Below are 120,287 nucleotides of genomic sequence, written 5' to 3'. Positions count from 1 at the left end.
GACCAATTCCTATACCAAAATCTGCGTTTTAAACACCAAATCGCGTATGTTACATTGAATATCCATAGAATGTGGTACTGCTGCGATTTTATTCTTATTTTGCAGAAAACGGGCGAAATCAGGGAAGTTACTGAATTCTGAGACTCTGCACGCGACCCTCATCAGACTCGATGCGGGTAGCATCAGACCTGACACGGGTAGCATCAGACCTGACGCTGGTAGCGTCGGACTTTTCCAGAAACAGAAGACGGAGGCCCAATGAAGGCCCAATGAAGGTCCAATGAAAGAAAGGTCATTTGGAAAGGCTATAAAAGGCCATTCCCTGCCACAAACAAAGGGAGGATTCTTCCACAAGCTTCTACTCCCTTGTGGAGTAGGGATCAAGAAAGGAAGTTGTGGAGGGAAGATTTTGGAAGATCATTCATAGATCCATCTCCATCTTCGGTTTTATCATGATTTCTTCTTTTATCTCTTTCTCTATGATGCTTGAGTAGATCTATCTTGTTTCTAGGGTTGATGTAATCTAAAACCTTGTTTGTGATGCATTGAATTTGAATTTGAGTTGTTCTTGTGTTCATTTGATTGAGTATTATTCTTCCATTGCTTGATTGTGATTGTTTGATTGAATCTTGTTGTCTATTGTTGAATGTTTCTTGCACTTCTTCTAATATTGAGACCTTGATATTTCTTGCAATTTGATCAAGTACTTGAGGTAGGTCTTGGATCTGAAAAGATAGATCAATTGAACCGAGAGGTGAGATTTCCATCTATTGAGAGATAGTGGATACCTTTAGCAAACCAATCAAATGACTTAAATTGAACACTTGTAAATGAAAGTTTGAGGTTGTAGATCTAAGAAGGTGAAATTGCAATTCCTTACTAGGTTCATTAAGACAATAAACGAGAGTTGAGGTTCAGGAACTTTAGGTACGGTCAATAGATCCTTACACAAGTAAATAACTCAGAAACGGGTTCAATGCTGCATTCACTCGAGGACCACGCGGGTCGCATGCGAGAGCATGCGAATCGCGTGAAGGTCCAGAGAGGCAAGGTTGAGGATGAAATCTGAAACCCTGGAAACTTCATTTTAAAATCGATTTAAACAAACATTTACTTTCTGTTATCCTCTGTTATTGAATTTAGAAAATTGAAACAAACTCAAACCAAACTCTTCACTTCTAGTACCTGACTAGGATAAGTAGTAATCTAGACTTGAATTGTACTGTCCCTGAGGATCGATACCTGATTGTACCATTGGACAAAGGTTGTTCACTTGCGACCTAATACGAAAGCTCAATCACGGTTTAAAAGGGTACAGCTGGCTGTACCTGAAACTTTGTGTGCACGCTTTTGTGCGAACATGCCACACAAAATCCTGCATGATCCCCAGCTGATTCTCCATTCTATGCAGGCCGCAGGAAATTTGCACTGGCAGCAGAGAATTTGTGAAGGCCGCACGAATGCTAGTCTGGCCTGATTTCACCACATCTCTTCAGATTTCCTTCCAGATTTCAGGGGATTGTTTCCCAAGACACAAAAATAGCTATATATTGGTAGGGAGACATCAGGGGAAGACATCTTTCAACTGAGTTTTTATTCTACACATCTTTCTACATCTTTTCTATCTTCTCAAGAGTGATTGAAGGCGATTGGAGCGAAGGATTGAAGGTTTTCTCGAGCGAGCAAAAGTGAAGACAAGGGGCAGTGAGCAAGGAGAATGGTGTATTCTATTCTCTTTCTTGTTTTTCCTAGTTTTTATCATGTTTACTTTTGTATTTCTCTTAGATGTTAGCGCACCCATGAGAGACTAGATTTCCTCTCTAGGGGCTTTGGCTTAAAACACGATCTTGTGTTAAAATTTACCTTAGTTGGATATTTTTCTCTATGATGATTGTTTGCTTGCATGTTTGTTCTTGTTGATTTTATAATTCATGTGCTTGTATGATTTATGTGCTTGTTAATTAGCGTCCTGTTTAGGTCTAACAAACTTAAAGTGCTAGGATCAAAGAATTGATGGTACCAAATTGTATATATAAATAACCTTAGGATTAAGATTAGAAATGACCAAATCTATTTCTTAGTTCGGAACCACAAGAAACAAATGTTGAATTGAGGTGAATGACTTAATCGTGAAGCCTCATATTTGATTGGGACCTCTAGAATTGAACCAAATATTGGTATGAAGGACTTAATTGTGAAGTATTGATATTTAGGGATAAACTAGGCTAACCTGTGCTTATGGTCTAGATAGCTAGGGTGAATGACTTAATCGTGAAATCCGAATTATCTAGGCACGTTATTAATTCATGAAAGTGACCCTTTTTGATATTTAAGGTTTAGAAACCCCATAATTGTAAACATGAATTTAGAAACCAACTAAGTGTTGATTTGACCAAGTGATTGTATGCCGAAAGCCCCTAGACTTTTATCTCATTAAATCACAAAACTCCTTTTCTTTGTTTGATTTAAATTGTTTTATTTAAATTCAACTCTCACTTTGGATATTGAACCCACAAAACTAATTTTCAAACAAACCTCCCCATTTACTTTTATTGCAATATTTTAGTATTAATTAATTTAGTAAAAAGTGATATTTTCCGTTGTTTTTGAATCGATACATTTATTACTACAAAAATAGGTTGTATGCTTGCAACTGACATATTATTGTGTACTAAGGTTTTATAAATTTAAAAGTGAAAAGTATATTAAATTGACCCAATAATCCTATACCTAAAATACACAACAATGTATAGCGGAAAGAAGTTGAGATATATGTAGAACATTTCTATATCCTTTTTACTAGTGGGACTAATGTTTAGCTCCAGTTTGGACCATTCTCAATCCTCATTTCTAGGGCTGGCAAAAAAGCTTGTAACTCGTGGATCGCTCGTGACTCGTCTCTAGCTTGCTCGCTAACAGCTCTTTCGATAGTGGACTGAGCTGTTAACGAGCCAACTTAGCCTAAACTCGGGCCAAAATAATCGAGCTGAGCTAGAGGTCAGCTCAGACCGGGCCAGTCCGATCCATAACGAGCTATACTGTATATAGCCCATTAGCCCCGTATAATTTTAGGTTAATTCCCATTTTCAAAGAGCGGCGCATTTTGGTTGTACTGAAATTTTATCAGGGTATTGTTAATATATAGATAGATGATTCTTTTCCCCAACAATGGTACGTGTAGCTTTCATTCCTTGTTAAATATATGCTTTTATTAAAATAACTACAACCCTTGGTGGACTGTCTAATAGAATAATACATAGTAAAGGGAGACAAGCTAGAGATAACGTTATTTAAAGTAAAAATTTATGATACATGCCTTTCATTTGATTATATTGAAACATATACTGAACTTATATATATAATAATAATTGAAATTTGCATAGTAATGCCTGAAACATTTCAATACAAACAACAGAGTATGGCTAATATAACATCAGTGTCATTTCAATCTATATAACATCAACTCCAAAATCTATCAAATCGAGTTCAAATGATGAATCCAAACTGTTCAAACCGATCTACTTCATTAGTTGTGCATTTACATGTAAAATTTATAAGTTTTTGAGTTTATTTGGTATCAAGTCAAGCGGTCAAATGTTTGAGTTTTTAAGTTAATTTTAATACATTCATTTTTCAATTTTTTTGCCGCTTGATTTGATACTAAAATAACTCGAAAATATAAAAAGTTTACATGTAAACGCATCACTCATAAAGTAAATTGGTTTGAACGGTTTGGATTCACAATTTGAATCCGATTTAATAGATTTTGGAGTTAATGTTATATAGACTAAAATGACACTGATATTATATTAGTCATACTGCAAACAACATAGGCACAAATGCTAATGAGCTTTTTTATTTTTTATTTTTAAATTTATATAACAGCAGTTTAATAAAACTCAGTGAGCTAATTTGTCATAAGCTAATTTATATAACAGCAGTTTAATAAAACTCGCGAGCTATCTCGAATTGACTTGTCGTAAGCTCAAACTGAGCTTTTAGATCAAAAGACCTAGGTCCATCGGTCCATCATGCTGTTCGAGTCAACATTAACAAGCCTAAGGACCAGCTCCGCCCAAGCCAGCTGGTCGACGGCCCTACATGAGTCATTCCTCAGCGACTAACCCTAATCCCGTTCTTTCTCCTTCTGTCTCCCACTTTACGCAAAACTATCCCATCAGTCCATCACCCTCTTTCTCTCTCCCACTCCGCGCACGCCGGCCTAATCTCTAAGGTTATCTCTCCATCTGATTCATCGCTCTGACTCGATCTGAACCGACGGTTCTCTATTGATCAGAACTGACGACAGCGACATACTCTCTCTTTCTCTTCCCCCTTCTGATCCTACAGATAGGTGAGCTTTAGGCGGTTCTGTACTTTTCAACTCTTAAGTGGGAAGGAGTTAGAGGAGGAAAGAAATACATAATCTTAGACAAGTTATCTTTTTTTTTTTTTTTCTGTTGAATTAGTGGGAATCTTTATGTATGCTTACCCTTACCTTTTCAATTTAAGTCTAATACGCGAATTTGTGAAGATCCAGTGACATTAGCAATAGAGTTTTGTGAAGGTCCATGTGCGAATTTGAGTTTAGGGGTGTGCTCCAGAAGGAGGGAGAACCCTTTCATTAAAGGGAAGGGAGGGGAAATCCGCTGATTTTCGGGCTGCCCATTGTCTTCACCTGCTCCCTGCTCCAGAAGAGGGGAAACGGAGAGGAAGAGGAAGGGAGAAATTACTGTTCGGAGGGGAGAAGAGAGGGCCTTGACGTTGATTTTCGGCCAAATCTGTCGCCCCCCCAATTGGGGTGTAGAGGGGTTTCTTCTTCCTTCCGTCCCTTCCCCTTCCTCTACTGGCATCGGTTCTGGAGCACGGCCTAGGAGGTAAGAGTTGGTTGACACTGATTTCTATTATTTTGTAGCTAAAATATGTTATGTTTTGTGTATTGGTAGTTATATAATTAATTGCACTACCATTTTGTAAACCGAATGTGTTATATGCTGAATGGATTTTATATTTGAATTTTGTTAATTGATATTTGTATCTTAAAATATATATGACTCAATATCAAACAAATATCCGTTCCGTATTCATATTTGAATCCGTATTCGGAGATTATCCGCTTCGTATCCGTATCCATTTAAGACGGATATGGTTTGAAATTTTGATATCTGTTTACTATCCGTATCCGTATTCGTATCCGCTTATTGAAAGACGGATACAGATTTGGTATTAGCATTAGCCGCTCCGAATCCGCTCCATTTACACCCCTAATGAGAACTCTATAAATGTGAAGTAACTTTTAATTAAAAGACAATAAATTGGACAAATTTGAGAGTTTTTAAATTTAGGAGTCTAAATATGACTTTATGAATTTTAAAAGGAAAATGCAAAATTTCAAGTTTTTGAAGGGTATACATAAAATTCGCCCAATCTTGAAATAGGAATGTTATTGCTAAAATAGAAGGTTTTCTTGATATTCCAAAATAAGTTTCTAAGTGTCTAACCTTCCTCAACTCTATATCTTATCATTATTTTATGCCTTTCCTTCCATTTCTCTTCTCTCCCTTTTTCTTCCTCTCCTAAGAATCCAAATGAAGACTTTTTGTACGGTTTAGTGGTAACAAACTAGGTACTTCTAAGATCTCTTTTGTAAGCATTTATTGGAGAAATCCTACTTTCGGGTCTTTTTGTTTTACGGGCCTTTTATTTATTGTTATCATGATGTTAATGATTCATTTAATACTTGATTTGATTGATGACCCTGCTCAATTGAATTATGGCATTATACATGATGGTCTGTAGCACCATATTTCTGTGGATTGGAGGCCACTTCAAGTCTAATAGGTTTTTACAATTAGCGCAGTGAATTGTCTAATTTAACTCTACCATGTTTGTATTTAATCTACAACAAGCTGTTTAGTTATGATCAGATGGCCATAATTTCTGAAAGCTATTTTGCTTTCTGCAACCCATATTTTATGATTAGTGTTAGAAATATAACCAGATTTAATTGAGACTTCGATGTATCTACTTTTGGGTTCATGATCCACCAAATGAAAACTTAAATTTCAAGGTTCCAATCTTAATTTGACAACCATTTTGTGAGGCTGGCTTTTAAATTTAACATTTACTTTGCTAGGATTTTTCGTTATTCACCTCGCAATAGCAGGGATAGACATCACAGAAGCCCCTCAACGCCCCGCTCCCTACCATCCATGTCGTATATACCAAGCTAGGTAATTTTTCATAGCTTTGCAAATCTAATTTTGATTTTATTTTGGTTAGTTTAACTTCTTCATGAAACATCCTCTTTTGGGCAATGCATTATTATTTACTTGTGAAGTGATTACAATAACAGTCGTTTGAACTTTGAAAATTTTGAATAAGATATGTTTATTTTCATTTGCAAATTTTGCTAAAGCAGCTCTTTAAGATTCCATTTTTCCCCCGTTTTTGTCGTCTTGTTCTAATTCGTGTTCTTGTTCTTCTTGTACTTATTCAGTGTGCAATGATATTTATCGTAATTCTACTTCTTTTTTTCCTATTCATCTCATTTCCATTGCTTCTTCTTAACCCAGACGATCTACAATATCACAAAGAGTGTATTTGTCAAGCGATAAGAGAATTATACTGACATTTCCAATTTATCAGCATAGGTGCGCGCAAGACCTTGCTGGCAAATCTGTAGGAATGATAATGACAGAGATGTCTTCATTCAAATCTCACCATGCAGAAGGACAAGAGTGTACTGACCTGCTATGTGATACAAATAGAAATCAGAATATATTTCAATACAATAAGGGTAATAGTGAGAATTTTACAGTGGTACCAAAAGAAAGCACACCAACTCAAAATGGTGATGGTTTTTTCTATAAAAGGAGAAGACTTTCAAGAGGTGGTGTTGACGTCTTAAAAGAAAAGGAGCCCCAAGACCAATCTTCTGATTTTGGACGAGGTTCAAACAAATGTTCAACTAGTACTTCATTAGCCAAAACCCTGAATACGGGAAACATACCCTCAAAATCATCAAAAAATGCCCCTGTTCAAAATATATCCCAGGGTATTCTGACCCATATTGCTTGTAAAAAGTTATGTTTATCAACACTAAAGGATCCTGCACTTCTTGGAGACCAAGGCCAGTACATTTCCTCACATACCTTTAACCAAAATGATGTCAACAGCAAGGCTTCTCTCCCGTGCAAAGCTTGTCAAAGATTAGAAGAATCTTCCAAGATGTTGATATGTGATTGTTGCGAAGCAGCATACCACCTATCCTGTTGCAGAACTGTTACGAGAATCCTAGGAGAAGATGAAGACTGGTTTGATTGGTATTGTCTGACTTGCTCCCTGAGCAAGCAGGCGATGCGATCGAGCTGGCAAGGTGAGACCGCAGGGGAGGGGAGAAGTATCTTGAACAACCCGATACAAGCCATGTTGGTTGACAAAAGGTCATATAGAACTGCTGTGCGTATCGGTGCACACTTTCAGGCAGATGTTCCTGACTGGGTGGGGCCCATTAACGAGTATGTGCTTTCTTCAATTAGTGTTCTTTTTTCACTTGTTGCTTGTTGTAGATGCATGCAAGTTACATGATTGTACTTGTTCTTGTGCATATTGTAAAAGAATTAGATCCCTTACTCAGCTTTTCAAGGAACCTCCTGCTGATCCCTTTCGCTCCCCAAAATCTCTAATTTCTGGTAGTAAATCAACTACTTGGCTGCTTAGACAATTGGAGGTTGATGGCGGCTTAGTTCTTGAAGATTTTATTTTCCTTCCCCCAGAAGATTTTAGGATTTTGGGAGAGCATTTGGGGGTACGGGGGTTAAGAGCGAGTTTATCTCTACTTGAGATTAATTGCAGTATTGATATTGCTAACTTTTCTTATATACTTATTAAATGTAGGGACTCAAGTGACTATTTTTCTAAACCTAAAGAATTGGATGTGACAGATGATTCTACTTCAAAAGTAAGCTTTGACTCTACGTTTTTAGTATCTAAGCCAGGTATAATGCACATTAAAAAAGGAAGCAATAAAAAGGGGGATCTCAAAATTTGAGCGGAACGATGCCAATTGCTAGCATCTGTAGATTGCCCTCTGAATCCAGCATTTTGTTCCTCTCTGTCATTTTTTTTTTTCTGAATCTATATTTTTGGATTGCCAGCATCCAACTTAGATTTCAAAATCGCCAACAAATAGACTCAAATATGACATTCTGATTTGTTCAAAGCTTAAATAAAAAAAATCTGGGGCCTTTTGAGGTGTTATCTGAGTAGTAAACCCATAGATTTCAAGTCAAAGTTGTAACCTTCTCAAATATTTTTTCTCAGTTATGGTGTAATAGGCCCAGAGCAAGGTCATATGGCAACTGGGTTCAATGCCAAGAGATTATACATGCAAGTGATAGTGATGAGGTCACAATTTGTGGCAAGTGGCGAAGGTAAAGTTTCTGGAGGCAGCAACAGACTTTTTATATTGTTATTCATTACATTATATTGTTGTGTTGGTATTGTGTTGAGAAAAGAGTGCTTATGTCAAGATTGCAAGCCCAAACTTTGTTTTACTATTACTGGATACATGCACCTGTTTACTGCATTTTACTGGTGTCTGCTTCAACTGAATTGTCACCATCCCTCTTCTACTGTTTGATTTTTACTTTTTCTTGGCTTGTTTGGTTTAACTGGTTTGACTGAATTGCCACCCACTGGTGGAACTGGACTCTGACAGTCAGGTCTGTTGTGGATCATCTGTCGTTAAACATCCTGAAACATGCTAGTCATTCAATTAGACATGTCTGTTTTTCATACCTTTATAACTTTATTTATTCTAGAAGTTGTGTGTTTCTAATGCTATGTTTTTGAAATTTCAGAGTACCATTTGAAGTCGTACAAACAGATGATTGGGACTGTTCTTGCCTTCTCCCCCATGATCCTTTTCATGCTGACTGTGCCGTTCCGCAGGTAATCTTCTTATTGGGGTATTGCCACCACAACCTAGCCCTCTCAAACATTGAGCTTTGACAATGACACCCCCCACTCGTGTATTCCGTTAAAAGTAACTATCCACTATCTTAGTACCAGTATTGTTCTTGGCAGGTCCATTGCCCAACTGCATGAATTTGTGTTCTTATAAACTTTTACCAATTGTTTTTACTTTTTTTTTTTTGGTTATAGGAAGCTGAAAATGAAGAAGTAATTAAGCAGTTGAAAGTGCTAGAAACAGTAAGTATAATGGTAAAAAAAACTACCTCTTTACTATTTACCGGTTTCATTGCTGTAATATTTTTGCGGACTATTACCAAATGTTTCAAACTTCTTTTGTTTCTTTATTGTGCATTTTGCCAAAAAGAATTTGAGTTCTACTGGTATAGTGGAACTGTTCTGGATCAGACCCCGTGCTTACCAAACTAGGAAATATGTGATCCTGTAATGTATCTGCAATGCACTCAGATATTCTAATTGTTTCCAATGATCAAAATTGTTTTCAATGTTTTGATTGGTGTAATGGAAAAGAAAAGGCATTTATGTAGTCTGAAGCTTATTTTATTCAATCATTTGTCTGGTGTTTTCTTAAGCTTCTAATTTTGTATCATAATTTTTACTTAATATTTGGATGTTTAATGTGCAGGCACGACAGTTGCTAGAAAATCACAGAAAGAAATCTTAGCCAATTGTAATTCAAAAGATTGGACATCGTGAAGACTAGGAGCACTTTGCAGTGCTACAATTTTGTAATGTTTGTTCCATTTTTGTATGAATCGCTGTACATGTAACAACTAACAAGTAGTCAAATGTAGGATCGATTTTTTTTTTACATTGGTACTTGCCGTTAATTTTTGTCAACATCTGTAACACTAGGCTGTAATTTGTAATTAGTTTGTCATGATGACAAGGTTAAACAACAAGTGGATGAAGAAATCTCATTTTTTGTTTTGTTTTGCAATGAAGAAATCTAATTTAAGCTTGGACGAAAACCATTCCAGTTTTCTTTGTATATTCAAACGAGAAAAATGAATCAGCAAGTATTGAAATCTAAGGCGGAGGGAGAAGAAAACAAAAGTAATATGTGAATGTCTGCAAAATTGCTTCACCTTTCATTTTCTTCTAACAATCTTTTATCCCTTTCTCCCGTCTCGTTGAAGCCACTATTCCTTTTCTTAAGAAATAAAAGAAAAAGAAAACAAAAAAAGACGTCAAGTCTGTGCCTTCTCCTTTAGTCGAGCAAAGGGCACATGCATAACATCTTGTACTTTAGGCGTGGTCTTTATTGTTGCACCACTGCTAATATCACCGTGCACCAGCAACAAAGTTTTCTGTAAATTGTAAACCCTGTCAAGTAGTATGCACATCTTCTTCACTAGATCCAGCCATAATTTCTAATGTTAAACGCCAGATCCTTTTGTGGAATCAAATATGTTTCCTGGGCTGCTATGCGAACTTGTTACACTCATTATGTCTCGTGAAGGGTGTTTCTGGATGTGGAACTTGATCCTATCAAAACATTTGTAAAAAAGCTCAGGTTAACATGTCAAATTCTGCAAATAATAAATAGCATCTACGCATGAAATAACTGACAAAAACAATTTTCCTATCGGACTTCCAAAATTATATTACAATGATCAACTCTTCAAAAACATACATTTCCTTTCCGACATACACAGAGAGAAGTAAACTATATAACCTTTACCTGAATAATTTTTTTTTTGGAGGTCCTATCTCTTTCAAGATTACAGCCTGATCTTTTTGATACATGAATTAGTTCTGACAAAGGAATGAAACAGGATGCATCCAGGAGCATAACCTCATCAGACTTTCTCTTCTGTTCCTCACGCACAGAAGCGGAAGCCTGAAAATAGACAACGAAAATAATTTCACAAGATGTAATACCATTAAGCCCCTTGAAAGTATCAAATTCTCATGTATAACCCAGGAACAAAATTTGCAGTCCTTTCTGATATATGGAAAATGTTACATATATAAAAACTCTAGTCATAAACCCAAATTTCTTTTGAAGTGCCCAAATTATCCTCGTTTTTATTCAGTTAGAAACATGCAGCAAGGGGGGTAAATTGTTGGCAGCATTTTTCAAGTAAATACAGGTAAACTAACCCTTTTTGCTTTTTTTTTATAACCTTTAAGAACATAATACACTACCTTTCGGAGTTTAAGAGCAGCATATCTTGCATTTTTAAACCACCGATCAACCTATACAATATTAAGAGAGTATATTAATCATAGCATAAAATGAAAAATAAATTATATCGTCTAGTAATTCATTTTCATTTTAACAGTTCAAATATTCAACGAGTAAAACAGAACAAAAGCTAAATATACATGCATGCATAATTGTTCTTGAGAAACATATATTTAGTTACCTTCTTTAGAGAAAGGCCAAGTTGCTTGGATAGGTTGTCCTTCACTGATCTTGAGGGAAGCTCGTTCCTAGCAAATGCTTGCTGGAGCTCCTTTTTTGTACAAAAAGCCCCCAAGTTAGTTTTTGTCAATGAGAACCCAAATGAAAAGATAACCTAACAAACCACACACACACTAACACAAAAGGTTATGCACCTTCACAGCTGACGGGGGGATCCTGGAATACTTTGACATATGCGCTGGTACATCATCATCCAATACTTTCTTTGCATCACTGGTAGAATTAACAACCAAGCATCCATCCTCATTTGCTTCTTTTCTACTCTTCTTTCTGCCATGTGGACCCCATTCTTCATCTCCGCTCTCATCTTCATTTTCTGCATCCTTTCCAAACATCTCCTACATTGTCATGCAACTTGTTTAGGGTTACAATTTATCTTAGCTAGCAAAATTATAAGAAATACCAAACATGCAAAAGCATAGAATCCATGAGACTAACATCGTGAAGCTTCATGTAATCAACATACTTTCTTTGCCTAGGGCGATGCATTATCTCACATTCACCGGCCTCCCCGAAATTAATTTTGTCACTGTGAGAATTACAAGTTGAGCTGTTTGACAAGTCAAACTTCTCGGAGTCAGTTTGTTCAGTCTCATTACCACTACTACAAGTAACCTCATTTAATTCAGGGTTGTAATCTTCATCTTCTGATTCATCAGATGGCCATTCTTTCTCATCTTTAAATTTTAGATCTTTACCCTCAGGGTTAGTGGCCTCTTCCTTGAATATATCCTGTCAGATTGGAAAAGAGAATTAAAGATATAAATGAAAAATTGATGCAGTGGTAATTCGTATGAGTTATCACTTATCAGTATTACCACATAGGAAGAATCAACAGAGAAGCTTGTGCAAAGATGTGCATTGGTAGCTTCTATAATAATTATCTTATTCTCATCATACTTGCACAGCCTTTTGTGATCAGCACCAGGCACTGAGTGAAGAAAATTTCAGAAAGGTTGTAATTGAATGCAACAAATCAATTACAGGGAAATCAATATAACCAAGTTTGCATTTCAAGGTAACAACATCTACGAGAAAACCTAGCAAAGTTTCTGTACCTTTTTCTGGAGACTCCAAACAATTCTGGTGAGAACCACATTGACAAGTTGAAATAAGCAAATCCAGCTCACGAATAATTTCACGAATACCAAGTTTGCATTTTATTATCTCCTTTTCAGCCCTTTCTAGCTCCTTTTCTGGTTTAATTTTCTCACGACTGATACAAACACAAAAAACACACAACTGTTAGTGAATTCCAACTAGCATTGTGAAATACCTTTACAAATTCATCCAGTGTGACAGAACTTTGGCCAGACCATACATACTGGTACCTAGCCATTACCAATACTACAAGGATTTAGTGGGATATTACGCCTGGCAATAAACTTGAGGTTCAAACCCTAAATTACCATAACAAAATTATACAGGCATTAAATTTTAGCATATGGGATAATTAATATGTAAAATACGGAACCTTTGGCCTTTCCACCCATCAGCATAGTAAGCTTCTAGAAGGTTTTTCTCCAATTTAATTCTAATAAGAAGGTATCTTGCTCTCCTTTGCAAACGAGTCACTTCATCAGACTTCCCTAGTTTTCTTTGAATTTTCTTTCTCCCACTTTTAACTATTTCATTTCTCTCTTTTTCATTTTTTCTCTTCACAGCTACCCTTTTCTTTGGGAAAGACTTCACAGGACTGTGTCGTTTGCATTGTGAAATTCCCATACTATTAAACTTTTTTCTCCTAGAGGAATAAACTATCAATTCCTTTCCAGATTGCTTCATTAGAAAATTTCAAAATACCTGCAAATCATAGGCATAGGTATATGTCAGGATGTTTATTGAATTTCAGCTATATTTCATCTTCATAGACAAAATTAAGGTCATAACCCCAACTACATAAGCGCATCTGTGTTTCTTCTAAATTCTTGCTTAAGGAGCATGGACAGTGATTAATCTTTAGTTCAGTTTGGAATTGTTCCAGCATTGCAACAAAAAAGGGTTTCAATTCGCCCAACAGGATAAGAATTTAAATTTTAAACTAAAGAGAGAACGATTTTAGAAAAGAAGAACCTGTTTGCAAGAAGTAATGTGTAATTTTACAACAGCGAGTTCTTGGTTGAATCAAACGAGGAAACCACGTTTGAACAAGAGAAGATGAGGGTAGCGAAGAAAGAGAGCTGTCACCGTTGGTCTATTACGACTTGTTCATGGAAATCTCTCTTGCAACAATCTATAAGCAAGGTTCGGGTTTGATCGCCGGTGGCAATAGAGTACCGTTTTCAGTTTTCTATTCTCCCCTTCTTCCTTTGCATCGTCCGATCGAAGGTACGGTTGGAAAACGGATCCTCTGAGGTAACTCAAATATTGAGTTTGGATCGGACCTTCCAATCAGAATATGAACTTAATAGAATTGGATCTGTTCAAAGGGCTTTGGACAGAATCATTCAAATCCGAGCCTTACCGTCTGATCTGTATTAATAATCGTGTCAACATAATAACTTTAAATGGCTTCGTAAATCTAAACCGTCCGTATTAATTTTAGCACATATCGGACGGTATAGAACTGATTTTCGATACAACTTTATCCAAAACCCTTTGAACAAAAATTCCACCGAACTAATGCGGCCGGAATGGAATGCACTCTAACTTCACTGCACATACTTCAAATATCGGGCCACAGCAGATCGGACGGTGCGGATCTAAACTCAAATATTGAGTTACCTTGGGCAATATGAATTCGGAGGATGAGCATAGAGATGAGTTCAGGAATTTTATTAAATGTATCCTCTAAATACGAACACGTATCCTCCAAATTAACTCAAAAGAGAATCTTTTGAGTTAATTCATTTCGACCGTCTGATATTAAACGTACCTAATCCGGCCGTCTGATTTTAAAAATGGAGTCCTTTAATATTAGTGCGGATCTAGTTGCACGAATTTTAAAACGGATTGGACGGTGCAGATACATTAACTCAAAAGATTCTCCTTGAGTTAATGCAGAGGTTACGAATTCATCTAGATACAGTATCTAGGACCTCGAATTCATCAATTAAAGCAACTGAACCAAATTTTCGATCTAACGGACAGTATGATTTGATGGTTGAGGAGGGGGCTCGGTTCAAAATCATTTGAATTTCTCACAGGCCGAACCTTCAAGCTCAACCCCAATTAACTCTAACCAAGGCCTTGATATCCAATATGAGAATCTTTATCATAGCCCAATCTTGAACTACACTCACCCACGTGTTTTGATTGAAAAAGATGCTGGCCTTGAATTCCAGCAGCTACAATCGGGCCTAGAAAACAACTTATCATCCAACATCATATTACCTACACAAATTAATCAAAGCCCAATTCCTCATGCGCAGTCTACTAGTGGAAATGGACGCAGTCTTCTCATGCGTGTCAGCATACGCAGCCATGCATCACAGCAGTATTTTTATCTCCGCGTTACCGAGGCATATGAAAATTAAGAGTCCCGATGAAGATTCGGATTTTCATCGGAGTAATGCTAGACGATAAACTGCTAACTTACTTAACATGTACTATTATATAGGGGTGCTCAATCTATATAGGCTGCTATCTATGTTCGACAAACATTGTCGAGATTAGATATCATGCACATTATGTAGAAATGTATCTATGTGAAAAGTTTTTGGATAGAGTTGATAGTGCAGCACAACAAATCAAATTCAGAGAGGGGAGGACATAGTTATCATATGGACTGAGGGAGTCAATTATCATCAGAGGCAATCTGGGAAATGATTTGGGCAGTGGGAGCTTGGGCTCTGTGGCAGAAGAAAAATAAGAGACTGTTCTCTAACACTGAAAAATATTACGGTACTATCACCATTAGGGGTTGGGTAATCCCTTGTATAGGGGAGGGAAATGTAATTAATGTAGGACAATTTTTGTAAATAAACTTTTTTTTATCAATATATTTGTTGTCAGCAATTGCCGACAACCATAAAAAAAAAGTCGTTAAATGTGAGAGTTTTTTAATTTTAATGTATTTATTTTTCAATATTTTTGACCGCTTGACTTAATACTAAAATAACTAAATTTTTTTTTGCATGTAACCACATCACTAATAAAGTAAATCAATTTTAACGGTTTAAATTAGTTATTTAAAGTCTATTCAATAAGTTTTGGAGTTGGTGTCATATGACACCAATATCATATTAACCGGACTCCTTTCTAGACTATTTTAAATTTACCAATCAACTCTGTAAATTCTTTGATTTCTATCAATTAATTCTTCAATTTATCTTGCATGAACATATGTGCTTAATTTTTAATATTATATATCCATGAAGTTAAATCAATGCATTAGATCTAGTTAATATACGTCATACTTACAGTTTATGTTTGGTTTAAAAATAAATTGACATAATTATCATTCTTTCTCCAAAAACAAATATTTTAAAAATATATTTATCTTTGTAAAAAATACTTAATTCTCCTCTCGCCTAAATGCTCCTTAAATGCAAATTACTTTCATGGAGAAATAATAAATAAATTTAGGAAAATTAATATATTTGAAGGGAGAACAATAATTATAACAATTCAACTTATACCACTCGTATACAATAAATTTAATGTATATTACTTACTAATTTTATGGACAAGTATGAAAGAATTTGAATAGTTGAAGGATGTATAAGATAAGTTGAAGAGTTGATGAAGAGATTTTAAAAAAAAGTTATATTAGATATATTAAGTTGATGAATAAAATTTGAAATAGAAAGTCATTGGTTATTACTGACACCGAACAAAAATAATCTCCCTATGAATTATTCAAGGATTACCAAACTAATCCTCTATGTTATCAGTTATTGGCAACCATTAGCAACCACACTGCTCTCACCAAAATTTCTATTTTCATTTGAGCATTTCATCAAACACTTCAAGTGCATGCATCAATACAATAAAAATTTAATAAAAAGTTCAAACCTTTCATGCAATTTAGAAATTCGAATTAAGTAATTAAATGAGAATACTTACCGCAGTGAATGTTAGCAACTTATTTTGTGATTCCGTTTCATCACTTAAGCTAATTCTTGAGAATAATATTGTGCCACTGTGAAAATCACAAAAATATATAGATAAAAAATAATACTGGAATGTCGTAGTAAGAAGGAGATTCAAATTCTCAATGCTTTTCATCTTAGTGATTTGAGAAAAGGCAAGAAAATCGGAGGATCATGGAGAATTACGCAGTGTCTGCGAGATTTAGAATCAGTTTTGAACCGGCTTTTTACTTTGGTTTTGTTAGACGGTTTAACAAAAACCAAGCGACTAAATGGGTTGTCGCCGATATAACTGCTTAAGCGGTCTTTTAAAAGAACTGAACCGGACAAGTAATCGGTTCTAATTTTTTTCAATTTAACGTCTGATTCTGATAACACGGCTAAACATACATCAAATCAAACATATGTTACATATCAAAGCTCCTCTCCTTTTCTGCCTAATCCTAGTCCTAATGTACAATTTCAAATCCAGTATTCTTTTTCAGGGAACTTTGATTACAAATGTGACTTACTTTTGAAAAAAGTTGGACAAACTATCTTTTTTTCTAAATTATTTGACAAAATAACCCTGTGGGCCCCATATTATCTTTCCATTTCCTCCCTCCCTATCTCCAAATTACACTCTCTACATTTGTGGTAAAAGTAAAAACATTTTCTTTTTTATTTCTTTGACGTTATTATTGACTGTAATTGTTGTAAACCTACTTTTTTTTACGCTATATTTCTTTGTTATTTGCTGTCATGCTATGTGATAAATGAAACTACATTTTAGAGCTTCATATTTATCCAAAAGCACTATCATCGTGTATAAAGAAAATGGTATGTTTGACATGCAAAATATTTCAACATGTCATAGAAGCCATAAAAATATTTGGAATTGAGAACCCAACAAATTGGACAAAAATGACATAATCAAGAATCAGAAATGCATCAACAATTTTTAGCCATCTATTTTCTCTGTCTAATTCTAAATCTTCCTCAGCTTTCCCTTCAATAGTTAATTCTTCCATTAAAAAAGTCAATTTCTTTCTTCACACTTGGTGGTGCCTTCTTGTAACGAGAGCTACTTATTTTCATTTCTAGATTTGTTTTTTGCCTGACACATTACAAATATGATTCGTATTAAAACTTGGAGAAAAAAATTAGAAAAATAAAAAATAACAATGCAACTAGAATGTTGTAACTATACATCCTTCTAAATTTCTCCATATTAATTAATAAGCTCTACACGATCAAGAAATCTCACGTTAGATTAAGAATAATGTTAAGCATACTTCAATTTACTAACTGTAGACGCGGTCTCAAGTTGTGACACCTGCATATCTTATTTGTCGAAAAAATAATAATTAATATTTGAAATAAATACAAAGACAAAATGCACGTTGCCTCTAACGGAATGTTATTTTCTAGTAAGTTTTCGAATTGATCAAGCTAATCATCCATAATCTTATATGTAGAAGAAAAAAAAAACTCAATTAAAAATACTTCATATGTGCTCTGTCAGTTAATAAAAACAAATCAAATATGAAGCAAATTTATAAAGTTAAACAAACCAAATTTAAAAGATGCATTATGCCATTTTATTTAGTATAACAGTTCACACACTTAGGAAGACCCATAAAAAAGTCTGATTATATTAATTTGCTCTCTTCTTAATTATTAAACATGTTGCAGAGGAAGTGAAGAGGAATCTAAGCAGCTAGATGCCACCACTTGATATGGACCTCACATGTGGTACCAGTTTATAATAGATACTAAACCTTGTAAATTGGTACTCTACCAAGTTAAACCATGGTCAAAGAGTCTTAGGGCGTATTCGGATGTCACGGGATTACGGAATGGGAATGAGAATGGGAATAGGAATTCATTTTTAAAAAAGTGGGAACCCACGGGTATGGAATGCACGGGATTAATTATGGGAATATGAGAAAATGAGTGTTCGTTTGTATCATGGGATTAATTGTGGAAAATATTTATTTATTTAAAATATATATATATATTTATTTGTTTTAGTTTAGTTTAGTTATAAATGATTTTTTTATTTAATGATTTTTATTAATAAATTACAATAATGTAATTAAATAAAATTAATTTAATATTTAATATTACTAAAATGGGTACAAATAAAATAAGAAAATATTTATAAATAAATAAATCAATAAAATGAGAAAACAATAATTAAAAACATTTTACAAAATAAGAAAACAATAACTAAAAATATTTTTGGTAAAATGATCGATTTAGTTGCATGTCCTACCATCAATTAAAAATAAGAATGCATCATGCATCATATTTCAAAATTAACCAAAAACGATCAGAGAGGGAGTCCGGATCCGTCTGTATTCAATAGTCCCACAAGAAAATCTAACTGTTATATTAATAAAATGAATTTTTAGTTGTTGCACTTATTAATTGAATGAAATTGTTAATAAATCTTATATCTTAAAAAGTTGCTGTGATTTTTAGTTGTTGCACTTAAAAAAGAAGGTCCGGATCTAAACTTTTGATTAGTCCCACATTATAAAATAAGATGTTGGTTGGATCCTTTATATATAGATGAAGAATGTGCCTTAGAATAGAAAAATAAATAGAGTAGGGTGCCACTGCCACGTGCAAGAGAGAGAAGAAATTTGCACAATCTCCAATATGCTCTAGTTGGAGAGAGAAGGTTGGGAAAATGCAAATTCAATTGGAGACCGGGTTTTTGAACCTCAAAAAATGCACTGAAATGGGAACCAATTGGGTAAAAATATGGATTCAATTGGGAAATTATTGGGTCATCCGAACAGGGTAGGAAAAAAGTTGAGGAGCCCAATCCTATACCCACCAAATTCCCATAATTTAGATGCATCCGAACAGGGTTTTTGAACCTCAAAAAATGCACTGAAATGGGAATCAATTGGGTAAAAATATGGGTTCAATTGGAAAATTATTGGGTCATCCGAACAGGGTAGGGAAAAAGTTGAGGAGCCCAATCCTATACCCACCAAATTTCCATAATTTAGATGCATCCGAACAGGGCCTTAATGTGCCTTACTTTATCCTAGCTCCTGGGGCTATTACCGACTTACCGTAGATAATCTTAGCTATCATACATCTGGTACAGGGTCAAACAACGGAACAACACATGCTAATCATTGCAATTACACCCAAATACAATCCGATATTCACTCTCCTTCACATGAACCCCAGTAAAACCCACATTCCAATAATATTTTTTTTTTTTATGGTTAACTAGCACGTGCCGAGTTAACAAATATATTATAAGAAAAGTTTTTACAGATGTTACAATGTACACGGCCTTTTAGACCCGCTGCCACCTGTTACAATGTACACATTCCAATAAATTAAACTGAACAACAATAAAAAAAAAATTAAGTAAAAGAAAAAAGAGTGATACACAGATCTAGCCTGAGGGACACGCAGACCTAGCCTGCGTGTCTGCTAAGTTTAGAGATTTTGAGTAATGCGTGCTACTTTTTTTATTTTTATTATTTAAAAATGCTACAAATAAAAATTCGGTACCAAAGATCCACTGCAGCTGTTTGTTTCTCATTTTTCCGTGCATAGGGTTTATTTTAGACAATTTGGGTTTGGTTTTCCTTGTTGACAACACAGAGATGGTTACAGGGGTTAAAGTTCTGCCTGAAAGTTGGATGCGTCTGATACTATATGCTTGTTGTCAGACAGGAATTATTTTAGAAAAAAAAAATCGAACTATATTTAGGCAAATGAACTACTTTCTATAGTCTTGAGCCATAAGCTGCAAATCTAGTCTGAAATTAAAACCTACAGAGATATCGTTTTCAAGAAATTAATACAGCTTAATTAGTGCGAAGATTTATATAGAGTTCCTCAGTATTAGTAATAGATCTTTCTTTTTCTCTGAACATGTACACCAAGCGCCTATGACAAAGATCCTTTTACTCAGCTTGCCTTACTCTTTGTTTGCCCCTGCGTTAGAAGTACAAGCCAGAAAGAAATTAATGGACTGATCAATACGTTTTTATTTTGCTTCTATAAATGGAAGCTAAGAATTGTTATGTGCATGTCAGAATCTTAACTAGAATATATATTTTTTGTTTTGAAAATTTGACAGTGCATGTCTGCCAAAGTTTTTACATTATCAAATTAAATTACATCCAGCAACATCATACTCAGTAGTTACAATCTTCATCTATGTTACCTAATTAACAGATTAACAGTACTTTATCCACATCTCAAATTCATGCACTATTCTCTCAACAAGTATTCTTGGTAGCATCCGTCTATCATTAAACACAGTTTAATAAATTAGAACTTGTTATACAGTTTAATAAAAACAATTGCGGGGTATTAGACATCAACTTAATTAGTTTTCTCAAGAAACTTAAGAAGAAGAAAGAATGCATACCTGGCAACAATTGGGAGGGAACAACCACACTGGCTTGCTGTGGCTCGAGAAATGTTCAGCCGGTAGAATGCAACTTATGCTCTGCTCTTTCATTGAAAACACCCCGGTATCAAAAGATGCACTAGAAGAGGTGAAATAGATATGATCACCTTTAATACCAGGCAAATGGGATGCATGGAAAACCCTTGAGATGTAGGAATCCAAGAAAATTGCATGGCCCTGCAAGTTTTTTACCTCCAACCATTCCAAGGGGTTTTTCCAAATCAATTCATAGACATTGAAGCCGACCGTTAAGGTATTTGTGCAGTCGGAATGTCCATAATGTTTCAGCACCATCAACAATTTATTAGAAATTTCAACCAGATACATGAGAGAATAGTTAGCTTTTCTATTTGAAAAAGTAGGCACAGAAAATTCGAATTTCTTTGTCGGAAACTTATGGAAGCTGGTGACCTGAGCCAAACCTATTGAAGTGTCTTCTATGTTGAAAGAGTAGACCATTTTTGATTTGTTAACACCAATGAGCTCATTGTTGTAAAATATAATGCTTTCCAACCCTTCGCCACCCAAATGCACGGTGGTTGCACGGGAGTTATTCGACTTCGGTCGGGAAATGGTGAGAGAACATCCCTGCTGATTGATTGAGGCCACGAGGTAATCTTTCGAACTAGGTGAGCATGAAAATACTGTTTTCACCATGCTCACACCTTTCATGTTGATCCATTCGCATGTGGATGATGCACACTCGTCAAAGGGAATTGGAATTAAACAAAAGATGGTTATCGGAGGTAAGGAGAATTTTTCTCCCGAGTAAGCACTATTTATGAAAATTCTTTTTGGAGAATCAGAATAGCAGAGCATCCAACCATCAGAATGTGAACCAAAGAAACTTGCACTAGAATCTATCCTAGGAATTGGGTTAACATAATAATTTCTACTGCAAATCTCATAGAATTTATGCGTACCATCAGAAGAAGTCAGCCTTAACCATGGAAGTTCAGCAGGTGGGGCCGGGTGTCCAGACTCAGCGAGGTGCCACAACTTGCAGACAGCTTTGAAACTGAGATGATCAGCGTAATTTGCCATGTAGTCACCGAGCAAGTCTAGAACTGCATAAGGTGCTTCTACTTGATTCGACATTCCTGTTTCATCGGGTATTTTTTCTTGATCCGATTCCTCTTTTTTCAACTGTAACATTTTATGGAGTAGCTCAGAAAGCAAATTTTTTAAAATCAACTAAACTTTTAACAGTAATTCTCATGTCCTTGATGGACAGCTCATATGGAAGATAAATCTACTCATTGAAGGGAATTGGAAATGAGAGGTCTTTTAGCTGAAAAAGCTCAAAGAGGAATTCTATTTGTAAACAAAGACCCTATTTTAAACTAGGTGGACTATGTAAAATTACAATATCACACCTTTATCGGAACTTTATCAGAACTTCAACTAACTATTCTTTTCAAAAGAACTCTAAAGTTTTCTTATTTTATTGAGCAATCTAAATTAAGGAAGAGGTATATATATTACTTGGAGATCAAGTTATTCTAGACGATTAAAAAAAAAACACTTCTATGGCCAGTTATTTTCGGTAAACTGTCGGCAGAGAGAGGCGCATAATTTGAACTAAGTTTGGGAGAATATATCTCCATATTTGACAAAAAGTATTTGTCTCCGAAAGCTTTAACAGGCGCACGCACCAGTACTAATAAAAAGACTTTATCAAGCAATATAAAATATATAAAAATTGCAGTGCTATATTTTGCATTTGTTTTCATCTTTAGCTAGCAATATCGTACCCAAACTCATTATATATAAAAATAATTTGCATTTGCCAAAACGAGAGAACTCTATAAATGCCTGACATTAATTACAAGCATTTCTAAACAAAGGTACGAGATTACGAGCACAGAGCGTCTTTTTTTTTTTTTTTCTTCTTTTTGGAGTTGAGAAGTTGACATCAATAACTTAATGTAGAAAACACCCAACTCCTATTATGACTCCTCTAAAATTAAGCTCTAACTGACGCTACGTACATTCATCATATCGGCAAATAACACAATATTGGAGGCCTATTAAAAGATGCAAAAACGACAAAGAAAGTAACACATGTACCAGTAAGTTGGAATATATATCTAATAGAATGTTGATCGATTATATATAACGTATTCTTAATTAACGTAACACCAAATTTAGACCAAAATGAAATTCGAGTGGATTGTGGATGGAGATGGAGATGGACAAATGAGAGTCGAGTAACAAAACTATAGCATTGATAAAATGATGAGAACGACTAACCGTGCGCCTACCATTGATAGTTGTACACGGTGGAGTCTGTATCCTTGTACTGCACTAGCTTCAGGGAACTGAGATTACCTCTTAGACAAGCGATTGGAATTTAGTGTTTATTTACACATAGGGTGATAGGGGGTCTGTTTTTGAGATTCATGCCACATTTAAAGAATGGTGCAGAGTTAGAAATTCTACGTGTGGTACCGGGGAAGATCTGAATTCACACAGGGACTTTTCGCGACGGAGTACCGTCATAAATGAGTTTTTTCTCTCATAAAAAGTGCCTACCTTGTTGTCGACAGATTCATGTATTTATTTTCAAAAAAATTGTATATATACACAATTTTATATATAATTTTGAGTAAAATGTTCAGATGTGGAATTAGAAAATTTAGATAGGACCATAGGGGACTAAAAAATAAAATCTAAAAATATATACTGTAGTCGGTGGAATTTTAACTACTAGGATACAAATAAATATTTTATATTTTATAAGGAGGGAGGTTGAACTATATAAGAACTTGAGAAGAAGAAAATTCAATTAAATTTTGAAATCTATAATTAAAAAAAATTATAATTAGAATCATGGGGGAAGCTTAGCACCCCTTTAAAGTACACTAAGATCTGCTCCTGAAAAGTTATGGGTATTGTAAAATTGATCCCCATACATAACATAAAAATTTTATATAATTGACATTCATTTATATTTGGCTCTCATAGTTTGAAAATCTAACTCTGCCTCTGTAAATGAGTGTTGATAATTCAATTGTCCTGTCTATAAACTTAAATTCTGTGTTTAAAATTATATAATCAAATATTTAATTATGTCCTACACATTCACTTAATTTTTTATTTTTTTTGACAAAGTGGGATAAATCCCACCGATTTCAATAGAAATCATAGAACTTTGTTTACCGTTACTTTCTCCAAATATCAGAAGAAGTAATAATTAAACAGTACAGGCATAACAAAATAACAAGTTTTTGCACAAAAGGGACTAGCTAGACCTTGCCCCTTACAGACACAAGCTCTCAGAGCTCCATAAAATAACAATCCAGACACATAAATTAGCAATAACAGGCATTCACAAAACACAAAAAGTCAAAGTACTATCAATCTTGGAAGACATTAAGGTTCTATACCAAGCATAATAGTTGTATCTCTTGTTCTTGGTGCCCTTCCTCTTCTCTGCCCCCACTAGCTCTTCCTCTTCCCCCAAGGGAATCATAACCTGACAAGGCATAGATATGACATCCAAAGAGGTAAGATTAGTGAAAGATTAAGCAACATACCACTACTTATGTTTTACACCATGGAATTAATGGTACAATATAATGTTGAAAGCACAGTTTGTTCTTTTCCATCCAAAGAGTCCATAGAACAGCCCTCTAACAAATTCAACTCAAGGTTAATATTTTAAATAAATAAGGAATCATATTTAGCTCAAGGTTAGAGGTGTTAATGTTAGTCTTTCATTCGTTTATCGACATGTATTGTATTTGTATTCAATAAATTTGATATGGATATATAAAAAGTTTCTTTTCGTTAACTTATCATATAAGGCTATAATAAGGAGTATGACTAATATAACATCAGTGTCATTTAAGTCTATATAACACCAATTTCAAAATCTATCGAATCAATTTCAAACGGCGAATCCAAACCATTCAAACCGATTTACTTCATTAGTTGTGCGTTTATATGCAAATTTATAAATTTTCGAATTTATTTAGTATCAAGTCAAGCGGTCAAATGAGTAACATTTTAAGTTAATTTTAATACATTTATTTTTAAACATTTGTACTGCTTGATTTGATACTAAAATAACTCGAAAATATAAAAAAAAATTAGATGCAAACACATCATTCATAAAGTAAATTGGTTTGAACGGTTTGGATTAATCGTTTGAAGTCTATTTAATTAATTTTGAAATTAGTGTCATGTGACATCAATGTTATACTAGCCGGACTCTATAATAAGAACTAATTTATACTTATAGAATAATTTATAAATATAATATGATATATGATATTTTTTTTATTTATATATATAAATATGTATTTTCTTTATTGTTATTAGATTGCTTTATATTTACATTTTATGTAATTTTTAATTAGTAATTTTTTATTAAATTATTTTGTTCAACATTTAAGATAGTTTTTTAATTAGTAATTGACGGAAAAATTGATTTATATAACATTTTATGTCATTTTATTAAATTAATAATTCTTTCTTTTAAATATTGAGATCAAAATTGTGAGTGGAATAAAAATTAGATTCTTTTTATATTTTTTATATTAAATATTATTCGATAATTATCATTATTTCGTTATCAGTTATTTTAAGAGATAGTAGAATGTGGATAAATTAATATTTAATGATTAGTGATATAATATAAATAAGATTAAGGAACCTGCTAGCATGCTATGCGTAACATAGAGGGCCTCCATGCAACGGTTCAATATTCAATTTTTCAAAATCCTAACGGTCGATCCGAACCATTCATCTTGTTGTCCATATTAATATGTGTTTGGAGACCAAATTTTACATTTTTTTTGAATTTTTTTTACTATTTTTTAAGATTTATTGAAAATCGCTGTTTTTTTATGGTCTAGGTTTGCTGAAAACAGCAATTTTCAATAAATCTAAAAATATAGTAAAACAATTCCAAAAAATGTAAAATTTGGTCTCCAAACACATATTAATATGGACAATAAGATGAACGGTTCGAATCGACCGTTAGGATTTTGAAAAATCAAATATTAAGCTGTTGCACGGAGGCTCTCTATGCTACGCGTAGCATGCTAGCATATTCCATAAGATTAATATGAAAATGTCTCTATCGTACGAGTCCCGTATCCATTGACACTCCTATTTAAGACTTTGTTTTATGGGGGAATTTCACGTATACTCTTCAAAAACTTTAAAATTACGTATTTCTCTCTAAAGTTTAAAATTATGTATTTCCCTCTCTAAACTTCAAATACTCACAAATTTACTCATTTATTGTCTTTTATATTAAAACTCATTCTAAATTTATAAAATACTTATTTTAACCTTGATTAAAAGCATATAAAATCCATCGTACTCAAATTTGAATTTGAACAGTTCCTCTACCGTCCAAATTGCTTTTAGATATGCGCATGCAAGATCAGCGCAAATCTTGATGCGAATACGCACGCATATTGAAGCGACGTGCACAGATCTTAATGTGATGCACGTGGATTAGGATTGCTTTAAGATTTGTACATGCTAGATCAACACGAATATTGAAGCACTACGCACAAATCTTAATGTGATGCACGCGGATAAAACAGTAGATGAACTCTTTGGGGCTGTTCGGCTTGACTGGATTAAGCCTCCTTAAGGCTAAAGGAGCCTCATTTAGCTTCCTTAGCCGCTTAATCCTGCCAAACACCGGTTCCTTAGCACAGATTAAGCTTACCTCCTTTAGTCTCCTTTTGCCCGGATCTTAATCCGCTGCCCATTCCTTAAGGCACCTTCCTCCCTCTTTTAGCTTCCTTAATCTGTTGACACTTCCTTTAGCTTACCAAACACCGGTTTCTTAAGCTTCCTTAGGACTTAATCCTAACTAGGATTAAGGGGTGTTGCCGAACAACCCCTTTAGATTTAAATTTGAGTTTGATGGGCTTTATATGCTTTTAATCAAGGGTAAAATGGGTGTTTTAAAATTTTAGAATGAGTTTTAATATTAAAGACAATAAAATGGGTTAATTAGTGATTTTTTTATGTTTTGAGAGAAAAATATGTAATTTCAAAATTTAGAGAGCAAATACGTAATTTTGAAGTTTTTGAGAGGTATACGTGAAATTCCCCCTAATTTCATTGGTAAAAAATTTAATATTATTATTTCTCCGGCTAAAACCACCTTTTTATCAAACAACATATTTTAGTCCCTAGAATTTTTTTTAAAACATTAGATGAGGATCAAATTTTAAAACAATACCAACCGAGATACTAAATTATGATTATGTCCATACAAAAGACAATATTTTAATTAGTCGTCCGATAGTCCGATGGCTTCATTCTCTAGAAATTTTAACCCATTCTCTGGCTTGCAAAAATCAAAACACATGTTAAGCACATTTTAATTTTTTTAACTTGATTCGTTTTGAATTCGTGCGATAACGTAGGTGCTAAAAAATTCCGATTTTCAAGGGCATATAGATGTACCTCTCTGTTTATTCATTGTAAAGGGACAAAACCCAAAAGTTTTCTCAGAAGACAAGTTTGGTCAAAATGCCCATTTATTAGAATTAAGTCTTTTAAGAGGTTCTATATGAAAAAATCCTCTTCACCTATTCTAACTGAGGTCGTTGGAAGTTTAAAAAGAAGGGACGGGAAGATAGATGATGAAGAAATAAACAGAAGGAACCGCGAATTGCACATGGAGGCCTTGCAATCACCTGATCAATACCTCGTGAACTAGGGTTTACGGTTTTGAAATGGGGAGTCTTCCCAAGGGATGGCGCAAGGCGTATGGCGCGATCAAGGATTCCACCACTGTCAGCCTAGCTAAGGTCAACAGCGAATACAAGGTACTCCCTGTCGTACATTTCTTAGTTTATGTCGTGTTTTTCGTTCTCAGAATTCAATGTTTTTTAAAGGTTAATGCTGGTTGAAATGTCACCAATTCTCTTTTTGTATGGTTTTGTCTTGGAATGAGGAACATTTGTTGAGCAGGACTGGCTCAAGGTTTGCAATTTAAAGAGTTACATTTCTGTTTTTCCTGAATTAGGCTTAGACATTCTTCCATTGTTACTTGCACGCAAAACTCTAATGACATTGCTTGCAGCATATGATGCTTATTCCTCTGACAAGGGTATCGTTTTTTCTTCAATTACGTTCTTTGTGATTTTCCAATTTACTAATCATATACCTTTCTTTTTATTGACACATGACTACTGCGCTCTTTTGTCAGCTTGTCTCTATTGAAGAATTTATTTTGTGATGAAAAATAAGGTCTGAAAGTCTAGAATTCGGTACTTTTGTTTAGATTGACTTAAATCAACCAGCATAGAGTGACTGGGACATTAGATGTGCCCGCTTGACCATTTTTTTCCCTTACTTTTGTTCTTTTATTGTTTGGAGCTTGATTTCACCATTTGCGGAATTGACGTAAAAGTGGATTACTTTAAATAAGTTGAGCATATAGTTAATTGTAAAATTAAGGAACATATTGAGGCTTCAATTGCCCTTATTACTCATTTATGAGAAGTTGCATGTTTAACGCTTGAACATGCAGTAGATATTTCTGATGTTTTTCAACTTCAAAAAACTTTTTCATGTAATGTAGGATCTGGATATCGCAATAGTGAAGGCTACAAACCATGTCGAGCGACCACCCAAAGAACGCCATATCAGGAGTATGTTATTTATTGTTTGTTTGTTTCAATAATTTTTTTGAGATTGGATTTATTACATTGGTGATGCACTATTGTTTACAAAAAATAGTCACAACAATGAACCTTGGTAACTATTAGCCATTCCTGGTACTAATATATAGTTTGGTAATGTCTGGCACTAATCAGAGACCTGTTTTGTTATTTTTTTTGTTTTCTTAATTTCATTTTTATGTGTGTTTGCATATGGTGGCTAAATCGCACCCTCCCTCCCTCTCTCCTAGAGATATTTTATGCAACATCATCAGGTCGGCCAAGAACAGATTTGTCATACTGTGTACATGCACTCTCTAGGAGATTAACTAAGACACATAACTGGGTGGTATGTCTTCCCTCTTTTCTGTGCTTTCTTTTTTCAAATTTAATTAAACGTTTTAATTATGATTTAATAAAAGGTTGAAGACATGGTGACGACTTGCAAAGCACCTAAAGAACCCATATGCTAAAAAGAATTTTCTACAGGAATTATTTAGTTCTGTTTTTAAATTATACATGCCCACGGATTGTACTTTTCAATTGACTTTTTTTTTTTTTTTGAGCAAGTTACATATTGGTCCTGAAAAGATTTTATTGAAGTTTCCTTTTGTCTGGCAAATATTAATTTACATTGTTCTTTTGGTCCCAGCAATCTTTTTTTAGTATTTTTATGAATCAGAATGCAAATCTTTGCCCGACAGCATCACAAATAATTTTTTTGTTGGAAGCGATATTACTAAAGTGGTTGTTCCACATTAGTATTAGTCAAGTTTTCATGTACTTCTTTTTTCAATGAAAAGTGATAGTTGGGATCAAATTGATAATTGGAATTTTCTGGAACTTAAATGGAAACTCTGAAAGCTCATGGATCAAAGCAGGTCCTTGTAAACTTGAGGGGTCATTTGTATAACTCTTTTGGTTGGTTAGAATTAAAAAAGGGGTATTGGTTTTTTTTTAGAGATAGTATTGGGCTGCAGGAAGTTGGTCAAAGAGTAGTGGCTCTCCACTATTTCATCTGTTGTATTATTTTTTCTTCTGTTTGACTACTTGTTATTTACAAAATAGAACTGCAATTTTATTCGTATATGTTATTGCTTGCATGTTCAGGCAGTAACAAATCCATAACAACAATAGTATTTTTATATCTGAAAATAATTTAAAATTGTAGATAGGTAGATATATGAATGTAGAATTAACTACTGTATAACTTTTTCATGTACAGGTTGCTCTCAAAACATTAGTAGTTATACACCGCACCTTGAGAGAAGGTGACCCAATTTTCAGAGATGAACTCCTAACCTATTCTCGTCGGGGCAGTGTTTTGCAAATGTCTAATTTTAAGGATGATTCTAGTCCTCTTGGTCTGTCCCACAACCCTGTCACCTGCCAAAAAACTTTTGATCATTAAAACTAAAATCTTCTTTTTATCTTTGTTTTCTGGATTTGCTATTTCTAATTTATATATTTATCATAGCTTGGGATTGCTCGACATGGGTTAGAACTTATGCAATGTTTTTGGAAGAAAGATTAGAGTGCTTTAAGGTTTTGCGATATGATATCGAGACAGAAAAACTACAGCCCGCAGAAGATACTCCCAAGGTGTTTTTTTTTATATAATTATAAAGAAGTTGAACTCACACATAAACTTGCATATCCTTATTGTGCTGTAATAATTTTGTACTGCCCCATTTCGTAATATATTTTGTAGGGGAATAGTAGAACGAGGCATTTGCAGTGTGATGAACTTCTAGAACAGTTACCAGCATTGCAACAGTTGCTCTTTCGTCTTATTGGCTGTCAGGTTACTGAAATCTCCCTCCCTCCCTTTTTTTTTTTTTTTTTTTTTTTTGAAAATCTTGGAAGAGGGTGCTACCTCTCTCTCTCTCTCTCTCACTATATATAAAATTTTCTTGAACTTATATTGTTTCGTATTTGACGTGAACAGCCCGAAGGAGCAGCTTTTGGGAACTATCTTGTACAATATGCTCTTGCTCTGGTATTCTATTTTATGCAGAATTCATTCGGGCATTTTCTATCTTGACAACGTCAAACATTTGAATCAATTCTAGCCGTGGCTCTTTTGTCATCACACTAGTTAATTTGCATCTCTAATTTGTTCGACTCAGGTTCTGAAAGAGAGCTTCAGAATCTACTGTGCAATCAATGATGGCATCATCAACCTTGTTGATATGGTACTTGTTTTTGAGCCTGCAATGTCTTTCTGTATTGGAAAAAATGACATGCTTTGCCTCCTCCCCCCTAATTACCATTTTACTCTTGGTACAGTACTTTGATTTGCCAAAAATGGATGCTATCAAGGCTCTTGACGTGTATAAAAGATCTGGCAACCTGGTTTGTTCTTTTGCTTGATGGTTCTCAATCTTTTTACAAAAACTATGTTTTGTGCAAACATGTCTCACAGAATATCACATCCAGAGCTGAAGTATTCAGAAAAATTTAGATTATGTGGAACAGGGATTTTTGAACTATGACTTCTGTTTCAAATGATTCCATTTCTTTCTAAACTTTTATTCTTTCCATAAATCAGTGGGAAAGGATGCAAAATGAGGAGTTGAGGGATTAAAAAGGATATTTGAGCTTTGAAGTTTTGAAAGGGTAAAGTCGAAATTGATTTTACGTTATGTACTGAATAGGCAAGAAGTTTATCTGATTTCTACGGGATTTGTAGAGGTTTGGAGCTTGCAAGAAATTTTCAATTCCCTGTTTTGAGAGAGGTTATTTTTCTCCTCTTGTTGTTGTTTTTATTAGTTCTATTTATTTCATAATTATTTGCATCATTGATAATGTGCTTTCTTGAATATATATCTATTCTAAGTCAGTATAAAATTATAAATTGTTCAGCCACCCCCAAATTTTATGGAATCAATGGAGGAGTATATCAGAGAAGCACCTCGTACAGTTTCTGTCAACAAAACTATTGTGAGCAGCTTCATTACTGTATTTGAATAATATTACCTTTTTTTCTAAATAAGATGTGCTTTAGCAAGATGGAGTAACTTCTGTATACCCTTGAAAATATTTTAACTGCCAGGTATGTCCTAGAAAAATTGAGACACTTATTTCTCCGACCTTGGGAGCTAGTAGAAAATGTGCTTCCTGGAAAATATGAGATGTACATCCTTTGTACCTGTGCATTCTGTATTTAATTCAGAAGATGCCTGAAGTATTACCTCCTCGTGCACCCTTTATATCTAGAAACTGTGGGATAAAGGGTGCAGTAATTTGGGTATATTTGAATAATGCAAATTGAGGCAAGATATATGGGAGATATCATGTATTAGATGAATATAAGAAAGCATTCTCATTTTTCGAGCTTATCAAGCTTATTAGCGATATGGTGGTGTTTTCTTTGGAAAATTTTGAAGTTATGCCAAAGAACCTTACCTTTATTATGTTGTGAAAAGGAATATTATGAGACAAGTGCCACACCAGCAATTGAGGAAGCAGAAGAGAAAGAAATACCTCCAACACCTGAGGCCCCACAGGTCAAAGAGGAACCTCCTATTTTGGTCGAAAATGAAACTGGAGAGCCGGTTGATGAACCAAAAGAAGATCCACCACCCGTTATTCAGCCTGTTCTACCCTCTCTGATTGGAGATCTATTAGTAAGCAGCATGATCCTATCTTCTCTTCTTAGTTCAGTTTGCAATTTCAATGTAGAATTATTACTGAAGACATTGGTCCTTTTTGGTTTTAGGGTTTAGATGAAATCAACCCAGTTGCAGCTGAGCTAGAAGAGACTAATGCACTGGCTCTGGCTATTGTTCCTTCGGGTAATTAGTTTACTAACTGGTCATTGTTTAAGAATTTTTGTTTCTTTTATTTTTTCCATTGTGGTACTTAAGTGCGAGATGAATGGTTATAGGCGACAACTCAAAACCAAACACAGCTGGTTTCCTCGACGGATTCAGTGAGACGTCAGGTTGGGAGTTAGCACTTGTCACAGCCGAGAGCAGCAACACCAGACATTTCACCGAAAGTACACTCGTATGCATCATTTAGTGTCCTTATTTTTTCTAAACCTTGTCGGGAAATTTTGTTTAATTACTTGACATGCTAAACTTACACTGAACCCTAGGCTGGTGGATTTGACAAGCTCCTATTAGACAGCCTATATGAAGACACAACCATGAGGCAGCAGATGAGCACCACAAACTATGGCAATGATGCGGCCGCATCAAATAACACAAATGACCCGTTTGCCATGTCAAGTGGCATTGCTCCTCCAACCAATGTACAGATGTCCATGATGATACAAGAACAACAGAACATGATGATGCAATCACAGCCATATCAGAATATTCTCGACAACCATTATCAGGCCGCATCCCCTAATCCATTTGGAGATCCCTTTTTAGGGTTAGGCATGCCACCACCTGGAGTGCCTGGTTCCTCTCTTGCAGGAAACGCTAGCTTAATCTGATTTGAGGAAAACATGAAAGCAGAATAAAGTGAGTTGATTGCCCGGACTATAATTGAAAATCATATATTGGTACTGTTTAATAACAAAGGCCATGCTTCAAATAAAATTTGCAAATACGGTTCAATATAGTCAGTCATTAACATGCTTTTGTCAATTGTGATTTTGTTTTCCTCCTTGTTGTCACTCATGGATATTAGTTATTTTTTCATTTGTTGGAAATGATATATAGAATTTTGGCTTTTCTTTCGAGGGAAAGCATACAGAATTTAATTAATACTATGTAAATCTTAGTTTTGTTGAAATTCCTTCTATATTTTCTTTCTGTTTTGCGAACACCTTTTCTTTTCTCAAATAGGTCAGAGCCTATGATAAACCTTTATTAACAGAGGTTGAGCGCTGTAGACTTGTGGCATCCAAATCTTTGACTCTATTAGCTGTTCGAGATGAGTTGGGATTGTTGGACAAGAAAGAGCATTTTCACCCATGCAGTCTTGATGTACATGCATCATAAAAAGGCTTTGTAAAAGATCTTTTACAAACCGAGTTCAAATAAAGAAAAACAAAATGGGAACTTGTATGTAAGATTTAATGAGACACAAGAAGAAGCCTCCTCTTTTTCTTCTCCTAGCTATTTTGGATGCCATTGGACTTAACCATTTTAATGGAGAGAAAAACAAGAAGAGAAGGCTTTCTCTTGTGTTTCATTAAATCTTACATAGAGACTCCTAATTTTGTTTTTCTTATTTGAACTCAGGTTCGTAAAATATCTTTTACAAAGTCTTTTAAGACGCATTTCAATTTCCTCCGGGCTAAGAAAAATTTAATGCCTATTGTAGATGTAGGAGTTCGTTTTAAGATTCGTATGAGTGTTAAAGAATGGTTCAAACTTCTCCCTTGTATACGGATTCAAGACTACATGAATTTAAAAATGTATTGACTTTCAATTCATGATTTAAAAAAGAAGAAAAAAAAAAAACAGTCCCAACACATCTCCAAGTCTCTGTTTTTTTTTTAATTGCCTATGTTCCGATATTATTTGTTTTTGATCCAATTTTTATTAATTTCAAAGTGAGTATTTTATTTATTTATTATTAATATACCTTATTATGCATGCAATCTTAGAGTCAAGATCACATATGATAAAAATATCTTCAAATTATTAATAACAGAAAATAATAATATTTTTCATCGTCGCATATGAAAGAAATATGCATAAAAAAACTATTTGTTATCCTGATATTATGAAATTTATGTGAGGTAAAAAGTTTTGTTTGAAAACTGTTTGTCTTTTTACAAAGGAGCAACCTCTTAGAACTAGGGGTGTTCAAAATGATTCGGTTTATTTGGTTTTTAACCAAATCGGAGAAGTTCGGTTTAAATGGTTCAATTCGGTTTAATTAGTTTGATTCGGTTCATTTTTTGTTTTATTCGGTTCGGTTTAGAAAGATTTTAAATCAACTTGAGTCTATCAAATTTCGGTTCGATTGAAATTTAGTTGAGACTTGAGAAGTTAAGTTCAGTCGGTTCGGTTCTATTTTTTAAGACCGAATAAAAGTTTAGTTTGCGAAAATTAACTCGGTTTCAACCGAACCAACCGTTTGAATACCCCCAGCCATAATATGGCGTTCAGATTCTTGGAACTACTCTCTATCAAAAAAATTCTGAGAACGTTTTTTTTTTTTTTTTTGCACCGCTCAAATTTAAAAGGAGAGACGGTACCAATCGTTCCGGCCCGTGGGCCGAGAAATTCTGAAACCCTTTTACCAACGATGATGCCAATTTAAATTTTGTATTTTTAATGATATGAATAAGAAAATCGGCCCAAATGACTCTATGCCGTTATTCTTTCACGATAGAGACAAAAGGAGGCTTCTCATTGCCAGCTTTCTTCCCTCTCTAGGCGGCTCTCTCCGGCTCTCCCTGTACCCTTCGTGACCTCTGCGCCGGCTCAGCGCACGGCCGCTTACTGGCGTATCTCCTTCTCGTGTTCCTGCACCGTCAAGAAAGGTACTTTTGTGCACATACATTTTTGTTTGCTTCAATTTTAATGTTGTGCTTGATTGCAGTCAAATTTAGAAAGATGATAAATATTGATTTGGAATTGCGGATGTCTAAGGGCACGGGAGTGCTTTACGATGGTTTTTCACCATTGATAGGAATCGATACCAGCAGATTTTGTCACATGGTACGGTGTATCAGTCTTTACCAGTCCGTAGCAGTACTGATCAGTGTACCCGAAATAGTACTGTACATTATACATTTAAATTTTTTACTCTTTTACTCAATTTAATTTTTTTTTTTTTTATTTTGTCTGATCCAGTATTACAAGTTTATAAGGTCTAAATTTGTTTTTGTCAATGTAAATTTCTGTTTTTGCATTAAAACTCGGACAGTAAACCATTAGGCTATATTATAAGATGTCTGTATAATAGAAGACCCAACCATACAGTGTCTAACTGTCTATGCTCTGTTGATATTTAAAAAAAAAATTAAAATTGCATAGCTAAATTCTAAAGTGAGCCATTTGATCCAAGCATACCCAATTTGCCAACGAGCCTGAGAAAATGCATAATGGTGATGAAACCTTGTAAGAATCAATTTTTCGTGACATTCCAGAAATTTATTTATTTTATTAGTTGTTAAGATTAGTAGGAGGTGGGAAAAAGCTAACCCTAGTTAGAAAGAAAACTAAGAAAGGCAGAAGCTGAGAAATCTACAATGAGTGAATCGCGTGAACGATCTCCTGATTGGTTACGAGAATTTCAGGTAATTTTTTTTGTCCTTGTTTACACTTCCTGATCTATTTTTCACTCATAGTCTCTTCTCCTCTTTATTTGAAATATCTTCAAATTTTTCTGTTGGATATTCATTTATTCTAGTTGGGTGGGTGGGTGGGGCAAGTTAAAAACTGATTTATATATGACCCATCTAGGTATCCTATCAATAGAAAAGGTGGTTAACAGGTTTATTGATATACAATGGAAAAAGAAGAGGAAATTAAATTTACTATCACGATTAACTAGTGGCAAACTAAGATTCATGTTTCTGTGATCACACCTTCAAACCAAATAGATAATTTAATATAGTCCTCGTTGCAAAGAGAATAAGAAGGGAGAAAAAAGGACCAAATATATTTATGTTGATGATCCTTTCTGGGCTGCTAGTCTACATTCTGTATTTCCAAAAGGGAAAATTGATTTGAAAATGTAATTTTTTTTTCCAGATACATATCTTATATGTAAAGACCTGTATTTATTTCGCATGACTTTTTGTTCGGTAATTTGGATTTTTTTTTTAAAATAGGCCCCTGATAGAGATGTCATGAGTCTATCTTCAGCCTCTGACTCATCTCCTGAGAGGCCATCTCATACTTTGAGGGATGGGATAGAGAGAGGAAAGGAGAAAGCGGAACCACTTTCAATTGATAGTGGAGACGATGTCCCAAAAGTTCATGCTAAAAAGAAGAAGAGTACCAAAACTGAAACCACTTCAGTTTCACTAGAAGGTTGTCATAGTTAGCTCTTCTTCTTTTTTAACTTCTTTTTCTTTTTTAATTTGCAGAGTAGAGGTCAGATAAGCAACAATGTGCCACATTACGCCAAATACCTGAAGTTAAATATTGTATTTCATTTATATAGGGTTGTTAAATAAGTATTGTGGGAGATGCTAGTATTTGTTAAAAGTTGTTTGATTATAACATTATAAAATGTAGATGCTTTGGATACACAAGAGGAAGGACTAGCCGAAGGAGATTTAATAAAAGAAAAAACCGAGGGTCCTTCTGTAAGAATTGTTTCTTCAATTATATTTGGATAAATTTCAACTTACTTTGCATGATATGCTCATCTTTTTTTCTAAATTTGTGGGGTTTTTTAATGTTTAGGTGTCTCAGAGACTACCTTTGGTGTTCCCTGAAAAAGTTCAACGTACCAAGGTAATCAGAGTCTCAAGATAGAGGATTCAAATTGCAATGCTGTTCTTTATGCTCTGTGAAGTTCAATAGATGCCTCAAGTACAGTAAGATGCTACTGTGCAAGGGTTGCACGCGGTCCTGTACCAGAACACATAACTAGATTCTGATTTGATAGCTAGTACTGATACTAACTGTAGTATCAATTATCCCCCATAAGTTTGAGGAGAAGGGGAAGGGAGGGAAGGATACCCGTATCTATGATTACCTGCTTCATAAAGAAAAGTTTGTAATGGAGACAAGGGAAGGGGAGGGGATTGGGGTAGCCTCCTCTCCTTGCCCCTTCCCTCCCCCTCCCCTCTAATTACTGGTTATGGAGAACAATTAAGCTCCAATTATGCAATGAAAACCCGATGACATTGTTTGAATAACTAGCACCGGCCTAAATGAATAATAAATCTGATATATACAAATCATACATAAATACTTATTTTGTATTATTGTAAATAATTTAGGCACTTGTAGAGTGTGATGGCGACTCAATAGATTTAAGTGGAGATGTTGGTGCTGTGGGTAGACTGGTCATTTCAAATGGGCCTAATGCTAGAGATGATTTATTACTTGACCTAAAAGGTACCACATTCTTTATTTTTTAAAATTAAAAGAAAAGGGTATGTTTTTTGTTTCTCTGATTTTTTTCAAGGATGATTTATCCTTTCTCCACTAGGCCTTTGCTGCTGTATTTTGAGAAATGGATCTTCTTTTAAAAGCAGCGTCCATGTTAGAATTACTAACAGAAAATGGCTTTTTTTTTTCTTCTTTTTTTCAAATGTTGTGTTAATTTGAGTGGAGAGGAAATTTTCTCTTAACTAAATTGGCTGGTATCAGGGGCGGATCTAAGGCTTAGGCAAGGTGGCTAAGCGACCCCTATGATTTGTATATTGAAATATAATTAAATTTTCGTTTGTTTAAGGTTTTTATATAGTTTATCCCCCCTCATAAGAATGACAAATGTGTTCTTATAGCCTAGTGGTTGTTCTACTTGGTGTTTGTGAGGTCTTAGGTTCAGTTCCCACTAATTGCACTTTTTTTGCCTTTTCACATATTATGTATTTCATAGTTTAGCCCCTATTCAAATTTTCTAGTTCTGCCCCTGGCTGGTATTTCAATTTCTTTTATTGTCTTTATTGTAGGAACAATATATAAATCAGCTATAGTCCCGTCGAGAACATTTTGCATTGTAAGTCATTCAATTCAGACCACATTAGGATAATCTGCTTTTATTTAATCGTTTTAGCTTATTAATTTTTTTTATCTCCTTATCTTTTTCAGGTCAGTGTGGGGCAAACAGAAGCAAAGGTTTATCTATAAAAATCCTCATTATTTGTTCTATTTATTTTCAGTGTAAGTTCTTCTCAGAAGAACTATCTATTTTCCTGGATGCCCTTATGCATAAGATTTAATACCACGATAGAATTACCAAATTAAGTATATATTTATGTTTGAGTTTGTGAATTCTTTTTGGTTGGCAATGGTTTACCCATTATATGTATGTTTATTTATTTTTTATGTTATTATTAAAAATGGAAATGACAGATAGAGGCTATTATGAATGATTTCATACAACTCGAACCTCGGTCTAATTTGTTTGAAGCTGAAACCATGGTTGAAGGTTTGCATTATTTATCTTCGTGATTAAGATTCTTTTGTTTTTCTCTTTAGTACTTGATACTACTGGCTTGAAAATCACTCAGCAACACAAGCAATAATCCCACCTGTACACAATATTAATGTTCTGGTACCTCTCAGTACATGCAAGTAATTTATTAGTGCAACTATCTTCTTCTTCAAAGCCTTTATTCTCAAACAAGTTGGGTAGGCTAGAAATAAAACCCAACGGGAATCAGCAACACAGAGACTTCCCAAGAGGTCACCCATCCTAGTATGTCCAATTCGTGAGGATTTCATTTCCATAAAGAGGCTGTTTTTTTACAGCTGGCTTGCCAAGCCTATCACAAATTCTCCTCATTTTTCCTGGCTTGGGACAGATTGTGTAGAAACTACACAGGCGGAGTTTTAGTGCAACTATACGTGCATTTATTTATTTATTTATATATTCAACTTTTGCAGGTACCCTGGATGGATTTTTATTTGATTCAGATGAGGAGGGGGAGAAGGTGACTGAAGCCAACCCAAAAGAGAAAAATAATGGAAATGGAGATCAACCTACATCTAAGAAGACCAAACGAAAAAACGACAAGTCACCAGTATTTCTCCTACTATATGACCTTGTTGTTCACTTGATTGTTAATTTCTTGGTCAATAATATCAAATAATTAATCTGTGTCCATACTGTTATTTATTTAGTTATTTCTTGTCTGCGTCATGATGAATGATTTGATTTAGTTGTCATGTTGCAGGCTGGAGGTGTGCCGAAGAAGGCGAAGAAAGCTACAGCCAAACCGGGTAAGAGAGCTCCAAGAAAAACACAATCTGCAAAGAGAACCAAGAAAGCTGGCAAGTGAACTATTGAAGGATACTAATTATTCATTGTACTGCATTTTAGCTAGAGATATTTTTCCAGATCATTCTACTACACAATGCTGCTTGAGCTTTTAATCTAACTAAAAAACTGATCGCGAGGAGTGTGACGAACTTAAAGGTGTACTGATTTATTTATGATTTTTCAAATTATGTAATACCCTCTCAAACCTCTTTGTACCACTTCAAAATTAACACAACATTTCGGTTGTGATTGCGCCAAAAAAAGTACAGTTCAATACTATAAAAGGAAACGCTTATTATGATAATTTAATGTTTGCAATACCATCAAATATTTTGTAACAGAGCTCTCAAAATAGCAAAAATTGCCAAAAAAAAAATATGAAACTAAAACTCAATGCTTAACGATGTTAAGCAATAATAATAAGCTCACGTGTGAATGGGCTTAGACTTTTGAAGCCCAGAACTAATTTTGTCAGGATATTTTTTTAGCTAGATTTTTCCTAGCTCTTACTTTGCCATTAAGCGCACAACACAACACGCAAAGCTAATTTTTAAAGAATGCTCTTTTCCTCCTTTTACGAAATAGGAAGAGAAGTGGATAGTTGAAGACTTCAAGTATAATTTGTGCTGATATACGGATGCGAATCGGTGCGCCCTCCTTTTCCTCATTATCTTATCTACCACATATGACTGTGGGCTCCACACAACATTGGGACTTGCCCATCATAAGTCCTAGACACCTAGGTGAAATAAAGGGAAGGGAAAAGGCAAGAGTTACCATATATCTTTTCGAGTATGGCTAATTTGCTGCCAGCAGCATTTAAGTAAAGTGCTGCCAACTCTGTAAGCCGTTAGATCTGAATTTAGATTCGTGTCTTGATAAGCCGCGCTAATTTGAATTGACGGAACAAGAAAAAGGCTCCGTTTCCATTGACCCATCCGGCTCTCTCTCTTCGCTCATTCTCCTTTTTTTTTGAAAACCCTCTCCGCTCAATCTCTCTCAAACACACAGCGGCCTGTGCCTCCCCTCTTGAATCCGCCACCCGACCACACCCTCCCACAGCGGCCTGCGCCTCCCCGACCTCTATTTCTCCTCTCTTCTCTGTGCGATTTCTCATCCTCCTCTATGCACGAGTGCTTCTCCTCTCATCGCTCCGCCCAGGTTTGCTCTTGAATCCGCCACCCGACCACCCCTCTCTCAAATCGACGACCTGATCACCCCTCTCACTCGAATCGTTGTCCTTGCCACCTCCTCTCTTCGAATTGGCGTATGAGGGTTTTACTGACAGCTAATGACGATGAGGCATCTAAGGGAATCATGTATCACCTCGCCAAATTCGGATGCAGGTTCTTTGATTTGTGATTTTTTTTTCTTTACTGCTCCAATTTCGAAGGAAATTCGAGCTGAAATTAGGGATGGAATTTTCTAGTCATCAAGCTCTCTCAGTAATTAATCAAAGCTTATGAATGTGTTGAGATAATTTCTGCATCAAGCTCGTGCATACAGGTAACAATGGTTTGTTGAGATAATTTGAGAATTAAAATGGCTAATTAGAGTGTTTAAGGTTTTCAAATTGGATCGATACCAATCGTGATCAGTACCTATAGTTGGGAGGTGTTACTGAACATGGTGAGTTAGGGGTGTATATTCATATATTTTCATACAGCTCTTAATTCAATGTCAGAAACACAATATGGGACTACTAGTGTAGTAAACATGGTGTGGCAGAAGTTCAAGATGCATATAAATGAAACTATTCCTGAAAAGATACAAAGACTCAAGGATGAGTATGTACCTATTTTTTGCTATATATTTTTCCCATTAGTCTTTTTTGTATATATGGGTGCATGTAATATAAAATTGCTGCTTTTGTGAATCTTTTTATTGCAGGGTTCTTTTCGTATAAACTGCTTTAGGTTCAGCTGGGATAGATGAAGAAGTGGAGTATTTTGCTGCTTTTGTAAATTTTATTATTACAGGGTTATATTTACATAAACTGTTTAGGTGTTAAATTGTAAGAATTATGTTTAGGTGTTAAAAAAGAACTAGTACACTGTCTGTGAGTTTCATCTTCATAATTTGGAAGAATTATGTTCAGTTTAGATTGTGTTAAATTGTAACTTTGGCCTAAAGCCTCATTAACTTGGCTATGGGTAACAGTTTTACAGATCATTAACAGTCCAGTACTAGAAGAAAGTCTTGAATGTGATTTGCTGAATTTTGGACTGGTTCAGATTAGAGTAACCGTACCAGTTTCACTTAAGTTGTTCAATTAATTAGGTCATTTAGGTAGTTCATTTAATCTAATATGTAAATATTTTTTTCTGTAGATAAATGGATAATTTGAAGTAAATGAAAGGGAAGATATGGTAATAGGTAAAACAAGAGAAGAAAGTTTCGAGCTTCGTGAAGGATGGAGTTTCCTAGTCAACAAGCAGCCTTTGATTTTTACAACACGTACAAGTACATGACTGTATTTAGTACCAGAGCCACTTTCCATAGCATATCAAGATGAAGATGATAGTGAGTACGAGTCTGAAATTAAGAGTGAAGATGACGAAGATGAAAGTGCATACAAGGCTGAATTTGGGAGTGAAGAAGACATGTTTTGAGACTATTTATTGGTTTTAATCTGTTTTGAGACTAGGGTAATTTTTGAGTTAATTTTGGTATTACTGAGTGATGCCCTTGAAGTTACTAATTAGAGAATACCTTGGATGTAATCTTAATTCTTTAATAATCTGTATGTTCTTTTCTAAATTTAGAAATTGAGTATTGCTTAAATTAAGTTGAAGTTTGTTTCATACAGACATCACCTTTTATTGATAGTTATTCATGGTTTTACCATTGAATATAACTACCAGAAGTAATTATGAGCTAAGCAAAATCTAAACTAGACTAGTAATTATGCCTAAACTATAGTTAACTATTGCAATAAATTTTGAATTGTGCACTAAAAGAGCAAAAAGAATCCAATATTCAGTTAGGCACACAGAAAGAGCGAAGAGAATAATGGTAAGAAGGTTACATTGACAGCATTGTTAACTCCATTATGAATATATACATACAAAAATTCAATTTGAGTTGTAGTTGAACAACCATCTTTATATTAAGCTCTTGACATGTCACTCTTAAGATTAATTTCAATTTAAGGAACTCTTACATATATGCATCAGTTATACAAAAAGGAACACTTACATTTAAACTTTCCATATAGACCTATACAAAATCACTCTTACATATCATATTTTATATCTCTAGCAGCACCGCAAATCAATTTTGTCCCTCCAGAACCTCAAAATATCGGTAATATCCCTGAAAATTAAGAGATATCTAATGTATCAGTGTAATACATGCAAAAGAAGTAAATAACACATTATTCACTTCGAAATTTTCAGTAAATTCTCAAAACTACCGTTTTGTAATACATGCACCCGTACCCTCCTTTATAACCCCTGCTCAAACCTCTTTTCTAAACCAACCTGAGATTGGATCTCATATAGAGATTTAAAATTCTTGGCATCTTTAATTGCTTCACGCATCTCCATCATCTGCACAGAGCATTATATAGGGGCTTCAATTAATTATCACACTTTGACAAAATATACACTCTATTAGAGATTTAGAGCGTAATAATATGAACCGGATTATCAGTATCTCATCCTCTTCTACCGTTACAATATCCACAGGAACAAGCTCCTGTAATAAGGAATATTTTAACTTAATAATTTGTTAGGTGGCAATGTTCATTTCGATGTTTAAAGTTGAGAGGCATAAATCATTTGATTACAAACTAACAATTCTCCTACATAAAAAAAAAAGAGCTACTCTCAGGAGCACTAAACACCATTCCTAATATCTTAATCTTGAATTTCTGAAATTCTCTGTACCCGGTTGAAGTTTTAACTCATATTAGATTTTAACGTGCTAAAGCTCAGGTCCTAATATATTTATTTGGCAATAAACACCATTCCTAATATATTCTCTGTACCCTATTGAAAGGCCTGACCTTGTCAGTTTTGATTTGGCGGAGCAATTAATCGGTCTTATAAAGATAGGAAGAGAGGGAGAGAGAAACTTACATGGTTCTCTCTTGTTAAGCCATGTGAATGCACTAGATGAGAAGCTGCGCATCATTTGTAGCTTTCACCATCTTTATCACCTAAATTTTTAAATTAAAACACTGTTCACTTTCCCCAAATCAAGGGTTCGAAGAGGGAAAAAAATAAATAGGAATTAATCGCTGACCTGGAGGAGTAGATGAGTCGTCGGAGCAACCTCGAGTTGGGCTGACCTAGAGTAACACTAACCAGGGAGAAGCGGCCAGACAGGAGGACGACTATAGGGAGGCGAGGCACAGCGGTGATGGCGCTAAGGCTGAGAAGGAGATAGGCGCCCTGCCAGTTCGGACGAGAGAGAGCGAGAGCGCTGATTTCTCGTTTTCTTCAAATGAGATTGAGCGGAGAGAGAGAGAGAGAGCGCAAACGAGAGAGGGATAGAGAGAACGAGAGAGAGATTGAGAGGAGATAGAGCGCCGCTGATGTCCTCAAACGAGAATGAGCGGAGAGAAAGAGCCGGACAGGGGTCAATGGAAACGGAGCCTTTTTCTTGTTCCGTCAATTCAAATTAGCGCCTCATCAAGGCTCATCAAGGCACGAATCTAAATTCAGATCTAACGGCTTACAGAGTTGGCAGCACTTTTCTCAAATACTACTGGCAGCAAATTAGCCATACTCTATCTTTTCAATTTGTTATACTTTCAAAGCTTCAATGATATTCGAAGTAGTGGTACCTAATCCAACAACTGCTATACCAGAAGCATAAGAAAATTTATACCACCTTAAAATCTTTCCTGTAAATTAATATAATGCATGCATTATTTGTCAAATAAGCATAATTTTTTTCATATAAAATAGTATACAGCAGAATAAAAATGTTGGTATTTACTGGTACACTCATGAAAATTGCCAACGAAGTTGTTTGAAGCAGGAGGGGTGAGTAAATTATTCATAACTCGTGAGCCGTTCACAACTCACTCATAAAAAACTCGCTTGAACTCGCTCATTTATCAACTCGCTTAAACTCGCTCATTAACAACTCACTCATTTACTTAGTGAGCCAAGCATGAACATACCCTAACTCTCTCATTAATCACCCGGAGCCAGACTTTCAAGTTATGGAGATCAAACATATCAAATTTACATACAATATATGGGAATCAATTTTACAGTACCATAACATTTTATTCTAAATTATAAAGAAAATCAAGTATTATTACAAAAAAAATTGAAAATAAATGGAGCTCAATTGACCCCGTTCAATTAACTTGAATCCGTCTCTGATTTGAAGCAAACTAAAACATAAAAAAATTGGTCAACTCGTGAACCACAAGGATCTTTGTAAAAGGTCCTCTGGTTTTGAAATTCATAGGATCTCTCTTCTTGTGCAGGTCTCTCATGTACATATCACGTTAGAGGTTAGACGAATTCATATCACCTAATTAAGGTAAGGAAATATTTTTGTCCAAATCCGGACCGTCTAATCAGAATCCACACGGATAGTAAAATATTAAAAGAACTTCGTACATTATATCTAGAACCAAATTGATCCGAATTGTGATCGGAAAGGTCCGGACCTAAACATAAATATTCTGTTACCTCAGAGGATATGGACTCATGTAAGACCTAATACATCAAACTTGGACATTGCATGAGCCAGCGACATGGTAGTGCTGTGCTGGTGGGGAGACCCTGGTTATTTGTTGGAACAACCTTCTTGATTTTTTTGCTTGGCTCTCTCATTCAAGTGCACTGCCCAATAATTAGTTAATGAGCTAATAAGTGCTGCCAGGTCATAATAAACTTTTATAATTACTGCTCTTAAAACACGATACATTAATCACCTGCCAAATTACTAACACAAAAGAATACTTCATCATATAATTGGCAAATTTGGAAGTCTCAATGCAAAAAAAATGCAAAAAAATGGAAGTCGGTTGCAATCACGATGGGAAAGCGTGCGTCCTGCACACAATGGAAGGCTAGTTATTAAATTTATGAAATTCACAAAATGATCCAGTACATAGCAGAAAAAATGCACAAGTGGAAATTAAGACGTGCCAAATAATATTTTTGACAAAAAAAATATATTTCATGTTCGTAAGAAATTTACGCGGAAAGCAATAGATATTTATCTAAAATTTGATCACCTTTATTCATATTAGATGCAAATCTTGTTCCAATTCAATGTTTAATTAGAAAAAAATTCATAAAAATAAAAATGACTAACCCTCTTTATAATAATAATAATAATAATAATAATAATTAAAAAAAAAACTTATTACAGGATAAACATAAAAATTGGGCGCATGAGAAGATTTTTATAAGAATATTTTGAATTTTGCAACCCTTTAATCTAATCCTCATGTAGGTTAATTAAATCATGAAAATAATGATTCGAAAATGAGCAAATTTTTCTCATGACAAATAACCACCGTCACTTGAGAATTGATAAGCAATTAACTTTGCACAGGTGAATATTATTTTATTTTTTGAAAAGTTGTCAATTCGATCACGCAAAGCACCAATACCTAAATCTGTCTCGTATTAAATTTCTTTTATTTTATAATTTATTTAATATAATTTTTTAGAATTTTGGTTTTCCGAACTTTTCTTATAATAAATCAAGTCGTCTTTACGAATTTTTTTTTTATGATTTATGAATGTATTTCCAACAGGGATTCCATGCAATCAAGCGGCATGACATTGTACTCGAGATGTAACAATGATGAAATAATGGGCTGATGCATTGGTGGCGCATCCGAACAAAGTAAAACGAATCCCACCCACGTGCACGTGTAACGGTGTAAGTGAATCAAGACAAGCCATGTGGGCCCCACCCATTTCACATGCCAAAGTCCAAATCGACTTGTGACCTTGTGTAATCCAGATAGCCTTCCGCCATGATTTTTTTTTTTGAAAATCTTGACAGCCACTTGGCACTTTTGTGTGAGCATGATCGCAGATATTAAGCCGTTATGCGTTTGAATGAATTGTGGGATCAACATGTTTGCAGGTAATTTAGGTCACAGTTAATTCGAATTAAATTTCTTACTTCAGGTTATATTAAAATAATTATGTTTGGTTGGATTTTGACGTAATAAAAAGAGAAAATTATAACATTGTATTACTCTAATTGTAGGATCCACATATGGAGTAAGTTCTCTAATTGTGTTATCTAGAGAAGTAGAGTAATTTAATCAGAATTAATTCAAATGTTACTTCATTTTACTTTTTTAAATTTACTCTTCATTTGGCTCCTTAAAAGTAGAGTAGAGAATTTACTCCACCACTTAATTCACAACCAAACATGACCTTAAAATATAGAAAAAATTGTTAATTTAGAGAGAGCATAGGAGTTGTGTCTAAATATGAAATAGAGTTTTGAGGTTGGTGCTATTTCTTATCCATCCAAACGCAAGTTCGCTCAAATTTAGTTAGATATCTTATTTGAATCGTTTGATTCGTAAATTTTATTTAAATTTCTGTACTTTGTACTTTTAATTTTTTTTGTTCAAATTTCTCCGTGAATCAAACAGTTTAATTAGAATGTTGTCCTAAATTTGATCTGGTATTCGTTGAATATTTATGCTCCCATAAGTATTAAACTTATTATTATCTTATATATATATATATATATATATATATATAGGCTGTGGCTAATTTGCTGCCGGCAGCATTTTTGCCGGTGGTGCTGCCGCCTTTTTTTATTTTGTGATGTCCAAACAACAAATTCAAACCGTTAGATATTTGATCTATATTATAATCTACTTGGAGACCAAATTTTACATTTTTTAGATTTTTTTTACTATTTATTAAGCTGGTTTGAAAACCGTTGATTTCAATGCTGCAGAAATTTACTGAAAACAGCGGTTTTCAAACCAGCTTGATAAATAGTAAAATAATTCCAAAAAAATGTAAAATTTGGTCTCCAAGTAGATTATAATATAAATTAAACATCTAACGGTTTGGATTTATTGTTTGGACATCACAAAATAAAAAAAAAGGGGCGGCAACACCTCCGGCTAAAATGCTGCCGGCAGCAAATTAGCCAGACCCTATATATATATGAGGAGGGATCGGATGACACCTTTTTTTGGTGACATCGAATAACATTGTGCATTTTCAAAGTTTTCAAAGTCCAAACGGTCGATCCAAACCGTTCAACTTGATGGATATGTTAAAATGTGCTTGTAGATCAAATTTTATGTTTTTTGGAATTTTTTTACTATTTATTAAGTATTTAACAAAATCGCTATATTCAAACCGTTGAATTTTTGTACCCATCTTAATAAATAGTAAAAAAATTCATAAAAGTGTAAAATTTGATCTGCAAGCACATTTTAACATATCTATCAAGTTGAACGGTTTGGATCGACCGTTTGGACTTTAAAAATACACGGCGTTATCCGATGTCACCAAAAAAGAGTGTCATCCGATCCCTCCTCTATATATATATACCTACCATAATAATATATTATTATGTCAAAGGAACAAAATTTTAAAAATCACTCTGTACAATTTATATTTTGAGCATATTAAATATCATCCAATTGAATTTACTGAAAGCAATTATAGACATGAGCTGAGTAAAAGTTATATTTAAATGAATAAAAAACTTACTCTAACTTTATAAGGGCGTGTTCGGCCAGATCACTATTCACGTGGGAAAAAAAAAATTCAGTTCAACTGAATTTTTTTTTTCCCACGGGAACAGTGTTTTTCAGTTCAAATCCCGCGCCCGCGCCCATTCCCATTTGTCGGCCGAACACGCCCTAATAGAGCATACTTTTTAAATTAAATATCACAGTGATAAAAAAAAAACAAAAAACAAAAAAACTATATTGTTTTAGCCACCACCTTGCCAAATATCATTTGATAATTTACTAAATAAGACAACAAATAGCTGCTTGCAGTTATATTGTTGCAGCTCGCATTTCCTCTTTTCATATTTTGAAATGATATGGTAATTTTCTTGTATTTTTTTCTACTTAAGTATTAGCTCAGATTATTACGGCGGTGCATGACTTATCTTCCGAAAATCTATTTGTTTATTTTTTTTTTCTAAATATTATCTAAATAAAATATATTTGTTTATCTTTTCCAAAACCCAAATATTTCACAGGTTAAAATCTGAATCATCTTATTTTTCTTTTATTTCTCCCGCATCCGAACGTGTTGGCACTTGGCACGAAGCAATGCCGGTTCACACCTCCCATTTCAATAGAACGGGTTTAGTAACTCGCCTCGGTCCCTCGGATCCGAAAAACCGGGGTGTACGATTTAACAATTTTCAATGCTTTCTGGACTCCTTGCCAAATCTACAATTCCGCACAGACTGCGCGATAATAATAAATAAATCGACGATATCATCCGTCAGGTTCAGATCCAACGGTTTGTATTCTCCAGTTCTGATTTAATCGTTCGCATCAGGATGCAGGGACATAATCTTTCTTTTTCATTTATTTAAAAGATAAAAAAGTGAGCCCCGACATTAATACCCATACCATCTCCTTCCCCGATACACTCTCATTTACTAAGTGTCAGTGGCAAAGCCGTAAATACGGTATACAAAGATTCCTTGCCTCTCGTTCCCACCTCCATTAAAGACGACGCTGCAGAAATCACATTCTAGCCACCTCTTACACGGAAAGAACCCTAACTCCTAGTATAAAACCCCATTTCGCTGTCTCTTTCTTTCAGACAGCACACTCGCTGGAATGTGGGACCCGCTGTGGTGTAAAACCTAGCTCTTTCGAAAGGAGAAAGGTGAAGAAAAAAATATGTTACGTTTTGTGTCAAATGTGTGTGATTTTGATTTTATACTTGTTCACTAAGTGGACAAGTCTTTAGTTAGATATATATATTTTTATTTACTTAATCAAGTTTGATAGTTACTACATGAGTAGAGCTAAATAGAGGGAAACAAATGTACCTCTTTTAAATGAAAAGGGTTGTTAGATAGGTCTTATTTTAGCTTAAGAGGAGATCAAATGCCCTATTTATTTGTTTATAATTTGTATCTGTCTCAGTAATTATAGCAGGGTTTATGTTCAAAAGCCTGAAGGCAAAGCTAACATTTTTTTTGTGGGGGGGGGGGGGGGGGGGGGGGGGGGAAGAATGTGCCTATGAACTCTTAAATGCAAATTAATGGAAGCAGGGGATTAGTTGTTGGTAAGAAAAGTAACGGTTTTGCCAGGCTGGTATCTGTTTTAGAGGGTATTTCTGCATAATTGGCCTCTCCAATTGCTCAACTCTCATGCTTACTATTACTGAAATACAACACTAATAACTTTGATTGCTAACTTACTATGCTGCCTGTTCTCAATTTAGCTCAGAAACCCTTCTAAAACGTAACAATTACATCCCTTCTAAAACCTAACAATTGCATATCTTCTGAAAGTTAAAACTATTTGCATTACATACACACTGAAGTTTGATGTTTATACCCTAATGTCTCAACTCTCAAGTTACATTTCGGTTCATGCTGCTGTTGAACACAAATACCAAATTGTTAGAAGCCCTTCTTAATTTTTATCTAGAGTATCAATGCAAACTCAAGCATGTTTTTTTAATGATTAATGTACTCTTTTTGTTACAATTGCAGTTGGAGATACCAGATAAAGAATAAATACAGATTGCCAAATTATTTGAACTGAGAAATGAAGGGGATAGAATTTGCATGTTTATTTCTGATATTACTGGAAAGTATAGCGTATGGGAGCCATGATGTGTACATTGTGGCTATTGAAGGAGACCCTGTTGTGAGCTATGAAGGTAACATAGAAGGACTTCCTGCAACTGCAACTGATACAGTTGAAGAAATGGATTTTCACAGGTAAAACGCCCTTCACCACCTCAGAATGGTGATTTCTGAATTTCTAATTCAAAATTTAAATTTTTTGGTATATTCCGTTGTTAGACAAGTTTATATTAACTGTAGTTATTGAATAACTGTTTCCTAACAGTGACGTTGTAAGAGCATACTCCATCCATCTAGAGAACAAGCACAATGAGATACTCGACTCGGTGCTTTTAGAAGGTTCCTATACTAAACTGTACACATACCGCCACCTCATGAATGGCTTTGCAATTCACATAAATCCTCTACAGGTATATACTATATGTGGTTGTATCCAGAACTTTTTATAGAAAGAACCTCAAAAATTTTAAATTTTATCCTACATTTTTCTCTTGTTTTGCACTCTTTTTTTTTCTCCCATTTTAATAGAATCTTGTGATTTAGGCTGAGGCTTTGAGGAGAACCCCAGGGGTAAAATATGTGGAAAGGGACACCAAAGTAAGAAAATTAACAACACACACCCCTCAATTTCTTGGATTGACGACTGATGTGTGGCCCACAGGAGGTGGGTTTGACAGAGCAGGCGAAGATATTGTTATTGGCTTTGTGGACTCTGGTATTAACCCAAAGCACCCCAGCTTCTCAACTTACAACACTGAGCCTTATGGGCCTCTGACCAGGTATAAGGGAAAATGTGAGGCTGATCCTGAGACGCGAAGGAGCTACTGTAATGGGAAGATTGTTGGGGCCCAGCATTTTGCCAAAGCTGCAATTGCTGCAGGTGCTTTCAACCCGGCAATTGATTTTGCATCTCCAATGGATGGTGATGGGCATGGAAGGTAATTTTATTATGAGGTTTCTGACAAATGTCATGTTTTTCCATGGTAAACTCTCTTTCATGACTAATCAGAGTGTGCTGGCTTTATGCTCTATACAACTTGTGAACTGTCTGGTTTGAACCAATGGACTTCATCTAGAAAAAAGCTGTCTGGTTTGACTATCTATGATACAATCATGGAATTTTATAGTATATACAACAAAGTATGCCTATTATTTTACATATTATAATTAATTAGTAATGGAATATTGTTATTTCCCTGACTAGCCATACAGCTGCAATTGCTGCTGGAAACAATGGGGTACCTGTGAGACTACATGGCCATGAGTTTGGTAAATCAAGTGGCATGGCTCCGCGTGCCAGGTTGGTTGTGTAGATTTCATGTATATTATTTGTTCTTTCTTTTAACTGAATATTTCTGTGGGTCCTTTGATGCATATTTAAGGGGGCTGTATTTGCACCTGCAGGATTGCGGTGTATAAGGTTCTGTACAGGCTATTTGGCGGTTACGTGTCTGATGTTGTGGCGGCCATTGAACAAGTATGTATTAGACAAACCAAATATTTTTGTTGTTAATTCTTATTTGTATACAGCAATGTCATGATTTCATGACTTAAATAATGAATTTAATTTACTTTGATTGAACTGTAGTAGTGACCTCTTGTTATTTCTCTTATGATGTTTATTTATAATTTTCTAGTTAGATATAACTGGAAATTAAGTCAAAATCATGACCCTAATGAGGTCAGGATTGAAACCATTCTCTTTAGTAAAAAGTGAAAGCAAAAATGACCTCTATATGGTTTCCCTTTAAGCAGGCAGTTGAGGATGGTGTTGACATACTCAACCTCTCAGTTGGGCCCAATAGCCCACCATCTGCAACACGTACGACGTTCTTGAACCCATTTGATGCAGCCCTTCTTTCAGCAGTGAAAGCTGGGGTTTTTGTGGCCCAAGCAGCTGGAAACGGAGGTCCCTTTCCTAAAACCTTGGTTTCTTTCAGCCCGTGGATCACCACTGTTGCTGCTGGCGTAGATGATCGGAGGTACAAGAACCAATTGAGTCTGGGAAACGGCATCAATTTACCTGGTCTTGGAGTATCCCGTAAGTTTTTTTTTTTTTTTTCATGTAGCATATCAACATCTGTTCTTTTTTGTTTTGTGATATGTAAATAACAAGTGTAAATGCAGAAAAGAAAATAGTCCCAAATAACATGATTTTATGCATCTGCAAGTAGTTTTGTACTTAGGACTTCATGGTATTGCTTTCTACACTTCATTGGTGTACATCAATTGTTTACCCTATGATGCAGTGATGCATAAAAATTCGGTGCACCATTTTGACTAGCGTGTGTTTATTTGTGGTTTTGTTTGAACAATTACATGCAACTTTCTTCTATAATTTTATTTACTAGCCTATGTGGATATATTGTTTGTACAGTATTCTTCTTTCACAATATTTTTTCTTCAAATATGTTTTTCATGCATTTTTTCTCTCTTGATATGTAGCTGCTACCCACGGTAACAAGACTTTTAGCCTGGTCTCGGCAAGTGATGTGCTTATCGGCTCCTCCGTCATAAAGTACAATCCATTAGACTGCCAGAGACCTGAATTATTGAACAAGAATAAAGTGGAAGGAAATATTCTTCTTTGTGGTTATTCCTTCAATTTTGTTTCTGGCACTGCATCTATCAAAAAAGTTTCTGAGACTGCCAAGAGCCTTGGTGCTGCAGGATTCATTGTAGCTGTGGAGAATAACTATCCTGGAATAAAGTTTGATCCTGTTCCTGTCAGAATTCCGGGTATTCTCATTACAGAAACCACTAAAACTAAGGTATGATCTTCTTTTTCTTCCACTGAGGCACTAACTATGGTTTCCTAGAGTTTTCATTATGTTGAGATACAGTTCAGTGCCTTTGAGAGCAAAAGGTCATGTAAATTGTTTGTGTTTTTTATTTGGTTTCCAGGAGCTAATAGATTACTACAATTGTTCAACGAAAAGAGACTGGGCTGGAAGAGCCATTAGTTTCGAAGCAACAGCTAGCATTGCAAATGGTCTGGCCCCGACCCTTTACAATTCAGCCCCTCAAGTTGCGATATTTTCTTCGAGGGGCCCTGATGTGAAAGATTTTAGCTTTCAAGATGCCGATGTACTCAAACCTGATATATTGGCCCCAGGGAATCTGATATGGGCTGCCTGGGCTCCAAATGGGACCGATGAGGCCAATTATGTTGGTATGCACAGTACCATATCAATTCAGCCTTTTTTTAGTTCTTTTGAAGAAACCAGTGTTTAAACTTTTAAGTTCATTTTTGCCTGGGTGTTTTTTTTAATAAGAAACATGCTCATTTTGAAAATGGTATTTTAGAACTAAGCCTGCTTGGGAAACCCATAATCATACACTGAGAGGACAAAAAAGGAAAAGGAGAAGTAACAATATTAACCTAAATTCTTGTCATGATGCATATCTGGTACAATAAATCTTGCATTCCAGTTCAACATATGACTAATACAAATTTAAATGTCTCTCTTTCGGTCAGCTAATAATACGACCTCTGACAGACAGCTTAGTTGCAATTATATATATGATACCTAGAACTTAGAAACTATATCTTTTTTCGTGTACTCAATATTCACATTCAAATAGCAGACTGAAAGACAAAAAAAATGGTGTTTTTGTTTTAAAAAGGAATTCCTGAATCCTTCTCAGCAATTACCAAACTAAAACATAATACCCGTTTTATGCAATTAAAAACAATTGCAGGTGAGGGATTTGCAATGATATCTGGCACCAGCATGGCTGCCCCGCACATATCAGGGATAGCAGCACTGATAAAACAAAAAAACCCAAAATGGAGCCCAGCTGCCATCAAATCAGCACTCATGACCACCGCCGCCACGGTGGATAAAGGGGGCCGACCTCTCAAGGCACAAGAGTTTACCGGCCAAGAGATTCTGACCCTTGTTGGTGGTACCCCCTTTGACTATGGTAGTGGTGCCGTTAACCCTAAAGCTGCTCTCGACCCAGGCCTTGTTTTTGATGCTTGTATGCTCATTATCTTCTCTCTCTCTCTTTCTCTCTCTGTCTATTTCTCACTCACTCTTTCAGATGAAAAGACTCTTTGTTTATCTCCCAGACAGTTTTCTTGAGAACTTTGCAGAAACCTCAGCAATTTCCATTAATGCAAGTAATCACCATTGTTGAAAATATTGATAACAAAGCTCTGCGGACTTGTTATTCTATACTGTTAGGTATTATACATTAATTATGGGTTCAGAAAAATGCAATGACACACTGACCATCTTGAATGATCTAAATGGTAACTTGAAAATAGCTTCATAGTAATAATTTAGCTGAAGTTGAATACAGTATTATGGCACGGATTTCTCTACATTGCCGCAAATGTGGAGATCATTATTTTTTTGTTTGCAATGCTGGAAGGGGTGTTTTATAGTTTTGAGATACTTTTAGGGGCTGCTATGCTCTTTAATATTTTGATTTTTGGTAAAAGCATAGTGCTAAAGTCTTTTCTTTTGTATCAACTGAGACAAAATTAGCTAGCTCATTCAACTAGGAAATGGTAATGATTTTGTGCCGTGATGTACATGATGGCAACATACTGGTTTAGATAGATAGACCTGTACTGCAGTGGTCTGGATATTTGATTTTGAAGTTCTGTCTAGAAATGTATCAGTATCTGTAGATTCATACTTTACTAATATGAGCTTAATGATTTATTCTTACAGCTCACGTGGACTATATCAAATTTCTATGCTCAGTACCTGGCATTGACCGGCATGAAATAAGAAACATAACCGGTATGCCATGCACCGCAACTTACATGCACCCTGCAGATCTGAACATACCATCAGTTACAGTTGCTCATCTGAAAGGCACTCGGATCATCAAAAGGACAGTTACGAATGTGGGGTCTGAAGCAGAGACTTACACTATAACATCACACATGTCTCCTGAAGTTGCACTGGAGGTGGGCCCACCGGCATTGACAATTTTACCAGGTCAGTCAAGGGATGTAACAGTAACCCTTACTGTGAGATCGGTGAAAGGAACATACAGCTTCGGTGAGGTATTGATGAAAGGAGACAGGGGGCATAAAGTCAGGATCCCTGTTGTTGCAATGGGGTTTGGTAGCTAGATGCAAGAGAAAGAGAATTAGTTTTTATTAGCATACTAATTAAGCTATATTTTTGTAGATCTTTTAGGGAAATGTTTGCAATTTGTTTGAAGGTAAGCTAGCTATATCCTATGTCACAATTGATACTTCAATTTTGTGCTGTCCCGGGGAGCTAGAAAACCTTTATCGGTACCAATCAGGTTGCTTAGTTCTTTGCCACCAACAAACAAACAACCAGAGCATCTCTCCAGTTCTCTCTGAATTTGTTGAAAGAGATGAGAAAGATGGTTTGATAATGAAGATGTGAGGGGAGAGAATTGGATAGAAGTGTTTATTCATTTCAGTTGGACCGACAAATCAGGTTGTTTGCTTTCACTACATCTTATTCTGCTCAGAGAGTATGTTCAGATGGAGTACTCAGTGTGACATGGGGTATAGTTTCGTGACCTTAACAGAGAAATGTATGCTAGGGAAAATAACCACTAAGAACATGTAACTATGTACTACAGTTCAATTTAATCTGTGTAAGACATCTAAGAGTATGTAATGTAATGCTCTAATCATCTGAATGATCTACTTCTATGCGTCTTCTATCTTGTTTGTTGTTGGTAGAACCGTACAAGTGCAAAATATGCAAAAATTAATCAATTGTACTCGATATTGTTCAAATAATCAAAACATGATGCATGCTCTCCTGATTGCCAATGACATTGTCAATAATTTGCAGGGCAGATATGAATAAAATTACATATTTTTTCCCCTTATTATTCCTAAATGAATGGATGAACCAGATTTTTAATTATTTGAACAATAAATGAACCAGTATAAATGAATGGATGAGTAGTTATTTTTTGAATTACCAGACTTTTTATTATGTTCAATCAGTCACTAAAAAAGCTTGAAAATAAGACGCCCGCAAATATAGTGTACTATAGATAGTTTTAGTTTTGACTTTGGTATTTAGAAAATTAGGATTTAGGAGTATTCGTTTTCAGCGGGAAAGTCAAATGCACGCTTATGCTGTTCTTCCAATTAATGCGAAAAGCCTTTTCGGATGACATCGCTTAGATAAGTCAACCAAGAACTTGGCGATAGAAAATGATTATTATGAGCATCCCATCCATCAGATTAGTTAAACAAGATTGTAAATCAATGTTCAAAAATGGATTCTTATGCGAAGTCTTTACAATGTTGTATTAATGTATATTTATATTATTTGGTCCCCATTGGTTGGTAGAAGAGAGCGCACGCAGTTGTTTTGAAGTTCCAGTGATCAATTTAGGGGTGCAAACGGATCGGATATTATCTGTCATAATCTGAATTCGCATTCAAAAATTAGATACGGATTACCTTGGATACGATTATACGAATATGGTTTCAAATTTTAAATATTTGTATTCATCTAAATCTGAATCTGTATTCGAAAAAATTAGATATGAATATCCATGAAGATATGAATACATATTTAGTTTTAAATTTTAATTATTTGTATCCGAATAGTAAATATATATCATATAGTTTAATAAATATTATGAAAAAAAATTATGTTGTTCACTATTATATTTAGACAAATATTATGTACTTTGATATTTTTAAATAAATAATGGTATTGAAAATGGATATTTGATATGTATCCGTTTGATATCCGATCTGTATCCATCTAATATTCAATTTGTATATGTATATGAAAATAAAAATAAATACAAATATGATTTTACCATTATTTGATCTGTTTGCACCTCTACTAATCATGAATATTCCTGAGTCGGCTTCAACTTGTGCCGATTAAGCTCATCGCATATTTATATTAAATATTTTTTTTTGAAAGAAAGATCAACTTCAAGATTTCAAATTCCATATCTTTGTTATTACAAGAAAGAATTTATTCCATTCAAGTTTCAAACTCATAACTTTTCACACGAAGATTATGTTTTTTTTATTACTAGATTAAAAATTAATTATTTTATTATTATTATTATTATTATTATTGCGCTCTTTTATTGTTGTCAACTACTATTGAGGTTCTTTGAGAATCCATTTTGTAATTCCGAATTTCAAATAGCTCGCTTGAAGTATATGTGTAGTAGTTGTGATGCGCAATTTTGGATTCATGATGCGACATTTTAAAAAGAACGAGCATTGCATTTTATTGTATACAATGGATTAACATAAACGAAATTGATGTATGTTATCCAATAATTTAATTTTTTTTACAAAATCATAACTGAACTGAAATTTCTTCAAGTTATAGAACTCTGCGTTCGTTATTCCGATCATGACTTCCTACCTACCTAAATAAACATTGATATCCAAGATCGCTTGCTTGGCTATGAAAATTGACCCGTAACTTATTTTATTTTTATAAAATAATCGCTTGCTCGACACCAGAAGGCAAGGTTTTGAGTTTTGACTATTTGCTACCAGACTTGCATTTAGTCAATCGGATTATGCGGATTTCATGAATTTTATTTGTGCAAAAATCAAACATATACAATAACTAATTATTGTAAATAATCTAACACGTGCAAATAAAACACAACATGATATACAATAATATAAATGAAATTCAAAAATAAAAATGGGGTAGCTTCTACCACACTTTTCAAAAAAGAAATTCTTAAAAAAAAAACTTAGTATATCATTATTCAAGTAATAGCACTATGCTACTATTGATATTTTAATTGACAATTGACAGTAACATTCGGTAGCATGATTGATTATTGATGTAATAATAACTAAAAATTAATTCTATGCAGAATAAAATATAAACGAACTTGACGACGCCTCCACAGAATTTAATTTTAGAATTATGGGGAAAGTTAGATTAAATTATTTTACATAAGTTAGGTCGGTTTTTTATTTGATCATCTTGTGAAATCGCAACCAATATTTATTTGACTTGCTGAATCAACGTAATCCCACCTAACTAAAAATAAAATAAAATAATTTTTTAAATAACATTTGTTGGGTCAGACAGATTGGTGGAATTACAAAGTTTGCGAGTACAACCTTATATGAATGAAGTGCCACTTCATTCATATAAGGTTGTAACATATAGATATTTCATTGTGGGATGATGGACATCTCACAATGAAATATCTATATGCTAATGTGGTCATATTCGGATAAAGAAATGGTATATCTAAAAGTACGTCAAGATAATGTATTAACGATAGGAAATCACTTGAGACTTGACAATCATTTATTAAAAAATACAATTTTCTTAAAAATTAAAACTAGGCTTTAATATAAATTATAGGCATAATATATTTTTTTCACATATTATATTTATAAAATGAAAGAGGAAATCTATTTACCCCGAAAAAAGACTTTGTACAACAAAGCTGAATTCGAGGTACGTTTGGATCGTGCAAGGAATAGCTCAAGAATAGCGATTTTTGGATTAGTGATTGAGAATAGTGCTAACCCAAGAGATTCAAAAATAGCACTAACTTTGGCTATTCCGGATTTGTTGTGATGTGAAGGATCTGACAGGATGCATGATGATTCTAACAATATCTAGATGGAGGTGAATATGAGGTCTTTTAAAATTTTAAACTCTTTTGGTATAATTGTTCGATTTATTCAAATATAAACAATCGCAAGTGTAAAATAAAATAAATGAAAGAGTAAACAAAATGACACAAGAGTTGTTAATGGAGTTCGGCAAAATAAGACCTATCTCTCCGAGGCATCACGACTATTTCTCGCCGCACCTTTCTATTACACAGTGAAAAAAATCTATAAAGTAGAACTGGTGAGCCCTTACAAATATTCGGGATGTCACACGACTCTAGAAGATCGAGCACACAGGCTCTAAGTTCAAACACTCAAGAGAAACTCTCTATTGATCACTCTAACTTAATCTAAATGAAGATTAGTGAAAAATAAAATATGAGGTTGTTAGCAAGCACACCAATAGTGGCTACCTCAAGCAAAGAAAAATCGCCCTAAATTCGGTGGCTGAGTTCATCTTCAAAAACAAATTCAGACTTTCTATTTATACGAAAGGAAATAAATTTAGGATTTTGTCCTCAACTATTACAACGGTTGGTGGCAATTTCTAAATTCTGCTGGAGCTAGCTATATATTACTCTACACTTTACATTAAACGTGCCAACGATTAGCAAACGTTACCAACGATTGGTTTCTGATCAAATTGACTGAAAGAAGCCAAATCTTGTAATTCTGAATTTATTTAAATAGTTGTAATATTTTCTAATCGTTGTAATGGTTGTCCTGAAAATTTAACTTCAGATTTACTTTACCAATTTTTTTTGAAATTACAAATTTTCAAACAGGTGTATCTTGACGCTCAATTATCCGATTTTAGCATATGATCACTTTTCAAAAAACTTGTGAGGAGAAGATATTGATTTTGAACCCATAGCGTTCATTGAGATAACAATGTAATCATAATTGCAAAAGGACAAATGGAAGAGCCTCAACGGTCCAGGTTGGAATTCTAAATCATATGAACCTACAAATATTGAGTGGAAATTGTTAAATTCAACAATTATATTTTTTGCAAATTAGTCAAATAGAACACTAAAGTATTGCTTACAACAACAGTGCATACCAACAATTTCCATGGAAGATGGACTTGCTACAACCCTTAAACCTAGAGAAGGGACAATATTGGAAGGTGAAGGTGTTGGTGAGGAATCTGTATCACCCCAAGTACCTGAGGTGCAAGTGGTAAACTCGGCCCCGTTCATCTCACTTATCACGAATCTCAAAGAAGACCCTCTACAGTATCAACAGGCACCGGATTGAGTTTAGTCCAGCTGAGATTATTCTGGACTGTCCAATTTTTTCAATTGCACCTCAGGTACCTGGTGGGACACGGACTCGCTGGTAAGGCTACTCAGCTAGCTGTTGTTCTTGGAATGAATTTCAAGTTTTAGGGGTATTTGTGTAATCTTTGGTGTCCTTTGTTATTTGTTATATTTACAGGGGCTTGTCTATTGTTTTTCTCAGCTTACAGGTTGCAGTTGTTTTTGCATAGGTCTATTTTACTTTTGCTTATTCTGGTACAGAGTATCTACTAAATACCCTGTTTTGTAATATGTTGCTACTGGTACTGCCGTACTGATATTAGAGGGGTGTGACACCAGTTGACCTTTGTACATAGTTTTCATACTAATGGAAATTGGTGGGTCTTCCTCTTCTCTTGAAAAAAAGAGTAACCAATTTAATATTAATATTCTCTCTATTAATTTTGGAGCGTATGTTTTCGAGATATTTTCCGTATAATATGACTTTAAGACCTTAAATAGCATACTTTATAATTAAATTAAAATTATCCGATTAAATTAATTTGTAATGTCTATTATCGTGTACTGGACTAACACCCCAATGAGTACAATACATACATAATTATAGTGAAGTTTCATTGTGTAATTTAGTGGTGGATCTTGATTATATATTTTTTTTGGGGCCAGTGAAAAACTTTCTCATTAATCTTTTAAAAGCAAACATAAAAAAAAAAATTAAAGAAGTTAATTCAATAAATTTTATATTTCAATTTAGTATATTACCAAATTTCTAGGGGATGCAGATCCTCCCGGTTCCTCCAAAGCTCTGTTGTTTTTTTGTAAGTAAATAGTAAATACAATGAATAGCATAATATGGTTTGATCTAGTAACACATTTTTTCAATACATAACAAGGATCACATTGTTTTGTCCTACTTTTACTGAAAATTCACACAGAAAACAGTGTCTTCTTCGCTAAACTAAAAATAATTTTTATTCTAACTGTATATTTTGTACCCTTTTTTGTGCTTGTTTTTTATTCTAACTGTATACACACAGAAAACATGATCACATTGTTTTTGACGCATGTGGCATGTGTCTGTCACGGTCAAACACAACTTAGACCAAGTTAGACATGAACTGAGAAATTCAGTGGGCCATATGCTCCTGTTTACCTCCCATGTTTGGTTTAACTTTCCTGTTTTTCTTATCAATTAAATAAAATAATAAAATACATAATTAAACTTGCTATTAATCAAAATAAAATTCTATTGTACTCGGTCAAGAAATTTGATTTATGGTTTATTACTATAAAATAAACATTTTTTTGACCCGCAATCATGTTATCGGTGACAATACATGAGATATTTATTCGGATCGAATCTCGAAAATTGGTATTTATTCTACATATGAATATGTCATCTATCTTGTAAAAATTACGATATTTCAGGTTTGTTTTGCACTTGGTTAAATTAATTCTTTTGTGTAACATGCTTCCAAATTTCTAATTTATGTTAGTTTCTATTGTTTTTAATGGAAATATTTTACGACAGTGACGCGATTTTTTATTTCCTGTGATTGTTGTGAATTCGTTAAAAGGAAATTTCTACTCTTTTGTGAAAATTGTAGAGCGTTTACTTAATCAAATTCACCATACAGCCCGGCACTGCGTACTTCTAATAAGTTAATTATACAGTTCCTGTTAGATAAGTAGATGTGCCAAGTCAAAGCACTATTTTATTTGTCCGATTACGTGTCTAAAATGCAAATTATTCATTTTGGAAGTTACATAAGAAGTTTTCTTCGACAAGACCTGGCAGCTACAACTAATCGAACTAGAAAACAAAGAAAAAAAAAAAATCCTAAAATTGCACATATCTACGCTAACACTATCGCTTGAAATCAAGCGTGTAACTTAACAGAAACCCCTTTCAAAAAAAAAAAAAAAAATCTATTAACAGAAACAAAAACACAAAACATGTAGATAATAAAGAGGGTAATATATAGTTACAACTTACAAGATAACACCAATATTTTCCCCTATCTTTTCTCCAACTTCATTGCCATTGTCTAATATTTCCACTTCACCACCTCCAATATTGCTGCGCATCGAATCCATCCTCATCGATCGCCTGAATGACTCATCGATGCGATCCAAACATGGTTTCCAACCACTCCTAGAACACCACTTGCCCGACCCAGTTACAAACTCCCGATCAGGTGGCAAGTCGGCCTGACCGTTGCCTGACACGGCTCCGGTTCCGTCACAAGCCCGAGTCGGTGATTCATACCCGGCCTGGTCAAGTATCGAGTTGATCATACTCGGTCCTTTTGCACGCGACCCGCCTTTCTTTGCAAGTGAGGTTAACCGGTTCATAAGACAAACATAGTCAGCCGGGCTCGCCTCTGATTGCAATATCGAAATGGGTAGCAGGAAGTAGATCCGACCGGGTTCAAGCGGGTCTCCGGGCTTGCAAGCATGTGTGCCAGAATAAAAAATTTTGGAGGAGGAGCATAGCACGTACCTTCCGACCGATTTACCCATTACGTGACTGGCGGTAACGGGTCCATCGTAGTCTTCTACATACCCGTTAATGTGAACAACCCGCACGCAGTCGAATTTCTTAATTTTGGGGCGAGAATTGTTGCACCCCATTTTTAGAGTGATTTTCAGATTGGATAAACACAATACTCAAGATATAGAGAGAGAGAGAGAGAGAGAGAGAGAGACTTATATTAGCTACTTGGTGAAGTAGACTATTGCTTCACTTATAATTTGTCAAAAATGCGGACTATTCAACGATTAGAAGTTTAGTTTTTTTTTTTTTTTTTTTTTTTTTTGGTCATTCATTAGTTTAGTAGGATGAGAATTAATGGTTTGATATTTAGGAACACGGTTACACCGCTAACCGCTTAGTGGGCCAGTGGCCTTGGAGAGTTTTACCAAAAAGTCCTCGAATTAATAGTAAATTGTTCAATTTTATTTGCTAGATGAAATTAATAGCAATTAACATAAGACCTAAAGGAAAAAAAAATCGATATAAGTAATTCAATATTGTTAGATCATGTGTAAATATCATGGATAAATCTAGGGTTTCATTTCTTGTTAAATTAATACGGTTTATTTTGCAATTGCTATTCTTGAAAAAGGACCTTTTCGCAATTTAGCGAGACAACACCTGATTTGTGTACAAAGAACTTTTGCACTAGGATAGTTTTATTTTACATTTGTCTTTTTGTCAGTACTGAAAAGGATTGATTAATACTCCCGTGGAAATTAGACTGGTGTAATTTTCTATGTTTTCCTTGGCAGTTTTAAGTTAAAGTTGCATAGAAGTCTAATGTTAGACATGGTTTTATCTCATATAAATTACTGTTTTATCCAGTTAACAATTTTGGATGGCGATGAAATGATCATCTCTCCGACTCGTATGCACACACGAGTTATAGTAGCTAGAGTTGCATTGGATCCGGTTCCATCAACTTGCAAGTTGCAACTATTAATACATGATTGCTATGGGAGCGAGTGGACTGGTTTACCAATTCCAATTGGATTTATGTGGTTACACAAAAGAGCAAACAAGAAGACTTTTTCATGCATAGGATAATCTAGCCACAAATTAAGTTTGTTATTTATACATACTAGGTCGGTAATCCATGCTCTGCGACAAAATTGTAAAACGATCCTTTGAGATAGCAAAAATAATCCATATGCAAGTGGACTGGTTTACCATTTCCAATTGGAACCATAAATTTAGTTTGTGTGATTACCCAAAAGAGCAACCAAGAAGACTTTTTCATGCTAGCTTAGACTTCTTCTCTTTACATTGCATAGGATAATCTAACAATAAATTAAGTTTGTTATTTATACGGACTAGGTCGGTAATCCATGCTCTGCGACAGAATAGTAAAACGATATGATAGCAAAAATAATCGTTAATTAGGAAGTAGTCACAACTGATTAAACTTAATATAATATATCATAAACTAAAGAATTGTATGATGACACGACGGAACTAGAAAGTTCAAACTCGAAAGACCGGAATATAAAATGTAATGTATGGTTGGTGAAATCCGAACTCAAATTTCAACAACTACAAAATAAAATTTTAATCATCGGTCTACAAGTATGTCTTAGTATTTTACGAGAGAGATTGAACTATATATTTTTATAAAAAAATATATAATTAAAAAAATTAATTATAAAAATGGTGAGAATTAATTTTTAATTTACTGACAAAGATAATGTCTTATTTATAGAAATAAGTTTAAAATTTGAATGAAGCTTTTTTTTCTTATTTGGCGGTTTCGTCATTCACTTATTGGATTGCAAGAGCTCACGCTGCTCTTGTTTAGTTTATAACGTACATTTTTTTTTTCTTTTATGAAGTTAAGGTCTCATATATATAGAGAGAGAGAGATGGGCTATGGTGCATTGCAATGCATGGAGGAGTTTGTGCATTGGACTATAAATCTAAAATTCAAAATCCAAATGGCCGATCCAAACCGTTCATCTTGTTCTCCATATTAATATGTGCTTGGAGACCAAATTTTACATTTTTCTGAATTTTTTTACTATTTATTAAGTATTTTACAAAATTGTTGATCCAACGGTGGCTGCTGATTTTACTGTTTTGTTAAGCCACCGTTGGATCAACAATTTTGTAAAATACTTAATAAATAGTAAAAAAATTCAGAAAAATATAAAAATTTGTCTCCAAACACATATTAATATGGAGAACAAGATGAACGGTTTGGATCGGCCATTGATTTTGAATTTTAGATTTATAGTCCAATGCACAAACCCCTTCATGCATTGCAATGCACCATAGCCCATCTCTCTCTCTCTATATATATATATATTGCCTCAGCTATATTCATAGAGAAGGCTCTATGATTGCATGTTTTCTAACTGATTTTTTTTTTTCATATTTGATATTTTTTAAATAATTTTATACAAGTTCTATTGTTTCTTTTACCTATCTGATCAGCAACTGAAGTCCAGATTTCTAATTTAAGTTTAGAATATGCTAATTAAAAAAAAAATACACGACTTTGTTTTAAACCACTTGATTAGTACCATATATAGATATATAGTATGTTAAGCAATTTAGAATTTTAGATCCATCACTTGTACTTCAAAATTCGAGATTTGAATATAAAGCACGAAACAGTCGGTGCTTTTTAACATTAGAACTAGGTGTTCCTAAGTTTATCAAACTCTTTTGCGAACTCAATTCTAAACTCTATTAAATTGGCTTCAAACGATAAATTCAAACTATTGAAATCTTTTGACCTTACGAATGATACGTCTACATGTGAAAATTTAAAATTTTAAAATTAATTTTGTATAGATTCAAGTGGTCAAAAGGTGTTCAAAAAATGAATGCATTAAAATTAATTTATAAACCTTTTAATTTTGACCACTTGACTTCATACTAAATTAATTTAAAGGTTCAAAATTTTCACATGTAAACGCATCACTTGTAAGGTAGAAGAATTTTAACAGTTTGAATTCATCATTTGAAGCCCAATCTGATAGGTTTTAGAGTTAAGTTCACAAAAAAAATTTTGGTGAAATTAGAAATACCCTTGTTCTACTCCCTATATATATATGTATATACGTAATTACGTACGTAGTGTTAATCTGAACGTTTTGTTCTCAATCTATCACATCCTTAATTATTTGAACTTTTTTTATCCGGCGGTCACATTGCATGTTTAAATGCCAAACAGTACTTGACAAATTGTTAGCTCTTGGACAAGTTGACTCGCTTGCACCGCGTCCAATATTTCCCAATTTTGTTTATATGTAATAAGCAACAATTGCACATACTTTGGGACAGAATTTCAGTTTTGCGTATATATTATCTTTTTAAAACGGGAAAAAGCTCCATATTTATTCGAAAATTAATAAATTATATGTTTCTCCGAAAATTGAAATAAACAGCTCTACAATTTTAGCGTTTGAGAGACAAAATTGCAAACGCCAAATCTTATTATTATTCAACTAACCTGTGCTCTTTCATCCATACATTATTTTACAGCAAGTGAGCCTCTAACATCATCGGATGAGAGATACTGATTGAGGGGGGCAGAGAGCTTATATTTACGAGGAGAAAAAATATTACTAAGAGCATTTTCATATTTAGAGTTATTTGTAATTTTACTAAAAATATATATATATAATCTCAAAATTACAAATATAAGAGATTTTGTATTATAAAAATAAGTATGATATTTGTAATTTTGGAGGAAATACACAATTCTGAAATTCCAAAGAGATATACATCAATTCTGACAATATTGATTGAGAGTCATGTAACAACCACATGATTATGAATTACAGCCTTACGGGCCTTGGTAATATCCAAAAACTTGATGGTATACCTAAAATTATAATTGCATGGATAATCTTTGGAAATGCTAAAGCTTGGCAAACATGGCAACCCGTTGAACTACACTAAAAGTAGCGAAAAAAATAATAAACAAGAAAAATAAAAATAAAAATAAAAATAAAAATAAAAAAACGACAAGAGGATTCAATCTAAACCTAGTTACAGCTTTCAAAAAAGAGTCGCATAATATGGTACTATTAAATGATGCAATTGTTGGGCAAGAATGTTAAGATCAATTTCTCAAAAGACCGTGAAATTAGAAAACAAATTCATCAAATTGTCAAGGCACTCGGGGTAAAATTTCCTGGCAAAGAGATAGCAAGGGCGCTTCATCCCATTCCATAGACATGGCTTCTGTTGCACTTGTTTCTGTCATTTCAAACATTAAATCTATAAGAAAAAATATTATAATGGACAATACTATCAACTTATTATACCAATCCCTCTGCAAACGCATCACGATGCTGTAAAATCTTTTAAAAAAATAGAGAGAGAATTACATGCGCATTGCTGGTGACGTGGATGCTGTGATCAATTGACTGCATATCAAAGTAAATTTTAAAAAACACAGACTACATAATTTACATATATTGTTTCATAAAAATAAAATAGAAGGAGAATTATATACAACCCACCGAAATATTTTTAAGCAGTTCAAAGGTGACATCAGCAGCTCGATATGCTTTTGGGTGCCATTTCCCCTCTGACCAGTCAACATGTGTGACCGACCAATTTGCTATGCCATTTGGATCTACCATCTGAAATACACAAATTGTTAACAAGGATAATTTCCAAAAACTTATCTCAAAACTAATAAATTGAAGTGCTTAAAAGAAAATGCTCTAACATTGAAAAGGGTAGGCAAATAGTGCTCATCAGCGTAACAATTCTTGCCTTCTCCTGGCTGTGATAAAATAAGTAAATAAACCAAAACGAGCAAGAAGAAGACAGAATTTGTGGGCGTATATTTGAGTGCATGTGCATGAAAGTTGAGCACACCTTGCAATAGTGCTTGAACTTGTTATAGTAGAGGCTATCTGTGAGAATTAGCACAGCATGTTGTCGCTTCACAGTGAACCACTGCATAATTAATCAATTCAACAATTGGTCGAGTTGACAAATCAACAAAATTCAGATAAATTGGTTCTGATGTCTGGCACATACAAGCTTTCACTATCGCAGACTCTGCCAATGGCAAAGTCTCCTAACATAATATTAAAAGTCCTGTGTTATTGAAAATCGTTTACCAAGTCACAAGGCGACTTGTAAAAATTAGGGAGCTCACCTGTGCACCTTTTCTCCAGTCCTTTTTCTCGACTTCTGGTAGCATATGCTCAGAATATCTGCCATTGCCATGGGGACCTGGATCTTCAAAACTGAACATCAAATAATCAGTTAAATCAACATAATACAAGATAATGTGTAAAAAATTTAATCAAAATAATAAGATTTTTATCACAAAAAATTGTATAGATTATTTACCAATCAACAAAGCTGATATTTGTGCCCAACAGAAACTGATATACATAATCGAAATTGTGAAGGGGTACACAACTACACAGAAAACATTACAAGAAATCAGGAAATTAACAAACAACAAACAAAAAATGAAATTAATATCACACTTGATATGCTTCTCAAGAAAATAATATCACATTTAGTTTAAAACATTTACCTATCAGAGAGCAATACAAAATGCTGGTTATCTGGATCTTGCAATGCATTAGCCAATAACCTTTTTTCTGCATCAACCATAGAACTCGTTCCCCATACAACCTACATTGACATTTGCTTCGCTTATCGATTGCACATGAACAAATAGTGTACCAGTTTCAATGATGGTCAAAATTTGCAAAACTACCCAACATTCTACTGTATTTGCAAATAACACCTCGTCTTAACTATTTGCACCAATGTATATATTACAAATATATTATTTCCGTTATTTGATTATAACACCATGTTTGTAGGAGGTCAAGAGATCTACAATGAAGCAAACCCTTAAAATCTTTTGCAACAGTTCCAAATGTCCTCAAAAATAAAATAAAAGGTTAAGATCCATTGACAATAACTTATGAGATAACTTCGACAGCATCTTTCAAATCAAACCAAAAACATATAATAATTAAAGAAATTTTGTATTGGTTGTGTCCAGTTCATGCAATTTGAAAGTCATTTGCTTACATCAAATCAAATATGGACTGTTGCAAATTCCAAGTCATTTGATGCACGCCTAGGATCGAATGTCAAAATTATAAATTATTTTCAATGATTGTCAAAATTGGTAAGTTAATCTGTTGTCGGCGAATCCAAACCAAAAAAAGTTGGCTAAAATAAGGAAGGCCACTCAACTTTGATTTATCCAATATTAGTCACTGAACTTAATCATTATTAAAATTGGAGCATGTCTCCGGTTTTAAATAAATATCATACAGATTGTAATCTAGTTGTTTAGCTTGTAAAACTATAATTGCAGAAACATAATTTCTCAATAATTTTGAAAAATTCCAACCGTATAATCACGCAAAACATGTAGTTTGACATGTAATAGTTGAATTGATTTAACTGTTAGTGAATTGGTTCAAAGTTGAATGTAATTTGACCTTCAAATGGAAACAATTACCTACTTTAAAATAAAATTGAAGTTTAGTAACTAAAAGCTGGATAAAATTGAAAATTAAAGTGACTAAAAATAAATAGAAGGTAAGCTGACAGACTTGTAACATATAATGCAAAAAAATTCATCAGGTGTAGTTTATTTGAGAAGCAGCAGTTTATTATTTAAGTTTATTTTTTCATATTAAGTTATCTAGAGGGGAACAATTGTTAAACTACTAATATTATTATGACAGATTTATTATTGAACATACAATAGACCAAAATGTAAATATCAGAAAATTGGCTGTTACACACTATTATTTAAAACAATGGCAGCCATTTGCAAAATTTCCATATAATAATAGTATAATACCTTCAGTACGTAGCTCTTTCTTTCTTCATTCTTCACTTATTTTTTATTCATTGCTCAATTAATTTGACTTCTGTGAATTTAATAAATTATATGGACAAACATATTGATACATTATGTGTGTCATTCTGGACAACACAATAATTTTCAATTAATAAAAAAAAGGTACTTTTCCAAAAAAAAAGGTTTTGCACTATCTCCTAAAACAATCCTCTACCCTTCACAGTTTCTATTAAAAGAGAAGCTGCTCTTAGAAAGTTGCCTAAACTTCACCAGTTGAGGCCTCATATATTTAACAATCATGAAGCTTAAAGTAATATTGTGTTTATTTTTTCACACGATAACACAAATTCTCTAATTTTTCATCTTTTGGGGTCTCTTCAAGACAATTCCCACAGTAAAGTATCAGCTGCTGCCGCACGTTTATTATAACTTGGAAATGAAATGGTCAAAAATGTAAATGCTGAAACCTTTTCACTGCGGATGTCACGGCCAACAAATAATGCACTTGTATGCACCGTCTTCTCTCGTGATGCGTGCACATATATTGTGTACCTATCTTCATGCCCCTGTGCAAACAATTACATCATTGTAGAAGCCAGCATCACATAGTTACTACACCAATGATTTTGTTTGTGCTAGTATATAACCACAACTGGTATATGCCAGCTGCATAGCACTACAACTACTGATACTTTTCTTAGCATTTCTTTTTGGTTCCTTTGTCTAGATTTGGCTTTAATGATTGACTAAGGATTTCTGTATCAGCCTTGAACTAATCCGTGTACTAGTGGGGTAAGCTCTTGGTAATTTACCCCGATTCAATCACATAAAAAACTTACACATAATAGGGACAGTACCATGCAAACCCTTAAAAAATCTCATAAATTATGTACCCCTTCAGAACTAGAAAAAATCATGCTTAATCCCAACAAAACTAAGTACTGGGGATGCCCCTGTAAGATATCACATGCTCCCACCTCTTCCCAATTTGTCAAAAAGTGAATAAAACTACCCTACCTAATTTGGTAATCCTTTTTTTTTTAATAGAAACTAGGAAAGCAGAGGAAACGTTGGTATTAATATGTTTTCAGGGGGACAAGTATAACATTTCTTGTTTTGTGGGGGCCTACATGATATTTTTAGGTTTCTAATGTTCACAACTGCAAATTTCCCAAGTAATAACAGTCCACCTGAAAGAATTTCTCCCATAGCCTCTCGAAAGGCAATGAACCGGGTGTCAGAAACATGAAAGCTATTTTAGGGTTTTTGGACTGCACAGCAGGTGCGGAGAGAATGTCCTTTATCACCACTCGCGAGGTTATCTCTTCATCAGTGTAAACCCTAGCCGGGGTTGGTGGGGGCCAACTGTTACACTTGTCAGAAGAGAAGATGTAGTAGCATGACCTGTACGGCTTGTCAGATGGGGACACATAAGCCCAGATAAGCACAGCACAGAAAAAGGCAATTAGGACTATGATCCACACAGGCCTTCTAGAAGGTCTAGCACGTGGAGGCGGCGGCATGGCTGTGATTTTGTAGTGATATGGTACCAGGATTTTTCAATCTTCATCTAGAGACCAGATAACACTAGAGCAACATAATCCCGTGTGACGCCTTCTAATTGTGACAATAGCAGCAGCATCAATAGCAACACTAACAACAATAAGAACAAAATTGCATCAGTTAAATTATAGTGAATCCTGGTAACAGCATCAAGCATGTCGTGTAGGTACCAGTCAATTCAGATCAGTGCCTATACAGGATGTACATAATGGTATATTTTAGCATCCTCCAGGCTCAATAAAAAAGAACACACATTTGCACACAGGAGTAGCGTATAAGAAGGAAGGAAGAAGAAGAAGAAAAAACTTTTGGTTCCCCCTTAAGTGTTGAAAATGTGTTGCCCTAAAACTGACCTAGATGTTTGTTGTTGATTTAATTAAAAAGCTAAAGGTAAAGACTTCATATCAGGCCTTCTATAGTAAAACTAGCAAGTAAAGGTAAGATAAATCAATCCTGCTCGTCGTCTATTCTCTCCTGCGCTAAATCTCATGAGTACACAAAAAGCTGAGCTAATCCTCAGACTGATCCACCTTTACGGATAAGCTCATCAAACAAGATGGTCAATCAGAAATCCAATCCCTATTTTTCTTCGTTTTCAGCTTATCAAGCCCCATAAAAATTTAAATAAAAAGATAACCAAAGGCTTGTTTCTCAAGCTATGAAGCAAATAATAATCACTGCGAAAGCAAGAGAAATCGAATCTACTTCTATCGTAGCTCCAAATTGAACAGAACAAATAATAGGAAGAGAATGACAGCATACCGAGATCAGATCTGGCAAGTATTATGATATGGGAAACCGATCGATGCTGATAGAGATTAAAGCGAGATGGACAGGAGTCTGGACAAGAGAGAAGCAATCGAGTGATAAAACTGAGTACTAGTATAGCTGTAGCCTAGGAGGCTAGGACTAATGTTTTATCGTGCTTTCAGGGAGTGCGTATCCTCTGAGATATCTCATATTTTGCGTGACTTACGTGTCCGGTTCCTATTCGGGGGTGACGTGGGGGCCAGTATTATTTGAGCTTCGAGATTCGCGCAGAACGTATTTTCAACGGTTGAGATTTTCCAAAAAGTCACTCAAAATATGAGATATCTCAGAGGATTCGAATTCTCTTTCAGGGATCCCTTTTTTCTTATTTTCTGCATCTCTCGCCATGTGTGTTTTCATGTGATGATACACTTTATTGTGTATTTAATTTTTTCTCTCACCTACCTTCCAAACAAATAGACCAAATATGTTTACTGTAAAACTTTAATTTTTGTTTGGAATAACTAAATCTTTCAACAATATATCATATTCCATATTTATTGTAATTTAATACAAGTATCAAAATCTATTAGTTATATATTTTATTCAATTATTCATACGAACAACCTCAATCTCACTTCTTTGGTGCATGTTTAAAACCTGCTTTGCCTATGATTATGCAGTAGTACTGTTGAATAATTAATAGAAACTTCTATTTCCAATTCAGGATTGCTTCTAGACATCTGGAAACAGAAGATCCATACTATTGCCGTCTTGACTGCCTTTCTTTAGAAATAGTTGACTACTTTTGGTGCGACTTTCGATTACTTATTGAATTATTTCCAATCCAACATCAGAAGGTTCACGAGACTGTTGAACTTGGGACTGTAGATCGTTGATACGTGTGTTCTTCACTCTGTATTTTAATTATTATTTTAGTTGTCTGTTCGTATAACATTAAATGTTGTTTTTAAATACAGGAACTGAGACATTTATGCATTCATTCTCTCGTCATGTACTATTTAAAAAAGAATTTCAGTATTTTCTTTAATTATTTAATCATTTATACTGTGAAAATTACTTAATGCATGAGTATTTGCAGGAGTGAATTCAGGATTTTTGTCAGGATGGGCAAAATAATAGCAAATCAGATTAAATAGTAAATTCAGGTTTAAACTCATTAACCAACTGGATACTCGATGAAAAAAAATAATGTTTTAATTTATATTTTTCAATGCATTGACTTATAATTTCTAAGGTTCTAACTTGTAATTCTACTTATCAATTATAATTTATGAAATTTATTTTAATTATAATCTTAGAATTTAATCCGAATTATAAATTAAAAATTCAAAAGAGGGTAGAACAAATTTCAGAGAGACAAAGTCAATTGAAACCGATAGATCTCTATTAAAATTCAAAATTCAGTGGAGGCGGCTGACCCCCTAGTTACATGTGAGTAGTTGCATTCTGACGTTCATGTATGTACTATTTCAATCACTAAAAAAAAACATAATCTCTGTTTTTTTAATTTTTCAGAATGCGCCTTTTTAGAAACAATGTGAATCTTCAGGAGATAAACTTATACATTGAACATATGATGTATTTAAAATAAGTAAACATTCAGAAGCTAAAACATAATTTTGTCGAACTATTAAAAAAATCTAAATAATCATAATATTCTTTGAAAAATACAGGATAGATGAAGCTATAAGCAGATCCGGGCCAGTCAATCTGGGTTATGGCCAATTGGCCTGCTCTTTCAAATGCAAGATATTACGGAGAATTATTTATTTTCTTGGGCGAGGTTCCGTTTGGGCCACACCGCCACAAAATGGCCAGTCGGCCACCCCATTAATTCCAGTATAGATATTTCTTTCTTGAGAAATTTAGATATACGCCCATCATAACTTAATCAATTAGATATTTTTCCATCAAAATATGAAAATTAGCTATTTTTCCATCAAAACTCATTTATTTTATTAATGTCCCCATTCTACATTTTAATAAGATAGATATTATTGAAAATACTAAAACAAATAATTATTTAAAGGAAAATGACTAATATACCCTTGTTCAAAATTTTAAAAAGAAATCACTTGCGCCAGCATTTTCTGTTTCGTTCTCTCTCAGCAATAGGCCTCCGCCTCTGTCATCGATCTTATCTCTCGCTCTTCTTTTTGATCCGTACGTCTCTTTGCTAAATTTTACTCTGTATCGTCGCTTTGTGTGTTTCTACTTCTACAGTGTTCTCCTTGTTAAGATTTTTTATCAAATTTTTTATTTCCTATCATATTCCGAACCATACTTAAAAACTCTTTGCTAGTTTATCAAGATTTTTTAATTTCCTTCGTTCCCTTTGTCTATGAAAATTTCTTTCTCAATCTGTTGGCTGACCAATGAATTGATGAAAGAAACAACATCAGGCTTAATTTGCCGAATACTCAAGATAAACAAGGTTTCAGTTCATCAGCGCTTTTAACGATGAGTTAATTAGCCCTTAGTTGCTAGGGGTCTGGATCCTCTAAAGTAACTCAAAATTTGAGTTTAGATCCGGACTGTCCTATCAGAATTCAGTATGAGGTGGAATACACATGCTCCTTTAATATTTGTGTCAGAGCAGATCGAATGGTTCTGATTCAAGCTCAAAATTTGAGTTAATTTAGGGAATCCAATTCTATTTTTTTCTGTGAGAAAAATCTGATTTCTTGTTGCTAGAGCATAGGAGATGCAAGAGTTGACTTTACGTTGAATAAAGGAAGTATTAAAGGCTGTATAGATGGAATGAACTGTCAGATTGAAAAGTCTAGTTGACGAAAGCTAGCTAGCTTTTGAATCAAGGACGCATGAAGAGTTTATAGGTGGAGGAATCAGACATTCCATTCAACATAATTCATACTGATAAAAGAAAAGAAAGGGAAGAAGAGGTTAGGAAGAAGGGTAAAATTGTCTTATTAATTTGTTATTCATATTAATGTCTATTTTAAGTGATTAAAATGTAGAATGGGGATATTAATAAAATGAGTGAATTTTGGTGAGAAAATAACTAATTTTCATATTTGAATGGAAAAATATCTAATTGAAGAAGTTATGATGGGTAGATATCTAAATTTCTCTTCTTTCTTTATTCTCCTACTCAATCACGGATCACCTCTCGCTCGCGCATTCTTCCTTTGAAACTCGCATGAGTACATGACCAAGTGACATTTTGATTTCGGCTCGCTTCATCCTCTAGCGCCGCACTCCTGCTTTTGACACGACACGGCCACCACATGCAGACAAACAGCACCATCGACGCTGACATCATGACCTATCGACGGTCTTCGCGTATCAATTATTCGTTTTTTTTTCAGCGGTTATGCAATCTGAACCATTTATCTTTTACTTTATAAATAAGGAAAAATTGTTAAAATATTACTCTAAAATTTGAAATTGTAAAAATGTCACTCCAATAGAGCTTCAGTGAATTGGTCTGGTGCCCAATTTAAACTATTCGATTTGTTACGTAACCAATTTAGATTTATGAGACGATTATAAATCGTCCTTTCAAATTTTGACGTGAATTGAATTTAATTCGATATCCATCAAAATCCCATGTTGGCTTGTCCCGAACAGACACGGGACTCAGTTTTTCAATTCCCTTAACATACACATAAAAAGGAGAAACAAAAACCAACCGAAATTAAAAAGAGGCTTAATTCATAATGTACCAATTTACTTCACATAACACGTGCCCCATTCTGGATGACACGTCTCGTATCCTTTACCTAATTACCCAACTTCCCAATTTTCTCCTCTTAAATTCACTAATATGAATATAAGATTCTTAATTAGTAGAACAAAGGAGGCGAAACATAAAAATTACAGCGCTCCTTCATTCTCTGTTAATTCATATGATCATATCCTTGAAAAGACAAGGAAAAACCAGAAACCAGTCTATTATTTACTCTTTTACCCTTGATCTACTCGGTGATAATCTCAGGCAATTTGACTATACCGTTTTCACAACACCCATTACCATGTCCCTCCCTTCTTGCAACCTCCTCTCTGTAGCTCTTACTACAGCAGCCTCCAGTTCTCATATTCAGTACCTCCAGTCCTGAACTATCCACACCATCACAACAACACCCCTCCAATGAAGACTCCCCTCTCCTCTCTAGTACTATTTTCTTAGTTTCATCATGACATGTCTTGTGCCCTCCTTGACATGAATTTCCTTTCTCATTTGTTTCTTCTTTCCCGCGGTGAGAATGTGGCTCCGAATGAGTGTGCACATGGGAATGAGAATGGGTTGGAGAATGGGAGTGGGAATGCTCGTGACATGGGTTTTCTTTCTCTTTTGCTGGCTTCTCGCAACAGTTGGAATGACAAAGCTTAGGTTGATCTGCATCGGCAGCATGGTCATGGTCATGATCATGACATGATGTCAAACACAGATCATGCTCTTGGCTTACCTTTTCTTCATTGCAGTTAGGAGAATGCAAGTGGGGGTCGGGGTGGGGGTGGGAGTGGGGGTGAGAATGGGAATGGGGGTGGGAGTGAGAGTGAGAGTGAAGGTGGGAAGTAGAGTGGCAGTGTTTGGCCGGTGCCTCGGAATCACAACAATTTGGCTTGGAACAAGATTTTTCTGATCTGCAGTTCAACCTCTTTTTGGGGCTGCCACAGCATCTCTTCTTCTTGACCTTAATATCCTTCTCCCTCAATAGCAACATGCTATTAAGAATAACAATCAAGCAAGTGCCGACATCAGCTAGCACTGCAGCCCACAACAAAGGGTGGCCTGCAAGGGCGAGACTAAGTATAGCTACCTTGGTAACAACCGAAAATATTATGTTGGCCAGGACAGTTCTGTGTGTCCGCCTTGCCAGCCGGATGGCTTGCGGGATTCTTCGTATGTCGTTTGACATGAGCGTAATGTGGCTGGTTTCAGTTGCAACGGCAGATCCGGAAATACCCATGGAGATGCCTACGTCGGCGGTTGCCAGTGCAGGTGCATCGTTCATTCCATCACCAACCATCATTGTAGGGCCCACTTGAGACTTTAGGTCACTGATGACACGTACTTTATCAGCCGGGAGGAGCTCCGCATGGATTTCCTCTAAAGCATTGTTTAACTGTCAAGTGATAGTAACGAGTCCTAGTTAAACATGGATTTTGGTACAAGAATTAGTACTGGAAAGGAATTTGGTACAGCACCATATGACTAGGTTTTTAATCATTACAGGCCTGCCTGTCTTTTAGCATAACTGGATTCTCAATCTCCTGTACTGTTGTTGATTTAAGAATATGCATTATCAATACCATATTAATCCATTACTGGACATAAACTGATTTTTGGCGTTGGCAAAGTAAGGTTGCAAAAGATAGCTAATGTCCTCGCTGGATTTGCCCATTTTTGTTATGGACACCGGTGAGGGCCAAATACCAAAGAGTCAGAAGGTATAGATCAGTCATGGTATGATATAATCGGGTTCAATTTTCTGTACCTGATTTTGTGCAAAGTTGGCAGATGAGAGGCTGTCTCCAGTGAGCATCACAGACTTGATGCCTAGCGATTTTAGTCTATGAATTGCTTCCTTCGAGCCAGTTCGGCACGAATCTGAGAGAGTAAAGACACCAACCAATTCTTGACCATAGACCAAGTATCCAACAGTCACTCCTTCCAGCCCTTCCATACTGGGAACTATAAGAAATTAAGCAGAGTTAATGATTTTGAGATTTCACTAGAATTAAGATCAATTTTTTCCATACTACAGGCTCATTACAAAGTAAATATAATAAACCACGAAATTAACATCAAATTTTAACAAGGATTGCTAAGCTTATCAATATGGTACCCAAAAGTATAGTACCATAATTACCAAAAACTAGTCCACAAGTTGATTCTGACAAAAAGCAAAGAGAAAATGATACGCTCAACAACATAAATCCTGATTAAACAAAATTAAATAAAGATAAACATGAAAGAAAAATAATGCACAAAGCAGCTACTAGTTACTAGGACATATTCTATGAAATTTTCATATCAGGCGATACCTAGATTTATATTTAACATCAAAGACAGACAAACATACCTATGGTAAAACTTTCAGATTAAAAATATTCTGACCTTGTTGAGAAGAAGCTCGTGCAACAATCCTTTTGTTTCCAACATAAATATCTTTTCCCTCTATTTGACCGAAGATACCCTCCCCAGGGAATATTAGGAACTCTGACACATCATCTGGCTTTGGTTCAACCGAGTTCAACCGTGAATACTCAACCAGTGCTGATGCCATAGGATGGCTTGATTTGCTCTCTACACTTGAAACCCTACATAATAAAAATGATCAGCAAGTATCCCCCAAGTTGCAAAACAAAAGCAGATTGTCTCAACATGAAAACATGTAACGATTGCCATACCAGTACAGAAGAGTTTGCAAGGATATGTCACTATTCAAAACACGGAATTCCCTGACAGTGAACTCGCCTTTGGTAATGGTTCCTGTCTTGTCAAATGCTGCAACTTTCACACTTGACAAAGATTCTAGAACATCCCCACCTTTAATCAGAAGGCCCATCTTAGCTGCTCTGAGGAGTGCGCAAAAGGTCGCAATAGGAGTCGACAAAACAAGTGCACAAGGACACGCGCTAACTAAAAGCACTAATGCCAATCGAAACCAATGCTGCAGGTTGTGTAACTTCATGATTAAAGGAATAAATGCAACCCCAGCTGACATGGCCACCACAGCTGCACATACATCAAGCATAAGTAATGGTAACCTTAAATTTATGATTTTGTAAAGGTTTGAACATAATTTGAATTGTATGCAGATCAAAGGGGCTGGGGTTTTAGTACCAGGTGTGTAATATTTGGCACAAGTATCAATAAGCTGCTGTGTATTTGATCGGCTGCTCTGTGCTTCTTCCACTAGCCTCGCCATTCTTGCCACAGCTGAGTTCTCCGCTATGGCTGTTGTCCTCACACTTAAATACCCTACCCAACAAAAGAAAAATAACATTAAGATATCTTGGTCTCTGTCCAATAATGCGTGATTTTGCCATGTGTGATTTTGATGGATGCAATGTATGATGAGACATACCGTCGATGTTGAGTGTCCCAGCCCAAACCTGGGAGCCGGCTTGCTTGGGCACAGGAAAAGATTCTCCCGTGAGGCTCCTCTCATCAACCTCGCTCCTGCCTTCTATGACTATTCCATCAATGGGGATAATCTCCCCAGCCTTGACGGCAAGCAGGCTGTTGATCTTGACTTCTCCCACATCCACTGTCTCCCCTGTCTCCTCCAACACCGCCTTCTGTGGTGCCATGCTCATCAGGGAAGTCATCCCAACCGTTGCCTGAAACATTTATGCATTTTGATCACAATAAACTTAATACAGCGTTGTGATTTGATCCTGGGTCCTGAGTTTGTTCTTTCGTTTCAGAGTGATTATTTTTGCTTGTTCTGGAATTTTGGTTTGAAATAAATTATTAATTGAGGCTTTAAAGTTAAATGTTATCAGTTATGATTTAATATGTATGAATTAATGAATGCTATGCTGTTCATCGTGTTACTGTTATGCACTGTAGATACTTACAGAGTTTAGTCACTGTGGGTTGGTCAACAACCAGCAGCAGCATATAGTTATGCTTTCCTCTTTCATAAAATGGAACGATGTGGTGGTATATGTAATACATAATGAAATCCTTTTTTTTTTAATAAATCATAAAAAAAATTTTAAGGAATCTGATGGTATTTTAAAAAAAAAATGTTGGTTGATGGATTTGACCAGTTGTGACTCTTCTAAGGCATGTACCCACAGAAAACAAGTGGCGACCAAATCTATGTTACAACTTGAAACTGCCAGATGGCAGTCCATGTTTTGAATGCATGATTTCTTAACTTCAACGTTCCCCCTATCAGAAGAGTTTTATAATGTATTATGTGGAGGTGTCTGGTGTTACATGGAACAGAGCGTAATACATGCAACAAAAGATTCATCTCGACAAATAGTAACTACAGAACATGTCCATGCCACTTAAATGTCAGTGACAAAACCATGTTACATGGAACAGAGCGTAATACATGCAACAAAAGATACCAATTCGGTTTGCTGTGTTTATTTCGTACAAGGCATAAATACCATAAATGCTTTTGAGTATACTTAATTGTCTTTTCTGTTAATAATCTAAGAACAATAAATACTATAAGTGCTGTTGAGTGCTTCTAAAAAAGTCTGGTTTGTTCTTTTGACTTAGAGAAGGGTTAATTAACTCATTTCTTATATAAATCACTTTAGGAATATATTAATTGAAAATGTGCTAAGAGTGCTTAATGCATTAAAGATATCATTCATTTATGAGTGAGTCTATGGTACTATGCATATCACGGGTTGGTCTGTGCTACGGCTCAATATTCGACTTTTCAAAATTTTAACGGTCGATCCGAACCATTCATCTTGTTCTCTATATTAATTTGTGTTTGGAGACCAAATTTTATATTTTTTGAAATTTTTTTACTATTTTTTTAGATATTTAGAAAATCACTTGATCTGAAAATTCTGGACCATCCAAAAACAGTGATTTTCAATAAATCTAAAAAAATAGTAAAAAAATTTCAAAAAATGTAAAATTTGGTCTCCAAACACATATTAATATGGAGAACAAGATGAACGGTTCAGATCAACTGTTAGAATTTTGAAAAGTCGAATATTGAGCCGTATTACGGGCCAAATCGTAATATGCATAGTACCATAGACTCACTCTTCATTTATTTATTATCACAAACCACCATAATCCTTCCCATTGATATTTCAAAATTAGAAAGAATGCCAATTATTGATCTAGACGATGGAAGCTCTTATAAAATTATTTTTAATGAATTTAATTTGTAAAAATCAAAAGACCAAACAGTGAGCTCTCAAAGTTCCATCCATTACAACCGACTTAATCATTTATTATTCTGACGTAGAGATCTGGTACGAAAAAAAACAAAAAATCACTGAAAAGCAGTATGGGTAGGGGGTTGTACTTTCTCTAAGATAATACCAAAAGTAATTTTATTTTGTCGATGCACATTACTTTGCCTAACATCTTTTTCGAATAAATAAAAAAATTTAGACAAGATACCTTGCGACTGGCTAGGGTTTCAAGCCACTCAGCAGTAGTAAACAGGAAGATAATGAAACCAGCCTCTGAATAGTCTCCTAGTGCCACTGCCCCACAAACTACAACAAACACAACAATACAAGAAGTACACGTAAGAATCATCACGCGCCTGAACACAAACAAACTGAGAAAATGCTAAATAAGTACTTGTCATACGTGTCAGTCTTGATAATGAATAAATTTAATATTAATTAAGCAGGGCAGTATCAAATGGGATTCCGTTTTACAAGTTTTAACCTAAACAAAGATGGACTCTGTTAAGTGGTCTGAGGCCACCGAAATCGTAGACAATGACAAGTGACAACACACAAAGAAGTGGATTGTGGGGGCCAATGCGTAGATAGATAGATACCTGCTTAATGCATAATAGGAATCTCCTTTTTCGTTGTTCTCACTTTACACTACCAATTTGTTATCGAACAGAAACCCAACAAATTAAAGTTCTGGACCGAATTGTTGTGCACGTCCTCCCACAACTATTTTGAACTGTAGCGATAAATATTCTAACCAAGTATATTTTTTTTCAAATGTATTTAATTCCATGTGCCGAGAATTTTGTGAGATTCTACAAATGTCACACCAAGTGGTGTCCGAATGACCGAATATATGTCGACAAACATGCATGCCAAAATTGTGCTTAGAATATATCTATGATTTTGAGAATACTAAAAAAAATTATTAGGCCCCCACAAAATTTCAGAAAAAGACTTCCCAAAGAAAGTTGAAAAGAAGGCTATACTTATTCTATATGTAATAAAGAAGGAGAGGTACTACTACTAGACTATCAGGTGCCCTTTCTAAATGACATTATGGTGTAGTACAATGTTTCCTAGAGGTTGTACTTCTAAGTTCTGATTTTTGATGTTTTACATGGGCACGGGAGAACTTTTGAAAATTAAATGTTTCTGTACCTGCTATGAGCATGAGAATGTTGATGTCAAGGGTCAATCTTCGAATGGCAACAAAACTTCTAATGACAATAGGAGGGAGGCCGACGGCAACGGCGCCCAGAGCGAACCACCTCATCGGGTGGTAAAGCAACTTGAAAAGTGATACTATTAGTAGAATCCCGCATAAAATTATATACCAACTTGGCCATGCGTTCAGTACCTTCTCTCCTCCGTATGCTCTTATTGATGCTTCTAGCCTCGCTTGGTTTAGTGCCTTGACTGCAGCAGCACAAAATTAAGCTTCGAAAATTAGAATAGATCTTCAAATTTTCAAATGACGAAGCTAGAATAGAGAAGACTAATTAACTGTTTAATTAATTTATATATAGTGTTGAAGCATGAAAATTAAAATGTCATACATATTAAGTGTGAGAGACAGAGAGACCGAGAGTGGTGGTAACTAATAAAAGTTATCCTTCATCTCCACACTTTAACCACAGAACCAAATTAGATAGTCACAAAAAATAATATTTTGTATCATGAATATATAATTTTTCTCTTGTAATTCTGAGTTAAAACTTAAAAGAACGCACCAGTATTGGTTACTATATGATACATTTCCCACAACAAGAGTTTGTCATTTAATTAACTTGAAAACTAAAATTGGAGTGACTGAATGAATCATATAATTTCATGGGAGGCTAATAATCATTATTTTTGTAAAAATTTAAAAATATGAAGGACAAAAATAAAAATTCATTGGGGACTAAGCCTCCTTTCCCCAATACCTCCGCCTCTGCACACAGATTATGAAGAACAGTGCACAATTATGATGAAAATTAGGATAATATCAAATCCCACAAGAAACTTGATTTGGAACACATAACATTAACTGAGCTGGAAACAACTAATCTAAGATGTATCTGACAGGACATTAGAAAAAAAAAAAAAAAAAGAAGAAGATGAAAATGAAAGATTTATCTCCAACCAATCAGCTGAACAAATCTTGTGGAAATCTTGTGGAAATTGATTCAAACACAACAAGATATTTTGAGGCTCAAGCATTAATGCATTTCATTCTAAGTTGGTCATCACCAACTACAAAATATCATGCATTTATTCTTCTCAATATCCACACCTTTCCCTGTCTCCCAGACGCAAAAAATGACAAGATAACATTCCAAGACCTTTAAATAAAAATAAAAATAAATCCCATCCCACATTTATAGACAAACCAATGTTATCACGGAAGTTCCAAAATTTATTTCCTAAGATATATTTCAGTTGCTTAGTCACAATAACAGACAAATAAAAAAAATGGGTGACAAGTGACAACGGCGTATTAACCATAATATCATTTAGGCCCTTTAAAAATAACCCTATTATTTCACGAGACTTCTTTTTTTATATAAAAAAGAACGCCTTTATCCTTGGAACCGCAAATTAGATATACAATAAGTTAATAACACTATACAGTGGGGAAAGTACCTCAATATTCAGAAAAGCTTTGCAAAAGCAAGAAAAGAAGAAGTAAGAAATAAAAGTAAAGCAATGAAAAGAAGAAAAGAACCAAGGAATCCAAAAAATAACATATATAAAGTCATAGAGAAAGAGAGAGTTAGAAGGGGGGATGGGAGGGGCTACATACCGATTTGGGAAGGAGAAATGAGAAGGGGATCATGAACAACTACAACAGTTCTAGAAGCGACTATAACAGAGACGCCATGAACACCCTCCATCGGTTTCAAAATTCTCTCAATTAAAGGCACCTCTGAGGGGCAGCATATCCCCAGTACATCAAAGTAGCTCTTTTGGTAGCTTTTGTTCGTATTCATCGCTTCCTTATCTTCTCTTTCTTTTTGCTTCTCTCCTCTGTTCTTTCTCTTGTTTGAGAGAAAACCGCCATCTCCTCCCATATCTATCTATTATTTACGGAAACAAAAGAAATATTTGGTATCATATCTCTTTGCTCAGTTGAAGAAATACAGTCACATATTTGTAGCAAGATCATCGGTACTAATTTTCATAAAAGGGAAAAGCAAAAGTTAAATCTTTTATTTAGATAAGGATCATGACAATGGTATGAATCCCCAACTTGAAATTTTCAAGCATCAACAACTTAATAAACAAATAAAATGCTCTCTCCTTTCCAGCCTATGCAAATGTTTATACGAGGAATATATTTGATTGTTTTTGCTAGATGCTTTGATTGCAGGAAAACAATAAAAAAAAAAAAAAAAAAAGTTGCTCCAAATTTTCGATTCTTTTACTCACCGCTACCGTAAGAGAGAAGAGGGGAAGGAGGGGAGAGACTGGTGGGGTGCTATGCAGAATCAAAAGGAGGTAATAAATAACAAGAGATAGTGGGATCCTACAGGAGAGAGAGACCTTTATAAGAAAAACAGAGAGAGAATTGGTGGTGCTGAGTACTGCTGACAGGTGGCGCAAGGTATGACACCTCATATCACTCAGAGAAACAATCCCACAAAATAGATGAAGGCAATTGAGTCGGAGTATTTCAGATTCTAGAACAATTTCATTGAAATTGTTTCTTCAGACTTAAAATAGCAATTAAATTAAATGAGGTCTTAAATGCTTTTATTCTTTCTCTATCATATCTCTGATTTTTAAATTTATGATAATAGAAGTTCCAAATTTTATATAATAAAATAAACTTTTAATGTGGTCCACATGCGCATTAATAACAAAGTTCAAATATCTTACTTTTTTTTAATGTGCGCATAAAAATAATTATGTTATAAATCCTACTCATGTTTTATGTTCATATTTAAATTATAAATTTTAAAAATTATTAGATTTTAAAATACAAGTATAGTATAGATAAAGCATTTGAATCATCCACGTTAATTATGTATTCATAAATAATGACTGCTTAAAAATATTACGTTGAAATCCTGACAATAGATATATAGATTCATTAAAATATAATGAATTTAGCTTTATAATTGTCGGTGCTACTTTAATCTCTAAATCTAAAATGCGCACTAACAAAAGAGCTAGTACAATATAGCACCATACCGGTACCTAGTAAACACTTTTTTTTATAATAATTGACCGGTACCTAGTAAACACTTTTTTGATAATAATTGAAAAGTTATTTTGACGATTATAGATATTTCAAAATAATTTGTTGGAGTTTGCTTTAGTATACAATCTTTCGTAGAAGAAAAAATAAAGAACTGATTTTCAATCCTTCCATTGATGAAGAACACTATAAAAAGGACAAACATGGTTAATTAGTTTGGACTTTTTGTTGTCAAATCTAACAGATTAGATTGTAATAATTAATAAAATAGACACATCACCTATATATTTTTCTCATTTATTTCGAATATTAAATTGACTTTTCATGCATTATGTTTTTTTAATTCATTAAACTACAACCATCTGATTAAACAAATACAGACCCTAAAATTTATTTTATTGTACTAGAGCATTACCGTAACTTGTTAATAACATAAGATAAAGCTTCAATAGAAATGTTAACAAAGATTTGATGGGTAGATATTAATTCTGAAATTTAGCGTGTAAAATATTCACTAAATTATGTTTGAAAATTGTAAAAGATTGAAATGTGCATGAGCGGATCTAGATCTAAAGTCAAGATAGGGATGCTTAGCAATTCTCATATTATTAATTTTTTATCGTATATAATGAAATTTAATTAAATTTTTTTATTAAGTTTTTATATAGGACAGCCTCTTCATAAAATATTAAATTTGTGTTTGTAATTAATTTAGTGATTAGAATTTTAATTTGTGATTGTGAAGACTTGATTTTAATCATACAACATAAATTTTATAATTTTATCTTTAAAAATATTAAGAGATAATTGTTAAACCCACGTGAAGATAATGTACTGCCAAACATAAATTAGTACAAAGTTAACTAATGTACATCAAATTTCCTATGACTTCTCTTCTCTTATCTACTTTGGTAGCATACCGATAGATTTTCTATACGCCATCAACTTTTCATAAAAATAACCGGATTTTTTTTATTGATATCCTCAATTAAATATTAAATTACAAAATTACTCAGGTTATTTTTTTAGGATGTGCATACGGCCAGGAATATTTAATAGAAAATAACCCGATTTTTTTTATTAATATTCTCAATTAAATATAAAATTACAAAATTGCTTAGTTTTTTTTTTAAATGTTCAGATCGTCAGGATTTCTTGACGGTTCATTTTTTTCAGAATTGCCAGAAATATTCATCCAATTTAATTGAACCACCATTATTCAACGGTTTTGAAATGTTAAATTGGATATTTAAATATATTTAACCACCGTTATTCAACGGAATTTGATTCGATTTTCTTGTTTTTTATATTAAAATATTCATCAATTTAATTGAACCATCATTATTCAACGGTTTTGAAATATTAATTGAATATTTTAATACAAAAGTTATATTTCAATAGAAAAACTAATCATAACGTTTTTTTCTTTCGGAAATGTTAGATTTTGATTTTCGCTCAAATTCACCGTTAAATAACGAAGTTGAATGTTTTAAGTTGGTGATAAAATTCAACTTGCTTAAAAATTCCTAAAAACACCCTAAACAATTGTTTTTGTGAAATCCCTAAAATTCATTCGAATGCTGGACGGAACTATTTCTATATGCCCTTGATTAATCTTGGCCCCACCATCAGTCTAAAAACCCATGTAAATGGTGGACCAGGTGCAGTCATTTAATCCTGTCTTTATGACTTTTGGACTTGACACGTAACGAAGTCAGTGAATTTAGGAACTTTTTATGTAAGTTGAATCTCATCGCCAGCTAAAAACATTCAATCATTTCAAAAAAAAAAATAAAAAAAAAATAAAAACATTCAACATCGTTGTTTAACAGTGATTGGGGGTGTCAATGTGTACGGATGAGTTGGAATTATTTTGAATTGACTTTATTGACAACCTATTCAAACTTAAGAATTTGTCTGATCCTACTCTATCTAAGTTAAAGTTAATAGTAACACGGTAGATAAACAACAAATAATACAAATATAATATACAAAAAAATTATCAAAACTTATAATGTCATACATATACAATTATAATTATTAATATAAATTAAAAAAATAAATATACAGTCAATTCTAACTAATAGTTTTTTATAAAGCAAAAAAAAAAAAAAAATCACAAATATCTCTCTTCTAACGAATTCAATTTATTAACTAAATAACAAAACAATAAAATAAAAAATAAAATTTTTAGCATAATATTTTTCTTACAATAAAATGCATACATTTTTCTCATGATATAATTTATTTTATATAATTACATCTTACTCAACAGGTACAAAATTAAAATTTATCCGTACCCATACTTGTTTATCTAACGAAAAAAAAATCTTTATCCATATCCATACCCAATAAGCTATCGAAAAAAAAAATCTTACCCATATCCGCCTTATCGAATGCAATATGAGTAGGGTAAATGGGTAAACATATTTCATTGACACCCTAACGGTGAATTGAGACCTTTTTTATTAATAGGAAAACTAAAAAAAATCAGAAAAAGTTAATAAAATTGGAAAAAATTTAAATCTAAAAAATTGTTATAGTTTATAACGTTCAGTCAAATTCTCATATTACCCTCAGTCTCCCGTAAAAAATATATAGCTGGACATTACAGTCCATAACGTCCAACTAGAGTGATTTGTTTTCATTTTGTTAATTTTTTTTACATCATTACAGAAAAATGATAGAAAATGAAACCTAAAAAGAAATACACTAATTTTTTTTTTCGGGACTAAGAATTAGACTGAGAAAAATGATAGAAAACATGACAGTTTTCTTTAATTTTGATATTTCTCCCTTTTTTCTAACTTTTTCCGATATTTTTATTTTTTTTCCTATTAATAAAAAATGGAAAAAAAATCAAAGTCTAACATTTCCGAAAAAACAAAACTCATTTTGAGTTTTATATTTAAATATTCAATTAATATTTCAAAACGTTGAATAACGGTGGTTCAATTAAATTGATGAATATTTTAATATAAAAAAAAAGAAAATCGAATCAAATTCCGTTTAATAACGGTGGTCCGATATATTAAAATATTCAATTAACATTTCAAAACCGTTGAATAATGGTGGTTCAATTAAATTGGATGAATATTTTAATATAGAAAATAACGTCAAAAAAAAAAACTGTCAAGTTTTCTAACGGTTCTGGAAAAATAAAAATACTGTCAGAAATTCTGACTATTTTTATAAATAAAAGAAAACCTTAGACAAGTTTGTAATTTTTTATTTAATTGAGGATATTATTAAAAAAATCGGAAAAATAACAGTCACATCACATATTTAAATATCGTCCTCAAAAGTAAAGTATCATTTATTTTCCTTTTCAAATTAACATCTTAAACGCCAGACATTGCGTAAGTCATTAGCTTTGGTTAGAATCTAGATTACTCTTCGCAATGCATCATGCTCGAGTAACTCGACCGAATATCCTCACTCATTTATTTTGTATATATCTTATATTTTTACCAATTTGGACTTACCTATCATGCATATCCTTACAATTGAATAAATGTTATTAAAAGCATATATTACATCCATTCAAACAAGAGGAGGGTTTCAATGCCTCATTTTTTTTATACCTCATCATACCTCATATTTTATATTTTCATTTTCTTCATATTCAAAGTCTAAATTGTTGATCCGAACCATTCAACATAATATCCATACTAAACTATGGTTAGGAATGAAATTTTATAATTTTTGAAATTTTTTTACTATTTTTTAAGATGGGTAGAAAATCACTGTTTTTTGAACGGTTCAAAAACAGTGATTTTGTACCTATCTTAAAAAATAGCAAACAAAATTCCAAAAAATATAAAATTTCATCTCCATGCATCCTTTAGTATAAATATTTTGTTGAACGGTTTGGATCGACAATTTGTACTTTAAAAACGAAAATATAAAATATGAGATATGATGAAGTATAAAAAAAAAAATGAGGCATTGAAACCCTCCTCTTCAAACAATTATTGATCAAGTTCATCTGATCGACTGGTCCAATGTGTCACGAGAGAAACACTTGCTTAGGACCAAAGTTGTACTGACAAAACGCGTCTCATTTCATTTTCCTATTACCTTTTTGAGCTTTACGGACTGGGAGGCAAAACTTGCATTATATCTTTTTGCAAGAAAAAGCTTGAATTATTTCACACATACGAAAGTGGCGAGTAATGTCACGATGGGAACAGCACAGCGGAGCAAGGTCTTTCATTCAATCTTTCGGTTTTTGGCACCTTTTCAGTAGACTGAAATAGGAAAGACTAATTGAAAAATGGAAAACCTATGGAGATAATACTTCAGTGATCATTTATCATGGATAAATTGGGGTTGATTTGTGCTGAAATATGTGACAAATAGAATAAAATTGTAAAGAAGTATAGGACGAAATTTGTTTTATCATCCTCTTCGATCCCTCCCAATTTCAGAAAAATACTGATTTTAAATAATTCTAAAAAAATAGTAAAAAAATTTCAAAAAATATAAAATTTGGTCTGTAAGCACATTATAATATGGACATGTTAAGAAGTTCAGATTGACAATTTGAGCTTTGAAACTAGAGATATGAGTGCAAATTAAAACACTCACTTTAATTTGCAAAACATGGTAGCCTTTCTCTCTCTATATATAAATGAATATATAGATAGATAGAGAGAGACGGGTCATAGTAAGTTGTGAAGGATCTTGTTTTACTTCACGCTCATATAGATAGAGAGAGACGGGTTATAATTTGCCGACTACCAAGCATAAATATCAATACAATGCACATTATACAGATGAATACCAATCACAGGAGATTTATTAATGATTATTTTGTATGTATAAAACTTTAGAAAAGCTACACAATTAAAATTTTGCAGCAGAGTTGCTTAGTGATAAGCCGAAATTGTATCTATTGAAACCTATGGTTTGTTATGTAAATTAAGCCAAGTTCTGATTAAATTAGGTTTAATTAGGTTAGAAATGTCCAAAAGTTCAAGTTACTGCCCTAGTTATGTTTATTTTACAGGTAATCAAGTGTTTGGAGCTTAACGAAGCAAAACGGGTGAGTCAGCACGAAGATTGGAGCAACTGTCACCATTCATTGCGGCCCACAATGACCTTTATTGCGGCCCGCAATGACCTCTCCAGATTTTTCTGCGCAGTCTGTTAACTGCCTCCATTCATTGCGGCCCGCAAATAAGTCAGTTCAGAGCCCGAATTTGCTATTTTTAGTTAGTTATTTCTAGGTTTTAGAGAGGGGTATAAAAGGGGACCTGTAGAACAGATTGAGGACGTTTTTAGGGAGAGAATTTCTGATTTAGAACAAGGAAAAACAAGAAGAGAGAAGAAGGAAGAAGAGATCATCATTGATCAACCGGTTTTATTATTTTCTTTCCTTTGGAACTCTTTTACTCTTTTGATTTCATTTGTGTCTTAGCCATGACTGGCTAAGGGCTTTTCTAGGGTTGATTAGGGTTGTACTTGAAACTTTTGTTATGATTTAGTTGGTTTTATTTTATATATTCTTGTTCTTTGTTATGATCTATTCTTTGGAACTCTTTTACTCTTTTGATTTCATTTGTGTCTTAGCCATGACTGGCTAAGGGCTTTTCTAGGGTTGATTAGGGTTGTACTTGAAACTTTTGTTATGATTTAGTTGGTTTTATTTTATATATTCCTGTTCTTTGTTATGATCTATTCTTTATTTTAATTGATTGTGAAGACTTAATCGAAATCGCATGAAACCCTAGGATTTGGTATTTGCAATTGAGAAATTGAATATTAGGTCCAGACCATAAGGAATAGGGTATTTGATAGGCTAGGTACCGAGAGGTGACGCTTGTCTTATACGGGCTTTACCCAATAGTTTAGATAAATTGTGCCAAGTACCGAGAGGTGAAAGACGGTTTTCTGAATTAATTGGGACAGTAAGGACTTAATGACTTTAGATTAGTGTAACCAAGTACCGAGAGGTGACGTTTATTCTAATTTAAAGATGGTATTAATATAGAGATATCACTTTGTACCTACAATACCCAACTGTGCCTTCATAAATATTAGAACAAAATTTATAAACCAATTAGTCGTAACATTAGTGGATAGGAACCCTAAGAAACCCTAATTTCTCATACTTGTTAAAAATCAGATTTTTCCTTAAAGACTTTAGTTTAATTCTGTTTAATCGAAATCAAACCAACCTTTGAACAAACAAAAACCTTCTTACTTTCTTTTACTAAATTAAATTGTTAGGTTAGACTTTGATATTTCAACTTGTCTCTGTGGAGACGATCCCTAAGTACTACTTGACAAGGTTGTACACTTGCAACCGAATTGAGTATCAACTAGGATTTATTACTTGTATTGTAATAATCACATCACTTAGTTTGTGAAATTGTCATTGTTTGTCGACCACTTAATTAATCGAAATTGTCCAATAGCTTCTTTTAACCAATGTAGTGTTTAGCAGTTAATAAAAAAAATAGTTGCCAAGTTATATTTGGTAAATATGTAAGTTATTATAATTTATGATGGTAAATACATAATTATAGATTTTAGATTGATAATTTCATAGTTTTTTAATAGTATATATGAAAATTTTCCTAAAGAATGTACACTTCAGTGTTATTACTATAGTAATAAATTACAATGTGACTCATGCTATCGATTTATATATTTATTTTTAAAGTTCAAATTAATAATCGATTTTAACCGCTTAACGTGATTTCTATACAAAAATGTACTTGCACACTATATTTTATATTTCTTTTGAAAAACTTATTATTTTTAATAGATAAAAAATCACTTGATTTAAAATATTTAAACCATTTGATAATTTTCCATCTATCTAAAGAAATAGTGAAAATAAACATATAAAAAATTTGATCTCTACACATATTTCATATAAAAATTATATTTAACGGTTCAGATGACCGTATAGATCCATAGCAACATAGGATGCATTGATATGTAATACGCACGCATATTACCATAGCTATTATTATAATTTATTAATATTCAATTTGATATCTAAATTATATGGACTTGGCTACGGTGCTATGGGTTGCATAGAGGCCTCCCGTGCTACGGCTCAATATTTGACTTTTCAAAATCAAAACGGTCGATCCGAACCATTCATCTTGTTCTTCATATTAATATGTATTTTGAGATCAAATTTTACATTTTTTTGGAAATTTTTTACTATTTTTTTAGATTTATTGAAAATTGCTGTTTTCAGACAAATCTGAACCATAAAAAACCGCGATATTCAATAAATGTAAAAAAATAGTAAAAAATTTCCAAAAAATATAAAATTTGGTCTCCAAACATATATTAATATGGAGAACAAGATGAACGGTTCGGATCGACCATTAGGATTTTGAAAAGTTGAATATTGAACCGTAGCACGGGAGGCCTCTATGCAACCAATAGCATAATGGGACTTGACTTAGAATTTATATTTATTGATGAATATCCGGATCGAACTGGCGAAACTGTGATGAACCAAGTCGAGCCTGAATTTTTAGATCCAATAATATCAATTAATCAGGAGGAATTGAAATTTAAAATTTAGTGATGACGAATATTCCGGGGACATAATCATTCCTAAATTATTTGATGAGATGAGTCAATAACTAATGTTCCGAATCCCTGTGCTGGGTCCTGTGTGGCCCAAAAGAAACATGAATAGCGTATCATGCACCGACAACTAATGAACCGTCACCAAATCCTTATCCCAGTGTGAACCATGATAATGTTTATACTTTATACCATTATTACCATTATTAATTGTCGCCTAGCCAATATAATTAAAACATTCTATTGGATATTGAACCAAAACTCAACTGATTGCTAATTTAATGCACTAGTTGGATGGATCGATGGAGTACATAAAAACATTATAAGGAACTTTCGGCCAAGGGCCCAAGAATATGAGAAGCTGAAAGTTTTTCATGAAATAAGAGATTAACGGTTGGAATTTAATGCGTCATCAGTAATTAGAGTATGGAATCCAACCTCATCTTTTGTGAGATAATTTAATTAATACCGTATTGGGAATATGACTATATGAGCAACCTACTACAAGTCTACAACTACATATTTTTACTACTAAAAAGAGTCATTGCCAAACACAAATAATAATAAAAAATTTGACGATAGGCCGAATTTAATTTATCTTGTATTATGCTAGCATGCAAATTCAAGTCTCATCCTTTTTTTCATTTTCCTCTTTTTATTGTTGGTTTATATATGCCATGAAATGTTGTCGACTCATAATTAATTAAAAGTGAAGGATGATACATTCTTTTTTTTATGCTACATCTGGTTGATACCTTATAAAATAAAAAATTTGAGTCAATTTTAAATTTAACTTGTCATCTATAAGAAATTTAATCAAATTTTATTATTAAAAAAATTGGTTGCATGATGAGGAAAAAATAACTATGAAGTTGACTAAAATTTGATACACATGTACATTTATCCTATTTCATAATGAAGAAAACACATATATATTTAATTGAAAGTTTTTTGTTTCAAATATTTGCAATATATCAAATAAATGACTATAATGATGAATTTATGCTAGAGTTACATTCAAATTATATATGGTTTGTCACACACAATAAACCTATATGAGTGTATGGATAATCTATACTACTCGAGGTATATATCTACAGAGAGAGATGAGCTATGGTGAGTTGCGAAGTAAAGCAACTATTTTACTTCACACTCATATTTTGCGATTTTAAAGTTCAAAACGTCGATCCGAACCGCTCAACATGATCCCCATATTGAAATGTGCTTGGAGACCAAATTTTACATTTTTTTCGAAGTTCTTTTACTATTTATTAAGCCACTTTGAAAATCGCCGATCCGGTGGTCCAGAAATTTTTACTGATTTGATTGTTCTCCTGGATTTTCAGATTTTCAAAGTGGCTTAATAAATAGTAAAAAAAATTCAAAAAATATAAAATTTAGTTTCCAAGCATATTTTATTATGAAAAACATGTTCGAAGGTTCGAATCGGCTATTTGAACTTTAAAAATGAAGATATTGTGTGAAGTATAAACGTATTTTACTTCGCAACTCACCGTCCATCTCTCTCTATATATATATGTTGCATGCATTATGTATATATCTTATCTTATCCTCTAATTTGAGTGGGGAATAACTAATTAGGAACGGAACCATCAATGACTAAGCTAGCATATGACACTTGCATATAGTGTGAAACAACTAATAGTGCAACTTTGTTAGTGTGTATATGACTATATGTATCCTAGTACCTTGTACTTCTAATTAGACCGAATGTTGAACTTGGATTAATTGTAGCACACACATATAAAGCACAATTTTCACTAGTCACACTTAGTTACGTATAGAAATCTCTTTCCACCTAATATATCAAGTAACGGCCCCCTTTAAACCTTTACTTTATAGCCGTCGAAAGACTTTTTATTTACTATTTTAAGACATGATATTTTAAAAAAAAAAAATTGGGGCATTTTTCCTGGTTATTTCCTATGAATTCCATAATATCTCTGTGCAACGCCGAAGTTATCTAACTATTAATATCTATGGGGTTTTTCCATTCAAATTTCGAACCTGCAAATATTCTCAGAGTAACTATTATTACCCGACAAGTTATGCGAGCATGACTTATCGAAACTTTTTCGTTCAAAAAAGTTTAAGTCCGGATTTAAATGTTTACAAAATTAATAATCAATTGATGACTCCTGACAAAAAAAAAAATTCAACAAGTCAAACCATTTCTCTTTATATTTCATAGTTCTGCTTCTGTATTTAGAGGTTGCTCTATGTTTCGAGGCATGCGTCGTGCAAAAAACAACTGTCTTGCTATTGCTCTCTTCTTTAATTGTTTTCAAATTTTACTACAAAAATTATTTTATGAAAACTTATTTGCTGGTTAATTAATTTATGAAAATCAGCATTTTCTAACAAAAATGATTGGTATTAAAAATGCTTGTACATGTTTTAAATTTTTTAAAGTATTAATCTCAACATATTGGATATTTGAGAGAATTTTCAGTGGAGCAAAAGACGACACAATTCTTGCTCATGGAAATCACAAATGAACTACGTAGCTCGTTCAGACTAACATAGAAAAGGAGGCCACAGTCCCCAGCTTTTGCTGATACGTAGAGTGCTCATTGGGGTCCGGTTTAATCGGTTTTAAGCTTAATTTTTCAGATTAAATGGTTTTTTTTTTCAGATACATGGATCGGTTCGATTCAGTTTAGAAATTTCAAAATTGTTTAGATTGAACTGATCGAAAATTTTAAACAAGTTTTTCATCGGAACCAAACATTAAAAAAAACACACGACATGATGTATATTGTTTGATTCGATTTAAAATTGGTTAGACTGAACTAAACAAAAAAATTAATTCATCTTAAAAAAATTAAAAATATATATATATATATATATATATATATATTTATGATTAATATTCTTATTTCGATTTAACAAAAAAAAATCAAAATTTATTTCGATTGTTCAGTTGATAAATTTATTTTTGAAAATCAAATAAAATTTCAATTTGTTTATTATATTTTAGTTTTAACCGAACCGAAATGACAAACATGTTTTGTACTCTTTATTATTCTTCTTCAAATCTCTTTTGGATTTGTCGGCTGAGATTTTGGGTCTCAGTGGAAAATTTGAAGTTCTGATTTGGATGACAAATCTAGAATGCTTCATCTCCCGAGGAAAAGAAAAAGAAATTATCTCCTTAGGACAAATGTAGGATTTCATGTCCTTAATTTTAAGTTTTAACAAAAAAATCTGAACTCTCTCTGTCAAAACTTAACGATGACTACGGCGGCTAACCTTGCCGATTCCATATAAAGTTGATTAAGATTACGAGTCGGCGACGGCGAGTTTTCTTTTTTGTCATTTTGTGTGATGGGTCGTGTCAACAGCATATCTCTAGTCACTTTTTGTTGGTCATATCGATAAAGGCATTTTAGACCAATCTTTTGGTCTTAAATGGTGGCATAATTATATTTTTTTTTTCTTTTTTTTGAGGAAAGGCATCGTTTCAAACTTTCAATTATACGGTCCAACGAGGCATACTTTTATGCACGGATGGTTAATAATTCTGACAGTTGTTTTATTTTTATTTTTTTCAGGAAAAGCCTTTAGGACAGTTGTCATGTAAGGTGACTCACGATCTATACTGCATGAATACGACTAGAGGGTTCAAATGCTTTTATTTTTTGTGTCTCCATCATGCCTTTATTGTTTAAAACTGTAATAACTCAAAATTTAAAACTTAAATGTCAAAATAAAACCGTTAGATGTGATCTATATTATTTTCTCTATGTGCTCATAAAAAAAATATTACATTTCAATTTTGTTTTTATGTGAATCAATAAGTTCAAAAATCAACGTCTATAAATCATCCACATTAGTGTGTTTTTTACAAGCTCTTGATGACAATCAAAATAAAATTGAAATGTCATAATTTTTTACACGTGCATAAATAAAATGATGTAGATCATATCCAACGGTTTTATTTTGACATTTAAATTTTAAATTTTGAATTATTAAAGTTTTTAAAAATGGAGTCATGGTGGAGGCACAAAAAAATGGAGGCATTTGAACCCTTCTCATCGACATTATATTGGATACGGTGATACGATAATTTTTAAATATTTTTAATACAATATATTTATTAAGAGAGGGTTCAAATGCACCCAAATTTTTGTGCACCCAAATGCACCCTATCATTTTTCTCTGTTTTCAAAGTCCGAATAGTCAATCCGAACCGTTAGATGCGATCTATATATTAAGATGTGCTTGGAGACCAAATTTTACATTTTTTGGAACTTTTTTACTATTTATTAAGCCACTTTAAAAATTGCTGATTCAATGGTCCAGAAAATGCAAAATCAGCGATTTTCAAAGTGGCTTAATAAATATTAAAAAAATTCCAAAAAATGTAAAATTGGTCTCCAAGCACATCTTAATATATAGATCGTATCTAACGGTTCGGATTGACTATTCGGACTTTGAAAACGAAGAAAAATGATTTGAAAGAGTGCATTTGGGTGCACAAAAATTTGGGTGCATTTGAATCCTCCTCATTTATTAAATATATGATTTATATTATTTTAATTATATTATTAATTAATTCAACACTTAATAGTTAATATATATAAAAAAATTAGATGAGAACTATAAAATTACTAAATTATACATTAAATATCATAGCTACTTTATTCTAACGACAAATATGAGTTAGTGTAGTGGTAAAGGAGTTTTTAGTACACTAAAGGGCTTGAGTTCAAGTCATGTAGAGTAGGGGTGTCAATGGGTAGAGTATGGGTCAAGTGAAGACATTTTCATATTCATACTCATTAAAATTGACCTTACTCATATTCTACCCCTATCCATTAAAAATTAGTTGTACCGTATCCTACCCTTACCCGTTAATGTTATAGGGTAACGAAACGGTAGCGGGTAAATAACGGGTAATACTAATGTAATAAAATATTATATTTTACAAATAGAACATCAAAAATTCATTCATTTCACACATATGTAATTGCATTACTAATACAAATACAAATAAAAATAAATATACAATCAATCCCAACTAAATTATTTTTAAGAAAGCAAGAAAATAAAAAATAAAACATAAATATGTATTCGAACAAATTCAATTATTTAATTAACAAAACATACAAATAAAAACAATATGTTTACTATTTTTCTTATAACAAAAAACATACACTACTAAATAACAAAACACATCACTAATTATTGCTCAAACTTTATTATACGAAATGTTACGCAAATCAACTTCACCATCAAGAAGAATTGATTCTTATAAGGATGAAAATGCTCCGTCAACTTCACTGGAAGATACATCTGTTCATAATATAATTAAGTTAGAAAAATTTTAAAATTAGAATTGCTACGCATATAAATATGTCATATGTATCAGTTATTAGTCAAAATTTCAAAAGAAGTTTAAACCACCTTTATCGATAATTTATTTACACCAATCGTATGGTGAACTTACTGAATGCAAACTACAAAAAATGATAAAGGTGTGTGGTCTAGTAATTATAATGTGTTGTACCTTTTTGTGATTTTTTTGTAAACAGTAAAACAAGTGCAATGGAAAAACATATGTAATTTGTATACTAATTTAATCAATAGATATGTACTAGTGGCAATTGCTCTTAGCCAATATATGGAGTAAAAAGGAAAGACAACAAGAATGGTAGGAAAATATATCAATTATGAATTATTAAAGGAGGAGGGTTAAAATGCACCCTACCTTTTGTGCTTCTAACGTGCACCCTCCCCTCATATCTTCATTTTCAAAGTTTAAATAGTAGATTAGAACCTTCCAACATGTTATTCATATTAAAATGTGCTTGGAGACCAAATTTTACATTTTTTTAAAATTTTTTACTATTTTTTCAGAATTTTTTATTAAACTAAACAATAATAAAAAATTTAGCAAAGTGATGATTTTCAAAAATTCTGAAAAAATAGTAAAAAATTTCCAAAATATGTAAAATTTGGTTGCCAAGCACATTTTAATATGAAGAACACATTGGAAGGTTCGAATCGACTATTTGAACTTTGAAAATGAAGATATGAGATAAGAGTGCACGTTAGGAGCACAAAAAGAGGGTGCATTTTAACCCTCCTCTTATTAAAGATATAAAACGAGCAGTTTTAGGGGCACTGAAATGGAATTATGGAAGAGTAAATATGTATTGAATTGGATATATATATAATTTTAGATTTTATAATTACCATATAGGGTAACGGTACGAAATGGTCATTACCCATATCCGTATCCATTTGGTTAACGAAAAAAAATTATTACCCATATTCAATAAACTAAAAAAAAAAAAATCTTACTCATACCCGTCTTATTAGATACGATACGGGTCGGATAAATGGCTAAAAAGGTACCATTGACACCCCTAATGTAGAGCGCTAAAATTTACTTTTGACGTATCAGTACAGTGTTAACCTGTATCAACGATATATATCAGTGTTGTATCGTATCTGTAACAAAGAAGGCCAATCTGAAGTATCAAAGTACGTAACATAGCTCAAGACTAACAGATCACAGTCAAGCTCCAATTCATAAAAAAAAAATCATTTTTTTTTCAACTTAATATTTTTAAGTTTATATAATTTTCTAGAACGTCTATTAACTCGGTGTGCTTGTATATATTTTTTTGTTATTTTTTATTTTTCTTTATAATAATTTTTTTTACCAAAATTTTAAATAGCGATTATCGCGTTATTGTGGAGAGGTTAAAAAAAATTTATTACGAATAACATAGCTATAGTGAAAGTTATCGTTCATAGTGCTTTTTTTTTTTCTTTCCAAAAATTATATTCTATATTTATCAAGGTTATAAATAGCGTTTATAGCGGCGTAGCGGTGAGACAAAAAAAAAGCTTTAGTGAATAGCGCAGCTATAGCGGAAGCTATCATAAATAGCGTTTTTTTTTTCAAAATTTATATTTTATATTTCTACTAATAGTAAACATGTCTCATCGACAAAAAAAAAAACACCAAATTGATTAAGAAGTTATAATATTCATATTGAAGTTCAATTTCTCACGGACAAGGTCCCTAAGCATTGTTTTAATTTTTTATTTTTGGAAAACCCAACAATAATGCATAATACAAAATTTAATTGATATAGTGGTATAGCCCGCACATGTTCTATTATATTGATATAGCTTGATAAAGTAAAAGAAAGCCCATCTGGATATTAAGGCCCATTAAAATTGCAAAATCATAAGCCCATGTAGCTTAGCGGACCGCTATTTCCGCTACACACTACATGCTATAGCGGACCGCTATTAGCGCTATAGCGGTCGTAGCTTGATTAGCACAGTTTTACCCCGTAGCTTACCTTTCTAGGTCCAAAACCGCTATAGCTAGCTATTTAGAACACTGATATTTCTACTAAGAGGGATCAAGTTACAATAAGCATTTTCTACATTTTCAAAGTCCAAATCGTTGATCCAAACCGTTAGATGTGATATCCACAATAAAATGTGCTTGGAGACCAAATTTTAAATTTTTTAGATTTTTTTTACTATTTATTAAGATGAGTACAGAAACTAGTCAAATTCAGACCATTGAATTTTGTACCCATCTTAATAAATAGTAAAAAAATTTCAAAAAATGTAAAGTTTGGTCTCCAAGCACATTTTATTGTAGAGATCACATCTAACGGTTTGGATCGACGATTTGAATTTTGAAAATGTAGAAAATGCTTGTTGTAACTTGATCCCTCTTCTTCTACTAATTATCAACATTATCAACATTGACGAATATTGGATTGACAATCAAATGACAACTAATCTAAGTCTATACCTTTTCAATCACGCAAAAAAAAAAAGAAAAAAAAGAAGAGAGAGATCTACAAGGTAACATTATTTAATAGTTCATACTTTTTAGTATTACATATTATAATAGACGAAGAGTAATTAATTTTACAAGTGAAATGAAGTGAGCCTATTTGAACATTTTACATATTATAATAATAAAAATAAACTTTCAATTGAAACGAAGGGCAATAATTTTACAAGTAATTGCTAGACGAAGAGTAAGCAAAAGGAAGAATTAATATTTGAATATTTTTCGATATAGAAGGAGATACTAAATCACAAACAGGAATAAAAGTACAAAGTTCGATTTAGCATACCTATCATAACAGACCATGTACCATCAGAAATAGGAACAGAAGCATAGAAGTCTATCCAAATTACAAAAAAAGTAGCTCATGTAGCATAGCGGTCGCAATAGCGTGTAGTGCGTAGCGGTAATAGCGTTCGTAGTTAAATTAGCCAAAAATTTTAAATATACCATAATCTAAAAAAAGATAAACCAAAACGCTATGATTTTCTTGAAATTCGATAAATGGTCGCATCTCATAGAAGCAGCCACTATTAGGCGGGACGCATCTAGGGAAAGTGGGCCAGGTTTTTGGGCCGCATCTAGGTCCAGCGACCGTGGTCACATCTAGGGGAAGCGGCCACCCCTGGCCGAATCTAGGGTAAGCGGCCACCCCCAGCTCTATAAATAGTGGCCGCTGGTTTTATTTTTTGTCACAATCTCATTTGGTTTTCAATCCTTGCATACGCGCATAGGTACAACTATCCGAAGACTTATGCCGAGGCAGGTCACGGCGGGACACTCGGCATCAATCACTGGAGACAGGAGATCAAGCGTCTCAAGGATGATCCAGAGTATGTGACCTGGGAGCCCTACAAAGAATATGTAAGTTCTTATTTTATTTTAAATTTGATCTACATAAATTTATAAATTTTGGCACTTGGATTTATTTGTTGTGTGACAATCTGTAAATTCAGCTCGAGGTAGATAGGGTACATCAGACCTATCTTCAGATATTGCCTGAGAGATATCGGCAGCAGGAGCGTTACTGGTGTGCTAAGGTGTCGCTCATATGTTTTCAGGTACCGTATTTTCAATTCACTTTATAAATTTGAGAAAGGCAACCTTTACTAAAAACTCTACTAAATTCAGATTGTTGAGTACCACTACCTCGAACGGGTCATGAGACAGTTTGGATTGCGCCAAATAGCTCCTCCCCCGGCGCCAATTAGTGAGGAACGATGGCGACAGCTTCTTTTGCCAAGGACACCTCTCCGGGTAGAAACTGATCAATTTTTCACGCATAATACATCCAGCTGGCAACTGACCCCAACCCACCCATAGCTGAGGAGCACCCTCGCATGGATGTAACGCCAGTGTAAGAATCTGACTTTTTTATGTCTCTATTTAATCTTTTTGATTGTAATATCTGACTTTTTAAAAAAAAATACAGGCTTTATAGAGATTGGTATCAGGAGTTTGACGCGTACACGATGTATCTTGAGGGGTGTATCATCGATAACTCTCAGGAGCTGGCACCGAGGCTGAGGGATCGGAGAGGACGGGTTCACGGTATCATTCCAATCACCGCACCGTTTGCATCTACGGTATGTTTACTTTAAAAAACTTGCAATATTTACATATGTACAACATTTATATGTTGTTTTACTCTCATTTTTGCAGGCCTTATATCTGGTGAAGAGCTGTGTCATAGCGGCAACAATGGCCACAGTGCAGGGCTAGAAGAGGCTCGAGAAAGCCATCCTCAAGCACAATGTATCTGCAGTGTGCCAATGTGGATACAAGATGCGCCTTAACTCCCTCATGAGATGTGCAGGATTGCCTGGATGTGATTAGATTGATGACATATCGGATGAGCCAGATATCTACGTCTGATACGCTAGTGATGAGGCTATTTAGGCTTCAGTCCAGGACTGAGACTGTGGGTCATGCGTTCGAAAGAGGTGCTGAGACGTTGCGCTAGTGCGCCGCAGAGCAAACCATCCCTACTTAGGCCGCGCAGATTCAGAAGCAGGCCGTCCCTACTCAGGCTGCACAGACTTAGTTATGATTTTTATAAATATACAACTTGTACATTAAAAAAAAGTAAATATTGCATAACTAATTGTTAGTTTGTAATAATCTAGAAGTCAATAATACGATAATTTATCATAAAGCTTTGTTCATGAATTGAATGTTTATTTATATAGCATTTTGTTGCCTTGAGTATTATTGAATTTATGGATCATTTCGAGTTCATGACTGAAATTGTGAAACTCCATAATATAGATGATATATACTCTTAAAAGGTCACTGACCAAGGTAATTAGCAGGAACACTAATTACCGCGATAAGGTTAGTATGTGGATTAAAAGATGGTTAAGTTTTACAAACCACCTGACACGAGATGTCATTTTAATCACATAGATACATGTTTTAGAAACATGGTATTTGACAGACCCCGAATGAAACATTAAATAGAATTGTGTTCGTGTCATTTATGTTTTCATTCAGTGTCACGTTCTACAGTATGAGGTATTTATCGTTCCCACTGAGAAATATGTATGTGTGATTGTTATCCACCGCTGTCCGTAAAAAGCAGTCATAACGGTAGCTTTTCCATATGTATAGCTTAGCTGAGGAAGTGATAGTTTACCAAGAATACTATTTGTCCCTCGTATCTCTATACGAGCAATAGCATCACTGGGCCCCTTGATAGAGTAAGACTATCTGCTAGCGGTATAATTACAAGAGTAATTATATTTGATAATCTGCTCAAGATCAAGAAAAGATTCAGTTAGCAAGGATGACACACATCTACCTTGAAACTAATCTGATAGCTATGAGACAGAAGAACAGACACAAGTAAATTGTTTACTGGATCGTGATATTGTACAGTACAGCATCATCTGTGTAATTGGATGGTCATGATGTGTTGCCAGATGCCACCCATGACTAACAGAAGTTAAAACAGTTTTAACTCTGTTTACCAACATAACACAGATCCTATTGGGTCACACCATATAGGAGTTAATCGGAGAATCTTATTTTGATTGATTATAAATTGATTATGATCAATGATAAGATGGTTATAATTAATTATACGTGTTATAATTAAATTATAAATGTTATGTAAAAATAACAAGCAAAAACATTGGTTAATTTATAAACGTGTGTGACACGTTGTATAAAAGTTAACCGGTTAATTTATAAATGTGCATGACACATTGTATAAATTATCGAAACAACAACCGCAAGAAAAATATATATAATTGTTCAGAATAATTATACGAATATTATTTGTGTTCGGGCCGAGGGCATTCGGGTCTTTTCAGATTCGTCCTTATCCGCATGACACGTCATCGATCCTATCCAGATGACACGTCATCGATACCGAAACAAACTACCGAAGAAAAATATATATAATTGTTCAGAATAATTATACGAATATTATTTGTGTTCGGGCCGAGGGCATTCGGGTCTTTTCAGATTCGTCCTTATCCGCATGACACGTCATCGATCCTATCCAGATGACACGTCATCGATACCGAAACAAACTACCGAAGAAAAATATATATAATTGTTCAGAATAATTATACGAATATTATTTGTATTCGGGCCGAGGGCATTCGGGTCTTTTCAGATTCGTGCTTATCCGCATGACATGTCATCGATCCTATCCAGATGACACGTCATCGATCTTATCCACATGACACCTCACCCCCTAGGTGGCATGCCTTGTCATAGGGGTATTTTGGTCTTTTCACACCATTTTAGAGGCTATAAATAGAGGGGTGCATGAAAGGATTAAATAACTAATTGATTCGTACCGGTTTCGTGTCGAAACGGATCGGTATTTTATCTCTTTCTCGGTTTCTCTCCCAAATAGTGTTTCGGTTGAGAAAAGAAAGTTATACGTACTTGACGTATAATCTTGCGGGTTGTTGTGGAGTATATTTACGGGATTGATGAATAGTGTTTACCGAATTTAGCGGTATGTCAGTTTTGCATATTGATGAAACTGAGCAACCGAAAATTCGCGTTTACGGGTTTTCGTCTTTTTCTTGTGAATAGTGTTTTTGCAGAATTCCGCGGTTTACGGTATTTCTGGCAGAAGAAATAAACCGCTCTCTGGTTAGTCCTGGTGGATAACCGATAGAGGTATCACACGTGTGATACTCCGAGTCGATTCCTTCCCTGGTGAGGCTCTACTCGCTCGGTCTGCATTCCAACTGTGATTTGGAAACAAGGTATAAATATGTTATATTAATCTATTTAATTTGTAAGTAGATTAAAGTTTTAGAAATCAATCATGGAGTAGATCTGTAAAAGGATTAAATTGGGTTTTGATGCCAAAGGAATACTGAAGGTGGACCGCCTTGGAAAGTTTCCTGACATACCCCGTTTAATCCTGAGCTTAAGTTGGCCATAGAAATTTTTGTTCTACGGTCATTCCGCAACTTAAGCCTAAAAGGGGTTTTGGTTATACCACCCCGAAACCCCAACAGTGGTATCAGAGCACAAGGCTCTCCCGCTGATTGATTTTCTAAAAGTTATAACTTATGCAAATTAGGTGCATATACCGCATATCAGTTTAATTCTTACATTTGCAGCTTAAGTCCAAAACCGATTGGAAATGAGATTTTCTTGGATCGGTTCTACCGACTAAGAAAGTTAAATTAAATTTAAGCTTTCTTTATGCTTTCTTATGAAATGTAAACTTTTACATTTCTTGGATCGGTTTTCCGACCGAGAAAGATAAAATAGGATTTTATGCTTTCTTTATGTTTTCGTTTTCAAAACTTTTGATTGCGTTAAAGTTCATCTAAGAATGTGATGAAGCAATAAAGTACCTGAGTAAGAGCTGTTAATCTCCACCCGTAAAAGACAAGGTTAATGACAAGAAAAGTCTCGGCTTTTCGTCTAACCCTCTTTTACGTGTCCTGATAGCTGGCCCAAAGGGGACTTTGTCACGTTACCAAATTGCTTTAACGCTTTTGAAATGGCAAAATTTAGTGTAAGTTTTTGCCTTTTCGAAAACCTTCGGATAAGTAAAGTTCATCGAAGAATGTGATGAAGCAATAAAGTACCTGAGTAAGAGCTGTCATTTCCACACAAGAAAGAGATGGTTCTGTCTAGGAAAGATTGAGTCTAAGCGGTCCTCGTGACCCCAATCTTTCCTGGGAGCCCCTTTCACGTGTCCTAATGGCTGGCCCAAAAGGAACTTTGTCACGTTACCAAATTGCTTTATGGACCGAAAAGAATATCTGATTTTAAAACATATAAATTGTTTATGTGCTTTAAATGGTATAAATAAGAACTGAGCATAGCTGCAAAAATAAAGAATTAGGAACTGATAAATAATATACCTGACTTGCTCCCGTATATAAGTAAATTAGTTTTACTGCTTTGATATGAATTCAATAAATTAGATTTATTGCTTTCAAAGGAACCGTGAAAGAACGTGATGTCAAAGAAAGATTTGTGAAGGAACTCACCGTTGTCTTTCTGGCAGACGACTTTCACGTGTCTAAAGTCAGTTACAAGAACTGACTGCTTAACAAAGCTAAGCGTATAAAAGAGGTACTGATAATAACATAAACTAATGGAGATCACATTTCGTATTCAAGACTTCCTTTCCACGACTGCTTAATGAAGCATATGAAAGAGGTCGTTATAAAGATACGAATAGAATCACATTTAGTCATTCTTACATATGCTGAGAAAAGAAAGTAATGGGGATCACATTCGATATTTTAGACTTCCTTTCCACGACTGCTTAATGAAGCATATGAAAGAGGTCGCTATAAAGATACGAATAGAATCACATTAATCGTTCTTTCTGACATAAGATAAGAAAAGAAATGGAGATCACATTCCGTATTCAAGACTTCCTTTCCATAATTGCTTAATGAAGCATATGAAAGAAGTCGCTATAAAGATACGAATAGAATCACATTAGTCGTTCTTTCTCACATACCCCTTTGGAGATTGCTGGCACGGTTAAGCATAAACACCAACCCATTAAATATTAAGTAGTATGCCCTTCCCACTCTATCCTCCTCAAACCATTGTTCATTGGTTGATGGGTAAACTACTCAGTAGACATCGCCTTTTACCTTTGGTGGTCGAGGGTTATGTCCGACATATCAAACCAAATAGAGTGAGGTTACTTATCGATGATTTCCAAAACAGTTTTGGGCTCGGGGCAAAGTCTTCGTTAAATACACGTGATGTTTTAACGAAACTAAGAATCACAAAGAGTTGTGATTAGCATGTTTGCTTACCTAAGATAACTGATAGCCATGATATGCATACACTGCCTTGGTTATTGGTGAAAATATGGATCTTGGTCCTACTGCAAACGGGAATAGAACAAATTTGCAGTGGGAGTTTTATTATAGGAATAAAACATTACATGAACAAAGCTAAAATCTTTACTTTAAAAACGTTGTAGAAATATGGCTAAAGAAACGTCTTTCTCTTTACGCTCCTTACTCGAAAAAGTAGACATGCGTGAGAAAAAGGAATATATCCTAAATACACCGGTCCCTGCTGAAATAGTAGAGAGCAGCTCTGTCAGTACTCACACGCTTCGTATGACAAGCGATGATGAGAAACTGGAGAAGCTTAACTGTCCGTGGAGCCACGAGTTGGCCACGGAAGTTATCCTGAACTCATTTCCTCTTAGCTATTCGGAGTTCATTGTGAACTCCCATAAGCAAGAGTTGGATAAGAGCTTGCAGGAGCCCCAAGGGATGCTGAGGATCACTGATAAAGACATCGAGAATAGCTCTCATGTCCTCATGATCCAAGAAGGTGGGAGGAAGATCAAGAAAGCAAAAGGGAAAAATGGCCATTAAGTACAAAGGCAAAGGGAAGTTGGTTCCAGGAACGAACTCTCCCAAGATAAATGTTTCTGCTAACTTTGACTGCTATTTTAGCAATAGCAAAGGTCACTGGAAGAGAAACTGCCTGGAGTATCTTGGAGATATGAAGTTTGAGAATGTCTCAAAAATCTCAGTCTCAAGTATTTATGTTATTGAAATTAATGTTGCGACCTCTCTTAATGATTCGGTACTGGATACCGGATCATGTGCTCATATTTGCACGAATATGCACGCACTAAAAGAAAGTTACGCAATAAGGAAGTACAACTCCGAGTTGGAAACGAAGCACAAGTTGCAGCCGTTACAGTCGGTAGGATAAAATTGTACTTGCCTAGCGGGTTTATTCTGGAACTAGAAAATGTTTATTTTGTTCCTACCATTTCTAGAAATATCATATCAATCTCGTGTTTAGAGATGAATGGTTTCTCGTTTGTTATAAAGGACAATAGATGTTCTATTTATAAAAATGAGACATATTATGGATCATCTTACTTGTTAAATGATCTTTATATGCTAGAAATGGAAAACCACGTGTTTAACATCAATAACAAAAGACTCAAAACGTTTCATGAAAGTATTGACTTACATGAGACATAAGTCTGAATCCTTTGACGAGTTCAAGGAATTTAAGACTAAAGTAGAAAATCAACTGAACAAAAGTATTAAGGCATTACGGTAGGACCGTGGAGGCGAATACTTGAGTTATGGTTTTCAAAACGTACTTAAAGGAATGTGAGATAGTCTCACAACTCACACCTCTAGGAACACCGTAATGTTACAGTGTTGCCAAGAAAATGAAACAAACCATGCTGGACATGATTCGTTCCATGATGAGTGACGCCACCCTTCCAAAATCATTTTGGGGACACGCACTAGATACTGCCGCACTAACGATAAATATGGTTCTATCCAAGTCAGTTGAAAAGACTCCATACGAGTTATGATTTGGGAAATCCCAAATATGTCTTATCTTAAAAATGGGGTTGCGAAGTATTTGTCAAACGCCTGACGTCTGACAAACTTGGTCCCAAATCTGACAAGTGCTTCTTCGTAGAATATCCTAAGGAAACGAAAGGATATTACTTCTATTACCAGTCCGAGAACAAATTAGTTGTTGCTCGTCATGGTATACTTTTGGAGAACGAGTTTCTTGCAAAAGGAAGTAGTGGGAGTAATGTAATACTTGAAGAAATTCAAGATGCATTACACAATACAATATCTGAACTAGATCAGATTAACCCACCTCTTGATTTTTCGGCTGATGAGCATCTGGAAGAACCAAATCCACAAGTAGCTGTGGAAGAGGTTCTAGTTCCGAGCTCAAGTGCTTCAACGCAAGTTGAAGTAGAACTGGATCCGCAGACAGTTGTGGATCAAGTTCGACAGCCTGAAGAACAAGTGCTACGTAGGTCAATGAGAACAGTCCATGCACCCGAGAGGTACTTGGGACTGCACGAGGTCTCAGTTTTGACACTGAAGATCCTCTGACCTATGCGGAAGCAATGGATATGCCTAACTCTGATAAATGGCTGGAGGCCATAAGATCCGAAATACAGTCCATGTATGACAACACGGTTTGGAACCTAGTTGTACCACTTGATGGGGTGAAGCCCATAGCTAACAAGTGGGTTTTCAAAGGAAAACAGACATGGATGACAATATGACTATTTACAAAGCACGGCTAGTAGCGAAAAGGTTTCAAACAAATTCTGGGAATTGATGAAACTTTTTCACCCGTGGCTATGTTTAAGTCAATTCGGATACTCCTAGCAATTGCCGCATTTCATGATGATGAAATATGGCAAATGGATGTCAAAACCGCATTCTTAAATGGAAATTTAAGAAGAGGATGTGTACATGACACAGCCTACGGGTTTTGAAGATCCAGAGAATGCTGGGAAGGTATGCAAACTTCTTGAATCCATTTATGGATTGAAGCATGCATCACGGAGTTGGAATCTTCGATTTGGCGAAGAAGTCAAAAGCTTGACTTCGTCAGATGCGAAGAAGAATCTTATGTGTACAGAAAAACTAGTGGGAGTGTCATCGCCTTTCTTAAATCTTATATGTAGATAACATACTCTTAATAGGAAACAATATTCCTCTATTGCAATTAGCCAAGTCTTCATTAAAGAAAAGTTTTCTCGATGAAGGACTTGGGCGAGGATATCTATATACTAGGCATAAAGATCTACTGAGGTAGATCAAAGAGACTTATAGGATTAAGTCAAAGCACGTACATTGACAAAGTGCTGAATCGGTTCAGCATGCAGGATTCTAAGAGAGAATTCCTGCCAATGAATCATGGTGCACTGCTTAGCAAGACTCAGTTTCCTTCGACAACTGATGAGCAAAGCACTATGAGTAGAGTACCATACGCTTCGGCTATTGGCTCTATCATATGCGCCATGTTGTGCACTCGCCCAGATGTCTCGTATGCTTTGAGTATAACGAGTAGATATCAGCCTAATCCAGGCATAAAGCACTGGAATGCTGTAAATAATATCCTTAAGTTCTTGAGGAGAACTAAGGATATGTTTCTCGTCTACAACGTTATCACCTAATACGAGAGATCGTAAACATCATAAGATGCTTATAATTAATTATAAAAGATATAATTAATATAAAGGTGATGTAAAGATAAGTAGAGTTGACACAGTCAGCAACACAGCTGATCCACTCACAAAATCTCTTCCTCAAGCCAAGCACGAGATGCTTAATGCTTCTATGGGTCTGGAACACATAGAAGATTGGCTGTGAGATTTTCTCAGGATCTACGAGATCTTAGAGAATAAAGAGTTTTGTATATAAGTAGGGTCTACGATGATTGACTCCTAGCTTAAGTGGGAGATTGTTAGTTTGTAATAATCTAGAAGTCAATAATACGATAATTTATCATAAAGCTTTGTTCATGAATTGAATGTTTATTTATATAGCATTTTGTTGCCTTGAGTATTATTGAATTTATGGATCATTTCGAGTTCATGACTGAAATTGTGAAACTCCATAATATAGATGATATATACTCTTAAAAGGTCACTGACCAAGGTAATTAGCAGGAACACTAATTACCGCGATAAGGTTAGTATGTGGATTAAAAGATGGTTAAGTTTTACAAACCACCTGACACGAGATGTCATTTTAATCACATAGATACATGTTTTAGAAACATGGTATTTGACAGACCCCGAATGAAACATTAAATAGAATTGTGTTCGTGTCATTTATGTTTTCATTCAGTGTCACGTTCTACAGTATGAGGTATTTATCGTTCCCACTGAGAAATATGTATGTGTGATTGTTATCCACCGCTGTCCGTAAAAAGCAGTCATAACGGTAGCTTTTCCATATGTATAGCTTAGCTGAGGAAGTGATAGTTTACCAAGAATACTATTTGTCCCTCGTATCTCTATACGAGCAATAGCATCACTGGGCCCCTTGATAGAGTAAGACTATCTGCTAGCGGTATAATTACAAGAGTAATTATATTTGATAATCTGCTCAAGATCAAGAAAAGATTCAGTTAGCAAGGATGACACACATCTACCTTGAAACTAATCTGATAGCTATGAGACAGAAGAACAGACACAAGTAAATTGTTTACTGGATCGTGATATTGTACAGTACAGCATCATCTGTGTAATTGGATGGTCATGATGTGTTGCCAGATGCCACCCATGACTAACAGAAGTTAAAACAGTTTTAACTCTGTTTACCAACATAACACAGATCCTATTGGGTCACACCATATAGGAGTTAATCGGAGAATCTTATTTTGATTGATTATAAATTGATTATGATCAATGATAAGATGGTTATAATTAATTATACGTGTTATAATTAAATTATAAATGTTATGTAAAAATAACAAGCAAAAACATTGGTTAATTTATAAACGTGTGTGACACGTTGTATAAAAGTTAACCGGTTAATTTATAAATGTGCATGACACATTGTATAAATTATCGAAACAACAACCGCAAGAAAAATATATATAATTGTTCAGAATAATTATACGAATATTATTTGTGTTCGGGCCGAGGGCATTCGGGTCTTTTCAGATTCGTCCTTATCCGCATGACACGTCATCGATCCTATCCAGATGACACGTCATCGATACCGAAACAAACTACCGAAGAAAAATATATATAATTGTTCAGAATAATTATACGAATATTATTTGTGTTCGGGCCGAGGGCATTCGGGTCTTTTCAGATTCGTCCTTATCCGCATGACACGTCATCGATCCTATCCAGATGACACGTCATCGATACCGAAACAAACTACCGAAGAAAAATATATATAATTGTTCAGAATAATTATACGAATATTATTTGTATTCGGGCCGAGGGCATTCGGGTCTTTTCAGATTCGTGCTTATCCGCATGACATGTCATCGATCCTATCCAGATGACACGTCATCGATCTTATCCACATGACACCTCACCCCCTAGGTGGCATGCCTTGTCATAGGGGTATTTTGGTCTTTTCACACCATTTTAGAGGCTATAAATAGAGGGGTGCATGAAAGGATTAAATAACTAATTGATTCGTACCGGTTTCGTGTCGAAACGGATCGGTATTTTATCTCTTTCTCGGTTTCTCTCCCAAATAGTGTTTCGGTTGAGAAAAGAAAGTTATACGTACTTGACGTATAATCTTGCGGGTTGTTGTGGAGTATATTTACGGGATTGATGAATAGTGTTTACCGAATTTAGCGGTATGTCAGTTTTGCATATTGATGAAACTGAGCAACCGAAAATTCGCGTTTACGGGTTTTCGTCTTTTTCTTGTGAATAGTGTTTTTGCAGAATTCCGCGGTTTACGGTATTTCTGGCAGAAGAAATAAACCGCTCTCTGGTTAGTCCTGGTGGATAACCGATAGAGGTATCACACGTGTGATACTCCGAGTCGATTCCTTCCCTGGTGAGGCTCTACTCGCTCGGTCTGCATTCCAACTGTGATTTGGAAACAAGGTATAAATATGTTATATTAATCTATTTAATTTGTAAGTAGATTAAAGTTTTAGAAATCAATCATGGAGTAGATCTGTAAAAGGATTAAATTGGGTTTTGATGCCAAAGGAATACTGAAGGTGGACCGCCTTGGAAAGTTTCCTGACATACCCCGTTTAATCCTGAGCTTAAGTTGGCCATAGAAATTTTTGTTCTACGGTCATTCCGCAACTTAAGCCTAAAAGGGGTTTTGGTTATACCACCCCGAAACCCCAACACTAATTTGTAAATTTATAGGAGGACCTTGGTTTCACTATTGGGACAGACTATGGCACAGAGGGAGATGGTTTGTATTCTCCGGGTTACGTTCCGACTCAGTCAATGCCTCCTGCCTATCAGCCAGGGTTTGTTCAGCCCCACCCCTTCCCGCAGTTTTCTGGCACCTCCACACAGCCAACGCAGTATCCTCCCTTCCCGGACTTTCCTAGCACCTCCACACAGTATCCTCCTATTTCATTGGATGATCCTATCATGAGATGTGTCTACGATTTATTCTTGCCGGTTGAGACTAGACATACAATAGCATTTGGTCCAGTAGTTGATCGAGATTGGGGAGGCTGCAGGCTAGCAGTCGACCGAGATTAGGGAGATTCATGTAGAGGGTGCTGAGGCCGCTGAGTCAGATGATTCTCTCGACCACACGCCACTCGTAGTGCGAATTTGGGGTTTGAGGACCAGGAGACCGAGGCAGCCGTTAAGTCCTTCTGACTATTAGGTTGTAGTTTATTTTCGTACTTTTTTTACTCTGTGTTTGTCAAATACTATGATTTATTATATCAGGATGCTTATTTTGTCAGATACAGTTTATTTATCGTACTATTTTGCTTTTTTATTTGTTGTTTTTATTTCGTAACGACATATCGAACATAGATAAAAATATTTCTTTCGACAAATGAATAAAATAAAAAACAACACAATTACAGCTATTTTTAAAACAAAAACAACACAATTACAGCTATTTTCAAACAAACAACACAATTACAACTATATTTAATAACTATTTTAAAAAAAACAACACGATTACAATTATTTTTAAAACAAGAAAACAACAAATAAATAAAATCCTAAACCCTAAAACAAAAACAAAAATATACATTCAGAAAAAAAAATAGGGTGGCCGCATCCCCTAGAAGCAGATTCCAATTATGGGCCGCTTCGCCTAGATGCGGCCACCAAAAAAGTGGTCGCTTCGTCTAGATGTGGCCATGTTATATTTCGTAATTCCACATAATCCTGGCATATTGGTTTATTTTTTTTTTGGATTATGGTATATTTATAAATTTCGGCTAAATTAGTTCATTTTTATTCAATAGCTTAATTTTTATGGTTTGAAAAAGTTATAACATAGTTAGTTATTTAAAACACAGCTTTTTTCAATTGATAAAAACTTTTAGCAGCCAACACACGTACCTTTTGAATTCGGTATATAAATGTTCTCATTTATTGCATGTTAAAAAAACGATTGTTCGATCTATTTATCTTAATATATTTTCTTTCGAGTATTTTGGTTGGTAGTTCTGTGATCTCATTCTTCTTCTTCTTATTATTATTTTTTTTTTGGTTTGAAAGCCCGTAGGCAATTGCATTGATCCGATGATTTACAAAGTAGCTATTACATATGATTCTTTTGTTTAAATTGAAAAGCATTAAAACCTATAGATTGAGCTACTTGTACAATCATCTAATTTGCTATGTTTAGAAATAAAAGATACGTGAAGTCAGAGAATGCGAATTAGTATATTCGCGCCCGAATAACAAGTAGGTGGGCCTTCCGATTTTATTCTCTGATAATGTAGACACAGCAGTAATTTCTTCGAGTTACATAATCAAACCCTTCCTTGAGACCGAAACGTCTTCTTCTTTTCGAATTCGACGCTGCCTAGAGGGATTCACAGCCGAGAGGCACTGAATCAAACCGGAACAAGACAGTCACCGCTCAGAGAGGAGAAAGAAGAGGGCACTGAATCAAACCGAACCAGGACAGTCACCAGTCAGCCGAGATGGCACTGAATCAAACCGGGAATTGAATCAATCGGACCAGGACAGTCACTACTCATTCAGAGAGAAAGAAGAAGAAAGAAAGAAGGAGACAACTCTTTGTGTTCTCGTCATCGGCAACAATAAAAAACACATACCTTATTCATATATAGATATAGTAGATACTACGGGGTGGAATGAATTCACAAACCCTCAGTCAAACCCGAAGAGTCGAGACAAACAGAAAAGATAACAAGCGACGAAACCCTTAAACGAAGCCATCCGTTCAATTGAGACGAAGCAAGATAGACCGGACTGACGAAGGGAGACAGGTGGAGAGGCGGGATGGAGCAGCCAGTCACGAAACGACTCTCAAACCAGCTCTGTCTTCGTCTTCACCTTTGATCAATTTTTTTCTCTGCGGAGTTCCCTAGGCTTTTTTAATAGCTACTATTCATCTCATTCTTCTTTTTGAATTCGGTATGGACCATGGAGCAGGGGAAAGTTCCGTGAGGACTGTGAAATCTGATCTCAACTTTTCTTTTATTATATCTCTCTTCTGCTTCTTCTGTCAAATGTTTTAACTTTTTTTTTTTCTAGTTCTCATTTATTTCATGTTCCTGGCTTAAAACGTGGTAATAGTTTACATTGGAGCTTTAATGCTTTATGAAAAAGAATCAACAGGAACCTTTTATTTTCAATTTGTTACATGATAATAATCCAGTATTATTTAAGATTTGGTGAACTTAACTTTAAAATTTATTGAATTGACTTTATAAGTTATTTTAATGCATTTATTTTAAGTCATTTGATGAGCACTTGACTTTGTACTAAACGAATTCGGAAAAAAAAAATGTATGCACACGCATCACTTGTGAAGTAAATCGATTTTAACAGTTTAAATTTATCGTTTGAAATTAATTCAATAAATTTTAGAGTTAAACTCGCCAAACTCTCTTAATGAACCTAGCCCACGCTGAATTCGCATCCTTTGAGATATCTCATATTTTGCGTGACTTTTTGGAAAATCTCAACTGTTCCAATACGTTCTGCGTGAATCTCAAAGCTCAAATAATACTGGCCCCCTACGTCACCCCCGAATAGACACCGGATACCAAAATATGAGATATCTCAGAGGATACGCACTCGCCCACGCTTGCCTCACTCTCAATAGCTTTTTCCCTTCATCCTATCTGCAGTTGTTGCATATATGCGCATGAGTTGATTAGAGAGCTTTCTTATCAGTAGTGGGTTTGGAGAATGATTTCATTATTAATTTTATAACTTCTTATGAAGAAGAATTTAAATGAGAACTAGAGAAAACAAATTATTACTTATATAACTTCTTAAATTTTGTAATTAAATTCGAAAATTAATAACTTAATGATTAATTACTTTGTAAATACAGACAATGAGGCGATGAATTATTTATCTTCAATTCATATACAAATGATAGAAGTTTGTATCTAACTGAAATAACAACTTGTTCTTATATGGAAAAGTGTACCTAATTCGGAAACTTAGTAAAGTAATTTCGAGTTAATCTACCTTTTGCATTATTTGACGGGGACTTGTAAATACAATAAGGTCATTTATTTGAAAAAGTGTATTGTGGCGCACTGATTAAGAGGCTGTTACTAAAATAATCACATATTGGCATGGCCAGTATAAGAAAAAGGTCTTTATTAAAATAGGATAATTTTGTTACTTTACAGTTTTAACTTTTAATTAACCTAGTCTCTAAAATACTTTATTGTATAATATATGGAAACCTAAAAAGGTTTTAGTTTGATAATTTCGACCAATTTTTAAATACCTGTGTGCTATCACAACAAACTATATATTGGACATGGAATATAAAATTTATAGCAATTCTAGTTACATTGAACAAAGAGTCCAAACGTTAAGAAACTCAAAATATATGCGAAAAGAAACTCAAATTTTAAAGCTTGAGTATACATTTCAAACTTGACGCCATTGAAATTTATCAATTTTAGATTGCTTAAACATCTTGTACCTGTTCGGCTGAGGAAGATTAAGCTTCCTTAACGTTCCTTAAGTCTTTAATCCACATTAATCCTGCCGAACAGGGTCTCCTTTAACAAGATTAAGAAGCTCACCTTAGCACAGTATCTAAATTCTGGGTACCCTTATCTTAAGCATTTGGGTTCCTTAAGGCCTCCTTCTGGGCTAAAAAGTACATTTCATTGGACAATTATATCCCCGCCTCCAGCCCTCCTTAAGCATTTGGGTTACTTTTTCGTTTTTTATTGTCTTTTTCTTCAAGAGAGAGGAGCGCATCCCTAGACGTGGGAAATAAAAAAATCTCCTCTCTCCGGCAAAGATTGACGGCTCTCCGTCAATAAACTTTCGAATCGGACACCACACGGACATTCTCGTTGATGCGCTCTCTCCATTGAGTGGGAAGCGTATCCTCTGCGGAGGTTTTACCTGCGGTGCTGTGCGGTGGTTTTGATCTGGTCCGTTCGTTTCAGATCGGACGGACCAGATCAGATCTTGTCCGAATTTTAAAAAAACTCAAAATTTGGTGAACCCTTAATCCAGCCCGTCCGATCCGAAACGAACGGACCAGATCAAAACCACCACACAACACTGCAGGTAAAACCTCCGCAGAGGATAGCGTTTCCCATTGAGTGATGGGGATAATTTTTCTTTCCTTGACATCTCTGTGAAATCTCTATTATTAGCTTTCTTTCTTACCATCTTCGTTGACACGATTTGAGAGATTTTGAGAATCATTTGATTAAATAGTTCTAAAGGTTCAACATGATTTGAGAGATTTTAAAAATCATTTGGTTATATAATCTTTCATTTTTTTTTTCTTATTTTCAGAAAATATAAGTTAGCATTTTAGCATTTCGTTTGTTTTGACCTAGTCCCATGTGTTTTGATATAATTTGATTAAAAAAAAAGATGGACAGCATATAGAAGTTTACGGACCAAATTATTTCTTTTCTTAGTGGTGTCAAGGATAATATCAGTACCAAATAATTCCATGTGCCTGTGCGCTGCTTTTATCATACCAGTACAGTATCAGGTACAGTTGGTTTCTTTGTCCAGTAAAATATGTGGTGTTGTTTGTTATCTTTTTTTTACCATACCATGCTTTTGTGCATAATCAAAGTTATAAGTCTTTGAACCTATAAAATCACACTAATTGCATTATTAACATAGTTTCATTTCCTTTACAATATTATTAGTTCAATCTTTTTATTTTGATTGTTTTCTTCTGATTGTTTTCTTGATAAGTACCAGTACAGTAACAATTCATGTTTTATCAATCCATCAGTTGGAGGCAACAATCAAACACCTTGAAAGCGCTCTTTCGTCCAGAGAAAAAAAGGGAGACCTAGCCGCCTCCTTTCTCTACACCATTTCATATTTCATTTTCTTCTCATTTTCTTTTAGATCTCAATCCGACACACTAGTGTATTCCGCTCTCCCGTCTCTAACTCCTGAAGCGGAGAAGAGAATGAGAGAGAGGGGAGGGAGTGGAGTCGAGTCAAGCAGAGCCGAGAGTACGGTATCGTCGGAGCTTGGAGCGTATAGTTTCTACCCATCACAATCGAAGTGAGGCGGTGAGTTGATCCGGTCGTCGGAGCACTGCGGTGAATAGATCCGACCGTCAGAGTACCACGGTGAGCAGATTGGACAGTCGGAGTGCGGCGATGCGTGTCAAAGTGCGGCGGTGAGTAGTTCGGACCGACGGAGTGCGACGGCTATTAGACGAAAACAAATCGTGGAGAGAGTTAGAGAATGATGTATTAGAGTGTTTAAGAGTGTAAATAAGTAAGATTAGACGGTGAAAGTAATTTAGATAAATTATTGAGAATAAAAGAGTTTAGATTTATAAATTAGAATCATTTGACTCTTGTAATTACGTTTTTTATCAATAAAATTGTTAGTTGGCATTTAAAGTCACTAACCTTAAAAAAAACAATTCATGTTTAGTTCTTTTATACAAATTTACAATATTTTTAGAAATTCTCCTTGTGAATTGAAATTTTTTGTAAACGTTTTAGAGTAAAACTAGGGTGCTCTTAAGCTCACCAAAGTTTTGGTGAGCTTAACTTTAAAACTCATCAAATCGATTTCAAATGACGAATTCGAACTGTTGAAACCTGCCTACCTTACGTGTGATGCATCTACATGTGAAATTTTAAACATTTGAATTAATTTAGTATAAAGTCAAGCGGTCAAAAAACGTTCAAAAAATGAATGCACTAAAATTAATTTATTAACCTTCTAATTTTGAACGTTTGACTTTATACTAAATTAATTCGAATATTTAAAAATTTCACATGTAGATGCATCACACGTAAGGTAGGCGGGTTTCAACGGTTCGGATTCGTCATTTGAAATCGATTTGATGAGTTTTAGAGTTAAGCTCACCAAAACTTTGGTGAGCTTAAGAGCATCCTAGTTCTACTCGACGTTTTATGAGTACAATCTGTTGTAGTCAGACTATTATACATATATAATTTTGATCAAATTTAATACAGTTTACTTTAATGAAATTTATTTAATTATATTCAATTAATATCATAACACAGTTTGATTTATCAAGCATATTATATGACAAACAATATAAGGGGTAATATGGTCTTTCATTCATCATATATATATTTTATTAAAACATATGCTATAATCTTAATCCTTTACAATTGCTGAACATGAATTCCTTAGTGCTCTTTAAGCTCTTAATCTTTCACTCCTTAATCCATGTCGCCGAACGGGGCCTTTGTGCTTCACAAAAAGGTAAAGATAAATAGTAGTGCAGTGTAATGCATCTGATTTGTTTTAGTATATTATATTTATATAAAAGAAAATAATAATTGAAGTTGTGTGATCTATTTTGAACAGTTCCGTTCGAATAGAAGAATAAGGAGGTGCTTCTTTTCTAGATTTGAATCCGCCAAAGGATAAAAAATATTTAAGATTTTGGGATTGGTGTCATCCTACTGGCCACTCTTCATCTGCAGATCTGACTTGTTCTCCATTTATACATCAGCTTTTCTCCATTTATAAGACGAAACGAAATGCACCTGTGCCAAAAAAAAAAAAAAATAGAAGGAAAAGAAAAGGGAAATGCCTTTATTTACTGGCGTCGGAATTAAAGACAAATTCGAAATCCTAATCCTGCATCACCTAAAAAATGGTTAGTCGATTGAGATATTTAGTTTGGATATTGATAGAAAAACAAAGAAGGTGAAATTCTGAGCGCAGAGGGTGCAATTGCAAATAGCCAAATACCATTATGTATGTTATGCATGTAGACTAAGGTTGTGCTCCAGACAGAGGGACGCGAAGGGAAGGAACGGCAAATTTCTTATGTAGAGATGAAAATTCTCAAAATCTGGTTAGTCCAGACCAACTCACTTGCTCCAGAAGAGGAGAATCGGAGAGAGAGCGAAGGGGAACGAAAGAGAGCACACACTGTTTGGAGGGGAGAGACAAGATAAATTTTGATGAAATCTGTCATCCCCAATTTGAGGTGTAGATTTTACTATTCCAAAAATAGTCTTCCCCGTCATCCCATCTCCTTCATTCCCTTTAATGAGGGTTCTCTCCCTGATACTGGAGCACAATCTAAGAGAAATGAAAATACAAAACATGCATTAACTCATTAAGAGGAATGAAAATACAACACATGCATTGCATCCCACTCCCATGCATGCATACTTTTCATTGCGGTCGCACATTTACCAAATTCAGGGGATTAACATTGATTTACCAACTGTCATTTGTGTTCTTATCACCCACTTAAGGTGGCATTTTATTCGAGCAGCTGAAATTTTAGTGACTGCAAATGTGCAATAATCTGTCAGTTTGATGACAGTGAACGGTTAAGATGAGCACACAGAAAAATGTGAATCCAAATATAACAAGAGATGACATGAGACACTCAATGAAAGGCGTACATGTATGAGCTCTGCTCGATCATTGCCAGGCAACCACCACAGCGAAAGGAGTCGCGGGATTGCTATAGATGGCAATATGACCGGTTTAATAGAGGCACATCATGAGGAATTCTAACTCAATTTTTGGGTTTTAAATCAGGACCGTTCGATTCAAATCTGCGATAATCTATCTGAAGTAGAGTGTACATCCCGAGAGATGAATTCGAATCGAGAAGCAATCTCGAGAGATGAATTCGAATCGAGAAGCAATCTCGAGCGATGGATTTGAATCGGACGGTCCCAATCCAAAACCCAAAGATTGAGTTACTTT

General features: G+C 34.3%; 9 protein-coding genes and 1 long non-coding RNA gene across 21 annotated transcripts; 4 read left to right on the top strand and 6 right to left on the bottom strand.

Moving 5' to 3' along the window:
* Positions 1–4,831: 4,831 nt before the first annotated feature.
* Positions 4,832–9,819, top strand: LOC144569368 (RING/FYVE/PHD zinc finger superfamily protein). Of its 3 annotated transcripts, none has more exons than XM_078319679.1 (8): positions 4,832–4,877; positions 6,137–6,233; positions 6,649–7,520; positions 7,900–7,963; positions 8,326–8,435; positions 8,865–8,955; positions 9,169–9,216; positions 9,623–9,819. In XM_078319679.1, exons 3-8 carry the CDS (start codon positions 6,688–6,690, stop codon positions 9,659–9,661), a joined length of 1,185 nt encoding a protein of 394 aa, XP_078175805.1. In that variant the 5' UTR covers positions 4,832–4,877; positions 6,137–6,233; positions 6,649–6,687; the 3' UTR covers positions 9,662–9,819. The 3 variants fall into 3 exon arrangements, with proteins under 3 accessions (XP_078175805.1, XP_078175808.1, XP_078175806.1); XM_078319682.1 differs by lacking the exon at positions 4,832–4,877 and adding an exon at positions 5,440–5,626 and having other exon boundaries at positions 6,576–7,520; XM_078319680.1 differs by lacking the exon at positions 4,832–4,877 and having other exon boundaries at positions 6,141–6,233; positions 6,654–7,520.
* Positions 9,820–9,958: 139 nt separating this feature from the next.
* PRHA (pathogenesis related homeodomain protein A) lies at positions 9,959–13,766 on the bottom strand. Of its 4 annotated transcripts, none has more exons than XM_078319676.1 (10): positions 13,502–13,766; positions 12,903–13,231; positions 12,487–12,644; positions 12,247–12,359; positions 11,867–12,160; positions 11,563–11,766; positions 11,370–11,459; positions 11,149–11,199; positions 10,676–10,840; positions 9,959–10,478 (listed from the first exon to the last, which is right to left on the bottom strand). In XM_078319676.1, exons 2-10 carry the CDS (start codon positions 13,211–13,213, stop codon positions 10,377–10,379), a joined length of 1,488 nt encoding a protein of 495 aa, XP_078175802.1. In that variant the 5' UTR covers positions 13,214–13,231; positions 13,502–13,766; the 3' UTR covers positions 9,959–10,376. The 4 variants fall into 4 exon arrangements, with proteins under 4 accessions (XP_078175802.1, XP_078175803.1, XP_078175801.1 ...); XM_078319677.1 differs by having other exon boundaries at positions 13,616–13,758; XM_078319675.1 differs by lacking the exon at positions 13,502–13,766 and having other exon boundaries at positions 12,903–13,443.
* Positions 13,767–20,830: 7,064 nt separating this feature from the next.
* LOC144569790 (uncharacterized) lies at positions 20,831–21,994 on the bottom strand. Its single transcript, XM_078320265.1, has one exon. The coding sequence runs from the start codon at positions 21,992–21,994 to the stop codon at positions 20,831–20,833; it is 1,164 nt and encodes a 387-aa protein (XP_078176391.1).
* Positions 21,995–27,523: 5,529 nt separating this feature from the next.
* On the top strand, positions 27,524–33,202 carry LOC144569876 (putative clathrin assembly protein At4g25940). 2 transcript variants are annotated; one of them, XM_078320358.1, is made up of 15 exons: positions 27,524–27,702; positions 28,461–28,530; positions 28,791–28,888; positions 29,765–29,903; positions 30,017–30,141; positions 30,251–30,343; positions 30,488–30,538; positions 30,669–30,734; positions 30,829–30,894; positions 31,197–31,277; positions 31,405–31,482; positions 31,968–32,168; positions 32,261–32,336; positions 32,429–32,550; positions 32,642–33,202. In XM_078320358.1, exons 1-15 carry the CDS (start codon positions 27,610–27,612, stop codon positions 32,984–32,986), a joined length of 1,704 nt encoding a protein of 567 aa, XP_078176484.1. In that variant the 5' UTR covers positions 27,524–27,609; the 3' UTR covers positions 32,987–33,202. The 2 variants fall into 2 exon arrangements, with proteins under 2 accessions (XP_078176484.1, XP_078176485.1); XM_078320359.1 differs by having other exon boundaries at positions 27,527–27,702; positions 32,429–32,542.
* A 1,640-nt stretch (positions 33,203–34,842) lies between these two features.
* Positions 34,843–39,607, top strand: BIN4 (double-stranded DNA binding protein). 3 transcript variants are annotated; one of them, XM_078319928.1, is made up of 11 exons: positions 34,843–34,993; positions 35,623–35,752; positions 36,290–36,491; positions 36,699–36,769; positions 36,870–36,920; positions 37,412–37,529; positions 38,090–38,136; positions 38,229–38,255; positions 38,493–38,568; positions 39,027–39,163; positions 39,303–39,607. In XM_078319928.1, the coding sequence occupies exons 2-11, from the start codon at positions 35,705–35,707 to the stop codon at positions 39,513–39,515; spliced, it is 990 nt and encodes a 329-aa protein (XP_078176054.1). In that variant the 5' UTR covers positions 34,843–34,993; positions 35,623–35,704; the 3' UTR covers positions 39,516–39,607. The 3 variants fall into 3 exon arrangements, with proteins under 3 accessions (XP_078176054.1, XP_078176057.1, XP_078176056.1); XM_078319931.1 differs by having other exon boundaries at positions 34,846–34,993; positions 39,317–39,607; XM_078319930.1 differs by lacking the exon at positions 34,843–34,993 and having other exon boundaries at positions 35,509–35,752; positions 39,317–39,607.
* Positions 39,608–42,400: 2,793 nt separating this feature from the next.
* On the bottom strand, positions 42,401–43,943 carry LOC144569677 (uncharacterized). The gene is made up of 4 exons (XR_013516127.1): positions 43,651–43,943; positions 43,485–43,564; positions 42,885–42,953; positions 42,401–42,717 (listed from the first exon to the last, which is right to left on the bottom strand). It is a non-coding gene; the product is annotated as an uncharacterized LOC144569677 (long non-coding RNA).
* A 5,010-nt stretch (positions 43,944–48,953) lies between these two features.
* On the top strand, positions 48,954–55,833 carry LOC144569875 (subtilisin-like protease SBT2.6). The gene is made up of 11 exons (XM_078320357.1): positions 48,954–49,229; positions 50,068–50,298; positions 50,429–50,573; positions 50,707–51,101; positions 51,368–51,463; positions 51,568–51,640; positions 51,919–52,204; positions 52,609–52,934; positions 53,068–53,335; positions 53,866–54,147; positions 54,849–55,833. Exons 2-11 carry the CDS (start codon positions 50,123–50,125, stop codon positions 55,256–55,258), a joined length of 2,457 nt encoding a protein of 818 aa, XP_078176483.1. The 5' UTR covers positions 48,954–49,229; positions 50,068–50,122; the 3' UTR covers positions 55,259–55,833.
* A 6,030-nt stretch (positions 55,834–61,863) lies between these two features.
* On the bottom strand, positions 61,864–62,701 carry LOC144569423 (uncharacterized). Its single transcript, XM_078319770.1, has one exon. It carries the CDS (start codon positions 62,647–62,649, stop codon positions 62,008–62,010), a length of 642 nt encoding a protein of 213 aa, XP_078175896.1. The 5' UTR covers positions 62,650–62,701; the 3' UTR covers positions 61,864–62,007.
* A 3,670-nt stretch (positions 62,702–66,371) lies between these two features.
* On the bottom strand, positions 66,372–71,859 carry LOC144569874 (glycosyltransferase BC10-like). 3 transcript variants are annotated; one of them, XM_078320354.1, is made up of 11 exons: positions 71,688–71,859; positions 70,553–71,015; positions 69,830–69,928; positions 68,067–68,167; positions 67,874–67,945; positions 67,677–67,767; positions 67,391–67,471; positions 67,239–67,295; positions 67,027–67,149; positions 66,892–66,930; positions 66,372–66,760 (listed from the first exon to the last, which is right to left on the bottom strand). In XM_078320354.1, exons 2-11 carry the CDS (start codon positions 70,883–70,885, stop codon positions 66,632–66,634), a joined length of 1,125 nt encoding a protein of 374 aa, XP_078176480.1. In that variant the 5' UTR covers positions 70,886–71,015; positions 71,688–71,859; the 3' UTR covers positions 66,372–66,631. The 3 variants fall into 3 exon arrangements, with proteins under 3 accessions (XP_078176480.1, XP_078176481.1, XP_078176482.1); XM_078320355.1 differs by lacking the exon at positions 66,892–66,930 and having other exon boundaries at positions 71,688–71,809; XM_078320356.1 differs by lacking the exon at positions 69,830–69,928 and having other exon boundaries at positions 71,688–71,809.
* Positions 71,860–75,359: 3,500 nt separating this feature from the next.
* LOC144569871 (putative inactive cadmium/zinc-transporting ATPase HMA3) lies at positions 75,360–84,169 on the bottom strand. Of its 2 annotated transcripts, none has more exons than XM_078320348.1 (10): positions 83,984–84,169; positions 83,362–83,635; positions 81,735–81,992; positions 80,785–80,882; positions 78,758–79,013; positions 78,514–78,651; positions 78,078–78,405; positions 77,785–77,987; positions 77,162–77,358; positions 75,360–76,789 (listed from the first exon to the last, which is right to left on the bottom strand). In XM_078320348.1, the coding sequence occupies exons 2-10, from the start codon at positions 83,627–83,629 to the stop codon at positions 75,638–75,640; spliced, it is 2,898 nt and encodes a 965-aa protein (XP_078176474.1). In that variant the 5' UTR covers positions 83,630–83,635; positions 83,984–84,169; the 3' UTR covers positions 75,360–75,637. The 2 variants fall into 2 exon arrangements, with proteins under 2 accessions (XP_078176474.1, XP_078176475.1); XM_078320349.1 differs by having other exon boundaries at positions 83,988–84,063.
* Between the last annotated feature and the right edge of the window lie 36,118 nt (positions 84,170–120,287).

This window comes from Carex rostrata, chromosome 18 (genome assembly GCF_964058835.1).
Source record: "Carex rostrata chromosome 18, lpCarRost1.2, whole genome shotgun sequence".
Taxonomy (NCBI): Eukaryota; Viridiplantae; Streptophyta; class Magnoliopsida; order Poales; family Cyperaceae; genus Carex; species Carex rostrata.
Note: the sequence above shows the minus strand (reverse complement) of the source record. Positions and strands in the feature narration are given on the sequence as shown.

Excerpts from the sequence above, each read along its gene's own strand:
- BIN4 (XM_078319928.1), top strand. The coding sequence starts at position 35,705 with ATGAGTGAATCGCGTGAACGATCTCCTGATTGGTTACGAGAATTTCAG. Across the intron at positions 36,770-36,869 it reads AAAAAACCGAGGGTCCTTCT|GTGTCTCAGAGACTACCTTT; the intron begins GTAAGAATTGTT and ends TTTAATGTTTAG. Across the intron at positions 39,164-39,302 it reads GAAAAAACGACAAGTCACCA|TTGTCATGTTGCAGGCTGGA; the intron begins GTATTTCTCCTA and ends GATTTGATTTAG.
- LOC144569875 (XM_078320357.1), top strand. The coding sequence starts at position 50,123 with ATGAAGGGGATAGAATTTGCATGTTTATTTCTGATATTACTGGAAAGT. Across the intron at positions 50,574-50,706 it reads TTCACATAAATCCTCTACAG|GCTGAGGCTTTGAGGAGAAC; the intron begins GTATATACTATA and ends CTTGTGATTTAG. Across the intron at positions 51,102-51,367 it reads GATGGTGATGGGCATGGAAG|CCATACAGCTGCAATTGCTG; the intron begins GTAATTTTATTA and ends TTCCCTGACTAG.
- PRHA (XM_078319676.1), bottom strand. The coding sequence starts at position 13,213 with ATGAAGCAATCTGGAAAGGAATTGATAGTTTATTCCTCTAGGAGAAAA. Across the intron at positions 10,841-11,148 it reads CTGCTCTTAAACTCCGAAAG|GCTTCCGCTTCTGTGCGTGA; the intron begins GTAGTGTATTAT and ends GTCTATTTTCAG. Across the intron at positions 10,479-10,675 it reads AAAAAATTATTCAGGTAAAG|TTCCACATCCAGAAACACCC; the intron begins GTTATATAGTTT and ends GATAGGATCAAG.
- LOC144569876 (XM_078320358.1), top strand. The coding sequence starts at position 27,610 with ATGGGGAGTCTTCCCAAGGGATGGCGCAAGGCGTATGGCGCGATCAAG. Across the intron at positions 28,889-29,764 it reads CTAAGACACATAACTGGGTG|GTTGCTCTCAAAACATTAGT; the intron begins GTATGTCTTCCC and ends TTTCATGTACAG. Across the intron at positions 31,278-31,404 it reads AATTCCCTGTTTTGAGAGAG|CCACCCCCAAATTTTATGGA; the intron begins GTTATTTTTCTC and ends TAAATTGTTCAG.
- LOC144569790 (XM_078320265.1), bottom strand. The coding sequence starts at position 21,994 with ATGTCGAATCAAGTAGAAGCACCTTATGCAGTTCTAGACTTGCTCGGT.
- LOC144569874 (XM_078320354.1), bottom strand. The coding sequence starts at position 70,885 with ATGCCGCCGCCTCCACGTGCTAGACCTTCTAGAAGGCCTGTGTGGATC. Across the intron at positions 67,946-68,066 it reads TTTGTATTGCTCTCTGATAG|TTGTGTACCCCTTCACAATT; the intron begins GTAAATGTTTTA and ends TTTTCTGTGTAG. Across the intron at positions 67,150-67,238 it reads ATTTGCCTACCCTTTTCAAT|ATGGTAGATCCAAATGGCAT; the intron begins GTTAGAGCATTT and ends TGTGTATTTCAG.
- LOC144569871 (XM_078320348.1), bottom strand. The coding sequence starts at position 83,629 with ATGGGAGGAGATGGCGGTTTTCTCTCAAACAAGAGAAAGAACAGAGGA. Across the intron at positions 78,652-78,757 it reads TGGGACACTCAACATCGACG|GGTATTTAAGTGTGAGGACA; the intron begins GTATGTCTCATC and ends TTTGTTGGGTAG. Across the intron at positions 77,359-77,784 it reads ACGAGCTTCTTCTCAACAAG|TTCCCAGTATGGAAGGGCTG; the intron begins GTCAGAATATTT and ends AATTTCTTATAG.
- LOC144569423 (XM_078319770.1), bottom strand. The coding sequence starts at position 62,649 with ATGGGGTGCAACAATTCTCGCCCCAAAATTAAGAAATTCGACTGCGTG.
- LOC144569368 (XM_078319679.1), top strand. The coding sequence starts at position 6,688 with ATGATAATGACAGAGATGTCTTCATTCAAATCTCACCATGCAGAAGGA. Across the intron at positions 7,521-7,899 it reads TGGGTGGGGCCCATTAACGA|GGACTCAAGTGACTATTTTT; the intron begins GTATGTGCTTTC and ends TATTAAATGTAG. Across the intron at positions 8,436-8,864 it reads ATTTGTGGCAAGTGGCGAAG|AGTACCATTTGAAGTCGTAC; the intron begins GTAAAGTTTCTG and ends TTGAAATTTCAG.